The sequence below is a fragment of the Aegilops tauschii genome, chromosome 5, assembly GCF_002575655.3.
Source record: "Aegilops tauschii subsp. strangulata cultivar AL8/78 chromosome 5, Aet v6.0, whole genome shotgun sequence".
In the NCBI taxonomy this organism is placed as follows: Eukaryota; Viridiplantae; Streptophyta; class Magnoliopsida; order Poales; family Poaceae; genus Aegilops; species Aegilops tauschii.
Window position 1 is genome coordinate 548,734,667 of NC_053039.3, and position 144,179 is coordinate 548,878,845.

The 144,179-nt window shown below is 45.0% G+C and overlaps 6 protein-coding genes, 1 long non-coding RNA gene and 3 pseudogenes across 7 annotated transcripts; 4 read left to right on the plus strand and 6 right to left on the minus strand.

Annotated features, from left to right (window-relative positions):
- Positions 1-24,397: 24,397 nt before the first annotated feature.
- On the minus strand, positions 24,398-25,522 carry LOC109751741 (disease resistance-like protein DSC1; annotated as a pseudogene).
- A 2,700-nt stretch (positions 25,523-28,222) lies between these two features.
- LOC109751740 (glutamate decarboxylase 1-like) lies at positions 28,223-31,882 on the minus strand (annotated as a pseudogene).
- An 8,086-nt stretch (positions 31,883-39,968) lies between these two features.
- LOC109751751 (dirigent protein 22) lies at positions 39,969-40,757 on the plus strand. The gene has a single exon (XM_020310636.4). The coding sequence runs from the start codon at positions 40,005-40,007 to the stop codon at positions 40,572-40,574; it is 570 nt and encodes a 189-aa protein (XP_020166225.1). The 5' UTR covers positions 39,969-40,004; the 3' UTR covers positions 40,575-40,757.
- Positions 40,758-46,082: 5,325 nt separating this feature from the next.
- Positions 46,083-47,675, minus strand: LOC120965424 (uncharacterized; annotated as a pseudogene).
- Positions 47,676-53,885: 6,210 nt separating this feature from the next.
- LOC141023143 (uncharacterized) lies at positions 53,886-54,347 on the minus strand. Its single transcript, XM_073499474.1, has one exon. It carries the CDS (start codon positions 54,345-54,347, stop codon positions 53,886-53,888), a length of 462 nt encoding a protein of 153 aa, XP_073355575.1.
- Positions 54,348-56,511: 2,164 nt separating this feature from the next.
- On the minus strand, positions 56,512-57,592 carry LOC109751735 (uncharacterized). Its single transcript, XM_020310621.4, has 4 exons — positions 57,455-57,592; positions 57,227-57,351; positions 56,977-57,110; positions 56,512-56,850 (listed from the first exon to the last, which is right to left on the minus strand). The coding sequence occupies exons 1-4, from the start codon at positions 57,507-57,509 to the stop codon at positions 56,754-56,756; spliced, it is 411 nt and encodes a 136-aa protein (XP_020166210.1). The 5' UTR covers positions 57,510-57,592; the 3' UTR covers positions 56,512-56,753.
- A 3,948-nt stretch (positions 57,593-61,540) lies between these two features.
- LOC120964172 (uncharacterized) lies at positions 61,541-63,387 on the plus strand. The gene is made up of 2 exons (XR_005755819.3): positions 61,541-63,043; positions 63,168-63,387. It is a non-coding gene; the product is annotated as an uncharacterized lncRNA (long non-coding RNA).
- A 10,091-nt stretch (positions 63,388-73,478) lies between these two features.
- Positions 73,479-77,274, plus strand: LOC109751748 (large ribosomal subunit protein uL18c). Its single transcript, XM_020310632.4, has 4 exons — positions 73,479-74,861; positions 74,949-75,259; positions 75,878-76,039; positions 76,941-77,274. Exons 2-4 carry the CDS (start codon positions 75,059-75,061, stop codon positions 77,088-77,090), a joined length of 513 nt encoding a protein of 170 aa, XP_020166221.1. The 5' UTR covers positions 73,479-74,861; positions 74,949-75,058; the 3' UTR covers positions 77,091-77,274.
- Positions 77,275-78,104: 830 nt separating this feature from the next.
- Positions 78,105-79,269, minus strand: LOC109751744 (pre-mRNA-splicing factor CWC21). Its single transcript, XM_020310627.4, has 2 exons — positions 78,888-79,269; positions 78,105-78,548 (listed from the first exon to the last, which is right to left on the minus strand). Exons 1-2 carry the CDS (start codon positions 79,205-79,207, stop codon positions 78,383-78,385), a joined length of 486 nt encoding a protein of 161 aa, XP_020166216.1. The 5' UTR covers positions 79,208-79,269; the 3' UTR covers positions 78,105-78,382.
- Positions 79,270-120,199: 40,930 nt separating this feature from the next.
- On the plus strand, positions 120,200-122,411 carry LOC109751745 (mannan endo-1,4-beta-mannosidase 3). Its single transcript, XM_020310628.4, has 3 exons — positions 120,200-120,893; positions 120,981-121,193; positions 121,311-122,411. Exons 1-3 carry the CDS (start codon positions 120,546-120,548, stop codon positions 122,175-122,177), a joined length of 1,428 nt encoding a protein of 475 aa, XP_020166217.1. The 5' UTR covers positions 120,200-120,545; the 3' UTR covers positions 122,178-122,411.
- Positions 122,412-144,179: the final 21,768 nt, after the last annotated feature.

Consider the following 144,179-nt stretch of genomic DNA (forward strand, 5'->3'; position numbering starts at 1 on the left):
TTTCTTATTAACGAAAATTATGCGCTCCGAAGCGTGCTAAAAGAAGGCAAAATACATAAGTGTGAATAGCTGTTGGCAGATCATATTAAAGTTCCTAAGTTTTGGCAGATCATACTACAACGAAAATAAAAGAATCGAACACCAAACACCATGGGCGAGTGGGCAGGCACATGGCTATTTACATATTAACACCAAACACCATGCAAACCAACATATACTGTACTGGCCTGCGTTTAGGTTTGGCAAATCATAATACAGCTCTTTTTTTGCTTAAAAATCATATTACAGCTCATGCATCATCACCTTTTTTTTTGGACCGAAACCGTAGAACAATAGTTCTACAGTTCTACGGGATTTTCATTAATTCAAAAATATTACAAAACAAGTCCAACATGCGGAATCACCCAATACCAGTTCTGTGAAACATAAAATTTTAGAGGCTAATTGGTTCGCTGCCAAACTTTGGCGCCAATATTTGGCAAGCCAACATTTGGCAAAACCAAAAGTTGCCAAAAATTGGCATCTTTTTGAGAGGTGGGCAAGAACCAATTGGTAGCCAACCAATTGAGAGCCAAATTTTTAGACTTGCCAAAAATTGGCATGCCAATTATTGGCACCAAAGCAATTAGGCTCTAAATTACAGGTTTTGTTCTATCCAAGAGCTGATATATTCTGCTTTTTCTTGCTTTGCTCTAAGCCGAGTTACCTGAAGTCCTTCCTTGAGATAGTATTTCCACGAATCAAAATGAGGTGGTGCCCTCCTGAAGATTTTGTCATTTCTGATCATCCATGTACTCCAGCAGCCCATGATAATAATCTACATCGCAATGCCTGATGGTAGTCCTTAGTGAGGTGGACTTCATCAAATGTGGAAATGCCTCTGTGTTTGGAAGGGGTGATCATATTCCAGCATGACCAAGCAAAATGGCAGTTGCAAAATAAGTGTGAAATGGTTTCCTCTGTAGCATCTGCACATAGGGCATAGTTGTAGTCTTCCAAGTACATGCTTCTGCATTGTAACATGTTCCTTGTACTAATTCTTGAAGGAAATATGCCCTAGAGGCAATAATAAAGTTATTATGTATTTCCTTATTTCATCATAAATGTTTATTATTCATGCTAGAATTGTATTAACCGGAAAATAGTACATGTGTGAATACATAGACAAACAGAGTGTCACTAGTATACCTCTACTTGACTAGCTCGTTGATCAAAGATGGTTAAGTTTCCTAGCCATTGACATGAGTTGTCATTTGATGAACGGGATCACATCATTAGAGAATGATGTGATTGACTTAACCCATTTCATTAGCTTAGCACTTGATCGTTAAGTTTGTTGCTGTTGCTTTCTTCATGACTTATACATGTTCCTATAACTATGAGATTATGCAACTCCCGAATACCGGAGCAACACTTTGTGTGCTACCAAACGTCACAACGTAACTGGGTGATTGTAAAGGTGCTCTACAGGTGTCTCCGATGGTGTTTGTTGAGTTGGCATAGATTGAGATTAGGATTTGTCATTCCGATTGTCGGAGAGGTATCTCTGGGCCCTCTCGGTAATGCACACCACTATAAGCCTTGCAAGCAATGTGACTAATGAGTTAGTTGTGGGATGATGCATTACGGAACGAGTAAAGAGACTTGCCGGTAACGAGATTGAACTAGTTATTGAGATACCGACGATCGAATCTCGGGCAAGTAACATACCGATGGCAAAGGGAACAACGTATGTTGTTATGCGGTTTGACCGATAAAGCTCTTCGTAGAATATGTGGGAGCCAATATGAGCATCCAGGTTCCGCTATTGGTTATTGACCGGAAACGTGTCTCGGTCATGTCTACATATTCTCGAACCCATAGGGTCCGCACGCTTAACGCTCGGTGACGATCAGTATTATGAGTTTATGTATTTTGATGTACCGAAGATAGTTCGGAGTCCCGGATGTGATCACGGACATGGCGAGGAGTCTCAAAATGGTCGAGACATAAAGATTGATATATTGGATGGCTATATTCAGACACCGGAATTGTTCCAGGTGATTTCGGAGAAAACCGGAGAGCCGGAGGGTTACCGGAACCCCCTCGGGAGAACTAATGGGCCTTAGTGGAGAGAGAGAGAGGGCCGGCCAGGGCAGGCCACGCGCCCCCCCTTGGGAGTCTGAATTGGACAAGGAGGGGGGTGCCCCCCCCCTTGGGAGTCCGAATTGGACAAGGAGGGGGGCGGCGCCCCCCTTTTCCTTCTCCCTCTCCTCCTTCCTTTCCCCCTCCTAGTAGGAGTAAGAAAGGGGAGTCCTACTCCTACTAGGAGGAGGACTCCTCCTCTCCCGGCGTGCCACAAGGGCCGGCCGGCCTTCCCCTTGCTCCTTTATATATGGGGGCAGGGGGCACCATAGAACACACAAGTTGATTGTTTCCAGCCGTGTGCGGTGCCCCCTCCACCATAATCCACCTCGGTCATATCGTTGCAGTGCTTAGGCGAAGCCCTGCGCCGGTAGCTTCATCATCACCGTCATCACGCAGTCGTGCTGACGAAACTCTCCCTCGACACTCTGCTGGATCGTGAGTTCGTGGGACGTCATCGAGCTGAACGTGTGCTGAACTCGGAGGTGTCGTGCGTTCGGTACTTGGATCGGTCGGATCGTGAAGACGTACGACTACATAAACCACGTTGATAAAACGCTTCCACTTACGGTCTACGAGGGTACGTGGATAACACTATCCCGCTCGTTGCTATGCATCACCATGATCTTGCGTGTGCGTAGGAATTTTTTGGAAATTACTACATTCCCCAACAGTGGTATCAGAGCCAGGTTTATGCGTAGATGTTATATGCACGAGTAGAACACAAGTGAGTTGTGGGCGATACTAGTCATACTGTTACCAGCATGTCATACTTTGATTCGACGATATTGTTGGATGAAGCGGCCCGGGCCGACATTACGCGTACACTTACGCGAGACTGGTTCTACCGACGTGCTTTGCACACAGGTGGCTGGCGGGTGTCAGTTTCTCCAACTTTAGTTGAATCGAGTGTGGCTACGCCTGGTCCTTGTTGAAGGTTAAAACAACGCATACTTGACGAAATATTGTTGTGGTTTTGATGCGTAGGTAAGAACGGTTCTTGCTCAGCCCGTAGCAGCCACGTAAAACTTGCAACAACAAAGTAGAGGATGTCTAACTTGTTTTTGCAGGGTATGTTGTGATGTGATATGGTCAGGACATGATGCTAAATTTTATTGTATGAGATGATCATATTTTGTAACGGAGTTATCGGCAACTGGCAAGAGCCATATGGTTGTCGCTTTATTGTATGCAATGCAATCGCCCTGTAATTGTTTTTACTTTATCACTAAGCGGTAGCGATAGTCGTAGAAACAATAGTTGGCGAGACGACAACGATGCTACGATGGAGATCAAGGTGTCGCGCCGGTGACGATGATGATCATGACGGTGCTTTGAAGATGGAGATCAAAGGCACAAGATGATGATGGCCATATCATATCACTTATATTGATTGCATGTGAGGTTTATCTTTTATGCATCTTATTTTGCTTTGATTGACGGTAGCTTTATAAGATGATCTCTCACTAAATTTCAAGGTATAAGTGTTCTTCCTGAGTATGCACCGTTGCGAAAGTTCGTCGTGCCGAGACACCACGTGATGATCGGGTGTGATAAGCTCTACGTTCACATACAACGGGTGCAAGCCAGTTTTGCACACGCAGAATACTCGGGTTAAACTTGACGAGCCTAGCATATGCAGATATGGCCTCGGAACACTGGAGACCAAAAGGTCGAGCGTGAATCATATAGTAGATATGATCAACATAGTGATGTTCACCATTGAAAACTACTCCATCTCACGTGATGATTGGACTTGGTTTAGTTGATTTGGATCACGTGGTCATTTAGATGACTAGAGGGATGTCTATCTAAATGGGAGTTCTTAAGTAATATGATTAATTAAACTTTAATTTATCATGAACTTAGTCCTGGTAGTATTAGCATATCTATGTTGTAGATCAATAGCTCGCGATGTAGCTCCCCGTTTATTTTTATATGTTCCTAGAGAAATATAAGTTGAAAGATGATAGTAGCAATGATGCGGACTTGGTCCGTGATCTGAGGATTTTCCTCATTGCTGCACAGAAGAATTATGTCCTTGATGCACTGCTAGGTGATAGACCTATTGCAGGAGCAGATGCAGATGTTATGAACGTTTTGACAAAAGCTCGGTATGATGACTACTTGATAGTTTAGTGCACCATGCTTTACGGCTTAGAACCGGGACTTCAAAAATGTTTTGAACGCCACGGACCATATAAGATGTTCCAAGAGTTGAAATTACTATTTTTGACTCATGCACGTGTCGAGAGGTATAAGACCTCTGACAGTACTTTGCCTACAAGATGGAGGAGAATAGCTCAACTAGTGAGCATGTGCTCAGATTGTCTGAGTACTACAATTGCTTGAATCAAGTGGGAGTTAATCTTCCAGATAAGATAGTAACTGACAAAGTTCTCTAGTCACTATCTCCAAGTTACTAGAACTTCGTGATGAACTATAATATGCAAGGGATGACGAAAGTAATTCCTGAGCTCTTCGCGATGCTGAAATAGACAAAGGTAGAAATCAAGGAAGAGCATCAAGTGTTGATGGTTAACAAGACCACTAGTTTCAACTAAAGGGGAAAAGGGAAGAAGGGGAACTTCAAGAAGAACGGCAAGCAAGTTGCTGTTCAAGTGAAAAAGCCCAAGTCTGGACCTAAGCCTGAAACTGAGTGCTTCTACTGCAAAGGGATTGGTCACTGGAAGCGGAACTGCCCCAAGTATTTGGTTGATAAGAAGGATGGCAAAGTGAACAAAGGTATATTTGATATACAGATTATTGATGTGTACTTTACTAGTGCTCATAAGCAACCCCTCGATATTTGATACTCGTTCAGTTGCTATGATTAGTAACTTGAAACAGGAGTTGCAGAATAATAGAGACTAGTTAAGGGCAAGATGACGATGTGTGTTGGAAGTGTTTCCAAGATTGATATGATCACCATCGCACACTCCCTCTATCTTCGGGATTAGTTTTGAACCTAAATAAATGTTATTTGGTGCTTGCGTTGAGCATGAATATGATTAGATCATGTTTATTGCAAATACGGTTATTCATTTAAGTCAGAGAATAATTGCTGTTCTGTTTATTTGAATAAAACCTTCTTGATGCCAAAAGATGCAAAGTTAATAATGATAGTGCAACATATTTGGGCACTGCCGTTTATGTCATATTGGTGTAAAGCGCATGAAGAAACTCCATGCTGATGGATTTTTGGAATCACTTGATTAATGAATCATTTTGATGGTTGCGAACCATGCCTCATGGGCAAGATGACTAGAACGCCGTTCTTCGGAACAATGGAGCAAGCTACTAACTTATTGGAAATAATACATACTGATGTATGCAGTCCAATGAGTGTTAAGGCTCGCGGCAAGTATCGTTATTTTCTGACCTTCACAGATGATTTGAGCAGATATGGGTATATCTACTTGATGAAACACAAGTCTGAAACATTTGAAAAGTTCAAAGAATTTCAGAGTGAAGTGGAGAATAATCGTAATAAGAAAATAAAAGTTTTACGATATGATCGCAGAGGTAAAATATTTGAGTTACGAGTTTGGCCTTCAGTTAAAACAATGTGAAATAGTTTCACTACTCACGCCACCTGGAACACCACAGTGTAATGGTGTGTCCGAACGTCGTAACTGTACTTTATTAGATATGGTGCGATCTATGATGTCTCTTACCGATCTACCACTATCGTTTTGGGGTTATGCATTAGGGATAGCTGCATTCACGTTAAATAGGGCACCATCTAAATCCATGGAGATGACACCGTATGAACTATGGTTTGGCGAGAAACCTAAGCTGTCGTTTCTTAAAGTTTGGGACTGCGATGCTTATGTGAAAAGTTTCAACATGATAAGCTCGAACCCAAATCGGAGAAGTAAATCTTCATAGGATACCCAAAAGAGACTGTTGGGTACACCTTCTATCCAGATCCGAAGGCAAGATCTTTGTTGCTAAGAATGGATCCTTTCTACAGAAGGAGTTTCTCTCGAAAGAAGTGAGTGGGAGGAAAGTAGAACTTGATGAGGTAATTGTACCTTCTCCCGAATTGGAAAATAGTTCATCACAGAAATCAGTTACAGTGATGCCTACACCAATTAGTGAGGAAGATTAATGATGATGATCATGAAACTTCAGATCAAGTTACTACCGAACCTCGTAGGTCAACCAGAGTACGGTCCGCACTAGAGTGGTACGGTAATCCTGTTCTGGAGGTCATGTTACTTGACCATGACGAACCTATGAACTATGAGGAAGCGATGATGAGCCCAGATTCCGCAAAATGGTTTATGGCCATGAAATCTGAGATGGGATCCATGTATGAGAACAAAGTATGGACTTTGGTTGACTTGCCCGATGATCGGCAAGCCATTGAGAATAAATGAATCTTCAAGAGGAAGACGGACGCTGATAGTAGTGTTACTATCTACAAAGCTCGAATTGTCGTAAAAAGGTTTTCGACAAGTTCAAGGTGTTGACTACGATGAGATTTTGTCACTCATAGCGATGCTTAAGTCTGTCCGAATCATGTTAGCAATTGCCACATTTGATAAAATCTGGCAAATGGATGTCAAAACTGCATTCCTTAATGGATTTCTTAAAAAAGAGTTGTATATGATACAACAAGAAGGTTTTGTCAATCCTAAAGGTGCTAACAAAGTGTGCAAGCTCCAGCGATCCATCTATGGACTGGTGCAAGCATCTCGGAGTTGGAATATACGCTTTGATGAGTTGATCAAAGCATATAGTTTTATACAGACTTGCGGTGAAGCCTGTATTTACAAGAAAGTCAGTGGGAGCACTACAGCCTTTCTGATAAGTATATGTGAGTGAAATATTGTTGATCGGAAATAATGTAGAATTTTCTGGAAAGCATAAAGGAGTGTTTGAAAGGAGTTTTCCAAAGAAAGACCTCGGCGAAGCTGCTTACATATTGAGCATCAAGATCTATAGAGAGAGATCAAGACGCTTGATAAGTTTTTTCAATGAGTACATACCGTGACAAGATTTTGAAGTAGTTCAAAATGGAACAGTCAAATAAGGAGTTCTTGCCTCTGTTGCAAGGTGTGAAATTGAGTAAAGACTCAAAACCCGACCACGGTAGAAAATAGAAAGACAATGAAAAGTCATTTCCTATGCCTCAGTCATGGGTTCTATAAAGAATGCCATGCTGTATACCAGACCTATTGTATAACCTGCCCTGAGTTTGGCAAGGGAGTACAATTCTGATCTAGGAGTAGATCACAGGACAGTGGTCAAAATTATCCTTAGAGGACTAAGGAAATATTTCTCGGTTATGGAGGTGATAAAGAGTTTGTCGTAAAGAGTTACGTTGATGCAAGCTTTGACACCGATCTGGATGACTCTGAGTCTCGATCTGGATACATATTGAAAGTGGGAGCATTTAGCTAGAGTAGCTCCGTGCAGAGCATTGTAGACATAGAATATTTGCAAAATACATATGGCTCTGAATGTGGCAGACCCGTTGACTAAACTTCTCTCACAAGCAAAACATGATCACACCTTAGTACTCTATGGGTGTTAATCACATAGCGATGTGAACTAGATTATTGACTCTAGTAAACCCTTTGGGTATTGGTCACATGACGATGTGAACTATGGGTGTTAATCACATGGTGATGTGAACTATTGGTGTTAAATCACGTGGCGATGTGAACTAGATTATTGACTCTAGTGCAAGTGGGAGACTGAAGGAAATATGCCCTAGAGGAAATAATAAAGTTATTATTTATTTCCTTATTTCATGATAAATGTTTACTATTCATGCTAGAATTGTATTAACCGAAAACTTAGTACATGTGTGAATACATAGACAAACAGAGTGTCACTAGTATACCTCTACTTGACTAGCTCGTTGATCAAAGATGGTTAAGTTTCCTAGCCATTGACATGAGTTGTCATTTGATGAACGGGATCACATCATTAGAGAATGATGTGATTGACTTGACCCATTTCATTAGCTTAGCACTTGATCGTTTAGTTTGTTGCTATTGCTTTCTTCATGACTTATACATGTTCCTATGACTATGAGATTATGCAACTCCTGAATACCGGAGGAACACTTTGTGTGCTACCAAACGTCACAACGTAACTGGGTGATTATAAAGGTGCTCTACAGGTGTCTCCGTTGGTGTTTGTTGAGTTGGCATAGATCGTGATTAGGATTTGTCACTCCGATTGTCGGAGAGGTATCTCTGGGCCCTCTCGGTAATGCTCATCACTATAAGCCTTGCAAGCAATGTGACTAATGAGTTAGTTGTGGGATGATGCATTACGGAACGAGTAAAGAGACTTGCCGGTAACGAGATTGAACTAGGTATTGAGATACCGACGATCGAATCTCGGGCAAGTAACATACCGATGGCAAAGGGAACAACGTATGTTGTTATGCGGTTTGACCGATAAAGATCTTCGTAGAATATGTGGGAGCCAATATGAGCATCCAGGTTCCGCTATTGGTTATTGACCGGAAACGTGTCTCGGTCATGTCTACATAGTTCTCGAACCCATAGGGTCCGCACGCTTAACGTTCGGTGACGATCGGTATTATGAGTTTTATGTGTTTTGATGTACCGAAGATAGTTCAGAGTCCCGGATGTGATCACGGACATGACGAGGAGTCTAGAAATGGTCGAGACATAAAGATTGATATATTGGACGGCTATATTCAGACACCGGAATTGTTCCGGGTGATTTCGGAGAAAACCGGAGTGCCGGAGGGTTACCGAAACCCCCCGGGAGAACTAATGGGCCTCATGGGCCTTAGTGGAGAGAGAGAGGGCCGGCCAGGGCAGGCCACGCCCCCCCTTGGGAGTCCGAATTGGACAAGGAGGGGGGGCGGCGCCCCCCTTTTCCTTCTCCCTCTCCTCCTTCCTTTCCCCCTCCTAGTAGGAGTAGGAAAGGGGAGTCCTACTCTTACTAGGAGGAGGAGGACTCCTCTCCTGGCGCGCCACAAGGGCCGGCCGGCCTCCCCTCTTGCTCCTTTATATACGGGGGCAGGGGGGCACCCTAGAACACACAAGTTGATTTTTTCCAGCCGTGTGCGATGCCCCCCTCCACCATAATCCACCTCGGTCATATCGTTGCAGTGCTTAGGTGAAGCCCTGCGCCGGTAGCTTCATCATCACCGTCATCATGCCGTCGTGCTGACGAAGCTCTCCCTCGACACTCTGCTGGATCGTGATTTCGTGGGACGTCATAGAGCTGAACGTGTGCTGAACTCGGAGGTGCCGTGCGTTCGGTACTTGGATCGGTCGGATCGTGAAGACGTACGACTACATCAACTGTGTTGATAAAACGCTTCCGCTTACGGTCTACGAGGCTATGTGGACAACACTCTCCCGCTCGTTGCTATGGATCACCATGTTCTTGCGTGTGCGTAGGATTTTTTTTTGAAATTACTACGTTCTCCAACAATTCTGTCATGCAAGAGTAGTCAGAAGAAAATTTTGTGTCTAAGCCTACAGGCAGATTTCCTTAATTGCTTGAAGATGTTGTGTGTTGTTCTTTCACCAATGATTGCCTTGTATAATTTCATGGAGGAGAAGTTTTGATTAGATCTTGCATAGGACCAAACATATCTTTCACAAGTTTCAGTTATGCTGGTGACGATCTCTTGGAGAGCACTGAATTGGTTGAAAGCTTCCAGCGACAGAGGTCTGTGGAATTGCTGGCTGAGATTTGTGTGATGCTGGACTTTGTACAGTGTGATTTCACTATTAACTGCATATGAGTGTAGCTCAAGGTATTGCACATTCAGAGGGACATCTTGCCATCTATCAGACCAGAATTTAATAGTCCTGCTTTGCATACTGTTAGTTGTTTAAAGGATGGGAGTAGTTTCAGGATAGCCTTCCACCAGAATGATCCAACCAATTTGTCTCCTGGCACACTATCTTTATAGTATGCTTCCCATATAATGTTCACCCAAGGAGTGTATGTCTTACTGAGGAATTTATGCAAAAATTTCATGAGAAGAACTTGGTTATGAATGGGTAGATCAAGTAGCCCAAGTCCTCCATGTGTTTTAGGTTTGCATACTGTACTCCATGATATGAGTGCAGTACCTCTGTCTTGTGTACCATATTTTCTCCAGAAGCAGTTCATGAGGTATGTGTTGATTTGTTTGATCACAGTCTTGGGTATCATCAAAGTGCACATGAAGAAAGTTGGCATCCTTGAGAAAACTGATTTGATTAGAGTGAGCTTATCTCCTGTTGACAATAGTGTAGAGCATCCCAGCAATCTATTTTCAATTCTTTTTAACATGGGCACAAAATCTTCCACTCTGGGTTTAACAGTACATAGGGGAAGTCCAAGATATGTATGAGGGAGAGTGCCAATTTTACATCCAAGGAGGTTGGATAGCTCTTGCATTTTGCCCTCAGGAGTATTGATGGAAACCATGGTGGACTTAGAATAGTTGTTCTTTAGGCCTGTGTATTCAGCATAGTGCAGTAAAAGGTTCTTGATGTGTTGAACCTGTCTGAGGTCAACATGAGCCACCAAACTGGTGTCATCAGTATATTGGATGACGGGGTAATCTGTGCATGAGCTGTGATTCAGAGGAGAGCTCACAAGTGAGTTGTGCATTGCTTCATTCAGCATTGACTGAAGAATATCAGCTGCAATGACAAAAATCAGTGGAGAGAGAGAGGATCTCCTTGCCTGACTCCATTTTTTACAAAGGAATTGTTTTCCTGGAACCCCATTTAGAAGTACTGATGAGTAACCAGTCTCATAAATCATCTTAATCCATTGAATCCGTTTTGCCCCAAAACCCTTAGCTTGCATAAGTTCAATAATTGAGTCATGGCTGATCATATCAAATGCTTTCTCAAAATCCAGCTTTAACAGAATGAGTTCCTTTTTTCTCTGATAGCATTGGTGGATATACTCATAAGCCCGGGCCAGACAGTCTTGAATACATCTATTATTGAGAAATCCATATTGGCTCCTGTGAACCATTTCAAGTATGCATCTCTGCAGTCTATTGGCCAGCAGTTTGGTTATTATCTTTAGAGTGCAATTAAGTAGGGAGATAGGTTTGAATTCTGCTGGATAGAGGATGAGTCATTCTTTGCGATCAAAGTGATGAAAGACTAGTTGATACTCTGAATGTTGACCTTGCCTGAGTGAAATCATCAATGAGTTTATAGAAGTGAGGAGCAATGATATCCCAACAGTGCTTCAGGAATGCTGCATTGAATCCATCTAGGCCTGGTGATTTATCAGCAGGCATATGCTTAATAACCTTGTCAATTTCCTCTCTACTGGAGGGGGCTTCCAAATCAGAAATATTATCAATAGGATTCAACAGATGATTTAGGAGTAATGGATTCTGTGTCTTGGCCTTTGTACCAAGTCTTTGTTTGATGGCTCTGTATAGAATGACAACTTCAGCGTGGTGATCATGGTGCTCAAATCCTGATTCATCTTTCAACATTGCAATGCAGTTATTCCTGAATTTAATGGTGGCTTTAGCTTGAAAATATTTGGTGTTGGCTTCTCCCATTTTGATTTGCCTGATTATTGCCCTCTGTTGCCAATATTTTCTTTGACGATCAAGAATAGCCTCCAGGTGTGCGTTGATGATGTCTCTACCATTGGATTCTTCTAGAGATAAGTCTCTTTATTCCTCAACATTATAATAGCATAGTATCAAGAAGTTGGTGCTATCAATAATTTTCTTCAAGTCTGAGATATCTTTAGCTCAAATTTTAAGACCCTTCCTCAGCCTTTTAAACTTGGTGGCAATAACTTTAGCTATGTCCTTCTCATTCACTTCTTGTGTCCAAATGTTCTTGACTATATCCCTAAATTGTTGGTGCTCTAACCAGAAATTTTCAAATATGAATACATTGGATTTAGGGTTAGCTGAGCCAATGCTTATCTTGATTGGGACATGATCTGAAGTGATCTTAGCTAGAGGATATGCAAAGGTGGCAGGGTATTTGAGTGTCCAGGCTTCAGATGTGAAGCACCAATCAAGTTTTTCTAGCAATGTAGAATTTGGCGTACTGCTCCATATAAACTTTCTGCCTTTGAGGGGAACTTCAATTAGAGCTTGTTTACTGATTGCTTCATTGGAAGAAAGCATATCATTGATGCTGCCTCCATCTCTGCTTCTATTGCCTGGATATCTGATATAATTGAGATCTCCCACAATAATCCAATCAGCATCATCTTGCATTGGGAAGTTCTGGAATTAGTTTAAGAAGATAATTCTCTCATTTTGCTGACAAGGGCCTGAGACATTTGTGAGGACCCATGCCTCACCACCGTGTTCAGAAGTGAATTGGATAGATAGAGAGAAGTCATTGGTATGATATATTTGCCCTGAGAAAACTTGTTCATTCCATGCTACTAGCAGTCCTCCAGATGCACCAAAAGAAGGTAGATATTCAAATTTTGAGATTCTTCTCGGACATAAATTCTTGAAAAAAGCAGAATCAATGGCTTCTTTCTTGGTTTCTTGCAGACAGAGAGAGCATTTTGATTCTTCAATTTTATTAGCAATAGCTGTCCATTTCTTGGGGTCATTTAGACCTCTAATGTTCCAATTAAGTACGTTTCAGGATCTGTTCATAGGAGGGGATAATATGGGTACAAACCAGATATAGACAACCTGCATGCAGCTTATCTCTGACAGCAAACACAAATATAGGCAAATTTGAAGTATAAGTGCACATATAACTCTGTGCATGTGAAAGGGAAGCACAATAGCTTAAGTACTTCATAGTCATACAGTACCTAACATAGATATCTTACAAACTGAGTAATTTATGACACAAAAGTTCTTTTCTTCCGGGCATAAACTAAGTTAGAGCCACTTCTTGCTCTTCTCCTTTGTATTCTTGTTGCCCTCTGATGTAGAGTTGTCTCCCTTGGTCTTCTTGGCCCTCTTGCTCAAAATCTCCTCAGTAGTGTCGTAGCCAGATACCTTGCAAAAAGAGGTAGTTAAGCTTTTAATAATCTTTGCAGGAAGAACAGGAGGAGCAACATGACATGCTAGACATTCATTGTCTCTACATACAACTTTCTTAAAACCTTTGGATATTTTCTATAATCTGCAACTTCTACTTACCTATGTTTCCACTAGAGGAACATTGTCCTTCCTCCTTTTGCTTTTGTGTAAGGCAAAGGTGGATGATGCTGACATAGCTTCAGTTATGGTCTTTTTTGCAGGTGAAGAGTTTTCTTGCTCTTGTGTGCCCTGGGAGGGAGAGGACAATATACATGCAAGTGAGTTCTCAACAGGACATCTATCTGGGATAGCAAATGGCATAGTAGTAGTGCATGAAGAGCCTTGGTTAATGATTTCCCATACACTGGATGTGATGAATTTTTTGGCCCAATCAAACTTATCTGGTGAAAGTAGAATCACTGACAGAAAATTAATCCATTCAGTAGGTACCTGGATAACATTAGTGTTGTCCTTAGTAGGTGCAAAATGCCACTTCCATATCATGGCTCCTTCTTTCCCAATGAGAGCTTCTTCATTACTCTTATGGCAAAGAGTGTTGTCCTTAAGAATAGTTTCCTGCTCCCTCTCATTGCTTTGTGGACCCGGGCAGACAATGTGAGCCTGATTAACAAATGCAGGTATAGGGAATCCAGGTGGGGCTGACATGTCTGAAAGGAAATCCTCACCTATCTCTTATAAAGCCTTCAGTGCTGCATTGTAATTGTTGATTGCATTTTCATCCGCTGCATTAATCTCTATGTGTCGGTGTCAAAACCGGCGGATCTCGGGTAGGGGGTCCCGAACTATGCGTCTAAGGCGGATGGTAACAGGAGGCGGGGGACACGATGTTTACCCAGGTTCGGGCCCTCTCGATGGAGGTAATACCCTACTTCCTGCTGATCTTGATGATATGAGTATTACAAGAGTTGATCTACCACGAGATCGTAGAGGCTAAACCCTAGAAGCTAGCCTATGGTATGTTTGTTGTTCTTGTCCTACGGACTAAACCCTCCGGTTTATATAGACACCGGAGGGGGCTAGGGTTACACAGAGTCGGTTACAAGGGAGGAGATCTACATATCCGTATGGCCAAGCTTACCTTCCACGCCAAGGAGAGTCCCATCCGGACACGGGACGAAGTCTTCAATCTTGTATCTTCATAGTCCAACAGTCCGGCTAAAGTATATAGTCCAGCTATCCGAGGACCCCCTAATCCAGGACTCCCTCAGTAGCCCCCGAACCAGGCTTCAATGGCGATGAGTCCGGCGCGCAGATCGTCTTCGGCATTGCAAGGCGGGTTCTTCTCCAAATTCTGAGTACCTGTTGAGTATTGTCCGGCTTCCCATAAATGTTGCACTCCTTGGCTTCCGCGCCTAATAATGGCTATCTTCCACGTGTCGAGCGAATGCGAGAAGCCAGGGCATTTTTACATTTGCCACCATGTCCATGTGAGTTAATCGTCTATTAAAGAGACGGGGATTCTTAGATCCAGATCACACCATCCTCCCACAGCGAGTATCTATCGGAGCGCGCCCGGAAAAAATCCATTCCAACATGGCCGGCCATCGCAGCTCCTCCTCTCACTCCCGTAGCGCTAAGCCCGGCAATTGGAAGAAGTGTTCCGTCCCCCACAGCCAATTAGTAGAGTTACAGACCCAGGGATTTCTCCCTCCAGCGTATATGGTCCCCGTTCGAGCCGGGCTCGCCACCTACAATGGCGGGGAGCAAGCGGAGAGCTTTCCCAACCCATCCATGGGGGAGCGGGTATGCCTTGTCCCTTACTTATTAAGAGGGCTTGGATTTCCAATTCATCTGTTCCTCCGCGGGCTAATGGAGTTCTACGGCCTCCAGCTGCATAATTTTACTCCCGCCTCCATATTGCACATCGCTGGCTATGTCGCCCTTTGCGAACTATTTCTGGGTTGTGAAGCTCATTTCGAGCTATGGAAGAGGCTATTCTGCCTCGTACCCCGTACACAGGACGGGTCAATATACCAAGTGGGCGGAGCCGAAATATGGCGCATCGCCGGGACCGGATACCTGTCCGGTACTCCGAAGAAGACATCCGAGGACTGGCCTTTGGAGTGGTTTTATATGGAGGATGTCCCCCTTCCGGACCCTATCCGGATGGGCCTTCTTGAGTTCGACAATGATCCCTTGAAGAAACGCCGCAGCTGGCGCCCTCGGGGCCCTCAGGAGAAAGATAACGGGGAAGTCCTTTACCTGATGAGTCGGATACAGATTGGCCCAGTCAGGATTGACAGTAATGGAGGTTATGTCAATATGTATAATGCGGGGGTACAGCCACTTCAATATCGGGGGCAACCCATGTGGCACTTCAACGGAGAAGACGATGCCACCCGCTGCGGTCGTAAGGGACCGAACTCAGTCGCTGCTCTAGCAAAAAATTTGTATGATTTGTACAAAGGAGAGGAAGAGGAGTTCATCCGCATTAAGCCACGGGATGGATTCTCCATGTACAACCCTCCAAGTTGGGTGAGCTGCCACTTTTTACTCCCAACCTTCCCGCATTCTTCATCATAAGTATTTACCTTGCCGTTTCATAGCTGGAACTGTGAAAAGCTGTAAGGGAGGTCCACAGCCCGCCTCCACAACCGGAGGACCCTGACCGGGCCCTCGACCCAGGACTTGAAGAAGATCCGGACACATTTGTGGAGCTTATTGACAGGAAGTTCTATCAATTAAGCTGTGACGGTGCCATGGTGGCCATCATAGCCGATTATCCGGGACTACTCCCTGCATTGCATGTAAGTAAGACCGGAGTCCAAACTTCCAAGAAGGATCCCTTTTTCTGCACTTCACCTACCGCACACATATGATGTTTTCCAGGGAAGGCCCTCGGGACGCCATGCCGAACCCGCAGTGACTCGCCAACAAGGGGCACCGAAGCCGGGTAGGCTTAAAAGGAAGGCGGTCAGGACTGAGACGCCGTTGCAGAGGTATGAAAGAGAACCCCACTCCATGGTGGTCGTCTTTTAAAACATAATAACGCCCATGTTTCCCTAGGAAGAAAAACGCTTGCCGGACCATATCCGGAGAGGTTGCCGGTCACACCTCCACCAGTCGAGCTCCAGAGCCGGACATAGAGGCGGACACTAACATGGGGCGAACGCCGGATGTTCCTCCTATAGAGGATGCGGATAGGCTATCCGCTACAAATTCCGAAGTGGAGAGCGCCATGAATCACAGGCGTCGCCGGGCCGTACTCCGTGACGCTTGTTTCTCCCAAGAGGCGTTCGATGCCTTCAACTCAGGAGACGCGTACACCCGAGCTGCTCAAAATGGTCTTGCCAGAGCCACGGACCAGTATGTAAAGGATATACGGGTAAGAAAATATAATAATTATGTATATCAGTAGCCCCTGAGACTTGAAACAGTTGGCACGACTGATTTAAGGATCATTGTTTGCATAGGTTCTTACGGAGAAAAATACCCGGTTGTCTCAAGAGCTGGAGGAGTGCAAAGCCCAGCTTCAGGCCGCAATTGCCGCAGTAAAGGAGTCCGAGAAGGCCCCATCTGGTAACACTTATTTCTTTTGCAAAGAATGACAGGTACCAGGTAGTATGCGGCACGCATGCAGATCTAACAATAGATTCTGCAGATGACTCCGGAGTGAATCCGGAGGTCGTGCGAGGGGATGAGCAACATGCTAACCGACAGCTAAAGGCTGGCGAGCGCGTGCTTACACGGGTTAGGCGGGAGAAAAACTATCTCCAAGACGCCAATATCCAGCTGGGCGTGGAACTGAAAGATGTTCGAGCCCAGCTTGTTGACTCCGTAAAGGAGAATAAGAGGCTTCGACGCGGCATTTTCAGTAAGTGCTTGAACGAACTTTTAAAGAGTTCGGCGAATAAACCGGCTAACAGAGTTATGTCTGCAGGTATGCTGACGGGTCGTCCCGCGGAGGAGATGCCCGGGTCTGCGGGTGATCTTCTGCCAGAGCTCTCTCAACTGCACGAACAATTTCGGCGGGTGATGCAGGGCATTGCCCAAGCCTTGTGGACATCCGCCTCCCTGCCAGAAGGCATGGGGGAGCTTGTAGAGAAGCTCAAGGGAGCGCGGCGGCGCTTCCGATTATGGAAGATATCAGCCTGCCGACAAGGTGCGAGGGAAGCCTGGGCCATGGTGAAGACGCGATATACCAAGGCTGACCCGAACCACATGGCCGAGGTCGGACCTGTGGGGTCTGATGGGAAAGAGATCCCCGTCAGTTTGGTGTATGACCAAGTAGAATTAGCCGCAAAGTATTCCCAACAGGATTGTAGGCTAGACAGCCTGTTGGATGGTATAGAAGAAGAATTTAGTCAGTCTAAGTGACTGTGTACTTCAAGTGACATGTATTGTCTCTAGCTGGATTGTAAATCATTTGTCATGGCGGACCTTTTCGCTTCGACCTCTGGACCCGACAGTCCGGAGTGTATCCGAATACCCGCTCAGTTATGTAAAAACCGGGGTACGCGTGGAAACCAGGCGTAGGGGTCATTAGTGCTTGAACAGACAAGTACCCAACTAGCTATGTTATATTACATGGATAGTAAGAAACATCTTCCAGGGAGAATAGTTCCGTTAAGGGTTCCTTTCCCTGGGTACGCATGCCCTAATGTGCATGTCCGAGCTGCAAAAAGAGACGCAGGATATAAACTTCTGGGGGCGTGTAGCACAATAAATAGAAATCGTCTTTTGTTCACCGTCCGAATATTCCCTTAAGAACGCTAGCTTTCGGCTTCACCCAGTCTGAGGTACACATCCGGCTGACCCGGCAGTAATAATCACAGAGGTGCTCCCCTTATGCCCTAGCCGAATTAACGGGAACGTAGGGCATAAACACAAGAGCCAGACAACCCAGCTTGGCCAAAACTTAAGTCATATCGATGCATATAGTGGCGAAAAAAGGTACATGTGAAAAGTAACACATGTGTGGGGCCTAGAGCCCAGAACGTAGCTATATTAAGCTTCTGTATAAGAAGCCCCCAGGTATCATGAGCGCAGCTAGCGCGTCAAGATTGTGTAGTCAAGACACATTTTAGCCTTTGAAGGCCTTGAAGAAAAAGGAAGGGGAAGAAGGAGAGAAAGAAAGAAAAGACAGATAACGAATATATAAAAAATTGACAGAGGTAAGGAGACGAACACCGAGTCCGGCACTAGGCGTAGAACCTTCGGAGTCTGGCTGTGTTCCATGGGTTTGGCTCGAGTCGATTGTCCGATGCATCCCGCAGACGGTACGCTCCACCGGTCAAAACTTGGTCAATAACGAAGGGACCTTCCCATTTGGGCTTGAGCTTGTTCTTTTTCTTCTCCGGTAGGCGTAGAACGAGTTCGCCAACGTTATAAGTTTTGGCCCGTACTTCTCTGCTTTGATACCTTCGAGCCTGTTGCTGATAGAATGCGGAACGGGCTTTTGCCACGTCACGCTCCTCCTCCAGGGCGTCCAAACTGTCCTACCAATCAAGCTCGGCTTCTTTCTCTTCATACATGCGCACTCGAGGTGAGTCATGAATTATGTCGCAGGGCAGTACCGCCTCTGCGCCGTACACCATAAAAAACGATGTGTATCCGGTAGTGCGATTCGGCGTGGTCCGCAGCCCCCATAGTACGGAGTCGAGCTCCTCTACCCAGTGCGAATCGGATTCCTTCAAGGATCGCACTAATCTGGGTTTAATGCCACTCATGATAAGTCCATTTGCTCGCTCGACTTGACCGTTAGTTTGCGGGTGATAGACAGAAGCATAATCGAGCTTGATGCCCATGTTGCTGCACCAAAGTTTTACCTCGTCAGCTGTAAAGTTCGAGCCGTTATCGGTGATGATGCTGTGGGGGACGCCATAACGGTGTACAACCCCGGATATGAAGTCTATCACTGGTCCGGATTCGGCCGTTTTAACTGGTTTGGCTTATATCCATTTGGTGAATTTGTCCACCATGACCAATAGGTATTTTTTCTTATGGCTTCCCCCTTTAAGGGGTCCGACCATATCAAGCCCCCAGACCGCAAAGGGCCAAGTGATGGGGATTGTTTGGAGAGCGGTAGGCGGCATATGGCTTTGGTTTGCAAAGAGCTGGCAACCGACGCAACGTTGAACGAGGTCCTGTGCGTCTGCTCGGACCGTCGGCCAGTAGAAACCTGTACGGAAGGCCTTGCTTACAAGGGGCTGCGGCGTGGTGGCCGCCAAGTCCAGCATGAATTTCTACCAAGAGTTTCCGTCCTTCCTCTTCTGAGATGCACCTTTGAAGGACTCCGGTAGCGCTTTTCTTATAAAGCTCTCCCTCGTGGACCTTGTAGGCTTTAGACTGCCGCACAATGCAGCGCGCCTCGTTTGGGTCCTCGGGTAGTTCCTGCTGAGTTAGGTAGGCCAGGAATGGTTCTGTCCACGGGGCGATGACAGCCATTATCACGTGGGAGGAAGGTGTTATTTCGGTGGCAGAGCCTCCGATTATGTCAGAGTGTTTGGTATCTGGTGTTGTGGCCGGGTCCGGACTATTGTTACCGGTCTCTCCTTCCCATACCACGGATGGCTTAAACAGCCTTTCCAAGAAGATATTAGGTGGTACGGGGTCGCACTTAGCGCCGATGCGGGCGAGGATATCCGCCGCCTGATTGTTTTCTCGGGCCACATGGTGGAATTCAAGCCCCTCGAACCGAGCTGACATTTTGAGGACGGCGTTGCGATAAGCCGCCATTTTTTGGATCCTTGGCATCAAAGTCTCCATTTATTTGAGATATTGCGAGGTTCGAGTCCCCACGCACCTCCAGGCGTTGAATGCCCATGGAGACTGCCATCCGGAGACCATGTAACAGGGCCTCATATTCTGCTGCGTTGTTGGAGTCTGTGTATAGTATTTGGAGTACGTATTGAACTGTATCTCCGGTGGGGGATGTCAGGACGACGCCAGCCCCCAGACCAGCCAGCATTCTAGAGCCGTCAAAGTGCGTAATCCAATTGGAGTACGCACCGTACTCTTTAGGGAGTTCGGCTTCTGTCCATTCGGCGACGAAATCAGCCAGTACTTGTGACTTAATGGCTCGCCGTGGTTTGTATATTATGTCGAACGGGAGGAGCTCAATAGCCCATTTAGCAATCCGGCCCGTAGCCTCGCAGTTGTTTATTATGTCGTTGAGTGGTACTTCAGAGGCCACCATAATTGAACACTCTTGAAAGTAGTGTCGTAATTTCCGGGATGCCATGAAGACCGCGTATGCTATCTTTTGATAATGTGGGTACCGTGATTTGCATGGAGTGAGAACAGTGGATACATAGTATACCGGCTTTTGAAGCGGGAACTTATGTCCGTCCATCCCTCGTTCGACGACGAGCACTGCACTTACAACTTGGTGTGTTGCCGCTATATATAGCAGGATTGGTTCACTGATGTTAGGTGCGCCCAAGATTGGGTTTGTGGCCAAAACGGCTTTTATTTCTTCTAATCCGGCCGTGGCCGCATCCGTCCACTCGAAGTGTTTGGTGCGTCGAAGAAGGCGATAAAGAGGCAATGCCTTTTCTCCTAATCGGGAGATGAAGCGGCTTAAGGCAGCCACGCATCCAGTTAGTTTCTAGATTTGCTTGAGGTCTGTTGGGATGGCCAACTGTAATAGAGCTCGGATTTTAGCCGGATTTGCTTCGATTCCTCTGTTGGAGACGATGAAGCCTAAGAGCTTTCCGGCGGGCACGCCGAAGACGCATTTTTCCAGATTGAGCTTAATGTCGTATGTTCGGAGATTGTCGAACGTGAGCCTCAAGTCGTCTATTAAGGATTCGACGTGTCTGGTTTTAATGACCACATCGTCTACGTATGCCTCCACTGTTTTGCCAATCTGTGTCTCCAAGCATGTCTGAATCATGCGTTGATAGGTTGCACCGGCGTTTTTGAGCCCGAAAGGCATGGTGTTAAAACAGAAGGGGCCGTATGGAGTGATAAATGTCGTTGCGGCTTGATCGGACTCCGCCATCTTAATTTGATGGTATCCGGAGTATGCGTCGAGGAAACACAATGAGTCGTGTCCTACGGTAGCATCGAAAATTTGATCGATGCGAGGGAGGGGGAAGGGATCCTTTGGGCAAGCCTTATTAAGGTCCTTGAAGTCGACGCATAAGCGCCAGGATTTGTCCTTCTTTGGTACCATCACTAGGTTTGCTAGCCAGTCTAGATGTTTTATTTCTCGAATGAATTCGGCCTCCAGTAACTTGGCTAGCTCCTCTCCCATGGCTTGTCGCTTAGGCTCAGAGAAGCGCCGAAGAGTTTGCTTGACCGTCTTGAATCCCTTTAGGATGTTAAGGCTATCCTCGGCCAGCCTGCGTGGGATTCCTGGCATGTCTGAAGGATGCCAGGCAAAGATGTCCCAATTCGCGCGCAAGAACTCCCGTAGCGCAGTGTCTACTGTGGGGTTTAACTGTGCCCCGATGGATGCTGTTTTTGTAGGGTGCGTTGGATGGACTTGGAATTTGACTATTTCATCCGCTGGTTTAAAAGAGGTGGACTTGGATCTTTTGTCAAGTATCACGTCGTCCCTGTCCATTGTGGAGCGCAGCGCAGTTAATTCCTCGGCCGCGAGGGCTTCGGATAACGCCTCGAGGGCCAGTGCGGTTGTTTTATTTTTGGCGCGGAGTGCTATGTCCGGATCACTAGTTAGACTGATGATTCCATTGGGCCCGGGCATTTTGAGCTTCATGTACCCATAATGGGGTATAGCTTGGAAGATCGTGAATGCCTCCCGCCCTAGAAGGGCGTGGTATCCGCTATTGAACGGGGCCACTTGGAATGTGATTTCTTCGGACCAATAATTCTCCGGCGTGCCGAATACCACATCTAGTGTGATTTTCCCAGCACATCGTGCCTCCCGACTAGGGATGATTCCTCTGAAGGTCGTGCTGCTTTGCTCAATGCGGCTTCTGTCTATTTCCATTTTTCAAAGAGTCTCCTCATAGATGAGGTTTAATCTGCTGCCGCCGTCCATGAGCACTTTAGTAAGCCGGAAGTCGTCCACAATTGGACTAAGGACCAAGGCGGCTGGTGCTCAGGCTGTTCGGAATTTAGGTTCGTCACTAGCATTGAAGGTGATAGCCGTATTGCTCCATAGATTTATTGCTGCCACGTGGCAGACTTCGGCAAGGCTGCGGAGTGCTCGCTTACGCCTATTATTTGAGGCGAAGGTCTCGAAGACTGTCAATACTGTATTGTTGTTCTCCACGGGATGGTGCTCTGCGGTATTGTTGATGAGGAGATCCTCACCACTCTTGGCCACCTGCCGGAGTACCCAACATGCTCTAAGGCTGTGCGTTGGCATGGTATCCGCTGTACTGTGAATTTTGCATGGCCCATTAAGCCATCCCTCCAATACGGTTCCACGCCCTGTAGTGGGTGCTTCTTTGTAATTGGATCGAGTGACTTATGAGAGTGCACCCTTTTAGTTTGGACTGGGGGTTTTGTCAGAGCCGGAGGATCCCAAAAATTTATTTGGGTTTTCCAGGCGCTTTCCATCGCACAATATTTCCGTACTATGGCCGCTAAGTGAGCGAAGTGTGCTATGTCACGGCGACTTATGGTGTTGAGGATTCCCCTGTCCGTGCAATTTTTGCAAAAGAATGAAATTGTGTCTTCCTCGCAACAGTCCTTAACCTTGCTCATTATAAGGAGGAATCTGGCCCAATAGTGGTGTACTGTCTCTTGGGGCTCTTGTCTAATGCGGGAAAGATCACTTATATCTGGGTGGGTGGGTAGATTTAGGTCCGAACCCTGACCCGATCTGAGACCCAGGGGCGCAGGAGTTTCCGATCTTGGAAGCTCGGGCTCCGGGATGTTGCCCGCTAGGTCTGGCCCGCTGTCTGATTCTAGGTTCAAGGCTTGGGCCATGTCCTCCCGTAGACGGGTATCCGGCTCGGAGAGCTCAGGAATCTGGACATAGTTCGTCCTCAAGATGGAGGAAGAATTGCTGAGTTGCTCCTCCACCACCGCTATCTAATGGGTGACCGGCGGAGAGTTAATCTCCCTTTGGTCGGGTTTAAGGCCAATCCGATCATAGTCCGTAGCGACTCCCAAAGCGGCGATGTGATCCAAGAGCTCGTTCAAGGAGGAGAGCTCCATTGGATCCATCTGCTCGGCGAGTCCCGAGCCGATGCGGAGGCGGTTTTTGATGACCCGAGAGGTCATCGTCGGCGCAGCGGCCGAACGGGCGGTCATGATGAAGTCGCCTAATCGGAGAGTTTGGCCTACAACCAGGGCTCCCCCGGAAGTGATGTTGTCCTTGACAACAAGACGAGCCATCAAGCCTTATGATGACGACACAGTGGAACTCTCAGTGAAAGCACCAATGTCGGTGTCAAAACCGGCGGATCTCGGGTAGGGGGTCCCGAACTGTGCGTCTAAGGCGGATGGTAACAGGAGGCGGGGGACACGATGTTTACCCAGGTTCGGGCCCTCTCGATGGAGGTAATACCCTACTTCCTGCTTGATTGATCTTGATGATATGAGTATTACAAGAGTTGATCTACCACGAGATCATAGAGGCTAAACCCTAGAAGCTAGCCTGTGGTATGATTGTTGTTCTTGTCCTACGGACTAAACCCTCCGGTTTATATAGACACCGGAGGGGGCTAGGGTTACACAGAGTCGGTTACAATGGAGGAGATCTACATATCCGTATGGCCAAGCTTGCCTTCCACGCCAAGGAGAGTCCCATCCGGACACGGGACGAAGTCTTCAATCTTGTATCTTCATAGTCCAACAGTCCGGCTAAAGTATATAGTCCGGCTATCCGAGGACCCCCTAATCCAGGACTCCCTCACTATGTTTTCCACCTTATCAGATTTGTATGTCTCTTCAATTGTCATGACTTGATTTCTTTATGATGAGTCTAAGTGCGCTGTAGAGGCTTGTTTCTGAACATTGGATAGGAATTCTGATATCATGGGATCTTCATGAGTGTCTCTGAGATGGGTTTCTGCCTGCTGGGTGATTGCCTCAAGATTTGGGCCAGGGACAAGTTGATCATGCTGGTTGGGAGCCATGATCTGTCCATTATAATGGGCCGAGTTGGATGTTACTCAGCTGCATGAAAAGGCTTCCTGGGCCTGTGGTGGCTCTTCTAGCCCATTGGGCACCTTTGGGTACCTCTTAGCTAATATCTACTCCCTCCATTCCTAAATATAAATCTTTTTAGAGATTCCAATATGGACTACATATCGAGCAAAATGAGTGAATCTATAATCTAAATTACTAGCTCTATATACATCCTTATGCAGTCCATATTGAAATCTCTAAAAAGACTTATATTTACGAACAGAGGAAGTACATTACAGTAATATTAACCCAATCAAGCCCCTTATTCTTTTGGCATCTCTTCTTGAGATTAGAGTGGCAATTTTTTAATCGCAGAGTCATCAACAAAGTAGGCATTCAGGCAAACTCTGGATCAATTTCGTATTGGATATATCGAAGGATTCAATAGAGTTCAGACGGGCCACTAGCTTGTGGGGGCAGGCATATCAGGTGAGAAGCATTAGACACTTGTAGTTCTTTAAGTGCCTCATTTAGCATTAACCACTCCTCAGGTAAGTGTACTAGTTCAGGACCACCAACAATTCTAAGTTTCTTGACACACGAGATGCTTTGTAATGGCTCGCTAAGCAAGAGGGACGAATTGTCAATATCAAGCTCATCCAGGCTAGAAAAACTAGCAGGGTCATGTACCCACTCAACAGAGGGGTCTGTAGTAATCTTGCTGCATCCATGGATTTGCAGTGAAATTAGTGATGGACTCATGTGGATCACATTGATTGAAACTAGCTCTTGGCAATCCCATATTGATACTTTTTTAAGATTTGTCAATCTTGCAAAGGTTTTAGTTGAGGGAAGAGATGTAATTGCACAGCTGCCGAACATCATATTAGTTAACCCTGCCAAACATGCGAACACTTCTGAAGGGAAAACTGATAGTGTGCAACCATCTAAAAATAACTGTTCCAACGAATTAAGACCTTCCATTGAATGAACTAGTGGTTGTTCAGCTTCACCGCACAATCCTAAAGTGAATGTTTTCACGGTAGGGGGCAACCTGATTTGTCCTGTCACCAAATTTGGGCACTTCCATACTTCAAGGGTTTTAAGGGTGCATCGTACTGGATTAGACATGTGGGTCTGAGTTCTAAGATGGTGTCCGTTGTTGGTGGTGTGCCATGCGTGTAGATTTCTCTTGGTCATGTGTCACATATACACTCGCATCACTGTCTCACACTCGGGCTACCAATTGATAATTAATATCATATGTGTAGGAACTTATAGCCACAAACACCTACCACCTCTATAGTCACAATAAATTACATGTCCAGTGAAAATATGAGGACCAATCAAGCCATCAATGTCTATAAAAACAAACATCGTAGCACACATGGTACAACAAACACCAAGAATAATAAAATGACTAAAAAACTACACAATAGACGCGACATAAAAAAATCGGCACAACTAAGCTTTTGTTAGTCTCTAATATATATAGTACGTGTTGAATTCACAAAACAACAACATCAAATAGAGGTCCTTCCAAACTCATTTCCTAGCTTGCATAGTTGGTTCAATTGGCAAAGCAATGGAATTCAAGGTGGCATTTGCAGATGCTGCGGCACAGTGGTCACATTGGACGTTAGTGGGAACTACACCACCATATCGCCGATGCTCTCAAGGATGCCCCGTGCCACAACACAAACCGTCACACGGTCTACATCAAGAGCGGAGTGTACAAGGTTGCGGAGCCCATCATCGTTGCCGAGGACATATGGAACGAGATGTTGGCCAGCAACGACATCAGTATCAAAGCTATGTAGAGCTTAGAGGGGCATCGCCCCCCCCCCCCCCATCCTCGATGTGACCTTCATCTCGGCGACCGGAGTGACAACGAGGGCTACCATGTGGATCAAACCAGCACGCTGAGTAAGTAAAGTATACCATACACGTGTCAATTGTGTTGCTCGTTTTCATGCTTGCATGCGCGAATGCTAGCTTACGTCTACGTTCATGAATGAAACAAATATTCTTGTGTGCTCCTTTGTTTTCATGCAATGCTTTTCGATCATGCATGTGACAATATATGTACTTATACATGCTAACATGTACTGTAACTTAACTTGTGTGCTCATTCGGTCAATGGTAGCCGTCCTATGTCAAGGGTTTATCGCCCACGAAATGACTGTCGAGAACACGGTAGGAGCCGCCAAGCGCCAGTGGTGGCGCTGTACTTTCTGAGTCGGGCAGGTCCATCATCTACTGGTGTGCTGAGTGTGCCATCCTTAGCTACCTGGATAGTTTTTATGCCAAGCATCACTGGTAGCTATACCATGAGTGTCCGGTCAAAGGCATCGCGGATTTCATCTTCGGCAACACGAGCATGGTGTTCCAAATGTGTAGCATTGTGGCACATCTGCCACTCAAAGGACAATACAAAACCATGACGACTTGGGGGGGGGGGGGTGGGGTGTTAATGGCCGAGGCACTAGGATTTTCTTTCCTGTTCTTCAAGACAGCTCTAAAGTGGCGACATACCTTAGTCATACATGGCATGTATGTCCTCGCACAAGTACAAGACCCTGTTACTAGCCACATGCGACATTGCATAATAGCCGCGTTCGGGTGGCACGTCGCGAGTACGACGCCGCTGGTAAGGTATTACTAGCAGCGTGTGGCCACACACGGCTAGTATGTTCCTAACGGGTGGCGTGTTGCAATCGAACGCTGCCAGCATATCCAACACTGGTGGTGTTCCCTGGAGTCACACGCGGCTGATGATACAGAGAACGTGTGGCGCTGGGAATTTCGCACTCGGCTGATGATACAGAGAACTTATAGTGTGTGCAAGCGTCGCACGCTTCTAGTTTATTAGTATGTTGGTAGCGTGCAGGATACCACACATCTATAATACCTAAATAGTTGATCCCCACTACTTCTAATTCTCTCAACATGCAAACCATCCACCTCACCAAGTGTGCCATGTCAGCATCCACTAACAATATTTTTCAGCCCATGCAAACCTTATTCCATTATCACTAATTCTCTCAACATGCAAGCATCCCACTTCAACATGCACTAATTTTTTTTCAGCCCATGCAAACCATACCAATATGTTTATTTTTGTAACTGGACATATGTAGTAGCTAAGATAATTATTTAATTAATTTACTTACTAAAGGTTGTGAAATAACCTGATTTACACAGAATGCAAGTATGGTATATTTATATGTTAAAATTAGGACCTTTTGATTTATATCTTTTCCTTCATATATAAGTCATCTGTAATTAATCTTTATATTCCTGCGGCAACGCGCAGGGAAATTACCTAGTTCTACTAATATGTTGTGCAGGGCAAATAACAATACAGCGTTTTTTGCTATAGTGGCAGTGTTGCACATTTGATACATATATGAATATAAGAAGTATTATGCGCAGATTTGATACATATATGAATATAAGTACTATGCATTGAATAATAAATGTTTTTATGTAACACATTTTAGATGAATCCAAATTTCAAAACATGCATATACATGTATACATAACACATTGATGTCGTTGAATTACAAGCATGCATTTCACATGCCAAATTTGTAGAAGACATTGTGCATTTCACCACAGTTCAAAGCATGCATTTGACAATGACGGCTCGGTCGATGGCTCCAATATGTTGAAGTTGCGGTGGACGAACATGAAAAGAACAAATTTGAGCATAGATATCAAACATAACACATGAATGGCAACCTACAGGAAGATTGCCACATAGCAAACGATGGCATGATTTATGAACCAAAGGGCTCGCTTTTCTGCCATGGAAGCATGTGTGTCTATATATAGGACTCCTCTTTCACACTCCTGAGTGTGCATCTGTCTTAGAGAGTTGCTGGTTATTGGATGTACTTTCGTTAGTTATCCGTACTTGCATGCATGAACAACCTCCCAAAAATTAGCGATCCGGTGCACATCACTCTTGCCGAACATTTTTCGTTTGGCGAACGGTGTGGTTTAGGAGGACAAATCCCAACCCACTAGGGTTCAAACCCTAGACGCTCGCATTATTCCTAAATTTATTTTAGGCTTCCGGCAATGTGCACTCGAAGGAGACGTTCCCGTCGGCTGCGAGCACCTGTGTGACATCGTAAAATATCAAGATGTTATGCCGGCTCCCGGATGTGCTCATAGGAGTAGGGTGTGCGTGTATACATTCATAGGGTTGAGTGTATGCTCCCGTATGTGAGTGACTTCAATTGTACTAGGTTCAAAAAAGATTTTCGTTTTCATGCGTGCACTTACTATTTTTAATATGTGTGCACATACTTATACTTTGTTTTATAAAAGGTATAAAGATTTTCTAGCGCAGACTCGTGCACGAATCACTGGACTGAATTTCAGAGGACGTATTTCATTAAGAATATTCCCGTATTTCTTTTGGCAAAACTCCCGTTTCAAGAATATTTAGGACTACATACCAACAGACACCTATGGTAATGCTACCTCCGTCGGCATTTCCTATTTAGCGCTGCAGGCGCCCGTTACAGTGCAATTTGCAAACGGGCGCCTGCAGCAGTTCAAGATGGGCCGGCCCATTCTATATTTCTCCTTCCTGTTTTGTAAACGTCAAAAAAAAAGTGCTGTCACGGGTGTTCGAACTCGCAGCCTATTCGTTTGGAGCGCTCGGCTATAGGCACCAGGCCATCCACTCGCTGGTGCAAGGCTTGTTCGTTTTATTGCTTTTATTCGTTCTATACTTCGGTTTATTCTGTTTTCTTTTTTCTCATCTTTTTTTGTTTTTTTACTGCGTGCTTTTTTGAGATCCGTGAACTTTTTATTTAAATTCGTGAACTCTTTTTCCCGAATCAACAAACTTTTTTTGAAATCCGACGAACATTTTTGAAATTCGACGAGCTTTTTTCAATTTCGGTGAACTTTTTTCTTCAAATAGATGAACTTCTTATCTAAATCCATGAACTAATTTTTTCGAAACTCCTGAACTTTTTTTCAAATTGATGAACCTTTTTCAAAATCAAGGAACTTATTTTTCAAATTTGATGAGCTTTTTACAAAATTTTGAACCTTTTCTTAAAAACTTTGAACTTTTTTTGAAACTCGATGAACTTTTTTCAAAATCAATGAACTTTTTTTCAAATTGATGAACTTTTTTCAAAATCAATGAACTTTTTTCCAAAATCGATGAACTTTGTTCAATTTAGATGAAATTTTTCCAAATTCGATGAACTTTTTTTGAATTCGTGAACTTTTCTGATTTGGCGAACTATTTTTTGAATATGTGAACCTTTTTTGCGTGCTCATGAACGTCAACTGTAATATGTGAACATGTTTTCAAATAACAAGAAAAAACAAACGCTACAGTGTAATACGCAATAAATAGCGCGTATACATTTCTATTCTTAAAATATTTCTCGCTGCTAATATTCACTAGTAGTTAGTTGGTGCAGTGGTTCTGCTGTCCGTGTGGAAGATTGATGGCGCGAGATCGATTCCCAGTTGCGTGCTATTTTTTACTGTCTTTTTCCGCGTCGCGCCTTCTGCGATCGTGGGCCGGCCCGTGAAGCCGCTGCTTCGGGCGCCACTTCCCTTGTGCGGCGCTGAAGGCGCCCAATAGGAGGTCCCACCTCCGTCCCATAATAAGAGTGTTTTGGACGGTCATTTGGATTCATGGGCTAGGATGGGCCGAATTCTTGTGAGATTCATAGTTCGTAGCCGAACAAAAACAAACGGACTTTTGCAGAAAAATAAAAAATACTTCGTTTTCTACTTTCATCCGAATGCAATTTAAGTGGCTCGCTGTCGACATAAACAAGAGAGAGAACACAACACCACCATGGTTTACTTTGTAAAACCTTTATCGCTTTAACAGAAATACTACTATCACTGCCATGCAAACTGTCCAAGTCATAAAAGCCACAGCAAAAGTTTGGTTACAATCTGCCTAAAACAACCAGTACAATCATAGCTTTTACTCGAATCATGACCATCATTTGGATTCTGGAGACTCTTAACCGTCACTGCTTATTACTGCAGACGTCGTTGGACGGGAGCGCGTCGAGCTGGTTCATGACGGTGTCGATGTCGAGGACCAGGCGCTCGGCGAGGGTGCGGCTGAACTCCTCCCGGATAACGACGCGGAGCACTGTGACGTGCTGCGCGTCGGCGGGCATGGTGTACGCCGGCACGATCCAGCCGAAGCGGCGCAGCATGTCGGAGACCTCAAACTCGTCGTGGCGGGTGTGGTCCTTGAGGGAGAAGGCCACCAGTGGCACGCCTTGGTCCTTGGACACGATGTTGAAGCGGCCCGTCTTCTCCAGGCCCTCCTTGATCACCATGGCATTCTCCTGGCAGTTCTCCATGATGTTCTTGTGCCCCTGCATCCATCGTATAATTTGACAAATCTCCTCGGTATGATCGATGGATGTTTGAACTGCGCGCGACTCCTTGTCATGAGCTAGCTATAGTTACCTCGAAGCCGTGGCGGATGAGCTGGTAGTACTGCGCGATGACCTGGCTGGAGCCCTTGGAGAAGTTGAGCGTGAAGGTGGGCTGGTCGGTGCCGAGGTAGTTGATGTGGAAGACGAGGTCGTCCGGCAGGTCCTCCTTGGTGCGCCAGACGCACCAGCCGATGCCGGGGTAGACGAGGCCGTACTTGTGGCCGCTGACGTTGATGCTCTTCACCCACGGCAGCCGGAAGTCCCACTCCAGCTCCGGGTACAGGAACGGCGCGATGAAGCCGCCGCTCGCCGCGTCCACGTGGATCGCCGTCTCCCACCCTGTCTCCTTGTTCTTCTCTTCGAGCAGGTCGTTGATGCGCTTCACGTCCTCGAACTCGCCGTTGAGCGTGGAGCCTAGGATCGCCGCCACGCAGATGGTGTTCTCGTCGACCATCTCCACCGCCTGCTCGGGGTCCATCACGTAGTACCCCTCCCGCAGCTTCACCTCCTTAGCTCCACCTCAAAGTATCTGGCGAACTTCTCCCAGCAGACCTAGGTACAAGAGCATCGCAACGTAAATTTCAACTTACACCTCAAAGGAGAGGAATTCTGGGCTCTCAGTTTCATGAATTCGTGAGCTAAGAGTTACTTGGACGTTGGCGCCTGTGACGATGTTGGGCTTGTCGAATGGCTTGCCCTCGGCCTTGCGCCTGTTCTGCCACCGCTTCTTGAAGGCCAGCCCCGCCAGCATGATGGCCTCCGACGACCCCACCGTGCCCACGCCCACGGCCGTCTCCGACTCGCCCAGCGGCGCGTGGAAGAGATGCGCGATCATGTTCACGCACCGGTTCTGCGATGCAATGCAATGCCGCACAAGGATGCAAAAACGTCAATACAAACTATACAATAAAAAATGGAATAATACGTGCCTGGAGCTCGGTGGTGACGGGGTACTCGTCCATGTGCACGTAGTTCTTGTTGATGGAGGCCATGATGAGCTTGTCGCACTCGGGCTCCATCCACGTCGTCACGAACGACGCCAGGTTCAGCCGCGGGTTGCCGTCGAGCATCAGTTCGTCGTTGATGATCTGGTACGCCGCCTCCTTGGGGATCGACTTCTCCGGCATACGGTACCTGTCCACCAGCCGGTCGATTAGTAAGAACAGACCACGAGATGAGAGCATCGAGCAAGAAGAACAACAGGGCACGCATGCATGCACATACCTCGGGAGAGACGAGCGGACATAGCGCGAGAGGCGAACGAGGAGTGCACCGACACGTCGGTGTCTGAGGCGCCACGGGAGAGCACCATGGCTGCAGCTACCCGATCGAGCAGTCGACCTAGCTACTCGCGTTCTTGGCTCTAGCTAAGCTGGCACTACACGAATCAGCCGGCGCAATATGATGCGATGGTTTTGGTGTGTGCTAGGGCGGAGGCGACATCCCGGGTATATATACGCGGACGAGGGACGACGCGTGGAAAGGAAAGGTCAGAAGAGGAAGGAGAGAGTCAGGCTCAGGCCTGGTCCAGGTAATATTCGCCTTGTGCCCTCAATAGGCAAGAGCTAGCAGCACGGGGGAAGCCTGCCTTATATTCGTGGTTAAACATGAACAAAGCATTTTTTTTGGTGAGAAAACTTCCAATATATTCATCATCGATCATGGTAGTACAAAGGATACCAGAAATAATAAAAATTACACCCAGATTCGTAGACCACCTAGCGACGACTACAAGCACTGAAGTAAGCCGAAGGGGCACCGCCGTCATCGCACCTCCCTCTCTAGAGCCGGGCAAAACTTGTTGTGATGGACAGTCAGGAAGTCGTCATGCTAAGTCCCTATAGGACCAGCGCATCAGAACAGCAACCACCGCCGTTGAAAAGATGCTTAGATTGGAAGGATCCACACACGAACAAAGACCGGATCCATGTAGATCCACTGAAGACAAATGCCGACCGAATCCCACGAGATCCGCCGGAGGCAAGTCTCCACATGCCCTCAAATGACGCTAGAAGCACCACCTGAACGGGGGCTAGGCTGGGAGAAACTTATTCCATCTTGAAAGATCCGTCGCCGCCTCAACTCTCTGAGCAGGACACAAGCACTAAGAAAGTCAGAATAGCATCTAGAAAGTGAAGCCCTCCCACCGGCAATGGTCGAGATCCACCCCGCCTCCATGGCCCTAAGGCCACAGGAGACGAGGTAGACCGGCGTTGGCGCCGACGGGTGGCAGAAGGAACCCTAGCAGCAGCTGGGTACGAGGGCCTCCTGAACAACAAAGCTTTTTTGTACACAACACGAACAAAGCTTGAAACCCGTGTCAAACAACAGATTTTTTTTGCGAGAAAAACAACAGATTTTTTGGCCAAAAAATGTTAAACAATAATTCAACAAAAATCTATTGTGTTTTCTCGAGGGAACGCCCTTTGGTGCGTCCAATTCCGGATGCCAGTCTCAAAAGGGCGAGTGTGGCAATCTTGCTCGCTCCCAGTGCATCCTCGTGAGAGAATGACGCGACGTTCGCCCTCATACACTCTCCTAAGAAAATAACCCCGTGTGTAGCATGACACTTTCCTATGATGTAGCATGATAATTACTGGAAGCATGTATGAAAATGTATCTACGTGGCATGATAATTCGCCCCGCTGTAGCATGGCAATTGGTGAACATGTGGGCAACTCACCTTTTCTTAGCCTGGCATTTCTCTTTGCCGCAGCATGACAAATCCCTAAAACGCATGCCAATTTTCGCTGCTGCAACATGGCAAATCCTGAAAGGTATGTGAATTCCAACTGCTATAATTAACATCATAATTATTTCTTCTTAGCATGATAAATCTCTTTGTTATAACATGATAGTTCCTGCAAACACTCCACGTGAGTGATTTTTAAGGGAACGCTTACTGTTGCAGCCGTTCACTCGAATGAGCCTCCTAGAACGCAATATCGTTCGCGCCAGGGACACCAGGGAGGACACGTTCTATCCGTGTAAGAATCTTAATTCAATACCACACTTACATATTTGAGGTACATACTTGTACTGCTTGTCGTACAACCAAGCGCGGCCAAACTCAGTATTCCACGAAACAAAATCATTGGCAATACAAGGTGCACATTGATCTAACATAACAATGGTTCTTCATCTAAATAACCAGCCTATCCGATCCTACTGCTTCCATTTTATTTTTGGGTATTACATAAATGCCACTTCAATTATGGTGATTCATAAAAAATGCCATTGCAATTTTCAAACTTTGAAAAATGCCACTGTAATTTTTGCAAATTTTGAAAAACGCCACTGCAGACTTCGAAAAATGCCACAAAAAATGGCATGAAATGGCACTTTTTTTAAATTTTGGAAATTACAGTGGCATTTCTCAGAATCGCCAAATTTGGAGTGGCACTTATCAAATTAACCCTTTAATTTTTCATCGACTGTTCTTTTCATTCTCTTACCTACATATCAGTCTTGGAGCTATATGTGAATGTCGGTGCATGGAAGTTTGGAGATGGGGTGGGGTTACGGGAAAATAAGACTATTTACTTCAATTTAGGTCCCTAAAAAAGCCTCAATGATTTCTTCTAGGCTAGGGCGGTGCCCCCCCCCCCCCCTCCCTCCCCTCCCCCCCCCCCCCCCCCCCCCCCCCCGCTACATATGCATGTCTGTTGTGCCTGACGCAATGGTGACATTGGATGACAGTGGCAACTACACCACGAGCTTGGATGCCCTAAAGGACACCCATGCCGGAGCACGAACCGCCACACCATCTACGTCAAGAAGGGCGCGTACAAGGTGGTGGAGCCGGCCGTCTTGGCCGAGGACATGTGAAACCTCACACTGGTCGATGACGGCATTAGTGGCAGAGCTGTGTGTAGCAGGGGATGAAGAACTGCACCCACTAGTCAGTTCACCCGAAAGCTCAAGCTAATGGGGAAAGATGGGTTATGCATTTATACATCAACACTCCCCCTCACGTGTAGCCCCCTCACGCCTAAACGTGGACCAAAAGTGGTTTGCATTGCGTCAGCCGGGTCTTGAACTCAAGACCTCTCTTGGCTCTAATACCATGTAGAACCGCACGCACTAACTAGTTCACTCAAAAGCTCAAGATGATGGGGAAAGATGGGCTATGCATTTATACGTCAACAAAGGAGAGGCACCGCCCCCAACCTTGCTATACTCACGGACTAAAAGACATAGCTCAGGTTTAAGAAAGTGTTGTCATATTTTCACCTCTCCTAAACGTTTCTTCTTCTCACTTTTGCCCTCTGTGAAACCCCCAGATATTAGTCGCTTTCTTCTTCTCTCATTCATGTCCAGCCATGGTGTTTGGTCGGTTTGCCCTGTTTTTTTTCTTCCCTTTTCGATTCTTTTTTTCGTTTTCTATGTTTTTATGGGGTTTTCCGTTGGTCTTCTTTGAATTTTCGTTTTTTCATTCTTGGAACTCCCGTTTTCTTTTTTCTTTGTCATAACTTATGTTTCTTTTTTTTCACTGGTTGTTTTCTTCTCTGTTTTAGCTGGTTTATTATTTTCTTTCTTTTTTCCTTTGGGTTTTGCTCGTTTTACATTATTTTATTATTATTTCTTTCTTTTCCTTTCTTTCTTTCTTTGGTTTCTTCATCTCTATTTCTTTTTCATTGCTTCTCTTCCTATTTCAATGGTTTTGCTTCATTTCTCTTTCTTTTTATTCAGTTTTATTTGGTTTTTCTTTATTTCTTTCTGTGTATTTTTCTTTATGGCAATCGATGATTTTTATTTGTTTTTAGAACCATCTTGATAGACTTTTTTTATGTGTCGTTTGTATTATTCTCCCTAATTCTTCTATATACATTTTACATGTACATGTAAAACCATATTTATACATGTTAAAATTTCAAAATACACAATTAATATTTGTATAATTAATGTTTTGATGTCTACATTTTTTGTATACAACAACCACATTTTTTAATACATGATCAAATTTTCAAATACAATGATAACATTTTTTCAAATACGTGTTTGATGTCTATTTTTTCATAAACATTGTACATTTTCATATATACATATGAAACATTTACGTATTTGATATATGTTTAAAATTTTCTAAATACATGATTAACAGTATTTTATAATTTCACATACATTTTTTTGAAATGCATCAAAAGTTTTAGAATGTCAGAATTTTTTGGTATGCTATCAATTTTTATCATATATACGTTTGAAACATTTGTTTTATATATGTTTAGCAATTTTATCAAATATATGATTAACTTTTTTGTAAAGTCACACACATTTTTTGAAACACGTGAACATTTTAAAATGTCACAAATTTCTTTTAATATGCTATCAACAATCGGTTTAGTTAAGCTAACAATTGTTTTACGTTATGTTAACTTTTTCCAAATCAGGATTTATTTTTTCAATTAAACATTACCTATGGAACCTACCAGGGCCGGTCCATTCGCAACACACTGTCGTGAGCGGTCGCTCCAACTCGGATTAGGCGAGATATAAGAATGCCCCGATCCAGCAGCTCCAGTGTTTTTAGTGAGAACGATCAAGCAGCTTCTTTAAATCTATTTGGACGAACTGTTTTTTCCTTCTTCAAGGAAGACAGAGAATTCAAACGTATCTAAGTAGAGTGTTTATGCACAAAAAGAAAGGAAGGATTCAATCAAAATGCTAAACCAATTAGAGAGCTCTTGCTTTCCATAAAAATAATTGTCGATGGATGATGAACAATAAATCAGAACTGAGAAGTGTGGAAGGGTATATTTTACTTTATAACATTGTATTACGTAATTGTAGAGTTATGTAATGCGAATAAAAGCATCAGCACCAAAGGGACAAGTTCCTTAGAAAATTAGGCAATTTTATTGTATTTATTGAATTAGCAAATATTCTAATACCATTTTCTGTTTTGATTGTATGTAAATAAACAACAAGCAACATTTACTCCAGAAGATCTCTATTTCCAGAAAATGACCAATTGAAAAGAAGGTAAACTATTATTGTCTCATACTTTACACTGCTACTATCATATTAACTATTAGTCTCATATTTGCCTGGACATAGCAGTACCGGAGAGCCAAAACTACTATGTTGACATGTGTGAAATAGAAATTATCTGGCGTTAGTTGATTTGCCTGCATGTTGAATGCATGATGACTGGTAGTTAATGAATCGAGGGTGTATATGGACGACATTAGTGAAATACAGTTGTAAGTGATATGTGTAGTTAGTTTAGTTTCATTTTTTTGGCAGAGTATCGGCAATGATAGTACTAAAATACATATATAAGTGACATGTGCAGTTTAGTTTTCATGGAAACTATCAGAGAATACTCAAATGTTTTAAGCTTTATCTTTGTCTATGGAGATCATGTGCATGGGTCTCAGTAATGACATTCCCTACGAAACATGTATTGCTATTTATATAAAAAGTATAAGTGTCTTAGGCTGGTCATAATGGAAGTACATAGGCACGCATGCCAACCAAGCAATTTTCTATGACTTGGCATAAAATTAAATGAAGAAAGAAAGAGAGTTGAGTATCATATCATGATACCATATCATAATAAATGTTTTGCTACTATGTGGCAAGCATGTCAATAAATAAGGTCATCTATGATACTATGCATTACATAGGTAGTATTATACACTAGTATCATATGCATGATACTAAGTTATGATACTACCCACTACGGGTAGCCTTAGTTCGGCACAGTCTTGGTGTGCATGATGGTTAGACCTACTAAAATTAGTACTTTCAGTAAATAGAATTGCTAAAGAACAGCGGAGGTGTCTCTCTAAGAAGTTAAGAAATATTACTTGATCAACAATGCATAACCAGATTTTGTAGCTTCCTATTAGTAGTAGTATTACATTTGTTTAGAATTCTTAGTACGCGTTCCAGTTATAGATAGCAACTCGTTCGTCATTGGCATATTGAACATACCTGAAATAGCACAAGCACGAGTGCAACTGATATGATTGTTTCACATTTTCCTTCTTTTTGGTGCGATTGGATTTGAGAAAAAGACTCTGGCTAGTGCACCCTGACCTGGGCAAGCACGACCCACGAGTGCAACTGATATGATTGTTTCACATTTCCCTTCCTTTTGCTGCCATTGAATTGGAGACACTACTAGCTAGTGCATGTTTCTTTTGCGAATACTAGCTAGCTAGTGCACCTGGGCAAGCACGACCGTGTCTAGCCTAAGTCCACTACCACGGGACATGCACGTGTGCTTTTCAGTTTTTCAGTTCTGGTTGCTCGGCGTGGAAGCCAAGCACCACAGGATGTCAGGATCGGTCTACTACCACAAAGGCTGTGACGACCAGCATTATGCACCCTTCCTTGTCTACGAAATACTTTCCTTTTTCAGTGAAGAGTCTACAAAATACTATAGAATTTCCATCCAATAAAATGTTTGTGGATTGTGGTAAGGACAATTGTTACATCTCATGCATGTTTCTGGATTTTCTATGCTGTGGAATATCTTAGGCACAAGCGACCAACCGTGCAGTTTGCTTTAAAAAAACGATGCTCGCGGACCGTCTTTTACGTCTCATGGCAAAAAATGTCAGCAATTCCAACATGCACTGTCGCTAACTCCAAGTACAGTACAATGGTAGAAATGCCTACCCCAAGAGTGCGCCATGACCCTTATTTTGGTCACATCATGATCATCGATCTAATCCGTGGAAGTTCCATTATCGTCGAAGAATGGCGGGGTCTACTTAACCCCACTACGGATGAATAACATCCCGTGCGAAAAGTGCCAAGTACGCACCCATGTCCCCATCCTTCAAACGAAAAAACGTGAAGGTGTACAATTGGATTCCCATATGTTGTTGATTTCTGCCTTCATAAGAGCAACTCTAATGGGGCGATCCATTTCGTCCGCCGCCGTCCGTTTGGGTTGGCGCGGACAGAAAAGTCGGCTCAACGCACCGATCCAAACGGACGCGCGTCCGCTTTTCGTCCGCGGGCGACCCATTCCCGGCCCATTTTTGAGCCGGATTTCGTCGGCGCGGACACGCGACGGACGCGCGCACGCTCGCCTTCTCCTCTCCCCGGACCCGCTGGTCGGTGGCTCATTGGCCTCCCCCCTTACCCCCCAGCCAAACAACAACCCTCGCCCGCCTCCTTCGTCGTCGCCGCCGCCGCCGCCCTTTTTTGCCGGCGACTCTGTCAGCCGCCGCCGCCTCCACACCCGCCCAACAACGCCGCTCACTCCCCCCGTCGCCCACCACCGCTGTCTTGCCGCCGGGGAGCAAACTGCTTCCCACCGCCGCTCCGCCCACTGCACAGCCGCCTCGCCGCCCCGGCCACGCTCGTCGGACGCCGGCCCACTCGTCGGACGTCTGTAGGGCAGCTAGCTGGTCCGTGCGCGCCACGACTCCCCTCGCCGGCCGTCTCCTTCTTCGACGCCCGCAAGCTGTTAGACAGTTTGCCAAGGTATGAAAATGGACTCCGCCGATGAGTTCTTTTTCCGCAATTTCCTTTACGACTCCGACGATTCGTCGTCCGACTACGAGGAGGAGATATTGGCTGCCGTGTTGGTCCATCACCACCTCCACAGCCAGCGGCCGTTGTTCCGTGGCTCCATTCCGGGCCACCTTCCGGCGTTGAATCGCAACCGAGAGAGCGAGCATTTCCTTCTTTGGAAGGAATACTTTGATACAACAAACCCGTTGTTCAAATATCAAAAAATCTGCTGTCGTTTCCGTATGAGTAGGCATCTTTTTCAACCGTATTAGAGAGGGGGTGGTCGGCTATGATGACTATTTTGAGTGCAATATATGTATCTTCTTTTATTCGTTTGCAAAACTATGTGAAACATTTTTATTTGTATCCGGCTTGTAAAACTATAATATTTTATTCGGTAAACTATGTTATTTGACATTATGTTTGGAATGCAAATCAATGTAATATTGGGCGGCCAGCCGGCCACGCCGCACATATGGGTCGGCGCGTTGGGCGCGCTGCCGACCCAAATCTAAAAGAGGGCAGACGCCGGGCGGGTGGCCGATCCAAACAGACAAAAAGCGAACGAAATCGCCGTCCGTTTAGGTCGGCCCGTTGGAGTTGCTCTAATTTCACCACGGACAACAAAAGTACGGTGATCCAGCTCCACTCACAACATTCCTCCAAAACCACAAAGTCCACAATCTAAAACCTACAAGCAACATCATAACCGCTGATCCTCTGCATAGTGCTCCCCGGGTCAGGTGCCTATCACCACTGGCCAAGCAAAGTATTGTCCATGTTGCCCAACCACTGTCCACTCCACTTCATAGAGCAGCTTTCTGGATCGCCAATTGGAGCCCACCACGTGTCGCTGATGTTCCTTTACACTCCCTCCATCCCACTATAAATGACAGGTGAGGTACACTTGAAAGATCGCACAAAGTCACAGACACTCACTGAAGCACCTAGCTCAAGAAATGGCCAAGGGAGCGGTGATGCTTCTTGTGCTATTCACGGTGCTGTCGGCGGTGAGCGAAGCCCAGCTGCAGCACCGGGCCGGTCACAGGACCTTGTCCCACGGGCATCGCCGGTCCGCCGACCCAGCGGCGCCGACACATCTCCACTTCTTCTTCCACGACACCGTGAGCGGCGCGTCTCCGTCGGCGGTGCGGGTGGTGGGTCCGGCCGACCCGTCATCGCGGACCTTCTTCGGGATGGTGAACGTGATGGACGACCCGCTGACCGAGGGCCCGGAGCCCGACTCGGCGGCCGTCGGCCGCGCCCAGGGCCTGTACATGGGGGCGGACCAGGCGGAGCTGGGCTTCCTGCAGACCATGAACCTCGTGCTCACCTCCGGCCCCTACAACGGCAGCACGCTCGCCGTGCTCGGACGCAACTGCCCGCTCACCGACGTCCGCGAGATGCCCGTCGTCGGCGGCACCGGCGCCTTCCGCTTCGCCCGCGGGTACGCGCAGGCCCGGACCCACTGGCTCGACTTCAAGACTGGCGACGCCACCGTCGAATACGACGTCTACGTCATGCACTAGCATGAAAATGCTTCAAAGGCTTTTATTTTCCTCGTTTGTTTACTTCCGGTTATGCTTTGCTTTGAGATTTGGGCGTTTTCTTTGTCCTAAATATCGGTGCCTTTTTTTTTTGGGTTAACTGCCTGTCAAGTTGCAAGAATAAGTGGCCCTATGTGAAACAGTGAAAGGCGTATACTTTTTTTATTATTGAAACTTTTCTATCGTACTTTTTTTTTGCTCGAGAGATGCAAAAGCCTTGCATTTTGAAATTTGATGCATTGATGTGTAAGATCAAAGACACAAATTTGCAGGGGCACGCACCTGCCAAGGCCTGCCCGGCCGCTCGATTATCTTGCGATTCACGAAGTAGTTGGATCCCGCACGAGGGCACGGTAAGTTTTGAGTTTCAGTCATTGAAACTTACGATTTTTCATCCGAACTTTGAGATTTTCTCGCTCTCTTTTACCAAGTTTCATAGATAAATTTTGAAGACATTTTTTTCTCGGTTGCAGGCACAAATATCATGATTTTATCAGTCGCTCGTACTAAGTTTTAAGAGTTGAAATTTGACGTTCATTTTCATAATTCATCAAATATATTTAAATTGGATCTTATTTGAGAATCCTCGTCAGTCCTCACGAGAAACGCGAATACGAAAACAAAACTTAATTAGGACTTTTCTTTCAAAGATATAAAAGTTTAAAAATCGGAAGCCAAAAATAAGAGCACGCACGAGGGACTACGTGGCATGAGACCTGCGTGCCACAAATCCTCGTCGAGATCAAACAAAGGTAATGTCCAATGGTTACAACATGACTTCTCTAACCAGTAGACACTGCCATCGCCAAAAGCAACATCGCGAGGCCTCTTGATTGCCTTGTCATTGTTTGTTCAGAAACTAATAATTTCCAATTATTATGGAGAAACCGACTTCTTACAGATTAGCTCACTGCGCTCTTCGTTTCACAATGTAGTGTATATTTTGGAGAAAAATGCTTATATGGTCCTTAAACTTGGCGGTGATGTCCACAATGATCCTCAAATTAAGCAAATTCTTCAATATAGTCCCAAAAGTTGAGAACACCGCTTCAAATACAGTCCTTAAATTTCGCGAACCGATCCTGCGATACGTCTCACACACCTTTGTTGTACACCGCGCATAAGGGATTTTTGCTGAAAGCCACCTTAGATTTTATTTAATTACATAAAACCCCTAAAATTAGAAATGTGAGTCCCACATGTCAATATGAGAGTTATTTTCTCAGAAATTCCGACATTATCCGGTTTAAACAGCGGTGCGATGAGCGCAAAAAATTCACTCATTACCTCACGCAAATGCAATCTAGGCCTTGCCACGCCACGCAGGAATGGTTTTACCGTGTGGATGTGCATGGAGATATTGGCCTACTATATCTCATCGATACATCCAATAAGTTGCATATGATGTATTTACACTAATGAGAGCAGGGGCAAAGGGACATAACTGTATTATACTGAGACAAAACCGTTCAACAAATGCACGCATTGTTTGGCTCCTCGTGCAACGGCTGAATCTTCGATCAACCCACTTGATATTAAATGTGGTAGCAATGAAATGCCTCAAACGAGATCTTTTAGAAAAGGAGGATCAAACCCCGGTGTCTCAAACAACATAGTATCTTGTGGTTACCTTTCTGTAATTAGAACTGACCTAATGGTTATAAAAGTGAAAGTAGATGACCTTTTGCAAAGTATTCCTAGTGACATAAAGGGGGGTATTCACATGTCTATATATGCTCATTTTTACGTGTCTCCATATTTTTGAGAGATATTACGAACCTATGAACAAGAACCCCTTCAAATAAAATACCCACATCAAACATGCATTGCGTACATAAAAAGCTAGCAAGTATTCTTATTTTCTCGACATGGCGAATCAAAGGCCAACATGCCAAATAAAATTAAAAAGCCAACATGTAGCCAGGATGTGTTATTGGAGGACACCAGTCAAGCTTGGATGAATCTTCAGAAGGGAAGTTGGTACCTCGCAAAATAAAAATATTTGTGTGGGAGGGGGTACACCAACTATTGAAGTGTGTGGGTGGTGGCCGGAGGGGGGGGGGCATAGCCCCCTATCCTATATACATGACGTTGTCGAAGAAGAAATCGGTGGAGCCTTCGATCTGTTAATCATAGTACATCTGCCTATGATCCTTGGCATAAAGGGTTCCCTGGTAGCCGAGGATGGGGCACAGGTAGACGACATACCTGTCAGACTCAGGCATGAGTGTCCCTGCCCGGTTCTTTCTTGGCACTCGTGTCGTGAGCGATGAAGCCTTGTCCTAGAATTATAACTCTCGCAAGCTAAACGAGTAGCTCATTTCTCGGCTCAAACTCGTTGGCTAACGAGTCGATCTGAGTTTTTATCTGAGCTCATTGAACGAGTCAAGTGAATGAGTTACTTGTTTAACTCGTCAAGCTCGTTAATTAGAAAGAACATAAGTTAAGCATCAATATTGTTGTCATTTGCGGCGTGCAATATGTGCCTCTTTGGAGTAAAAAAATTATTGTTATGATTTGTGAAGAAAATTGTGTGTTAACTTTTTATTAGAGTATGACATATATGATAACTATACTTTAATGTTCACATATTACAACATCTTACTCGCGATTTGCGCAAGGCAAATAGAGTCTAATTTGAGCTTGTTATGTTAACGAATCCAGCTAAGCTAACTTGCTTATGTCTATGAATTGAGATTATGTAATTTCGAAGCCAACAACCCATCTTTTTTTCTTTTGCCAATTAGCCCACAACCTATCTAAGGACGCTATCTCATTAGTATAGGCCGGCATATTTGGGTTATCACTCCCTGTAACACTAATTTGACGCATGTAAACAGTTTGATTAATTAGTAAAGCTTAGCGGGGTTGTCTAAAAAAACCAGCTCGCACAAATGTTGATGTGCATAGATCTAAATCTGACCGAGACCGTGTTAATTTTCTTTTTGACAATAGATACTGTGTTGAATCTTCTTTTATTTTTCTGACGGTAAACACTGTTTTAAATCCTAGCAGACTAAGATTTAGGAAAACTGTTTGTTTTTTTTTTTGAAAGAGCAAAACTGTACTCTCTCTGTTTCAGAATATAAGGTGTATTGATTTCTTTGCAAGTCAATCATTTGAATATTTGATCAAGATTATAGAATAAAATAACAACATTTGTAATACCTATATTTTTCTAAAAACTTTGTCAAACATACACTCATTTGACTTTTTTAAATACACCTCATGTAAAGAAACGAAGGGAGTATTGTTATAATACTATTATTGGAGCAAATGTTATTATACTACCGCCAAGGTCACATGAGCAACAATAAAAACATGAGATGCCACATAATACTCACTCCGTATTTTAGTCCGTGTATAAGATTTGTATGTCAAACTTCATAAAGTTTGATCAGCTTTATGGGAAAAAAATATGAACAATCATAATATAAAATCAGTATCATTAGATGCATCACGGAATTAACTTTTATATTATATAACTTTAGTGTGGTATAGATAAAATATGAAACTACTTTTCATGATGGATCAAATGATATAAACTACTTTTCGAATTTTACAAAAACTCGGTCAAACGTGCACCCATTTGACTTTTTTCTAAATACACCATATATAAAGAAACGAAGGGAGTATTGTTATAATACTATTATTGGAGCAAATAGTATTATATTATCGCCAAGGTCACATGAGCAACAATAAAAAAACATGACATGCCACATAATGCAGACTGTTTTTTTTTAGTCTGCGTATAAGATTTGTTTGTCAAACTTCATAAAGTTTGATCGACTTTATGGGAAAAAAATATCAACAATCACAATATAAAATCAATATCATTAGATGCATCACGAAATTAACTTTTATATTATATAACTTTAGTGTGGTATAGATGTTGGTATTTTTAATGTAAATTTAATCAAGCTTTACTATATTTGACTTCGGATAAATTTTATATGCAGAGTAGAAAGAAACGGAGAGAGTAATATAGAAATCCAACATAGGCCAAGCCACTCCAATTACACGGCGGGTACGTACGTATTTACATGGTTATAAAGCTAGCCGAGCAAACTAGCTAAAGGTGACGATCAGTCGGCGGCGGCGGCGCCTTGCCCAACGCCTGCTCCCTCGCGGCGCTGCGGCGGCGGCGGTTCGTTGAGGAACGCCCAGCTGCTCCTCGTCCACCTGCATGCACACAACCAGGGTACGTACGTCATCGATGCACGTACACATGCATCCATGCATGATGCATGTTACAAATATGTACTCAAGCAGCTCATGCTAAGGTATATGTACCAGTCGCGGCTTGTGCTGGGGCTATCCGTCATCGCCGGAGGCGACGAACGGACCTGAGACAGAGTCGACGGACGCGGGGTCGACCTCGACAGCGGCGAGGTGACGACGGTCAGGCCGCCGATAACATTGTCCTCGGGCGCCGGCTTCTTGTGCTGCCTCCAAAATGGCCTCCACGTCCTCCTTGGTCAGCGACCGGTTCCTCATGAAACGAACTGCATAGACGCATGTATGTACTATCAGGGCTAATTATTTGACGAGCTGCTCTCGCACCGTCGATGATGGTGGACGGTTGCACACGGCGATAGATAGTGTACACGTTTGTGGCGGTCGTCGAGCGCCCATATCGACCTCTAGCAACTCGACCTGCTAGCGTGGAAGCGTGGTCGACGAGCATGCACACGAAGTGATCGATCGGTTGTTTTTTTTTTAATGTTGGTAGTTGTTCTACCAAATTCATTGATCATGGGGAAAGAGTAACAGGAGCGCCGAAAAGGGCAAAGACATCGAAGAAACGATGCCATTAAAAGGAAAAAAGATGCACAAAAGGGTCCTCAACCCGGGTCAAAAGGAATTCCAGCTCCTGTCATGTTCCACATAGTGATTTCGTCCTTCAGTCGTTGCACGAAGGTGCGCATGTCCATCCGTAAGTCCTGGAAAATCCGTCGGTTGCACGGTTGTGAATACTAGTACTTGTGATAAGGAAGCCTCAGTACTCTGCAGGTCATTTTATACTCGCTTGCTAGCATTAGCATGCATGGATAAGCCTGAGCTGTCCAAGCAGGGAGCTTTCCCAGTGCTGCGTGTCTGCCATGCACGCGCCTGCGAGTCAGGGCGTGCGTGCGTGCTGGTGCGTATGCGTGCGGCTCCTTTCGTCGTCATCCTCTCCATCGTCCTGTTCAGCCGTCCGTCGGTCTCTAGTTTATGCTGCAGGGTCATCGTTGTCGGCAGCTCTGGACGCTAGCTGCGCGTGCACTGCCCTGCACCGCATGCGTACATTCGTTGCGCGGCGACACGAACGCGGCCAATTACGGCCACCTCACATACGAGGACGGCGCCGAAATGAAAACAGAGAGAGAGAGAGAGAGGAGAATGGTGAATGGACATCGTCACAAGTGCGACGGTCTAGATCGTATGCAGTAATAACTGACAAGTAGACACATGAAGCACAAGGATTGTCACATGATGAGACCATGGTCATACCGCCGAGTCATACATACGTTGATACATACACGATCCCACCATGGAACATACTTACATATGTACTGTATACAGCTACAGACTCTTCGAGTACTACACCACCCTGCCTCTGCCTGATGATCCCTGGCGCGCCCAAAAACAAAAGATCCACCCACCAGGATACAGGGATTCGGCTGTTAGCAGAACCGGACCTACTAACATACTGCTACTTGCAACTACGTAGTTGGACCTCACACCGGCAGCACCAACACCACTACAGAATACACTACAGATCCACCCAGCAGGATACAGGGATTAAGCAGCTTCAGCCTCCAAGTTCACTTCAGAGAGCAGAGCACAACACACACGCGTCGGCGTGGATCAGAGATGCACGGTGACGGTAGTGGTGACGGTGACGACGACGCTGCCGGAAGAGCCCCAGAAAGCGTCCGGCACGAATAGGAAGTGTCGGGGCCGGTACCCCTCCAGCCGGCGGACGTACTGCACTTTCCCCGACGCCGCCAGCGAGGGCGACCCAGTCCCAGGCTCAGGCTCGTCGCGCGTCACCACCATCCTGTACTCAACTTCCTCGTCTTCTTGGCCGGGCTTGGGATGTGGGCAGATGCGGACCAGCGACAGCGAGCGCCCAGCCAGGACGTCGCCGCCGTTGAGCAGGAGGATCACGCTCACCCTGTCGCCGTGAAGGAGCGCGTGGACAGCAGGCTCGTCCCGCCGCAGAGTGACGCTCGCGCCCCGGAGCAGGCCGCCTGTGTCACAGTTGGGCGCCGGCGCCAGCGCGTGCTCGTCGCGGACGTGGTCGTAGAGCAGGGCGCCGCGGTAGGCGCAGCCGTCGAACGGGCAGCTGTAGGGCGCGTATGGGCACGCCTCCTCCTCGTGGCTCCGCAGCTCCGTGAACTTGACCGTCTCCTCGCAGCCGTGCCTGCTGAACTTGCATGGCCTGGCCATGCCGGCGAGGACCTTCTCCATCGCCCGGCAACGGATGTCGCCGATGCGCTCGTGGCAGCAGGAGCACTTGCGGTCATGCCGATGCAGCAGTTGCCGCACGCCGCATGCCCGTTCTTGCACTGCTCATCAATCAAGTTATTAGAGAGACAAACAAACTATTATTGGCATGGTTCTGCGCAAGGATTGAACAAAATCATGCTGCGACTAATGCAGAAGTTACGTTTTTGGGACACTTGCCATGAAAATCTGCGAATCAAAAGGCAGGGAGCAGATTTCACATTCAAGCGTGTCCATGTCGTGGGAGAAAACATTGCTCGTCTCTAACTCTTCCTGCGGCGCCATCGTGCTGTCTGGAGTTTCGGCGCTGATTTTCGCCTTCTTGGAAGCGCTCCTCTTTCGCCCCATCACGTACGTACGCGTAGCCTGGCAAAAGCAAACAACGACGACGGTTCAGCAACATGAACACCAAGCAGCATAGGAGCAGAAGAAGTAGCATTGCATCGCATCAGCGTGCTCGCCTGAATGAATGGAGGTTGAGGCGGAGAAATCTGTGCAGCGGGAGGCGGAGGCCCGTCGTGTTTGGCGATGTCTCCGGTTGGCAGCGTCGGCTGGCCAACTCCTGCGCGGCCGTGTTTTCATAGGCAAGCACGAAAGCACTGGACGACCAACGTGGCCACACGGCAGGACATGGCAGGGAACAACTGGACACGTGAACACGCCGCTTAATGTTCGGGCGCCACGCAGACCCACACGCGGCGTGGTAAAAAAGGTCCGTGTAGACAAGTGTGCCAGCACGGGGCTGTTGTGCTGTGAGATTATCAACTTCCAAGGTAAAAGCTTCTTATCCTTTTGAGCCGCAACTAGAATATTCTCTCCGTTTTTTCAGTCCGCATAAAAAATTTGTCTTAAATAAAACATAATAAAATTAAACAAAATATAGAGAAAAATATCAACGCCACAATATTAAATCGATGCCGATGCATCAGTGAATTAACTTTGTTATTGCATATTTCTAACATTGTAGATGTTCATAATTTTGTACTCCATTCGATCCAAATTAATTGTGTAACTTTTATACAACTCATCGATGGGACTATATAAATTTGATCAAACTTTGTAAAGTTTGACTTATATTAAATTTTACTCCCTTCGTATAGAAACGGATGCATCTGGACGTATTTTAGTTCCAAATATATTTATTTTAATCAATTTCTGCGACAAGTAATACGTGACAGAAAGAGTATATGTGAAGTAAAAAAACCAAGGGAGTATTTCTCAAAGCAAAACATCGATGGGGTGATTGCGTTCTCACGTCCTTCTATCCTTCCTTTTTTTCCGTATAATCCCTCTTCTTTATATATTTCCTTAAAAAGCAGGGAGGCTCTTCCTGACTTCATAGATTTTCTTCACACAGTACAGATACATACATTTATACATACACATAGATACATATACTTATGAATGCACGCATGAGAATCCTACCCGCATCTTCGATAGACCGAGCGGCACATCTTCTTGAGATTCATGAAGGCACAATAGGCGTCTCTGTAATCGACGGGAACGTCCTTTTGAACGAACATCGTAGAAAATGCTGAAGTAAATTCAGGAAAAAATGAGCACCAGTGCTAAGTGTAGAAATTAAACCCTCGTGGGCTAGTCAACTACAAAAAATCACTTCTTTGAGTTATTTGGACTCTTTGGTTGGTCTCAAAACTGAGCTATCTTCTGATCCGTCCAAAGGGAAAGTGGTTATTTCATATGGCAAACCGGTGCATCAATCACATGCGATAATGATGCAAGAGGTACAACCCAAGTGGTGTCCCCCTGTTAGTGGTTGGGTTAAAATAAATACCGATGGTTCATTTGCTGTGGGATGGTACTGCTGGTGCGGGTATGGTTCTAAGAGATGTCAAGGGCAAGATGATATTCTCATGCTGTAGGGTGTCGTTTTCATGTCGTGAGGCTCTCGAAGCTGAATTGTGTGCGTGCATGGAAGGTCTCTTTCGCCCTACAAAGAAGTGACTTACCTATCATAATTGAGATGGATTCTATAGTTGCTGTCAAGTTGATCCAAGGCCGGGAAGAGGATAGAACAATCTACGCTTCTCTCATTAAAGAAATTAGGCATCTTTTGTCTCTTCGTGATTCTTGTATTACTCATGTTAATCGTACTCAGAATAATGTTAGTGATAGTTTAGCTAAGCTTGGTAGAGGTGAGGGCAGAACTATAACTTGGTTAGGGTCTGGCCCAGAAGTTGCTTTGTCTTTAGCTTTTGATGATGGTAAGGATCTTGTGATTGAGTAATACAAGTTTTCACCTGAAAAAAAAACTACAAAAAATATAATCATCTGACCTAGGCTCGGTTCTTCCACTACATAAATATGAAGTGGAATACGATGGCACTTCCTCGAGAATCCTCCCAAACGAGGCCCGGGCCAAGATCGCGACATCGGGATGTGTCGACTCGACTAGAACCTACCAGCCCACCCTCACATCGCATCTAGTCACCATGGTGTGCACGAACTGGCCACTCATCGACGACCAACCCAGAAGATTGCATCTGGGATGGCTATATCTCGAACGACGACGCTGAAAGATAATAAGCGTTCCTACTCCCTCGAGGGGAGCCGCGTCTCGTATATATTGATGTGGGGCAGAAGCCTTGCCTTGGCGTACAAGAGATATTACAGGAGTTTAAGTAGAACAAGGAATAGGAAGGAGGTTGAGATTACAACGCAACGGGTTACAGAAATATTCTCTAACACCCTCCCTTAATCTTAAGTATCCTAGATTAAGATTACTCTTGAACTCCTCAAATGGTCTTGCTGGTAATGCCTTTGTAAAGCCGTCTGCTACTTGATCCTTGGAGGGAATAAACCGTATCTCGAGTTTCTTTGCTGCAACTCTTTCTCGCACAAAGTGAAAATCAATTTTGATGTGCTTTGTCCTTGCATGAAACACAGGATTTGCAGACAAATATGTTGCTCCCAAGTTATCACACCATAAACATGAGATACGATTCTTCTTGATTCCCAATTCTTCAAGAAGTGATTCAACCCAAATGATTTCAGCAGTTGCATTCGCCAAGGACTTGTATTCAGCTTCTGTACTTGACCGTGACACAGTGGCTTGCTTTCTAGCACTCCAAGAAATAAGATTAGACCCAAAGAATACTGCAAAGCCTCCAGTTGATCTTCTGTCATCACTGCATCCTGCCCAGTCAGCATCAGAGAATGCACTCACAAGAGAGGAATTAGAACGTTTGAAATGAAGTCCTATTCCCATAGTATGCTTCACATATCTTACAATCCTCTTGACAGCTGACCAATGTGCAGAAGTAGGTGCATGCAGATATTGACAAACCTTGTTGACAGCAAATGAGATATCTGGATGTGTGAGAGTTAGATATTGTAATGCTCCCACAGTACTCCTATACCTTGTGCTTTCCTCCTCCTAAAGTGGCACACCTTCATATGCTGAAAGTTTTTCTGAGGAAGACAAAGGTGTAGGAACTGGCTTACAATTTTTCATTCCCATGCGAGACAGAAGCTCAATGATATATTTCTCCCGATTTAACACAATTCCATCTTGAGTTTTCTTGACCTCAATACCTAGGAAGAAATGCAAATCACCTAGGTCCTTCAAGGCAAACTCTGAGCTCAAGTCATGCAGAAGTGCATTAGTAGCATTTTGTGAAGAACTTGCAACTATGATATCATCAACATATATAAGCACAAAAATGACTACTCCAGCCTTGTTATAAATAAACAAAGATGTATCAGCTTTGGAGGCAATGAAACCAAGATATTTCAACTGTAAGCTCAATCTGGAGTACCATGCTCTGGGTGCTTGTTTTAAACCATAGAGTGCTTTGTCAAGCTTGCAAACATAATGTGGTGACTTCTTATCCTCATAACCAGGTGGTTGTCTCATAAACACTTCCTCTTCTAGAATACCATGCAAAAACGCATTCTGTACATCTAGCTGTCGTAGACTCCAACCCTTGGATACAACAATGGCTAGCACAAGTCTGATAGTCGCAGCTTTAACAACAGGATTGAAAGTGTCCTCATAATCAATACCATAACGTTGTTTAAAACCCTTTGCAACTAGACGTGCTTTGTACCTGTCAATGGAGCCATTTTCCTTCTTTTTAATTTTGTAAACCCATTTGCAATCGATGATATTTTTACCTTTCTGATTTGGTACAAGATGCCATGTCTTGTTCCTCATAAGTGCAGAGTATTCCTCATCCATTGCCTTCTTCCACTTAGGATCATCAAGTGCACTATTCAATGTTGTTGGTTCTCCTGAAATACACAACATTCCATACGGTATAGTCCCATCTTTTCTTATTTTAGAATTTCGTATACCTTTCTGTAACCGAGTCATAACTCGTGAAGGAGTCGTTGGCTGGACCACAGGAACACTTGCCACAGAAGATCCTGAGGAAACTGGATGCACAGGAGAATTTGACACCTCCTGTACAGAGGATCCCTTAGCCGTTGGTGTAGCCGCCGGTGTGGCCACCTCCTCTGAGTGCACACGGGTGCCAGCCACCCGAGCCGACACAGCGGATCGACCGCCCGACCGCGGTTGCAGGCGCACGCTGGGCGAGGGGGATCCAGCCCCGCGGCTGGTCCCGCCTGCTGCTGATGTGGCGGCGCGGGAGTGGCGCGCGCTGGGCGAGGGAGATCCGGCCCCGCAGCTGGTCCCGCCTGCTGCTGAATCAGCGCTGCGGTTGGTGGGGGCGCGATCCGAGGCTGATTTGGTTGCGTGATCCGAGGTCTGCACGCGCACAGGAGTTGCGGGCGCCGCCGGATCAGCTTCGTCATCCGTGCCAGGTTCGTCTCCTTCCTCAGCATGAAATATAAGATCATCTTGGGCTATATTTTCGAAATTTTGATCATTTTGAGCGCCGTTTTCACCAGGGACCTGCACAGGCAATAGAGAAGAACCAGTACTAGCAGGAATATCATCACTTTGATTAGTACAACTGTCGCCCCCATTATCAAAAGACCGAAGATGTGGAGGAAGAAGGAGGATTTCCTTGCGGAGAAGTGCACCGGCATTGGGATGAAGGGAAGCAAAAGGAAACACGGACTCATCAAAAACAACATCTCTGGATATGTAGACCCTACCAGTAGGAACATCGAGACATTTAACTCCTTTATGCATGGGACTATAGCCTAAGAAGACACACTTTTTGGAGCGAAAAACGAGCTTGCATGTGTTGTAGGGTCTAAGGTTGGGCCAACATGCACAACCGAAAACACGAAGAGATGTGTAGTTGGGTGTGACACCAAAGAGTCGTGTAATGGGTGTTTCAAATTTGAAGACTTTACTTGGAAGCAAATTGATAATATATGTGGCAGTTAAGAATGCTTCATCCCAGAATTTGAGTGGCATGGATGCATTTGCTAGCAATGCTAGCCCCATATCAACTATGTGACGGTGCTTTCTTTCAGCAGATCCGTTTTGTTGGTGAGCATGAGGGCAAGAAACATTATGTGAAATACCAAGTTTTTGGAAGAAAGAGTACAATTTTTCATACTCACCACCCCAGTCACTTTGCATAGCAATGATTTTGGAGTTCAGTTTGCGTTCAACAAGATTTTGGAAATTAATGAAGACTTGAAATACATCAGATCGTTTCTTTAACAAGTAAATCCAAGTAAATTTACTATAGTCATCAATAAAGCTTACATAGTAAGAAAATCTCCCAACTGAAGTAGGGGCTGGCCCCCATACATCTGAAAATATAAGTTGTAGAGGAGCAGTAGACACACTAGGAGAGATGGGGTAAGGTAATTGATGACTTTTTGCTTGTTGACACGGATAACAAACTGACTCAACACTATTCTCATAAGAGAGTTTATTTTTGCTAAGAACATATTTAACTATGACTGAAGATGGATGACCTAATCGACTATGCCACCTTGATGATGATGGCTTGGTGACAATGTTTGCTTGTTTATTGGACCACGAAGATGATGATGATGATATGAGTGGATAGAGGCCTCCCACGCACCGTCCTCTAAGAATGATTCTCCTTGTTCTCAAGTCCTTAACCAAGAAAAAGTAAGGATAGAATTCTATAAGAACATTGTTATCAAGGGTGAATCGCTGAACAAAAACAAGATTTTTGGAAGTTTGAGGAACATGCAAGACATCTTTAAGGAGCAAAATTTTCATGGGGTTTTTAACAATTGAACTACCAATGTGGGTGATATTCATACCAGAACCGCTTGCCGTGCGAATTTGGTCGCCTCCGTTGTATTTCTCCCGTATTGTCAACTTGTCAAGTTCACCCGTGATGTGATTTGTTGTTGCACTGTCGGCGTACCAATTGGTGTCCATGCCATAGGAGACAGCATGCGCCTCCTTTTCTTCTTGATCATTCTCCTCATAGCGCCACCAGCAGACACGTGGACCTCCTGGATGATGTCTGTAGCATATCTCGCACTCAGGATAGTCATGCTGCTGCTCGCGTACCTGTTGTTGCTGTTGCTGTCGAGGGCGTCCTTTGAATCCGCCGCCTCTATTTGCAGGAGAGGGCTGGCGGTCACCGCGGTCACCGCGGCCGCACCCTCTTCCTCCTCGCCCGCGGGGTCTGCCACGGGACTGGCCGCGGCCTCTGTAGACGGCGTTGGCAGATGAATGAAACCCGCCTGAAGACGAGTCTCCCAACATCTCCATCCTCTGATCAAAGGCGGAGATCTGAGCAAAGAGGTCGTCAGCGGTGATTGTGTTCTTGACAGCGCCGATCGCCGCCACCATGGAGTCGTAGTCGCGGTCGAGTCCTGCCAGCATGTAGTCCACCATCTCCGGATCAGAGACGGGACGACCAGCGGCAGCTAGTTCATCCCAAGGCTCTTCATCTTCGCCATATACGCCGAGCTCGACATTGTGCCCTTCTTGGTGTTGGTGATCGCGATCCTCAGATTGGTGATCCGGGACTGTGATTGCGAGGCGAAGAGATTGTTCACCGTCGTCCAGAGCTCATAGGTGGAGTCCTTCCCGACGACTTGCGCAAGGATTTCTGGAGACATGGAGTTGAGAAGATATGACAGGACCTGCTGGTCTTTGGCGATCCAGGGCCCGTACAGAGGGTTCGGCTCTAGGGCCGTCGTCTTGTCCGCCTTCGTGATCTCCACAGTCTTGGGCAGAGCGGCGTCAGAGTTGTCCAGGAGCCCGGTTACCTGCACACCTCGCAGGGCTGGGAGCACCTGGGTCTTCCAGAGGATGAAGTTTCCTCTTGCTAGCTTCTCAGATGGCGGCGAACCGAGGTTGAGGGCGACGCCGGCTGAAGAAGCCATGAAGACGATAATATGTGGTTCTAGGGTTTTGGTTTGTGGCTAGATGTATGAGAAGAGGTGGCTCTGATTACCATGAAAGATAATCCTACTCCCTCGAGGGGAGCCGCGTCTCATATATATTGATGTGGGGCAGAAGCCTTGCCTTGGCGTACAAGAGATATTACAGGAGTTTAAGTAGAACAAGGAATAGGAAGGAGGTTGAGATTACAACGCAATGGGTTACAGAAATATTCTCTAACAGACACTACTTCGGCAAGCCACATCTCACTTCTAGAAACGGAGCCGACGACGGCAATGGGATGAGCCCTGCGACAACCTCATCGACAGACGACGATGTGCCAATGCATGTCATCAACCTGGAGCAATTCCTAGTGAAGGCTTCGGGCAGCTCTGGAGGTCGTGACTATCAGTCTTCGTCACCCGACAGCCCTCCCATCGTCGCCAGCACTAGCGGAGCCGCGCCCATGAAAATTGCCCCACTGGCTTAATTGCCTCTGGTCGTCACTACTACAGCAGCCGCCCCATCATCCCCACATAAACCCTAACACCGATAAGTTGGAGCCCTCTTTGCTTAACGGCCCTAGGCACCGGACCCCCGGGGTTTATGACTCCTTGGCCGGCCTCTCGATAGTCACCACACTAACGATGACCCCGTCAATCATCATGGACAAGGCACCGCGACTGCTCAGCATGTTGTTGACAGAAAACGACCCCATGACTATGGCCATGGAGGCCATCATGCAGACCACCATGGCTGCACACCATGACTGCTCAGCATGGAGGCCATCATCAAAGGGAAGCGGCCTGACTTCGAAGATATCAGAGGACTGAACTTCATACAGACATCGCGCAACCTCTAGGCGACTGCGGTCCTGGCCGATAGGCTTCACGCTACCCCAGGCAACCCTAATCTCGTATCCAGGCTTAGGGCGGTGTTGTGAAACGCCGTTGAGACCCAAGAAATGTGAGCCAATGGTGCCTCAGCCTCGCCGACACCGCCAACGTGCCCTTCGCCGCGGGACATCCTCGACAACATAGCCGCCAGGGCTCCCAGAGGTACCCCTAGCGGAGGAGCCCGACAGCCCGCGACAACCGGTTTCGGCTGTCACAGGCCGGAACCCCGTACGCGGAGCACAACCTCCACATTTTCTTTTGTTTTTTTTCAAGAGTACGCCTAGACGTATCATAGCTTTATAAAAGACAGAATTAAAATCACAAGAAATTACCCCTCGCTGCGAACAACGAGCGTAGCACATACCACACCACTCACGACCAAGATTACAGGCGGACAACACCGCAAAGCAAGCTACAACACGGAAGAGCCAATCCTTGGCTGACACACACCGCGTCTCGACCGACACCGGACACCTCCGAAGACCACCACTTTTCATAGAACATCGCTTGTCGACGCACCATCCACTCTGAACGCCTAAGAGGAAGTGGCAAGTGGAAGGCAGAACTTGCTCCGATCTAAGAGAAGCACCGTCTTGGAGACACCAGCGACAAGCGTACGTAGCGCCGCAAAGGACCAACAGAGAACAGCGGCGAACACCGAAGGAGAGCAATAAGGACCCAACCATATCTCCAGACACAAAGCTCCCAACAGAGATACGACGTCGAGGACGCCACCAATGTGCCGATCCAACATCGAATCGAGGCTTTCGCCCGGAGACAACCACCAACTCCAAGTGAGCGAGGGGCATGGCGCACACGCCTCGGCGACGCCTCCAAGAAAGAAATGACACCCACAGGTGCCATCACCGTCGGCCCGACATAAGCCAAGCAAGATTTTCATCCGCGCGAGCGCACATCACCACGCCTCCTGAAGATGGGCAACACCGTCCAATTTGCCTCGCACCGCCGCCACCGCAACTCTAAGCCGAAGTAGCCGCAAAGCTGAGGACCGACGACCGGCTGCATGACCAAGGGGAACCCGGCCACCGCACCAATTTTGTCAGTGACCGGTTTCTCATGAAACGAGCTACATGGATAGATACCATTATTAACGGAAGTGATCTTCTAATCTCGAGCTCAAATACACCCGCATGAAGAGTAAATTCTGAATAAAGTAGTAAAATCTGAATTTTTTTGTGGATCAACATCAACAAGTTTCTAACATCCATAGAGGTGTGTGTAAAAAAAAATCAATGCTCCAAAATGCATCTTGTTTTAGTCCCGAATTTTGTTTTTGGTACTATCTGAGATGCCAAATACAGAAAGTGACGTGTACACATAGTATATCTCCAAGGTTACATGAGCGCCAATACAGAAAGTGACATGCCACATGCTACAGAGATCAAACATTAGCAAAGCCACCACTCCAAGTACACGGCTGGTACGTAGTACTGTACGTATTTACAGGGATAGTACAAAGCTAACTTAGCAAAGTAATTAAAGAGATGATGATCAGACGGCGGCTGCGGCGCCTTGCCCAACGCCTCCTCCCTCGCGCTGCGGCGGCGGCGGCGGCTCGTTGAGGAACGCCCAGCTGCTCCTCGTCCACCTGCATGCACACAACCAGCCGTCCGTGATCGATACATGTACCCATGGATCCATGCATGCTATGAATATGTGCATGTATGAAATCAAGAAGCTCATGCTACTATACTAGGTAAGGTACGTTACGTACCAGTCGCGGCTCGCGCTGGGGCTAGCGGCAGCCTCGCCGTCGCCGTCGCCGTCCACGCTACTCGTCATCACCGGCGGCGACGAACGGACATGAGACAGAGTCGACGGACGCGGGGTCGACTTCGGGCTCCCCTTCTAATTAACCAACACATTCAAGCAGAGTAAAAAAATCAAGTACGTATTTGATACAAGCTTGATTAAGGAGGCCGATGCAAATCCGACGGATGCACGCATGCGGACCGGTTACGTACGCGGGGAGAGGAGGCGACGACGGTCTCGCCGCCGTCAACGTTGTCCTCCGGCGCCGGCTTCTTGTGCTGCCTCCAGAAGGCCTCCACATCCTCCTTGGTCAGCGACCGGTTCCTCATAAAACGAACTGCATACATAGAGGGATGCCATAAGACAAGGCTAATTATGAATCTTGCAACGTGAATTTGCATGCACTATGGATTGTGGATGGTTGTACACGGCGGACGTACCTTTGAGGTCGTCGTCGAGCGCATGGGAGCTCCAGCCAGCCATGAGAGAGCCCATATCCACCTAGCAACAAACTCGATCTTTATCTGGAAAGATGAAATTAACGTGACCAACGAGCATGCACACGAGTGATCGATGGATCGGCGGTGATAAGCCTCAGCGGACAGCATGTCCTTTTATACTCGCTTGCTAGCATGCATGGATAAGTATGAGCTGTCCAGCACGTAGCTTTCGTACACATCGTCGTCGCCCAGTGCTGCGTGTCTGCCATGCACGCGCCTGCGAGTCAGTGCATGCATGCAGGCTGGTGCGTATGCGTGCGGCTCCATTCGTTGTCATCCTCTCGATCGTCCTGTTCGGCCGTCGGCCGGTCTCTAATAGAGCTGTAGGTCATCGTTATCGGCAGCTTTGTACGCTAGCTGCGGGTGCACTGCACTGCATTCCGTACATTTGTTACCGCGGCACGAACATATATACGACGAAAACAGAGGGGATGTCACAAGAGCGACGGGCCGTAACCGTACAGCCACCTCACATACGACGGCGCCGAAATGAAAACAGAGGGGGTGTCAACAAGCTTTCACCCGAAGTTCGCTGGCCTTCGTTTTGAAGAATCAAAATACTAATTAAGTAGCACTCTTTGCAAACATTACTTTCATTTCGCCACTGCTGATAAGTGACGCAGTGCATCATTTATCACAACCCGTGAGTTTTTTTTTCTTTTTCATAGATTTACTTTTTAACCCTTGAGCAAGACGTCCAAATTATTAATTGTATTCACCGTTAAATTTCTAGCGCCGAGATCTTTAAAACTAGATCCCATATTAATAGATTTTGATGATTTTTATGAAAAAACAAAAATGGCATAACACTCAAAATGACGGAAGGCATTTTAGCCTAGTGCTCGTAATAGGGAAGGCACTAGTTTTTTTAAGGCGGAACGCTCCTAGAATTTGGCGGAAGCACTATTGTTTTATTTTTATTCTTCAGGTGCTACACACTCTTATCTTTTTTTTCAAGTGCTCACACTACTCCGAGCGATAAAAAAACTAATACATCCACACATGTTTGGCGGAAGGCACTAGTGACAATGCTAGGTATTTGGCGGAAGGCAGCAGTGCAATGTTAGTATTTGGCGGAAGGTTATTGTTGTTAGACTCATATAGAGTTGGATAGCCGGCTCTTGTATCGTCTGCGAACGCATCCGGACACGACCAACGGATGGATAGTGCGTCCATTTTAAAAGATACCAGGTTCAAATACGAATCCAACGATATAAGCCTCCGTCCTGGTTTATTGGTTCTCATTATATTTTGTGCTAAGTTTTGACCATAAATTTAACTAACAAAATGTTCATACATGTCACAAAAAATTATATCATCGAAAACTAGGTTCAAATACGAATCCAACGATACAATTTTTGTTGACATGCATTAACATTTTATTAGTTAAATATTTGACCAAAATTTGGCACAAATTACAAAGGAGACCAATAAACCAGGACGGAGGTAGTAGTGTTGAAGATGCCATTATACTTATTTGAAAGGAGGGCCAATTTTGTTCCGTGACTTAAAAAGAGAATGTCGTTGTTCGGTGGTTAGCCAGATGGAATGATGAGGAGTGACAACTTTTGTAAGGTGTAATCGGTGGATTGTTAGCCCTTGAGACTTAATGTTGTATTCCATTTATTTAACTCCCTGCTTCGGGCATTCTAGAATAATAGGATGCTATGGTGTTTGAAAAACCGATAAAGTCGGTTAAAACAAACCAAATGCATACTATGTTTTCACCATTTATGGTTCTATTGTGTGATTTTGGCAAGAAAATATAAGTATGTGGCTGTTTATGTAATACCATTGCATAATGGAATTGTAGAAACTAGAAACGACCTCATAATATCATGTTTTGTTAGAAACACAATACAACCGCAAACTTTCATAAACACACACGCACACTCACCTCTATAAATGCACGCATGCACTACTTACCCATATGAGCAGTTCTGAGAGACTGGGCTCATAATTGATCATATAATGACACAATGCAAAGTTATATAGTTCCCAGACAATATTTATTTTTTTGTAAATTCAAAAGGTCAATTACATATAATTAAGTTTGTGACTAAATTTTCACATATGCATGGCTGAAAGAACCAAACATTTATTTCGTAAGACCTAGATATATGTTGGTTAACATTAGTTATGTTCTTTCTTCCATTATTTGCGAATTTTTAAATGTATAATGATTGCATTTCAATGTTGAATTTTATCAATGAAATAAACAATATTTTTAAAATGCCTAAAATAATGAAACATACAAAGTTCAAAGTGTTTTCCATACAATACCATAAAATCATAAAACACCAAAATCAAAAAATACACAAAACCAGTAAAAACAAAAATACCTAAATATACCAGCGACGGGTTGAGCTAGGACTAGGAGACTGTCACTAGTGTTATGCCTCGCGGCTAACCAAGGCAAAATCAGACCCATATTACTGGTGGCGGTCATGACAAAGTGCTTGCCACTTGTAAATTTGGCCCACGGCTAACCTGAGACCATATTACCAGTGTTGGGCATGTTTTGCCTCCTGCCACGGTAAGCTGACACCACAGTTGGGTATGTTTTCTCGCACACCACTGGTATCTGGCCAGACTACCAGTGGGGGTCTCCATCTTCTGCCCGTCACTGGTGAGAGCCTGCCCATACTTCTTAACGTTTGACAAGTTTATAGAGAAAATATTGACATCAATAAAACCAAATAATATAATACAAAATATACTCTACAATGTGTGTAACGGTATTTATTTGATATAGTAAATGTATATTTTCTTATAAATTTCATATATTTTTTGGATTTTGAAAGGAAAAAATAAAGCACACTGTATTTTGAAATAGAGAGAATATGTCAACAATTTGTGTTTGTGGTGTGTGTGTGTGTGTGTGTGTGTGTGTGTGTGTGGCAGTGCAACTGTGTGTTTATGGTCTTCCACACTAATACCAAGAGATAAATGAGTGTACTAAATTTAATTAAAGTGCAGTAAAATGTGTTGCCTTTTTTTGAGATGGTGTATATAGCTGCATAAGTATAAAATATAGCATCACGTGCTCGCCCATCAATAATTTAGATTTCATCGGATCATGGGAAATATTATCAAGGTTGGGTTTCAAGGTCGATAGACCAAGACATGGTGTGGCATGCTTCCGCAGTCGCACGCTATCTTGCAGTGGTCACTACCCGCCATTATGTAAGTCATGTTTAGTGAATTCATGATCCGGGTGATCGGTGATTGTGGCCAGATCACTCTATGGATGGAGGAAGGCGTGGAAGCAGAACCACCAAGTTGCCTCCCGCAAATGCAATGTCCGCATGGGCACACAGACACAGGAATGGTTGTACTCTGTTGGATGTGCATGGAGATGTTGGTCTACTGTGGCAAAGGGACAAAACTCTGATATAGGACACAACTGTTCAACATCTCAATCAGCTCACATAACCTAAATGCGGTAGTAATGAAATGCCTCAAACGAGATTTTTTAGAAAAGGAGGATCAAACGAGATTTTTTAGATGACTTTTTGTTGAAGTATTCCTAGTGACAGAAAGGGGACATTCACATGTCTATATATGCTCATTTTTATGTGTATCTATATTTGTGAGAGATGTTACGAAACTACGAACAAGAATACCTTAAAAGAAAATACACACATCAAACGTGCAAAGCGTAACTAAAAAATCTAGCAAGTTAGTTTTTCCCACGCGTGGTGAATCAAAGGACAACATGTAGATGATACTTATTATTGGTAGCCATGTCAACTGGGATGAAGCTTCAGATGGTAAAGATGGTAAAGTTGGCCGCCTCCGAGCTCCTCCGCCGGCGACAGAAGCGACGCCCCCGACCCCCTCCCTCCGGTGCTGATGATCCAAGCTCCGCCCCTCCAGCGACGGCGACGGACCGCGGCCGTCACTGTTCTCCTTCCCCAGATCTCCCCTCCGCCTCCAAGGTCCGATCCCCTCCGGCGACGGCGACGACGCCGGTTTCGCGGACGTATTCATCCCCCCCCCCCCCCCCCCCCCCCCCCCCCCAATACATTTTTCTTCAGTTCATGCCTTCACCGTCCCTAATCTTGAACCACGAATTCCATAGGATCTTGTATTTTTCTTGTGTACCTGCTCTGCACTTGTTGTAGAGCATAGCTTGAATCAGTATTTTTACCTATTTTTGACCTCTCGTTCTGAAATACATCTAGCAGGTGTGGCCAGTACTCTGTTATTCTCCTACATATAGCTGTATATGCATCTGAAAGGGCAAGTACTTGGATGACCTTGACAATATCATACTGATTGTAATAACTTGCATAAGACTCTGTATTTGAAGATGTTCCGGTCCTGCATTATTTGACAGAATTACCATTAAAGAAAATTTAGGACAGAAATATATTTCCAGGACAGTCCAGAGAAAAAGGCTGGTATTTATGGGGTAGCACTCAAACTACCGCTACGCACAAGGCTGGTATTTCAATTCGTTTGCCATACTTCTAGTTTTATTTTAGGGTTCTTTATAAATATATGTAGGTATTATGATCCATTGCAAATATAAGGAGTAGATAAGCTGAAACTAGAATAAGCATCTTTTTGCTCTGATGGATCAGTTTCTCATTGTTAATATTTATATATTTTCTTCTGAGCACCTGTTTCTTCATCATATATATGTGGGAAAAAGGAAAACTTCTATGATAGACAGTAGTAGTTTCAGACTGTCTACGATCCCAGTAATCCAGATTCTGAAGCTTGTATTGTCCTTAATGAGCTAGTAATAAAAAGATAACAACCTTCCGAGAGGTGTTGCCAAACCTGGGATGTAGATAATCAAACAAATGCAGGGCTGGAGACAATTATTTGCTGGTTTGAGCCTCAGTTACATCCTGATGACAGTCTTGCACATTCAGTTTTACATTCTGAACATAAGCAACATTACTAAATCGCATGCTCTGTTCATGTTAAGTTGTTGATTGCAAACGTCACAAGGCAGGAGAACACACATTTTTTTATTCACGTAGTGTTCATCAATATCTTTTATACATCAGTAAACTCAGCATTCTACAGGAGAATAAAGTTCAGAAGGAAAAACCATCAAGAAAGCATCAGCTATACCCAATTTCTTTTTTGAGTTTCTGATTGTGTCGTCTTGCTGGGTGAAACATGCCAACCAAGGATATGCGGCAGTCCAATTCCCCTATGCCAGCAAGCATACATGATTCGGTTTACTATACAAAATATGGAATGCCTGTCCAGATTAAAAATAATGATATACTTTTCGGTTGATCCAAGTTGGTTCTCGGTTGAAACTAATTTGAAGCTTTGCATTTTTCTTATAGCTGGCTGATATACTTTTTATTTTTATAAAGTATATATCTTTTACATTCTGCAATGAAGAAAAACCATCATGCCTATAGTGGGAAGATGTCTGTCCAAAGATGCTTTATTTGCTAAGCTACATGAGTTTATTCACAGTTCTTATCTGAAAAAGATAAGCGAACTGGCAGGTGGATCAGCAGCATTTGTCTATGCTCGAATAACCCTCTTGAGTTGGTATGTGTGGCTTTCTTTCTATTCAGTAGAGAAGGGGTCAGATGTCAGATTTGTGTAACCACTAGGACAGAAAAGTTCATGCTTATACTGATGCTTGAAAATTCAATACTTATTTGTGATGCAGGTTCCCTTACCACAGGTCGACAGAAATGTTCAAAAAGTTGACGGTGGAAGTAGTTCAGTATGGATATAGTTCACATAGTTGTGATATTTTTAGTGGAACAAAGTATTGTTTCTTGCTGAACCTGTAACCATAATTAGCATTTTCTCTTTTGAGACATAGTTAGTAAACTATATTTATCATTGGTGTTGCACTATTGGTCCGACTTTGGCATGTCAGGTTATATGCATGTGTGGATGCAAGTTGAATATTTGTTCTCTTGCGAACTGTGTATTTAATATATATTTTTCGTTCAAATTTCTGTATTAAATTTTAGTCCCAAATGTCCTGAACTTTTTTAGAAAAGAGGGACAAACATTATTCTGGTATTTATATGACAATATTGTGAGAAAAAATGAAGTTATTTGTGGTGATTTTTTATTGTAATGATATTTTTCTGAGAGGGCACTAATGTCACGTATATAGGATATAAATTACGCACATGGGCATTTGAGTACTTAAGAAGCTAGCTTTTCCCCAATGTGGCGAACCAAAGCCCAGGCGTGTAGTCCACACCTGTCGCTGGCAGTCACTCATCGCCCCGGATGAAGTTCCAGACAATGAATTTGGTGGCCTCTGATGTGTCTTGGGTGACGTGGTAGCCGGGCATCAAATGGTACTTGGAATAGTTGAGCAGCCCAAATTTACACCTTTTTTCATAACAATGCCAATCCTCCACTCTTCCCCTCGCAATCTCTGACTATCATGTTCCCCATCCGTAGCGTCCACTTAAACTTTTCCGGCCTACTCTTATCCAGTTTGGTCTCAGATAAGAAGAGGATGTCGAGGTCCACCTGCTTCTAGAGATCCAGAAGTCCTCTCATTGTCGGGCCATTCCCAATCCCCGGCAATTCCATACTAAAATTCTTATTTTGGCTCGCCAGGCTGTCCCTGCAGCCTGGCGTTCACAGTTTCAGAGTTGCTCTTGTTGGGGAACGTAGCAGAAATTCAAAATTTTCTACGCATCACCAAGATCAATCTATGGAGTAATCTAGCAACGAGGGGAAGGGGAGTGCATCTACATACCATTGTAGATCGCGATGCGGAAGCGTTGCAAGAACGCGGATGAAGGAGTCGTACTCGTAGCGATTCAGATCGCGGTTGATTCCGATCTAAGCACCGAAGAACGGTGCCTCCGCGTTCAACACACGTGCAGCCCGGTGACGTCTCCCACGCCTTGATCCAGCAAGGAGAGAGGGAGAGGTTGGGAAGACTCCGTCCAGCAGCAGCACGACGGCGTGGTGTTGATGGAGGAGTGTGGCAATCCTGCAGGGCTTCGCCAAGCACCGCGGGAGAGGAGGAGGAAGAGGGATAGGGCTGCGCCAAGAGAGAGAGGTTCTCGTGCGTTGGGCTGCCCCTTTGCCTCCACTATATATAGGGGGAGAGGGAGGGCTGCGCCCCACCTAGGGTTCCCTCCCTAGGGGTGGCGGCAGCACCAATCCCATCTAGGGTGGCGGCCAAGAGGGGGGAGAGGGGGGCGCCACTAGGGTGGGCCTTAAGGCCCATCTGGACCTAGGGTTTGCCCCCTCCCACTCTCCCATGCGCCTTGGGCCTTGGTGGGGGGCGCACCAGCCCACCTGGGGCTGGTCCCCTCCCACACTTGGCCCACGCAGCCTTCTGGGGCTGGTGGCCCCACTTGGTGGACCCCCGGGACCCTCCCGGTGGTCCCGGTACATTACCGATAACACCCGAAACTTTTCCGGTGACCAAGACAGGACTTCCCATATATAAATCTTTACCTCCGGACCATTCCGGAACTCCTCGTGACGTCCGGGATCTCATCCGGGACTCCGAACAACATTCGGTAACCACGTACATACTTTCCCTATAACCCTAGCGTCATCGAACCTTAAGTGTGTAGACCCTACGGGTTCGGGAACCATGCAGACATGACCGACACGTTCTCCAGTCAATAACCAACAGCGGGATCTGGATACCCATGTTGGCTCCCACATGTTCCACGATGATCTCATCGGATGAACCACGATGTCGGGGATTCAATCAATCCCGTATGCAATTCCCTTTGTCTATCGATATGTTACTTGCCCGAGATTCGATCGTCGGTATCCCGATACTTTGTTCAATCTCGTTACCGGCAAGTCTCTTTACTCGTTCCGTAACTCACATCATCCCGTGATCAACTCCTTGGTCACACTGTGCACATTATGATGATGTCCTACCGAGTGGGCCCAGAGATACCTCTCCGTTTACACGGAGTGACAAATCCCAGTCTCGATTCGTGCCAACCCAACAGACACTTTCGGAGATACCTGTAGTGCACCTTTATAGCCACCCAGTTACGTTGTGACGTTTGGTACACCCAAAGCATTCCTACGGTATCCGGGAGTTGCACAATCTCATGGTCTAAGGAAATGATACTTGACATTAGAAAAGCTCCGAGCAAACGAACTACACGATCTTGTGCTAGGCTTAGGATTGGGTCTTGTCCATCACATCATTCTCCTAATGATGTGATCCCATTATCAACGACATCCAATGTCCATGGTCAGAAAACCGTAACCATCTATTGATCAACGAGCTAGTCAACTAGAGGCTTACTAGGGACATGGTGTTGTCTATGTATCCACACATGTATCTGAGTTTCCTATCAATACAATTCTAGCATGGACAATAAACGATTATCATGAACAAGGAAATATAATAATAACCTATTTATTATTGCCTCTAGGGCATATTTCCAACAGTCTCCCACTTGCACTAGAGTCAATAATCTAGTCCACATCACCATGTGATTAACACTCATAGGTCACATCACCATGTGACCAACATCCAAAGAGTTTACTAGAGTCAACAATCTAGTTCACATCACTATGTGATTAACACTCAATGAGTTCTGGTTTGATCATGTTATGCTTGTGAGAGAGGTTATTAGTCAACGGGTCTGAACCTTTCAGATCTGTGTGTGCTTTACGAATATCTATGTCATCTTGTGGATGCTACCACGCGCTACTTGGAGCTCCTCTTCCTTTAGAGGAGGGTGAATCTGCGCGATCGCCTTGTCAAGGCGGAAGCTGTGGGTTCGAGCCCCGTCAGTCCCGAACTAGGGTTCAATGAATGGAGAAATTGATATTTCCTTTTTCCATGAAAAAAGGGGCAGGGAGCAAACTAGGGCCACAGAGACCCCCCCTGTGTCATGAAAAGAGAAACTTTCGGTAGTCACAAAACCCTATTTTAAGAAATAAGTCATTGGATCCCGTATCAGCTATAGCAGTGAAGTTCTCATAAGCTTTCATCATGTCGAGCTTTAGTGCACACACCTGATCATCTCGTGCCTCTTATATAGTTTCAAATAATTGCTCTACTATACGAATCCGGTTTACTACTCAGAGTCATCCGGATTAGTGTCAAAGTTCGCATCGACGTAACCCTTTACGACGAACTCCTTTTCACCTCCATAATCGAGAAAATTCCTTAGTCCACTAGATACTAAGGATAAGTTCGACCGCTGTCATGTGATCCATTCCCGGATCACTATTGTACCCCTTGACCAACTCATGGCAAGGCACACTTCATGTGCGGTACACAGCATAGCATACTGTAGAGCCTACGTCTAAAGCATAGGGGACGACCTTCGTCCTTTCTCTCTCTTCTGCTGTGGTCAGGTCTTGAGTCTTACTCAATACTCACACCTTGTAACACAGCCAAGAACTCCTTCTTTGCTGATCTATTTTGAACTCTTTCAAAATCATGTCAAGGTGTGCGTTCTTTGAAAGTATCATCGGGCGTCTTGATCTATCTCTATAGATCTTGATGCCCAATATGTAAGCAGCTTTTATCCAGGTCTTCCTTTGAAAAACTCCTTCCAAACAACCCTTTATGCTTTCCAGAAATTCTACATCATTTCGGATCAACAATATGTCATTCACATATACTTATCAGAAATGTTGTAGCGCTCCCACTCACTTTATTGTAAATACAAGTTTCTAACAAACTTTGTATAAACCCAAAAACTTTGATCACTCCATCAAAGCGTATATTCTGACTCCGAGATGCTTGCTCTAGTCCATGGAAGGATCGCTGAAGCTAGCATACCTTTTAGCATCCTTAGGATCGACAAAACCTTTCTGATTGTATCACATACAACCTTTCCTTATGAAAACTGGTAAGGAAACTTGTTTTGACATCCATCTGCCAGATTTCATAAATGCAGCTAATGCTAACATGATTCCGACGGACTTAAGCATCGCTACGGATGAGAAAATCTCATCGTAGTCAACTACTTGAACTTGTGAAAATACTCTTTGCCACAAGTCGAGCTTCATAGACGGTAACCTTACCGTCCACGTTCGTCTTCTTCTTAAAGATCCATTTATCTCGGATTTCATGGCTTCTAACCATTTGTCGGAATATGGGCCCACCATCGCTTCTCCATAGCTCATAGGTTCATCGTTTTCCAACAACATGACTTCCAAGACAGGATCACGTACTACTCTGAAGTATTACGCATCCTCGTGGTCCTACGAGGTTTGGTAGTGACTTGATCCGAAGTTTCATGATCACTATCATAAGCTTCCACTTCAATTGGTGTAGGTGCCACAGGAACAACTTCCTGTGCCCTGCTACACACTAGTTGAAGTGACGGTTCAATAACCTTATCAAGTCTCCACCATCCTCCCACTCAATTCTTTCGAGAGAAACTTTTCCTCGAGAAAGGACTCGTTTCTAGAAGCAATTACTTTTGCTTCCAGATCTGAAATAGGAGGTATACCCAACTGTTTTGGGTATTCTTATGAAGATGTATTTATCCGCTTTGGGTTCGAGCTTATCAGCCTGAAACTTGTTCACATAAGCTTCGCAGCCCCAAACTTTTAAGAAACGACAACTTAGGTTTCTCTAAACGGTGTCGTCTCAACGGAATTGCGTGGTGCCCCTTTTAAAGTGAATGCGGTTATCTCTAATGCCTAACCCATAAACGATAGTGGTAATTCGATAAGAGACATCATGGTATGCCCCATATCCAATAGGGTGCAATTATGATGTTCGGACACACCATCACACTATGGTGTTCCAGGCGGTATTAATTGTGAAACACTTTCCACAATGTCTTAATTGTGTGCCAAACTCGTAACTCAGATACTCATCTCTATGATCATATCACAGACATTTTATCCTCTTGTCACGACGATCTTCAACTTCACTCTGAAATTACTTGAACCTTTCAATAATTCAGACTTGTGTTTCATCAAGTAAATACACTCAGCATCTACTCAAATCATCTGCGAAGTAAGAACATAACGATATCCACTGCATGCCTCAGCACTCATTGGACTGCATACATCAAAATGTATTACTTCCAATAAGTTGCTCTCTTGTTCCATTTTACTGAAAACGAGGCCTTTCAGTCATCTTGCCCATGTGGTATGATTTGCATGTCTCAAGTGATTCAAAATCAAGTGAGTCCAAACAATCCATCTGCATGGAGTTTCTTCATGCATATATACCAATAGACATGGTTCGCATGTCTCAATCTTTTCAAAAACGACTGAGTCCAAAGATCCATCTACATGGAGCTTCTTCATGCGTTCTATACCAATATGACTCAAATGGCAGTGCCACAAGTATGTGGTACTATCATTACTATTTTATATCTTTTGGCACGAACATGTGTATCACTACGATCGAGATTCATTTTAGGTGCAAGACCATTGAAGGTATTATTCAAATAAACAGAGTAACCATTATTCTCCTTAAATGAATAACCGTATTGCGATAAACATAATCCAATCATGTTCAACGCAAACACCAAATCTCGATAGTAGAGGGAGCATGCGATGCTTGATCACATCAACCTTGGAAACACTTCCAACACATATCGTCATCTCACCTTTAGCTAGTCTCCATTTATTCCGCAGCTTTTATTTCGAGTTGCTAACACTTAGCAACCGAACCGGTATCTAATACCCTGGTGCTGCTAGGAGTACTAGTAAAGTACACATTCATATAATGTATATCCAATACACTTCTGTCGACCTTGCCTGCCTTCTTATCTACCAAGTATCTAGGGTAGTTCCGCTTCAGTGACCGTTCCCCTCATTACAGAAGCACTTAGTCTCGGGTTTGGGTTCAACCTTGGGATTCTTCACTAGAGCATCAACTGATTTGTTGTTTCATGAAGTATCCCTTCTTTCCTTGCCCTTCTTGAAACTAGTGGTTTTACTAACCATCAACAATTGATGCTCCTACTTGATTTCTACTTTCGCGGTGTCAAACATCACGAGTTGCTCAAGGATCATCATATCTATCCCTGGTATGTTATAGTTCATCACGAAGCTCCAGTAGCTTGGTGGCAGTGACTTTGGAGAACCATCACTATCTCATCTAGAAGATTAACTCCCACTCGATTCAAGTGATTGTAGTACTCAGACAATCTGAGCACATGCTCAACGATTGAGCTTTTCTCCCTTAGTTTGCAGGCTTAAGAAACTTGTCAGAGGTCTCATACCTCTTGACGTGGGCACTAGTCCGAAATCCCAATTTCAGTCTTCGGAACATCTCACATGTTCTGCGACGTTTCAAAAACGTCTCTGGTGCCACAATTCTAAACCGTTAGCATTACGCACTGAACTATCACGTAGTCATCAAAACGTGTATGTCAGATGTTTCATAACATCTACAGACGTCGCTGAGGCCAACACACCGAGCGGTGCATTAAGGACATAAGCCTTCTGTGCAGCAATGAGGACAATCCTCAGTTTACGGACCCAGTCCGCATAATTGCTACTACCAACTTTCAACTAAAATTTCTCTAGGAACATATCTTAAACAGTAGAACTAAAGCGTATGACATAATTTGCAAAGACCTTTTGACTATATTCATGATAATTGAGTTCATCTGATTAATGAACTCCCACTCAGATAGACATCCCTCTAGTCATCTAAGTGATACATGATCCGAGTCAAACTAGGCCGTGTCCGATCATCACGTGAGACGGACTAGTCATCATCGGTGAACATCTCCATGTTGACCGTATCTGCTATACGACTCATGTTCGACCTTTCGGTCTCTTGTGTTCCGAGGCCATGTCTGTACATGCTAGGCTCGTCAAGGCAACCTAAGTGTTTCGCATGTGTTCCGAGGCCATGTCTGTACATGCTAGGCTCGTCAACACCCGTTGTATTCGAACGATAGAATCTATCACACCCGATCATCACGTGGTGCTTCGAAACAACGAACCTTCGCAACGGTGCACAGTTAGGGGGAACACTTTCTTGAAATTATTATAAGGGATCATCTTACTTACTACCGTCGTTCTAAGCAAATAAGATGCATAACATGATAAACGTCACATGCAATCAAATAGTGACATGATATGGCCAATATCATTTTGCTCCTTTGATCTCCATCTTCGGGGCACCATGATCATCTTTGTCACCGGCATGACACCATGATCTCCATCATCATGATCTCCATCATTGTGTCTTCATGAAGTTGTCACGCCAACGATTACTTCTACTTCTATGGCTAACGCGCTTAGCAATAAAGTAAAGTAATTTACATGGCGTTATTCAATGACACGCAGGTAATACAAAAAATAAAGACAACTCCTATGGCTCCTGCCGGTTGTCAAACTCATCGACATGCAAGTCGTGATTCCTATTACAAGAATATGATCAATCTCATACATCACATTTATCATTCATCACATCTTCTGGCCATATCACATCACATAGCACATGCTGCAAAAACAAGTTAGACGTCCTCTAATTGTTGTTGCAAGTTTTTACGTGGCTTGTATAGGTTTCTAGCAAGAACGTTTCTTACCTACGCAAGACCACAACGTGATATGCCAATTTCTATTTACCCTTCATAAGGACCCTTTTCATCGAATCCGTTCCGATTAAAGTGGAAGAGACAGACACCCGCTAGCCACCTTATGCAACTAGTGCATGTCAGTCGGTGGAACCTGTCTCACGTAAGCGTACGTGTAAGGTCGGTCCGGGCCGCTTCATCCCACAATACCGCCGAAACAAGATAAGACTAGTAGCGGCAAGAAGATTTGGCAACATCTACGCCCACAACTGCTTTGTGTTCTACTCGTGCATAGAAACTACGCATAGACCTAGCTCATGATGCCACTGTTGGGGAACGTAGCAGAAATTCAAAATTTTCTACGCATCACCAAGATCAATCTATGGAGTAATCTAGCAACGAGGGGAAGGGGAGTGCATCTACATACCATTATAGATCACGATGCGGAAGCGTTGCAAGAACGCGGATGAAGGAGTTGTACTCGTAGCGATTCAGATCGCGGTTGATTCCGATCTAAGCACCGAAGAACGATGCCTCCGCGTTCAACACACATGCAGCCCGGTGACGTCTCCCACGCCTTGATCCAGCAAGGAGAGAGGGAGAGGTTGGGAAGACTCCGTCCAGCAGCAGCACGACGGCGTGGTGTTGATGGAGGAGTGTGGCAATCCTGCAGGGCTTCGCCAAGCACCGCGGGAGAGGAGGAGGAAGAGGGATAGGGCTGCGCCAAGAGAGAGAGGTTCTCGTGCGTTGGGCTGCCCCTTTGCCTCCACTATATATAGGGGGAGAGGGAGGGCTGCGCCCCACCTAGGGTTCCCTCCCTAGGGGTGGCGGCAGCACCAATCCCATCTAGGGTGGCGGCCAAGAGGGGGGAGAGGGGGGCGCCACTAGGGTGGGCCTTAAGGCCCATCTGGACCTAGGGTTTGCCCCCTCCCACTCTCCCATGCGCCTTGGGCCTTGGTGGGGGGGGGGCGCACCAGCCCACCTGGGGCTGGTCCCCTCCCACACTTGGCCCACGCAGCCTTCTGGGGCTGGTGGCCCCACTTGGTGGACCCCCGGGACCCTCCCGTGGTCCCGGTACATTACCGATAACACTCGAAACTTTTCCGGTGACCAAGACAGGACTTCCCATATATAAATCTTTACCTCTGGACCATTCCGGAACTCCTCGTGACGTCCGGGATCTCATCCGGGACTCCGAACAACATTCGGTAACCACGTACATACTTTCCCTATAACCCTAGCGTCATCGAACCTTAAGTGTGTAGACCCTACGGGTTCGGGAACCATGCAGACATGACCGAGACGTTCTCCGGTCAATAACCAACAGCGGGATTTGGATACCCATGTTGGCTCCCACATGTTCCACGATGATCTCATCGGATGAACCACGATGTCGGGGATTCAATCAATCCCGTATGCAATTCCCTTTGTCTATCGATATGTTACTTGCCCGAGATTCGATCGTCGGTATCCCGATACCTTGTTCAATCTCGTTACCGGCAAGTCTCTTTACTCGTTCCGTAACTCACATCATCCCGTGATCAACTCCTTGGTCACACTGTGCACATTATGATGATGTCCTACCGAGTGGGCCTAGAGATACCTCTCCGTTTACACGGAGTGACAAATCCCAGTCTCGATTCGTGCCAACCCAATAGACACTTTCGGAGATACTTGTAGTGCACCTTTATAGCCACCCAGTTACGTTGTGACGTTTGGTACACCCAAAGCATTCCTACGGTATCCGGGAGTTGCACAATCTCATGGTCTAAGGAAATGATACTTGACATTAGAAAAGCTCTGAGCAAACGAACTACACGATCTTGTGTTAGGCTTAGGATTGGGTCTTGTCCATCACATCATTCTCCTAATGATGTGATCCCGTTATCAACGACATCCAATGTCCATGGTCAGGAAACCGTAACCATCTATTGATCAACGAGCTAGTCAACTAGAGGCTTACTAGGGACATGCTGTTGTCTATGTATCCACACATGTATCTGAGTTTCCTATCAATACAATTCTAGCATGGATAATAAACGATTATCATGAACAAGGAAATATAATAATAACCTATTTATTATTGCCTCTAGGGCATATTTCCAACAGCTCTCCTCCTTTTCTTCAACCTCCTCTACTTCCATCTTTGGTTTCTTTGCTAGTTCTGTATCTTCATCAATTTCCATCATAATTTATCTTCTTCTATTTTGTCGTACTTAATTGGTTTTGCTGGTTTCTTTCCTTCCTCTTGATTCGCTTGAAGGTACCTCTCTTTATGCCTTTTCCTGACTCCATAAATGTATTTCCTTCTTTGTTCTGCTCCAATATAACCTTTATTGGCCCTTGAAAACCATGTTTTGCTTTTGTGATAGTGTCATTCTTCTCTTCAGCCTTACTTGATTCTCTTTTAGTTTTTTGCACCTTTCCAATGGGGTCTTGTATCACTATTCTGCTGAGATCCAGTCTTTTCCCCTCCCCTACTGCCTGATCCTCGCACTTTTAATTTGAGAGGACTTTCACTTCATTCCCATCACTCCTTCTTGGTCCTCTCTCATCATCTCCGCTTGGTATATTTCTTCGCCAGGACGATCCATCGCTTCCATGTTTGCTCCCCTTGTGACTGCACTATTGATTGGCCAGAATTTTCATTTATCACTTGAACCCCTACTTATTTCTTCGCTTGAGCTCCCCTCGTACAGATTTGCATGCTGCCATGGTCAAAATTGTCTAGACCTCGTTCTTCTAGATCTAGTTGGGCATGACTTTTCAGTATGTCCAATAATTCCAGAACTATAGCAGAAGTCGGGAGGATACTCGTATGTGAAGGAGACAATCTTTTCCTCCCTTTCTTTCTTTTTCTTATTTCTTTCGCCTCATCATCCCCCAAAAACCATTTGATCTTCCTGCTCTTGTTCTGCCTCATCCTCAATGAAGGTTGTTATAAATCTCATAATTGGGACAGTGATATCTAATCTCACTTTGATCCACATAAATGCGCCCATTGAATCACCATTAACGTCTAGGTCTACAACAATAACATCTCCAATTTGTTCACCTACTAAGTGTCCTGTCTCTTTGCTCATCATTCCCATTTGGGATGCCATAAGCTCTAACCCAGGTATGTATGGTCTTGAATTCATATTCATCTATGGTTCGAATTGGCACAAAATCTTCCATCACCAATAGGTCATTGTTAAATCTCCATGGTCCAGCATCTAGTGCCTTTTCCTTATCAGCCTTTTGTTGGAAGATAAATAGAAACCTATTCCTGCCCAAATATTTACAATCCACCCCACAATGGGCTCCAGAGTCCCCTACAGTTCTTCCCAGATGTTCAACCCTAGCAGGTCTCTCTGCAATAAGCTTGCCTACTGCCTGAAGCTTTCTCACCAGTGAGGAGCATGCTTGTTTCCTACCAATCCTGATCCCCTTCTTTTCCGCTTCAGAGAGTTGCAGGTTCTTCCCTTCACTCCTTCAAGGTATGTGGTCCTCAGGTCCCCCATTGCAGCTGATAGATGCTAGGTCAGCCGCTCCACCGCAGCCCCCTTCATGCCTCCAAATCTGGCGCCGCCACACACCACAACATGCTCCCAAAATCCTCTCTTTTCCTCACCAGGTTGTTCTAAATCGGATCTGGATGGGGCTCTCACACTTGCTGGGGGAGGACTGGAATCTATGCACGAGATGGTGTGAAGGAGAATCAGGGCGATTTTGTGTTTGTTTCGTGGAAAACGAATGGGGATTGAGCGGCAAGGGTTACCGACAGGGACACGCACTGAGTCGCCACACTGTCGCCAGAAGCAGCAAGAAACACCGTCACACGTGTAGGGGGAAATGAAGTTGTGAAGCTTGAAGATTGATGAAGTCATAAGACGCCTTGTTATACCGTGTGTATTTTGCTTTTATTTGTTCTATGAAATGATACGTAGAAAAATGACAAAGTCTGAGGTCTTTTCCGTAATTCGGTCCAGCAGAGCAGAGCAGAGCAGCTTAAAGAAACGCGAGACGGTGGATAGGATAAGGCGAGCCATTAGGCGCGTGAGACGGCGAACCCCAGCGACCAGCAGCGCAGCGCAAGTGAGCCATGCTAGCCTCGCCGGCGCTCGCCGGCGCCACCCACTCCTTCCCGGCCTTCGTGTCGGGCAGCCGCGGCATCCACCTCCCGTCCGTGTCCGCGCCCTCGCACTCGCCGGCGCGGCGGGCCGCCCTGGTCGTCCTCGCCAAGGCCAAGGTGTCCACGCCCAATGCCGACCGCATCGCCCGCCACGACCGCCTCCGCAAGAAGGTACTACCAGTGAACCTCCGGCACGAAGATTGGGCTTCGTTGTTTTCTTGTCTCTTTGCCAATGCGCGGCGATTTGTTTGATTGCAAGTATGGCGCGCCTGCTCTCTCTATGGAGTTGATAGGGCAATGCCATGCCGTTGAAGCGTTTGAGGAAATGTCTTTAGTTTGTTTCGGCAGTAGCTTCTTTAGTTGCTGAACGTCTGCAGTATGTCCGATTGGCCACTTGAGCTCCTGTTGATGCATCTAGTTAGTTTTACAGAGAAGTATTTGTACCAATGGCTGCCACTGGATACAAGCAGAGTCAAGGGATTGCAATGTAGCGAGCGCATCTATAAAAGGGCATGCCACTTGTATCTAATCCCATGCCAGCTCAGATTCTGGGTGAGATTGGTGATGTAGAAGAGAGATGGTTAACTTCTATGTTGCACTAGATGCAAGCTTAGGCACACATATCAAGTATTTGACACAAAAATATATGCATCGGAAAACTTTGCACACGAACCAATTTAGAAGGATGGTTCAAAGGGTGACGAATGGTGTGATGTTTACACTGTACAAGCTTATGTTATTGTCAATGGAATCAGGACTTACATGGTCATTACACATTTTTCCTTTCAGGTTAGCGGCACCACAGAGAGGCCAAGACTCAGCGTTTTCCGCTCAAACAAGCATTTGTATGCTCAGGTGATCGACGATACAAAGTCGTGCACTCTGGCTTCAGCCTCAACAATGCACAAAGCTCTTTCAAAGGAGCTTGAGTACTCTGCTGGGCCAACAACTGTAAGTTGGTTTTGAGTTGTCATACCTTTTCATTTCATATTAAGCTAACATGGTCGCATAATATTTATCAACTTGTTTTGTGATCCTGCGCTCCCTTGCGTATATAAATGAAACTGTACAGTACTGTATACCATTTATTTTAACTGGCAGCACCTTTAGAAAAGAAATTTGTTCCAGTAAGGAATTACTGTCAAACTGGCTGTCTATTATACTTCCTATGTCATTTTTGTTTATAATAGAATTATCACCATGAGTCAAAGAAAATTCCATCCAATAATATGACTAAACCCAGGTTTGGTTAAACAATAAGAGATTTTGAGTGGTGGATCAACAAAGCGCCTCTCTCTGTTTCCCTAGTTATATGTGGGTAATGCGACTCTGGTTCATAAATAGAAGTTTGCCGTGGATGGTTCATGATTGTCCAATTGCTGGCATTGCGATGTTTTTCAATCAATCTAACAGCCATTCATCCACCAAGTCGAAGCCTACACTAGGTGAGATGATTGGACCCGTATTGGCAGGGAAGTAGCTTCTAGTTAGGCTATTGGAACTCTGATAATCCGAGGGAACATTGTAGTACTAACGAATCTCCGAAGAAAACTTACAGATGTCTGTGCTTTGCACTGAGGAAATAAAAGATGATTATAACCTGTGTGGTTGCTTTTGATGATTTTAGACATCTAGCTTTCCGATGATACACATGTTTTTGTGGGTTGTAGTCATAACATCTATGCTCTACAAGCCAATAAAGGCCCATGATGCTTTCTGGACAGTTGTTTTTACTGGTCTGTTGCAATATAGACAAAGATTAAAAAAAAACTTGCATCTGTAGTTGTTTCTTAATGAAAGGCTTATGCTTAGTTTCTGATGGGAGTTCAATGTTGTGGTGCTTGGTTTCCAGGAAGTGGCACAAAAGATTGGTGAAGTGATTGCCAAGTCCTGCTTGGAGAAAGGAATCACCAAAGTGGTCTTTGACCGAGGGGGTTTCCTCTACCATGGCCGCATCAAAGCTCTAGCCGATGCTGCTAGAGAGAACGGGCTTGAGTTCTGAATTTTCTGTTGATATTTTCAGGATCGCATGTAATATTCTCTTTTCTTTCCCGTTTATTGAACGAAGTTCTTTCTGTAGTCATTTGGGTTGTTCTGCAGACATGGCCCCTCCCCTCTTTAATGTTATCTGATCTTTGTATCAACATTGAATCAGCCTTGCAAATGGAAGATTCATTTTCTGTCTATTTCTGACACTTTGGTTTCTGCCCATGCGACCTTGCAAACCAGCACTTGGAAATGGAGTATTCAGTCTGCGAGCTTGGGCAAAATAACTAGGGATACTTTAGCAGCTTCCATGCTTTAGTACTACTAGTAGGAGTAGATAACAGATACAGATGAGATGTCTATAAGCCTCTTTGTTATTGGCATGTCAAATCCTGATTACAGAATTAATAAGCACTACACAGTAATGCATCTCTGCTTGTTTCCTGAAACTAGATATATACATGGTGTACTCTGTCCGTGAATAAGTGTACTTCTATATTCAGTTCTAAGTCAAAAATTTAAAATTTTGACCAACTTTATAGAAAATAGAAGTAGCATATATGACATCAAATTGGTATACTGTGAAAGTACATTTCAAAACGAATCTAGTGATACTACTTTAATGCCATAAATGCTGCTACTTTTTCCTATAAATGCTGCTACTTTAATGCCATAAATGAAGATAACATCAATCCGCACCGTCCTCTTGGTCCCTGTCAATCATATCTGTGCATCATCTGCAGCAAATAGATACGAGTCGGGAGGAATTGCAAAAGGTGCCACATGTATTATCTAGATTAAAAAAATTAAGTAATCAGTAAATTGAGGAATGGGGCAAATGATCAACAAATCCAAGTAAACTGGGGGCTAATCATGTAATCCTAACTAAAAGGGAGCAAATGATCAAGTCCCCAAATAATGCGGGGCAAATGATCAAATCTCCTGACACCAAAAGGCAATATGCACCGACAATGGCTCGAAACACACCCTTCTGAAATGAGCATCAAGCCAAGTTTTAGCAAGGTTCATCTCCAACAATTAAAAGCACATCTTAGATATACATAGCTTACATAGTTGCCTTCTTATGAACAATCTCGGAATCAACATCTCCATCTAAGAAGGATTTCTTCATGTGTTTCTTTCCCTATTCTCATCATCATGGTCAGCCTCAAAATCATCTTCTGAATCATACACATGCGTACTCTTGCTACAACTTGTGCTGTTGTCATTCCCTCTTTCCTTCTGTACGCTTTTTACCACCCTTGAAAGCCTTCCTGTCGTTCTGAACATGAATGTCCAGTGCACTCTTCAGAATCCATCCTTCGCAGGTACAAGCTCCCCAGACTCCGGATCATTGTCTACTTGAGAACTCTTCTTCTGTCCAACCTCAGCATCTAGCCCAAGAGCAGCCCTCAGCGTCTCGAGCTTCTTCTCCTTGCGTGCTGCGACATGGTGGCTCTGCGTGCTCGTGAACCTGAGAAGAGTTTACCTTCTTGTCAGAAAGCATTCCCAATCTACCAACAGAAGATACAACACCCATGAACTGTAAAATAACAATACAGGAAACCAACATTGTGCTTGACTAGGAACAGCATAAAGCTATAAATTGTGATACTGAACCAAATCTTCAGGAGCCAATTCTGTTTTTGTTTTTAGTGGAAGCTAATTCTGTTTCCAATGTGAATATCCTCTAGCACTGCATGAAGAAATCAGATTAAAAACTTGCACATGAACGTATAACGTATTGTCAAATAATCTGCCACTAGCCTCCTTCTCAGATTACAGAAAAAAACATGAGCACTTAGATCGATACCCTTCCACCGGACGCGGCGCGGCAGTCTGCAGCTCGGCCTCCTTGCGCGCCTCCTCGACGCGCTCCTCGATCTCGCCTTCCGTGTAACCCAGCTCCTCGAGGGTGTCCCTCAGCTCGACCAGCCGCAGCTCCACCTGCCGCCTCCGGTCGTGCTCCAGGATCTCCTTGTTCAGCTTCCTCATCCCGGCGGCGCCGTCGTCGTGGCTGTGGGCCTTGGGCGGCGGGCCGCCGGTCCGGGGCTGGATGAAGAACTTGTTGGTCTGGACGTGCCCATTCGTGCCGGACCCGCGCGCCGTCTGCAGCCCGATGCCGTTGTACATGGCGGCGACGGTGGTTCGGCGGTTCAGGCGAAACCCTATGCTTCGAGCGAGTTGGGCTCGATCCCAACTGTAAGACGACGGGACGAGGCGAGAAGAGGAGTGGGCCTGATTTTATTTTTACCCAGACGAGTTCGAGACGGTGTCTGATTCGGATGGGCCTAAAGAAAAAGATTCGGGTGGGCCCTGTACGTGTGTGTGTACAAAGGATTCTACTAAATCAAAACAAATCTCGGATTTTAAATGTTCCGAGATCTTAGACCCGGCAATTCTCGAAGCTTTGGCTTGTCGTGAAGCCCTATCTCTTGCCTTGAATCTCCCCCTCTCACATGTGATCATAGTCTTGGAATGCAAGGGTGTGGTGGATGACTTGAAGGAAGGCAAGAGAGGCAAATATGCAAGCATTATCAAGAAGATTATAGTAACATCAAGGCAATTTGAGAGATGCTCCTTCATCTTCGAAGGACGTGGCACCAATATTGAGGCACATAGTCTCGCTAAGCACGCTCTAGGACTTTTGGTTGGACGTCATATGTGGCTCCTTAATACTCCGGACATAAATTGTATCCCCATGAACCTTGTTTATGATCATTAATGAAGAGTGTAGTTAGAATTAAAAATATACTCCCTCCGTCCCATAATATAAGAACGTTTTTCAAGTTAACATAGCTTGAAAATCGTGCTTATATTACGGGACGGAGGGAGTACTAAATAAAAACAAATCCCCCTAAGAAAACTAAATAAAAACAATTTTCTCAAGAAAAATAAATAAAAATAATCGTGTCTAAAAAATAAATAAAAAACTAAAACAAAAACTAAATAAAACAATTCTCTCAAAAAAGCAATAAAAACAAATTACGCTAAAAAATATACCATTGTCTTGTTGTTTTTCTTGTTTCAGAAGGTATTTTCAGATATTTTAAAGGATTTCAAGTTGGGTACATTTCTTACTCAAAAAATAATAATTGGCACTCCCTCCAATCCATATTACTTGTCGCTTAAATGGATGTATCTAGCACTGAAATACGTCTAGATACACCCATTTCAGCTACAAGTGATATGTATCAGAAACGTCTTGTAACGCCCGGATAATCAAGCTACAATAATCCCCTACTAATGATGCCCAGTCATCACTGTTACGGTTGCTAATCTCACTTTAATTCAAAACCAATTCAAATTCAATTTTAAAATAAAGTCAAATAAATTATTTCTCCAAACAGTAAAACAAAAATGTTCACTGGGTTGCAAATATTCACTAACTAAATGTCATGAGTGATTCAACATCATTTGAGATATCTAATTTCCCCTGGGAATTAAAGCAGTTCCAAATCAGCATTTTTAATGCTTTTCCATTTGTGAAAAATCCAAATCAATTCAAGCTCCTCCCAAACTTTTTGTGGCAGGTGCCAAATATTGTAAAATGTATTTATTTGGCCAAGTCCCACATTTTACAGAACTCCTTTTGGCAGCTCAAATATTGCATAGCATTTTTTCCTGTAAAAAGAAAAGAGCAAAAGCAAGGAAAAAGGAAAAGAGAGAAGCCACCCCACCCCTTTGCCACACCGGGCTTTAGCCCACCCTAACAAGCCGGCCCACCTTCCCCGCGTGGTCGATCCCCTCCCTCACTGCTCCTCCGACCGGGGCGCGTCCCCGCCGGATTGAGCGCGCCGCCCCATACTGCCACGTCGCCGACAAAGGGATAAGGGCAGCCCCGACGCCTCGGACTCTCTCCCCACTCAACTGCCCTCCGCCCAGATCCATTCGCCCCCTCTCCTCGCAGCCCCCCTCTCAGATCCCCTTCCTCTGGCCTCTCCCTCTCGCTCGGGTGCCCGCCCAACATAGCCGTCGCCGCCGCCCTTCGTCGTCTCCGCGGCCACCGTGCCTCCCACGCGGCCTGGCCGAGCTCGTCGGCACCACCGTGGACCGCCACGACCTCTAGTGCCGCTGGTTGGAGCCGGGAAGCTCCGCATCGAGCAGATCGAGCCGCCCCCTCTCTTCTCGGGCTCCGGCGATCTTCTCCGTCTCCGGTGACATCTGCTGCTCCTAAACTGTCACCGGCATTTTGTTGCCACTCGGTGAGCCTCCGCGTTGCTTCCTTCCCTCTCTTTCACGCTCTAGCGCGCTCGGTCGCCATCCCTGCGAAGCTTAGCTCGCCGCCGCCCCGCTCCGTCGCCGTAGTGGCTACCGCTGCCGCAGCCCGCGCCCGAGGCCACCATCGTGCTCCTGGTGCTCCCAGGAGCACAACGCACACACGCACACCCCCTCACGTACCCCCTAGCGCCGCCCCACGAATCACGATGCCGGCCGCCGCTCGCGAGCTCGCCTCCGTCGCCATAGTGCCCCTCGGCGGCCGACACCACCACCAGTCGTCGCTGCTCGACTCGCGTGTCTGAACGCACGATCGCACGCGCTCTCTGGTGCCCCGTAGCACCATCCTCATCGTCGCCCGAGCGCGACCGCCGCCCTCGTCGCTCGTCGGCGCCGCTCCGGCCAACTCCGGCGACGCCACCGCCCCTAGTTAACGCGCCTTCGTGCGCTCGTTCGAACGCACCAAGTCCCGCGCCAAAGGACCCCCTGTGCGCGATTTCCGGCGAAGTCCGCGCGAGCCACGCCGGCGTCGCGTCTCCGGTCGTCGCCGACGTGGCCTCACAAGTGGGCCCCCTGTGACATTGCCGCTTGAAGGAAATATGCCCTAGAGGCAATAATAAAGTTATTATTTATTTCCTTATATCATGATAAATGTTTATTATTCATGCTAGAATTGTATTAACCGGAAACATAATACTTGTGTGAATACATAGACAAACCGAGTGTCACTAGTATGCCTCTACTTGACTAGCTCGTTAATCAAAGATGATTATGTTTCCTAGCCATGGACATGAGTTGTCATTTGATTAACGGGATCACATCATTAGGAGAATGATGTGATTGACTTGATCCATTCCGTTAGCTTAGCACTTGATCGTTTAGTATTATGCTATTGCTTTCTTCATGACTTATACATGTTCCTATGACTATGAGATTATGCAACTCCCGTTTACCGGAGGAACACTTTGTGTGCTACCAAACGTCACAACGTAACTGGGTGATTATAAAGGTGCTCTACAGGTCTCTCCGAAGGTACTTGTTGGGTTGGCGTATTTCGAGATTAGGATTTGTCACTCCGATTGTCGGAGAGGTATCTCTGGGCCCTCTCGGTAATGCACATCACTATAAGCCTTGCAAGTATTGTGACTAATGAGTTAGTTGCGAGATGATGTATTATGGAACGAGTAAAGGGACTTGCCAGTAACGAGATTGAACTAGGTATTCAGATACCGACGATCAAATCTTGGGCAAGTAACATACCGATGACAAAGGGAACAACGTATGTTGTTATGCAGTTTGACCGATAAAGATCTTCGTAGAATATGTAGGAGCCAATATGAGCATCCAGGTTCCGCTATTGGTTATTGACCGGAGACATGTCTCGGTCATGTCTACATAGTTCTCGAACCCGTAGGGTCCGCACGCTTAAAGTTTGATGACGGTTATATTATGAGTTTATGTGTTTTGATGTACCGAAGATAGTTCGGAGTCCCGGATGTGATCACGGACATGACGAGGAGTCTCGAAATGGTCGATACGTAAAGATCGATATATTGGACGACTATATTTGGATACCGGAATGGTTCCGGGTGAGATCGGGATAATACCGGAGCACCGAGAGGTTATCGGAACCCCCCGGGAGGTATATGGGCCTTAATGGGCTTTAGTGGAAAGGAGGGGAAAGGAGAAAGGGAGGGGGCGCCCCCCCCCAAGCCCAATCCGAATTGGGAGGGGGGCCGGCCCCCCTTTCCTTCCTCCCTCCTTCCTCTTCATTCCCTCTCCCTCTCCAAATAGGAAAAGGAGGAGACCTACTCCCGGTGGGAGTAGGACTCCCCCCTTGGGCGCGCCTCCTCCCCTTGGCCGGCCCTCTCCTTCCCCCTTTATATACGGAGGAGAGGGGCACCCCATAGACACAACAATTGATCTCTTGGATCTTTTAGCCATGTGCGGTGCCCCTCTCCACCATAGTCCACCTCGATAATATCGTAGCGGTGCTTAGGCGAAGCCCTGCGTTGGTAGCAACACCGTCGTGCTGACGGAACTCTCCCTCAAAGCTCGGCTGGATCGGAGTTCGAGGGACGTCATCGAGTTGAACGTGTGCAGAACTCGGAGGTGTCGTGCCTTCGGTACTTGATCGGTCGGATCGTGAAGACGTACGACTACATCAACCGTGTTGTGCTAACGCTTCCGCTTTCGGTCTACGAGGGTACGTGGACACACTCTCCCCGCTCGTTGCTATGCATCCCCATGATCTTGCGTGTGCGTAGGAATTTTTTTGAAATTACTATGTTTCCCAACACCGCTGGGCCCCACGGGCCCCTGTTGACCCTGTTGACTGGGTCAACTGCTGACTGGGCACTCTGACCCACTGACATGTGGGCCCCACTAGCTTAAATGTTTTTATAAATAAATAAAATTGCTAATCAAAATCTGTTATTTAATTAGTAGTTAGTTAGTCACTGACACTTGGGGCTCACCCCTCTAATTAGTCTGTTAGATTAGTTTAACCCACTGTTTAACCCAGAGAGGCTGACAGGTGGGCCCCACCTGTCAATTTGACCAGTCAGCAGGTCAGCCGAATGCTGATGCATTGCTGACGTCATACTGACACAGTAACTCTTTTTTCTGTTATTTAAATCATTTCAGAAAATGTTTAAAACTTTGAAAATTCGTAGAAATTAAACCGTAGCTCGGATGGAAAAACTTTATACATGAAAGTTGCTCAGAAAAATCCAACGAATCCGAATACGCGGTCCGTTCATCTGTCACATGCTCATAACATGCTGACACAAATCCGGAACCGGGAAAACATTCCCGGTTGAATTCCCCTTTCACCTTATTCGTGTAGCCATACGTTAGGTCACACCCGACACAACATATTGCCATGTTATACTTTGTGATGCTATGTTTGCTTTATATTTATTGTTTCTTCCCCCTCTTCTCTCCGGTAGACCCCGAGACCGATGCTGCCCCTGTGATCGTCTACGTCTACGACGACCCTTCTTCCTTTACAGCAGAGCTTCCAGGCAAGCCCCCACTTTGATCATCCCGATATCGCCCATTTCCTTTCTCTCATGCTTGCATTAGATTTTGCTACTGTAATTGTTTGCTCCTATTCTGATGCATAGCCTGCTTTTGTAACCTGCTTATTGCTACCTACCTGCTTATCCTAAACTGCTTAGTATAGGTTGGTTAGTGATCCATCAGTGACCCCCACCTTTTCTTTGTTGCCCCTGCTTCATCATCGAAGACTCGATCAACGGGATCAAAGACCAGGCCCCAACACCGCACATCATTTCCCCCTTAGTTGCTCGACACTACTGGGCTACTATCGAGTGCCGAGGGTGAGACCTCATCAGCACTTCTGATGTTAACCCTGTAGTGTAGCTATTCGGTCGTGGTCATCGAGGGTGATTCCGCCTTAACCACTTCCGATACGACTCTGTCGTGCAACCCCTCAAGTGTGAACCTCGAGGTTGGATCCTCTTACGTTCACCTTGATGATTACATCGAGTGGAATCCGTCAAGGGTGATTCCTCAGGTTTTCCCCTTGGTGTTAGACACACGGTTACTATGGTTACTATGACTTTACACTGAACCCTGTTACTAAAGACGGGTCGGCCCTGAGGGGTACCCGCGCGAGCATAATTGCGAGTGATGAGGAGTCGGGTTGACCTGGAGGGTGCCCGCGAAATAATTACGAGGCGTGGGCGGGCATTCTTAGCCCTTGCCGCAAGTCCTCGAGACGGGGCAACGGGGTCACTTCTTTCGTGAGTCTCTGCTTGTTACCGTGTGTTCCTAATCCACAGCGATTTGGATATTTGATCCGAGGGGCCTCTGGCTTGATAGCACTAACCATCACGTGGGCATATGATAACCCACAAGTATAGGGGATCGCAACAGTTTTCGAGGGTAGAGTATTCAACCCAAATTTATTGATTCGACACAAGGGGAGACAAAGAATATTCTCAACTATTAGCAGTTGAGTTGTCAATTCAACCACACCTGGATAACTTAATATCTGCAGCAAAGTATTTAGTAGCAAAGTAGTATGGAAGTAACGGTAGCGGTAGCAAAAGTAATATTTTTGGGTTTTGTAGTGATTGTAACAATAGCAACGGAAAAGTAAATAAGCGAAGAACAATATGTGAAAAGCTCGTAGGCATTGGATCAGTGATGGAGAATTATGCCGGATGCGATTATTCATGCAACAGTTATAACATAGGGTGACACATAACTAGCTCCAATTCATCAATGTAATGTGGGCATGTATTCCGAATATAGTCATACGTGCTTATGGAAAAGAACTTGCATGACATCTTTTGTCCTAACCTCCTGTGGCAGCGGGGTCCTAATGGAAACTAAGGGATATTAAGGCTTCCTTTTAATAGAGTACCGGACCAAAGCATTAACACATAGTGAATACATGAACTCCTCAAACTATGGTCATCACCGGGAGTGGTCCCGACTATTGTCACTTCGGGGTTGCCGGATCATAACACATAGTATGTGACTATAGACTTGCAAGATAGGATCAAGAACTCACATATATTCATGAAAACATAATAGGTTCAGATCTGAAATCATGGCACTCGGGCCCTAGTGACAAGCATTAACATAGCAAAGTCATTGCAACATCAATCTCAGAACATAGTGGATACTAGGGATCAAACCCTAACAACTCTAACTCGATTACATGATAAATCTCATCCAACCCATCACCGTCCAGCAAGACTACGATGGAATTACTCACGCACGGCGGTGAGCATCATGAAATTGGTGATGGAGGATGGTTGATGATGACGATGGCGACGGATTCCCCTCTTCGGAGCCCCGAACGGACTCCAGATCAGCCCTCCCGAGAGAGATTAGGGCTTGGCGGCGGCTCCATATCGTAAAACGCGATGAATCCTTTTTTCTGCTTTTTTCTCCCGAAACGTGAATATATAGAGTTGGAGTTGAGGTCGGTGGAGCACCAGGGGGCCCACGAGGCAGGGGGCGCGCCCGGGGTGGGGGGCAGGCGCGCCTCCCACCCTCGTGGACAGGGTGTGGGCCCCCTGGCCTTGATTCTTTCGGCAATATTTTTTATTATTTCCAAAAATAATCTCCGTGAAGTTTCAGGTCATTCCGAGAACTTTTGTTTCTGCACAAAGATAACACCATGGCAATTCTGCTGAAAACAACGTCAGTTCGGGTTAGTTCCATTCAAATCATGCAAGTTAGAGTCTAAAACAAGGGCAAAAGTGTTTGGAAAAGTAGATACGTTGGAGACGTATCAACTCCCCCAAGCTTAAACCTTTGCTTGTCCTCAAGCAATTCAGTTGATAAACTGAAAGTGATAAAGAAAAACTTTTACAAACTCTGTTTGCTCTTGTTTTTGTAAATATGTAAAGCCAGCATTCAAGTTTTCAGCAAAGATTACGACTAACCATATTCACAATAACACTTAGGTCTCATGTTTACTCATATCAATGGCATAATCAACTAGCGAGCAATAATAACAAATCTCGGATGACTACACTTTCTCAAAACAATCATGATATGATATAACAAGATGGTATCTTGCTAGCCCTTTCTGAGACCGCAAAACATAAATGCAGAGCACCTTTAAAGATCAAGGACTGACTAGACATTGTAATTCATGGTAAAAGAGATCCAGTCATAGTCATACCCAATATAAATTAATAGTAATAGATGCAAACGACAGCGGTGCTCTCCAGCTGGTGCCTTTTAATAAGAGGGTGATGACTCAACATAAAAGTAAATGGATAGGCCCTTCGCAGAGGGAAGCAGGGATTTGTAGAGGTGCCAGAGCTCGATTTTTAAAACAGAGATAAATAATATTTTGAGCGGCATACTTTCATTGTCAACATAACAACCAAGAAATGGCGATATCTTCCATGCTACACACATTATAGGCGGTTCCCAAACAGAATGGTAAAGTTTATACTCCCCCTCCACCAACAAGCATCAATCCATGGCTTGCTCGAAACAACGAGTGCCTCCAACTAACAAGAGTCCCGGGGGAGTTTTGTTTGCAATTATTTTGATTTGATTTCCTTAAAGCATGGGACTGGGCATCCCGGTTACCAGCCATTTTCTCGTGAGTGAGGAGCGGAGTCCACTCCTCTTGAGAATAACCTGCCTAGCATGGAAGATACAAACAACCCTAGTTGATACCTGAGCTATTCGAGCATGCAAAATAGAATTTCATTTGAAGGTTTAGAGTTTGGCACATATAAATTTACTTGGAACGGCAGGTAGATACCGCATATAGGAAGGTATAGTGGACTCATATGGAATAACTTTGGGGTTTATGGATTGGATGCACAAGCAGTATTCCCGCTTAGTACAAGTGAAGGCTAGCAAAAGACTGGGAAGCGACCAACTAGAGAGCGACAACAGTCATGAACATGCATTAAAATTAATGAACATTGAGTGCAAGCATGAGTAGGATATAATCCACCATGAACATAAATATCGTGAAGGCTATGTTGATTTTGTTTCAACTACATGTGTGAACATGTGCCAAGTCAAGTCACTTGAATCATTCAAAGGAGGATACCACCCTATCATACCACATCACAACCATTTTAATAGCATGTTGGCACGCAAGATAAACTATTATAAACTCCTAGCTAATTAAGCATGGCATAAGCAACTATAATCTCTAATTGTCATTGCAAACATGTTTATTCATAATAAGCTGAATCAGGAACGATGAACTAATCATATTTACAAAAACAAGAGAGGTCGAGTTCATACCAGCTTCTCTCATCTCAATCAGTCCATCATATATCGTCATAATTGCCTTTCACTTGCACGACCGAATGATGTGAATAATAATAATAGTGCACGTGCATTGGACTAAGCTGGAATCTGCGAGCATTCAATAAACAGGAGAAGACAAGGCAATATGGGCTCTTGGTTAAATCAACAATAATGCAAATAAGAGCCACTTTAACAATTTCATTATGGTCTTCTCCTATTGACCCCTAAAGAAAAGAAATAAAACTATTTACACGGGAAAGCTCCCAACAAGCAAAAGAAGAACAGGAAATCTTTTTGGGCTTTCTTTTTAATTATTACTACTACAACATGAAAAGTAAACTAGCTAAAAGCTACAACAATTTTTTTTGGTTCTCTTAAAGTTTTTCAAACACACAAGAAGAAAGCATAATAAGGAAAATAAACTAGCATGGATATTACAGTGAAAAAGTATGAGCACCGACAACTAGCAATGAGTGTGTGAATCATAAATGTAATGTCGGTGAGAAATACGTACTCCCCCAAGCTTAGGCTTTTGGCCTAAGTTGGTCTATTGCCACGGCTGGCCTGGCGGATATCCGAAGTTGTAAGTGGGGTCGTACTGAGATGCAGCGGCTATTGCATCGTGGGCTGCAGCTTGGAGGCGAGCTGCCCTCGTCCTCCTCTCGTACTCATTTGCCTCCTCCCTTGTTATGACATATCTCCCCTTTGCCTGAAAGTCAAAGAGAGTAGGAGCAGGGAGGACAATATTGACGGCGTGACGCCTGTCAAAGATTAGTCGGTACTGGAGAGGCGGTTCATTCCTCTCAACAAACTGATGGTGAACCATGGCATTAAAATCTAGATAAGAAGGAGGCAATTCCATATCATAATCACAAATAGGTATTCCAAGAAAATTAGCTAGACGGGTTGCATAAATTCCGCCAAAGAAATCTCCATTAATTCTATTATTATGCAACCTACGTGCAACAATGGCTCCCAAATTATAATGTTTATGTCCTAACACAGCGCTCCTGAGAACACTGAGATCAGGGACACACATGTGACATGCTTCATCCTTACCATTTATGCACCTACCTATGAAGAGAGCAAAATAATGTATAGCAGGAAAATGAATGCTCCCTATGGTAGCTTGTGTTATATCTCTAGACTCCCCCACAGTTATACTAGCAAGAAAATCTCTAAACTCAGATTTGCGAGGTTCACTAGGACTACCCCATTGTGGAAGTTTGCAAGCAGTATTAAAATCCTCTAAGTCCATAGTATAAGAATTTTCATAAAGATCAAACAGGACAGTTTGAGAATTGCGTGATGATGAAAATTCAAACCTTCTCACAAAGGAATCAGTGAGATAGTGGTACTAACGGCACTTATCTGCCTCGAAGCTCACAAGATCAGCGTTATGCACATATGCGTTAAATTCTTCCTTGATTCCCGCTGGATCCATAAAGTCCTCCGAAGGCCATTCACAAGCCCGCACTTGAGCTTCCCTCGGTGGTTCATCGTCCGCATCGCGTATTGCGGGCCTGGGTCCTTGCTTCCTTGAAGGACCACCTTGGTACATTTTCCTAAACATATTTCTTCCTCTGAAGATTTCTGAAAATTTTAGTAACTCAAAATAAAAGTGAACCAAACTCAACAAAATTGCTAGCAACTACTCCCACAAGTGCCTAGAGACTATATCATGCATTAGAATTACTTGGGACCATATAAATTTGACATGCAAGCTCAAGAAGAGGGTCACCTAAGCAGCAAAAAATTTCAATGAATAAAGCACTAGAACAAAAACTAATTGGACCATTGGAGGAGTCACATACCGAAGAACAATCCCCCAAAGCAGTTTTGTGAGTGGAGCTCTGAGCAAGGAGATCGAAAATCGCAGCAAAATGAGCAAGAACTCGTGCTTGAGCTGGTTGGTGATTTCTTGGGAGGAAGAAGGAGTGTGTGGTGGCTGGTATAAGTTGAGGGGAGCCACCATGGGCTCACGAGGCAGGGGGCGCGCCCGGGGGGTGGGCGCACCCTGGACCCTCGTGGCCAGGTGCTTGCTCCCTCTACTGTGTTCTCAGTGCCAGATATTCTCAAATATTCCAGAAAAAATCATATTTCAATTTCGGGGCATTTAGAGAACTTTTATTTTTGGGGTATTTTTTTATTGCACGGATAATTCAGAAAACTGACAGAAAATACTAATTTTACTTTATTTATCCTAAATAACAGAAAGTAAAAGGAGGGTACAGAAGGTTATGCTTTCTAACTTCATCCATCTCATGCTCATCAAAAGGAATCCACTAACAAGGTTGATCAAGTCTTGTTAACAAACTCTTTCCGAATAACATGGAACCGGAGAAATTTCGAATAGCACTAGGTTACCTCAACGGGGATATGCACGTCCCCAATAATAAGAATATCATATTTCTTCTTGACAGTAGGAAGAGGAAATTCAAAACCTCCAAAAATAATCGATGAAAATTTTCCAATAGAGTTTATACTATGAACTTGAGGTTGTTTCCTCGGAAAGTGTACCGTATGCTCATTACCATTAACATGAAAAGTGACATTGCCTTTATTGCAATCAATAACAGCCCCTGCAGTATTCAAAAAGGGTCTTCCAAGAATAATAGAATACTATCGTCCTCGGGAATATCAAGAATAACAAACTCCGTTAAAATAGTAACGTTTGCAACCACAACAGGCACATCCTCACAAATACCGACAGGTATAGCAGTTGATTTATCGGCCATTTGCAAAGATATTTCAGTAGGTGTCAACTTATTCAAATCAAGTCTACGATATAAAGAGAGAGGCATAACACTAACACCGGCTCCAAGATCACAGAAAGCAGCTCTAACATAGTTTCTTTTAATGGAGCATGGTATAGTTGGTACTCCTGGATCTCCAAGTTTCTTTGGTATTCCACCCTTAAAAGTATAACTAGCAAGCATGGTGGAAATTTCAGCTTCCAGTATCTTTCTCTTATTTGTAACAATTTCTTTCATGTACTTAGCATAAGGATTCATTTTGAGCATATCAGTGAAACGCATACGCAAGAAGATAGGTCTAATCATTTCAGCAAAGCGCTCAAAATCCTTATCATCCTTTTTCTTGGATGGTTTAGGAGGAAAAGGCATGGGTTTCTCAACCCATGGTTCTCTTTCCTTACCGTGCTTCCTAGCAACAAAGTCTCTCTTATCATAACATTGATTCTTTGATTGTGGGTTATCATGATCAACAACAGGTTCAATTTCTACATCATTGTCATTGCTAGGTTGAGCATCAACATGAACATCTTAATTAACATTATCACTAGGTTCATGTTCATTACCAGATTGTGTTTCAGCATCAGAAATAGAAATATCATTGGGATTCTCAGGTGTGTCAACAACAGGTTCACTAGAAGCATGCAAAGTCCTATCATTTTTCTTTTGCTTCTTTTTAGAAGAACTAGGTGCATCAACATTTGTTCTCTAAGAATCTTGCTCAATTCTCTTAGGGTGGCCCTCAGGATACAAAGGTTCCTGAGTCATTTTACCCCCTCTAGTCATAACTCTAACAGCATTATCATTCTTCTTATTTTTTAATTCATTGAGCAAATCATTTTGAGCCTTAAGCACTTGTTCTACTTGAGTGGTAACCATAGAAGCATGTTTACTAATGAGATTAAGTTCACCTTTAACTCTAGACATATAATCACTCAAGTGTTCAATCATATAAGCATTGCGTTTTAATTCTCTAGCAAAATAAGCATTGAAGTCTTCTTGCTTAACCATAAAGTTATCAAACTCATCCAACATTGGCTAGCAAACTTAGTAGGAGGGATTTCAGCTTTATCATATCTATAGAGAGAATTTACCTTTACTACCTGTGTCGGGTTATCAAGACCAGGTGTTTCTTCAACAGGCGGTACATTAAGACCATGTACTTCTTCAACAGGAGGTAAATTCTTAACATCTTCAACTTTTATACCTTTTTCTTTCATAGATTTCTTTGCCTCTTGCATATCTTCGGGACTGAGAAATAGAACACCCCTTTTCCTCGGAGTTGGTTTAGGAATAGGCTCAGGAGTTGGCTCAGGAAGTGTCCAATTATTTTCATTAGTCAACATATTATTCAATAGAATTTCAGCTTGATCAACAGTTCTTTCCCTGAAAACACAACAAGCACAACTATCCAGGTGGTCTCTGGAAGCATCGGTTAGTCCATTATAAAAGATATCAAGTATTTCATTTTTCTTGAGAGGATGATCAGGCAAAGCATTAAGTAATTGGAGAAGCCTCCCCCAAGCTTGTGGGAGACTCTCTTCTTCAATTTGCACAAAATTATATATTTCCCTTAAAGCAGCTTGTTTCTTATGAGCGGGGAAATATTTAGCAGAGAAGTAATAAATCATATCCTGGAGACTACGCACACAACCAGGATCAAGAGAATTAAACCATATCTTAGCATCACCCTTTAATGAGAACGGAAATATTTTAAGGATATAATAGTAGCGAGTTTTCTCATCATTAGTGAACATGGTGGCTATATCATTTAATTTAGTAAGATGTGCCACAACAGTTTCAGATTCATAGCCATAGAAAGGATCAGATTCAACCAAAGTAATTATATCAGGGTCGACAGAGAATTCATAATCCTTATCAGTAACAAAGATAGGTGAAGTAGCATAAGCAGGATCATATTTCATTCTAGCATTCAGAGATTTTTGTTTCAGCTTAGCTAATAATTCCTTAAGATCACTTCTATCATTGCAAGCAAGAAAATCTCTAGCAGTTTATTCATCCATAACATAACCCTCAGGCACGACAGGAAATTCATATCTAGGGGGAGAATCTTCATCATCACTTTCATCAATATTATCAGTTTCAATAATTTCATTCTCTCTAGCCCTAGCAAGTTGTTCATCAAGAAATTCACCAAGTGGCACAGTAGTATCAAGCATAGAAGTAGTTTCATCATAAGTATCATGCATAGCAGAAGTGGCATCATCAATAACATGCGACATATCAGAATTAATAGCAGAAGCAGGTTTAGGTGTTGCAAGCTTACTCAAAACAGAAGGTGAATCAAGTGCATAGCTAGATGGCAGTTCCTTACCTCCCCTCGTAGTTGAGGGATAAATCTTGGTTTTATCATCTTTCAAGTTCCTCATAGTGACCAGCAGATATAAATCCCAAGTGACTCAAAGAATAGAGCTATGCTCCCCGGCAACGGCACTAGAAAATAGTCTTGATAACCCACAAGTATAGGGGATCGCAATAGTTTTCGAGGGTAGAGTATTCAACCCAAATTTATTGATTCGACACAAGGGGAGCCAAAGAATATTCTCAAGTATTAGCAGTTGAGTTGTCAATTCAACCACACCTGGATAACTTAATATTTGCAGCAAAGTATTTAGTAGCAAAGTAGTATGGAAGTAACGGTAGCGGTAGCAAAAGTAATATTTTTGGGTTTTGTAGTGATTGTAACAATAGCAATGGAAAAGTAAATAAGCAAAGAACAATATGTGAAAAGCTCGTAGACATTGGATCTGTGATGGAGAATTATGCCGTATGCGATTATTCATGCAACAGTTATAACATAGGGTGACAGAGAACTAGCTCGAATTCATCAATGTAATGTAGGCATGTATTCCGAATATAGTCATACGTGCTTATGGAAAAGAACTTGCATGACATCTTTTGTCCTACCCTCCCGTGGCAGCGGGGTCCTAATGGAAACTAAGGGATATTAAGGCCTCCTTTTAATAGAGTACCGAACCAAAGCATTAACACATACTAAATACATGAACTCCTCAAACTATGGTCATCACCGGGAGTGGTCCCGATTATTGTCACTTCGGGGTTGCCGGATCATAACACATAGTAGGTGACTATAGACTTGCAAGATAGGATCAAGAACTCACATATATTCATGAAAACATAATAGGTTCAGATCTGAAATCATGGCACTCGGTCCCTAGTGACAAGCATTAAGCATAGCAAAGTCATAGCAACATCAATCTCAGAACATAGTGGATACTAGGGATCAAACCCTAACAAATCTAACTCGATTACATGATAAATCACATCCAACCCATCACCGTCCATCAAGCCTATGATGGAATTACTCACGCACGGCGGTGAGCATCATGAAATTGGTGATGGAGGATGGTTGATGATGACGATGGTGACGGATTCCCCTCTCCGGAGCCCCGAACGGACTCTAGATCAACCCTCCCGAGAGAGATTAGGGCTTGGCGGCGGCTCCATATCGTAAAACGCGATGAATCCTTTTTTTGATTTTTTTCTCCCCGAACGTGAATATATAGAGTTGGAGTTGAGGTCGGTAGAGCAACAGGGGGCCCACGATGCAGGGGGCGCGCCCTGGGGGGAAGGCGCGCCTCCCACCCTCGTGGACAGGGTGTGGTCCCATGGCCTTGATTCTTTCGCCAATATTTTCTATTATTTCCAAAAATAATCTCCGTGAAGTTTCAGGTCATTCCGAGAACTTTTGTTTCTGCACAAAGATAACACCATGGCAATTCTGTTGAAAATAGCGTCAGTTCGGGTTAGTTCCATTCAAATCATGCAAGTTAGAGTCCAAAACAAGGGCAAAAGTGTTTGGAAAAGTAGATACGTTGGAGACGTATCAGCATAGTATGGGCATTCTGCGTCATGCATCAGCCGAAGCTTAATAGACATCAGCGACTGAGCGGCGCGCGCCGGGTTGGACTGCGTAAGCACCTGCCTTGTTTAAGGAGTTAGCTAGGTCTGCTCACCGGCCGCGTTCGCAATGTGCAGGAGTTCCCGGGGCGATGGCCCATGACCCCTGGGGGCGTAGGTTTAGTCCGGCGTGCTTGACCTCTCTATTTAGTCTAGGTCGGGTTGCGGCATATTGTTTGGCCGAGGCCGGGCATGACCCAGTAAAGTGTGTCCGGCCGGAGTTAAGTGAGCGTGGTGGGTAAGTTGATGCACCCCTGCAGGGAAGAAAACATCTATCGATAGCCTGTCCTACGATAACGGACACTTGGAGTTGTATCCCGATCGATACAACTAGAACTGGATACTGGAGATGAGAAATGGATAGTATGGCTCTGGGATTGCTTTCTCGTAGGGAGTCGAGAAAGGATCTCTGGCCGAGGTTGATAACACTACTACTACTTTACTTTATGCTAGTCTGCACTCTTCTAATGCTGCAAGACCGCTGAAGATGCTAGTCTTCGATAGGACTAGGCTCTCCCCTCTATTCTAGCATTCTGCAGTTCAGTCCACATACACTACCCATTTCATTGACACCGATGCATATGTAGTGTAGATCCTTGCTTGCTGAGTACTTCGGATGAGTACTCACGGTTGCTTTGCTCCCTCTTTTCTCGCTTTTCTGTTCCTATTGGATGTCGCAACCAGGTGGTGGAGCCCAGGATCCAGATGACGCCACCGACGACTACTACAACCCCGAGGGTGTCACAAGTTGGTATCAGAGCCGACTGCCTGTAGGTAGCCCCCTTTCCAACTCCTTGGCCAAGGTTGAGTCTAGTCACTGAAAAAAAACTTTTACTAACATGGGTGTGTGTCTTACGGGCCCACGTCGCCATTGGGTGGTATTAGGATCTTTTATTCCTCGCCTATACTCTAGGACTCTGATCTCTCGTCTATTCGGGTTAAACTTTTTACTAACTCTGACATTAGGCTCTCGTGCCCACTTCCTCCTGGAGAGCCCCGACATTATCAATGATCGCTTGCTTCGCCAGAAGATTCTGCAGATACTCCTAGATGCTTCTCGAGACACTGTGCCAACTGCCTTGCAGTTCCTGACCACCGATAATCCCCATGAATAACATCCTTGCCGCTTGTACCTTGATCCCCAGTTGCTCCTGTTATTACAAGATACCCCTAGTACTCTCCGTTGTTCCGAGAATCCTTGTGCCTTCTGCTTTGCAGCTTCTTTTCGCACTGCGGGGTAATTCTCTTAACCGGGGTTCGTTTGTCCCCAGTTGTTCACATGCTTTCCAAAATACCTGAAAATGCTATCTGATCTTTCAAAATCCTCTGCAGCCTATTGCTCTTGATTCTCCTTGCCTGCTTGCATTAGGATTAATTCCATATGTCTAGCAATATTCTTTAAAATTCTTTGTGATTGTCATTTTGTTCCTATGGATTCAACGTGTGTGCGAATACTCGCAATCATCAATTAATCCTTGGAAATTTTCTTTCTAGCTCAAACATCCTTCCAGATATGAGCTGGTTCTTGTCCAATCCAGATTTGATCGGGTGCACCTTTAAGTTTATTCAACCTACTCATCTTTTGATCAGAGCCTCTGCTTCTGATCCTTCGTCTTGAAATCATAATTCCTTTGTACCCAAGCATCGAATCATTCAGACTTTTCTATAAGCCGATGCCTTCGCATCCCCCTCTTCATCTGATTGATTACCGATACTCACATCAACTCTGTCATGAATTGCCAGATCCATTGCTGGGCTGTTATCTGACAGTGTCCTTCACATCCAAAATCTTGTGAGTTTTTCCCTGATACATAATACCTTCGGTAAATTGTATCATCTGCTTTGACTCCGATACTCTGCTTTTGAACTCGTATCTTTTGCTTGGTTGATGGTTGTATAGATTCGTAAAAATGCCCCGATGGGTTGAACTTATGCCTTCCATAATCCGTGTGAACCCGAGAGTTCTCACGAGTCTTACTCTTCTGGTACGTCGCCAGATAAATCCTCTGCACTACAATTTCTTCGAAAAACGAGGAGTGAATGACAGGTTATGCATTGAAGAAGTGAGAGTCGACCTTGAACCCTTGTGTTCATGCCCATGGACCTGATGTAGAACTTATCATGGAAGTTGCTCATAAAAATAATTATTTCTTTGGTACAAGCTCATCTTGTATCTATGAATTGATCCTTTGCAATCATGGTTCCGACCATATTTCCTCCTTGATTCCATTTACCGGATAAGTTAAAATACTTATCCTCTGCAAATCATTCCCCCCGTCCAACCTCTACTCCGATTTACCTTCCGGCATTACACCTAGTACCTGATATTGGAAGTTTTATACCCCATCACATCATTCCTAGCCTGATCGGCTATATTTTTATCGTGTCAACTTTTAACTGTGCTACCTGGTCCTTATGCCCGGAGCAACTTTCGACGATGAGCTAAGCTTGCGTCGATCTTCCTCATCTTATCATTTCACCTCGAACAACAAGCTTGACTTCGAGCTTGTGTTGAATCCATGGTTCTCATAGCCTTTCACTTCATCCTTCCTTTTCTGCTCGATGGCATCTTCATAGAGTCTCTCGACAAAATCTGTAGTGATCGCCGTCTACACTTTGGCTTCTTCAGAGATGTCAATTGAATTCATGGCTAGAAATACCATCCCTGCCCCTCGATGATTTGTGATATCATCGATGACATCTTGAATTTCTACCAACACAGACCTGGTTGTGCTTGGTTATTCCTTACATTCTGAGATATCTTGGAATTTTTCTCGGTATCTCTTGAGATCTTCGAACCCAATCTTTACTTGACACCATATCATTGCCGCATCGAAGCATGACTGTGGTATTCCGAATATCAACAAGAACATCGGAAGCATAATACAAAATGTTTCTCGTTCAATTACCCTCACACCGTTGTATGGGTAATATCATGATTCTTCCCTCTCCCCATTATCTAAATGCTTTTGAACTTGCTGTCCTATCATGTATATCCTGCTCCGCTTTTCCTTGGGAAGGATATACTCCCAACTCTTATGTGTAAACACATATTCCTTTCCTTTGGGTTGTTTGATTCGATAATCATATTTTTCCTTTCCGTTGGTTTGTTTAACCCTTCTTGTGATCTATATGATATAAGTAATAATTCCCTGCTTATGGAAACACCTCGGTGTACAACTCTATCAGTAAGACCCTGTTACTATTGCTAATGACATTCCGGTAACCACCGATGGACGAGAACCTTGCCTATTGGTCCGCCTCGTTTAACGAGCAGGAAAATGGTTCTCTTCGTCCCTCGCCCTTGGTACCAACGTTGTTGCCAATATAACTGACAGACTATCCTCTGACATGCCTTGCTATCAGGACCGTACAAGATGTCAGCACCCTTCCTACTTTTTAACCCACATGGTGGGCCCATAACCCACAGTTCCACAGGATCGGAACCTGACTCTCCTGTACAACCTTGATTCAGAAATATTCTTGGCACTCGGCTTCGTATGTAATACACGAGCTAACTTCCTCACCATGTTTCATTTCGGTATCAGAGGCAACATTATTCTTCTTGCTCTGAACCCCTTCATCACCTATTTTATGCATCAGCTGGATGCCTACCTGGTTAAAACTAGTTGAATCTCTGTATAGCTCTCTCGATACGTCCTGGTGCTTCTAAAATCTCCTTCCTTGAGATAACTACCGGGTGCTGATCCTTTCAGACATTCGTCCTTATAGCTTCCCCCTTACTCCACCTCTTAAATCTCGGGACGAGATTTCTTGTAGTGGAGGAGATTTGTAACGCCCGAATAATCAAGCTACAGTAATCCCCTACTAATGATGCCAAGTCATCACTGTTACTGTTGCTAATCTCACTTTGATTCAAACCAATTCAAATTCAATTTTAAAATAAAGTCAAATAAATTATTTCTCCAAACAGTAAAACAAAAATGTTCGCTGGGTTGCAAATATTCACTAACTAAATGTCATGAGTGATTCAACATCATTTGAGATAGCTAATTTCCCCTGGGAATTAAAGCAGTTCCAAATCAGCATTTTTTAATGCTTTTCCATTTGTGAAAATCCAAATCAATTCAAACTCCTCCCAAACTTTTTGTGGCAGGTGCCAAATATTGTAATGTATTTATTTGGCCAAGTCCCACATTTTACAGAACTCCTTTTGGCAGCTCAAATATTGCATAGCATTTTTTTCTGTAAAAAGAAAAGAGCAAAAGCATGGAAAAAGGAAAAGAGAGAAGCCACCCCACCCCTTTGCCACAACGGGCTTTAGCCCACCCCAGCAAGCCGGCCCACCTTCCCCGCGCGGTCGATCCCCTCCCTCACTGCTCCTCCGACCTGGGCGCGTCCCTGATACGTCTCCAACGTATCTATAATTTATGAAGTATTCATGCTATTATATTACCCATCTAGGATGTTTTATATGCATTTATATGCTATTTTATATGATTTTTGGGACTAACCTATTAACCTAGAGCCCAGTGCCAGTTTCTGTTTTTTTCCTTATTTTTCAGTTTTACAGAAAAGGAATACCAAACGGAGTCCAATGGACGTGCCAATTTTTGACAATTTTTTATGAACCAAAAGAAGACCCCGGAGCAAAAGAGTTGGGCCAGGAGAGTCCCGGGCTGCCCACGAGGGTGGGGGGCGCGCCCACCCCCTGGGCGTGGGCCCCTGCCTCGTGGACAACCCGGAGACCCCCCTGACGTGAGACCAACGCCAAAAATTCCTATAAATACTAAAACCTCCAGAAAATAACCTAGATCGAGAGTTCTGCCGCCGCAAGCCTCTGTAGCCACCAAAAACCAATCGGGACCCTGTTCCGGCACCCTGCTGGAGGGGGGATCCCTCACCGGTGGCCATCTTCATCATCCCGGCGATCTCCATGACGAGGAGGGAGTAGTTCACCCTCGGGGCTGAGGGTATGTACCAGTAGCTATGTGTTTGATCTCTCTCTCTCTCGTGTTCTGGAGGTGGTACGATCTTGATGTATCGCGAGCTTTGCTATTATAGTTGGATCTTATGGTGTTTCTCCCCCTCTACTCTCTTGTAATGGATTGAGTTTTCCCTTTGAAGTTATCTTATTGGATTGAGTCTTTAAGGATTTGAGAACACTTGATGTATGTCTTGCATGTGCTTATCTATGGTGATGGGATATTCACGTGATCTACTTGATGTATGTTTTGGTGATCAACTTGCGGGTTCCGTAACATTGTGAACTTATGCATAGGGGTTGGCACACGTTTTCGTCTTGACTCTCCGGTAGAAACTTTGGGGCACTCTTTGAAGTTCTTTGTGTTGGTTGAATAGATGAATATGAGATTGTGTGATGCATATCGTATAATCATACCCACGGATACTCGAGGTGACATTGGAGTATCTAGGTGACATTATGGTTTTGGTTGATTTGTGTCTTAAGGTCTTATTCTAGTACGAACTCTATGATAGATCGAACGGAAGGAATAGCTTCATGTTATTTTACTACGGACTCTTGAATAGATCGATCAGAAAGGATAGCTTTGAGGTGGTTTCGTACCCTGCAATAATCTCTTCGTTTGTTCTCCGCTATTAGTGACTTTGGAGTGACTCTTTGTTGCATGTTGAGGGATAGTTATATGATCCAATTATGTTATTATTGTTGAGAGAATTTGCACTAGTGAAAGTATGAACCCTAGGCCTTGTTTCCTAGCATTGCAATACCATTTGCGCTCACTTTTATCGCTTGTTACCTTGCTGTTTTTATATTTTCAGATTACAAAAACCTATATCTATCATCCATATTGCACTTGGATCACCATCTCATCGCCGAACTAGTGCACCTATACAACTTACCATTGTATTAGGTGTGTTGGGGACACAAGAGACTCTTTGTTATTTGGTTGCAGGGTTGCTTGAGAGAGATCATCTTCATCCTACGCCTCCCACAGATTGATAAACCTTAGGTCATCCACTTGAGGGAAATTTGCTACTGTCCTACAAACCTCTGCACTTGGAGGCCCACAAAGTCTACAAGAAGAAGGTTGTGTAGTAGACATCAAGCTCTTTTCTGGCGCCGTTGCCGGGGAGGTGAGTGCTTGAAGGTATATCTTTAGATCTTGCAATCGAATCTTTTTGTTTCTTGTATTAGCACTTGTTTAGTTTATAAAAGAAAACTACAAAACAATGGAATTGAGTTTGTCTCATACGCTTCATCTTTTTAATATCTTTCGTGAGTATGATGGAAAGGAAAATTGTGCCAAAATGTTAGAGGAAGAATGCATTAGAATGTTTGGCACTAAATCTTTGAATGATGAGCATGATTGCAATGTTGTTAGTATGAACTCCTTGAATATCCATCGTACTAATGATGATTGCACTAGTCATGATGAAAATATCTCTTATAAGCATGTCGATTTTTGTGGAGTGCATAGAATTTGCAAATACATACCAAAAAGGGAAGATAGATTTTGTAAGAAGCATAAGTACTTAGAAACTAAATGGTTGCAAGAAAGGCTAGATGTTTGTGCTGAAAATTTAAATTTTCTTGGCCGTACTTGTGAACTTTGTAATGAAAGTGGTCATTTAACTATCCGATGCAAATTGTTTCATGATCTAATCGTGTCCAAAAATTGTGATGACTTGATTTCCCTTGCCCATCATAATGAACTTAGTTTGCTTATGGGTTGTGAAGAAATGAAATGTATAACTAACTATCTTCCAGTATTTGCCCGTGATAAACTTCTTAATTTTGATCTAGAGGAAATTTATATGTATTGCGCGGTGAATTGCATTGAAAATCCTTATATTGCCAATTACATAAAGAAAAGAAAACAAATAGAAGATGAAGAGAATACTAACGAAAGGGAAGAGACTTCCCAATATTCTCCTATTATTTCTTATGATGAATTAGGTAACGAGGAGGAGCTTGATATTCAACCAATCTCATCAATAAGGAGCTCAAAAAAGAGGGACAAACCCGCACATGATGTGAAGAAGAAAAATAAAAAACGGAGAAGCAAAGGTAAAAAGGTATCCCTCCCAAATGATGTTGCTCCTATTACTCATTGTGATGATTATAATTGCTATACTATTGGTGCTACCCATACTATTAATGATGAGAGTGATTATGCTTATGATATGAAAAGGCCCAAGCTTGGGTATGCTATGTTTGATGAGGATGACACATTTGAGAATATATTTGCTGAAATTAATGTTTGTCCCAAGCTTGGGGATGCTACGTTTAATGAAGATGATATTTTTAGCCTCCCAAGTTTTGATATGCAAATTTGTTATGATAGCATGCCTCCTACTTATGATGATTATATTGATGAAAGTGGGTTTGGAAGAGTGTCAACTTTAGGAAGTAATGATCCCACTATTTTGGAGGATGTTGAATCTTATAATATTTATGAAAGTGGATTTGGAGAGGTCATGACTTTATTTAGTGATGAGTCCACTATCTTGGAAGAGGTTTCAATCGATTATGATGAGAACAAAGTTGCTACTTATGATGGTTATTGTGATGAAATTTATGCTATAAAAAGTAGTGATGATTATATTTATAAAACTTGTCATGATTATGATTACCCTTTTTCTGAACATTACTCTTTTAATGTGGAAAAAATTTATAGTATTCGAGTTTCTTATGATACTCCCACTATTCCGAATGAGAAGAATTTTGCATATGTGGAGAGTAGTAAATTTTCTATGCTTGTAGATCATGAAAAGAATGCTTTATGTGATAGTTATATTGTTGAGTTCATTCATGATGCTACTGAAAATTATTATGAGGGGGGAATATATGCTTGTAGGAATTGCAATAATATCCAGTTTCCTCTCTATGTGCTTAAAATCTTGAATTTATGCTTGTTTTGCCTTCCTATGCTAGTTGATTATTGTTCCCATAAGTTGTTTGCTCACAAAATCCCTATGCATAGGAAGTGTGTTAGACTTAAATGTGCTAGTCATATTCTTCATGATGCCCTCTTTATGTTTCAATTCTTATCTTTTATGTGAGCATCATTGAAATCATCATGCCTAGCTAGGGGTGTTAAACAATAGCGCTTGTTGGGAGGCAACCCAATTTTATTTTTGTTTCTTGATTTTTGGTTCTGTTTAGTAATAAATATTTGATCTAGCCTCTGGTTAGATGTGGTTTTATGTTTTAATTAGTGTTTGTGGCAAGTAAAACCTGTAGGATCTTCTTGGACGATAGTTATTTGATCTTGCTGAAAATTCCAGAAACTTTCTGTTCACGAAAACAATTGTTTAAAATCACCATAACGTGATAAAATACTTATTCCAATCGGAGCAGATCAATAATCAAATTATCTAGGTCTTCCTATTTTGGTAGAATTTTTTGAGTTCCAGAAGTTTGCGTTAGTTACAGATTACTACAGACTGTTCTGTTTTTGACAGATTCTGTTTTTCGTGCGTTGTTTGCTTATTTTGATGAATCTATGGCTAGTAAAATAGTTTATAAACCATAGAGAAGTTGGAATACATTAGATTTAACACCAATAAAAATAAAGAATGAGTTCATTACAGTACCTTGAAGTGGTGTTTTGTTTTCTTTCGCTAACGGAGCTCACGAGATCTTCTGTTAAGTTTTGTGTTGTGAAGTTTTCAAGTTTTGGGTAAAGATTCGATGGACTATGGAATAAGGAGTGGCAAGAGCCTAATCTTGGGGATGCCCCAGGCACCCCAAGGTAATATTCAAGGACAAACAAAAGCCTAAGCTTGGGGATGCCCCGGATGGGATCCCCTCTTTCGTCTTCATTCATCGGTAACTTTACTTGGAGCTATATTTTTATTCACCACATGATATGTGTTTTGCTTGGAGCGTCATTTTATTTTATTTAGCATTTCTTGCTGTTATTTAGAATAATGTTTTGCATCTCTAGTTTCAATAAAAATGTTAAGGATAGCCTTTACCATGCTTATTTTGCAAGTATACATGTTGCTGTTTCAAAACAGAAAGTTTACCGCTGTTGAAAAATTCCCTAGAAAATTCAGAATGTGATAAAATGTTGAAACCTTTTGCATAATAAGCTCTGATAAATTTACTACAGTGGGAATTTTCTTTCATAATTTTTGGAGCTAGGGAAGTATGGATCTTGCTGAATTCTTTACAGACTGTCCTGTTTAGGCAGATTGCTGTTATGTTTGCATTATTTGCATATGTTTGCTTGTTTAATGATTCTATTTGAGGATAGGACTATTAAATATGCAGAGGCATTTAGTATGCAATGTTGAATAATAATTTTAGTGATTTGCTACAGTGTAGTATGATAAGGTTTTTGCATTGGTTTATACTAACTTATCTCACGAGTCCTTGTTGAGTTTTGTGTGGATGAAGCTCTTGAGATTTAGGGAGACCGTGATATGAGAGGAATTAAGGAGACACAAAAGCTCAAGCTTGGGGATGCCCAAGGCATCCCAAGATAATATTTCAAGAAGTCTCAAGCGTCTAAGCTTGGGGATGCCCCGGTTGGCATCCCACCTTTCTTCTTCAACAACTATCGGTTAGTTTCGGTTGATCCTAAGTTTTTGCTTCTTCACGTGATGTTTGCTATCCTTGAAATGTCGTTTTATTTTGTTTTGCTTGCTGTTTGAATAAAATACCAAGATCTGAAATTCTTAAATGGGAGAGAGTCTTCACATAGCTACATAATTATTTAACTACTCATTAATCTTCACTTATATCTTTTTGGAGTAGTTTGTCATTTACTCGTGTGCTTCGCTTATATCCTATGAGTAAATAGTTGAATGATTTGAATATCATAAATCTGAAATTATATATGTTTCATATGCCTTTTCCATGGGGAGTAATTCCTTCACATATAAGAAGTAGAGGTGGTAAATTTTTTGAAGGTTAGCAAACATTGTATTGGTCACTTGAACAATTCATGAAAGAATATTGAAGGAAGAGAGATTTCACATATAAATATACTATCTTGGACATCTTCTATGATTGTGAGCCCCATTAATTATTTTCAAACCTGAGCAAATTAGTTGAAGTTGGACAAGGAAGACAACATAATGAGTTATGCTTGGGTATATTTGTATAGAAGTTATATTGTTATGGATCCTCTAACATGTGGTGCTTGCTATTTAGAATCCTTTGCTAGCCAAAATATCTGTACTAAGCGGGAATACTGCTTGTGCATCCAATTCCTTGAACCAAGTTTCTTCCATGAGTGTCCACCATATCTACCTATATGCGGTATTTACCTGCCGTTCCAAGTAAATTTGCATGTGCCAAACTCTAAAGCTTCAAATAATTATCTGTTTTGTATGCCCGAATCGCTCATGTAGCGACTAGGGGCTGTCAGTATCTTCCATGCTAGGTGGGTTATACTCACGATGAGTGGACTCCGCTCATCATTCAAGAGAAAATGGCTGGTAACTGGGATGCCCAGTCCTATGATCAAAAGATCAAAAACAAATTCGCAAATAATTTAAACAAAACTCCCCCAGGAATGTTGATAGTTGGACGACACCCGTTGTTTCGGACAAGCCGTGGAGTGTGAATGTTGGTGGAGGGGGAGTAAAAACTTTACCTTTCTGCGTGGGAACCGCCTATAATGTATGTAGTATGGAAGATATTGGGAACTCTTGGTCGTTATGTTGACAATGAAAGCATACCTCTCAAAATTATTTTCATCTCTTTTTTTGCTTCAAGCTCTGGCACCTCTGCAAATCCCTGCTTCCCTCCGCGAAGGGCCTATCTTTTACTTTTATACAAGAGTCCGTAGTATTCCTTCTCATTCCAACCCACTCTTTAGTTGGCAAGCATCATGTGATGGAAAGATCTAAGCATATATGGCCATTCAAATATATTTGAGCATGAATTATTATTGTTGACATTACCCTTGAGGTAAAAGGTTGGGAGGCGAAACATTAAGCCCCTATCTTTCTCTGTGTTCGATGAATACTATTTGTTCTAAAAATATGCTTTGAGTGGTAGCAATCATGGAAGAGTATATGATGGTTGAGTATGTGGGATTTGCTAAATCAAAGCTCTTACATAGACCCTTCCTGAAAATAAGATGAATTGCGATTGTTTGATGACTGAGAACATAGTTTGTTAGTTTTCAAGAAAGTTTATGGTCTATGCTTTAACATGTGAATAGCTTGTTACTTGATCATGAAAAGCTTTATGATATGAGCTACTATTATGATATATAATGATGCTAGAAAAAGTGATTGGAACTATCATTGATCAAACTTATGCACTTGCTAGCATTCACACTTCATAAATTATTTCTTTTATCATTTACCTACTCGAGGACGAGCAGGAATTAAGCTTGGGGATGCTGATACGTCTCCAATGTATCTATAATTTATGAAGTATTCATGCTATTATATTATCCATCTAGGATGTTTTATATGCATTTATATGCTATTTTATATGATTTTTGGGACTAACCTATTAACCTAGAGCCCAGTGCCAGTATCTGTTTTTTTCCTTATTTTTCAGTTTTACAGAAAAGGAATACCAAACGGAGTCCAATGGACGTGCCAATTTTGACGATTTTTTATGAACCAAAAGAAGATCCCGGAGCAAAAGAGTTGGGCCAGGAGAGTCCCGGGCTGCCCACGAGGGTGGGGGGCGCGCCCACCCCCCCTGGGCGTGGGCCCCTGCCTCGTGGACAACCCGGAGACCCCCCTGACGTGAGACCAACACCAAAAATTCCTATAAATACTGAAACCTCCAGAAAATAACCTAGATCGGGAGTTCTGCCGCCGCAAGCCTCTGTAGCCACCAAAAACCAATCGGGACCCTGTTCCGGCACCCTGCCGGAGGGGGATCCCTCACCGGTGGCCATCTTCATCTTCCCGGCGATCTCCATGACGAGGAGGGAGTAGTTCACCCTTGGGGCTGAGGGTATGTACCAGTAGCTATGTGTTTGATCTCTCTCTTTCTAGTGTTCTTGAGGTGGTACGATCTTGATGTATCGCGAGCTTTGCTATTATAGTTGGATCTTATGATGTTTCTCCCCCTCTACTCTCTTGTAATGGATTGAGTTTTCCCTTTGAAGTTATCTTATTGGATTGAGTCTTTAAGGATTTGAGAACACTTGATGTATGTCTTGCATGTGCTTATCTATGGTGATGGGATATTCACGTGATCTACTTGATGTATGTTTTGGTGATCAACTTGCGGGTTCCGTAACATTGTGAACTTATGCATAGGGGTTGGCACACGTTTTCGTCTTGACTCTCCAGTAGAAACTTTGGGGCACTCTTTGAAGTTGTTTGTATTGGTTGAATAGATGAATCTGAGATTGTGTGATGCACATCGTATAATCATACCCACGGATACTCGAGGTGACATTGGAGTATCTAGGTGACATTATGGTTTTGGTTGATTTGTGTATTAAGGTGTTATTCTAGTACGAACGGAAAGAATAGCTTCATGTTATTTTACTATGGACTCTTGAATAGATCGAGCAGAAAGGATAGCTTTGAGGTGGTTTCGTACCCTACAATAATCTCTTCGTTTGTTCTCCACTATTAGTGACTTTGGAGTGACTCTTTGTTGCATGTTGAGGGATAGTTATATGATCCAATTATGTTATTATTGTTGAGAGAATTTGCAGTAGTGAAAGTATGAACCCTAGGCCTTGTTTCCTAGCATTGCAATACCATTTACGCTCACTTTTATCGCTTGTTACCTTGCTGTTTTTATATTTTCAGATTACAAAAACCTATATCTATCATCCATATTGCATTTGTATCACCATCTCTTCGCCGAACTAGTGCACCTATACAATTTACCATTGTATTAGGTGTGTTGGGGACACAAGAGACTCTTTGTTGTTTGGTTGCAGGGTTGCTTGAGAGAGATCATCTTCATCCTACGCCTCCCACGGATTGATAAACCTTAGGTCATCCACTTGAGGGAAATTTGCTACTGTCCTACAAACCTCTGCACTTGGAGGCCCAACAACGTCTACAAGAAGAAGGTTGTGTAGTAGACATCAGTCCCCGCCAGACCGAGTGCGCCGCCCCGTACTGCCATGTCGCCGGCGAAGGGATAAGGGCAGCCCCGACGCCTCGGACTCCCTTCCCACTCACCTGCCCTCCGCCCAGATCCATTCGCCCCCTCTCCTCGCAGCCGCCCTCTTAGATCCCCTTCCTCTGGCCTCTCCCTCTCGCTCGGGTGCCCGCCCAACATAGCCGTCGCTGCCGCCCTTCGTCGTCTCCGCGGCTGCCATGCCTCCCACGCGGCCTGGCCGAGCTCGTCGGCACCACCGTGGACCGCCACGACCTCTAGTGCCTCTGGTTGGAGCCGGGAAGCTCCGCATCGAGCAAATCGAGCCGCCCCTCTCTTCTCGGGCTCCGGCGATCTTCTCCGTCTCCGGCGACCTCTGCTGCTCCTAAACTGTCGCCGGCATTTTGTTGCCACTTGGTGAGCCTCCGCGTTGCTTCATTCCCTCTCTTTCACGCTCTAGCGCGCTCGGTCGCCATCCCCGCGAAGCTTAGCTCGCCGCTGCCCCGCTCCGTCGCCGCGTGGCTACCGCTGCCGCAGCCCGAGCCCGAGGCCACCATCGTGCTCCTTGTGCTCCCAGGAGCACAACGCACACACGCACACCCCCTCACGTACCCCCTAGCGCCGCCCCGACGAGTCCCGATGTCGGCCGCCGCTCGCGAGCTCGCCGCCGTCGCCATAGTGCCCCTCGGCGGCCGACACCACCACCAGTCGTCGCTGCTCGACTCGCGTGTCCGAACGCACCATCGCACGCGCTCTCTGGTGCCTCATAGCACCATCCTCATCGTCACCCGAGCGCGAACGCCGCCCTCGCCTCTCGTCGGCGCCGCTCCGGCCAACTCCGGCGACGCCACCGCCCCCAGTCGACGCGCCTTCGTGCGCTCGTTCGAACGCGCCAAAGGACCCCCTGTGCGCGATTTCCGGCGAAGTCCGCGCGAGCCACGCCGCTGTTTTGGTCGCCGGTGTTGCGTCTCCGGTCGTCGCCGACGTGGCCTCACAAGTGGGCCCCCTGTGACACTGCCGCTAGGCCCCACGAGCCCAAGTTGACCCTGTTGACTGGGTCAACTGCTGACTAGGCACTCTGACCCACTGACATGCGGGCCCCACTAGCTTAAACATTTTTATAAATAAATAAAACTGCTAGTTAAAATCTGTTATTTAATTAGTAGTTAGTTAGTCACTGACACTTGGGGCCCACCCCTCTAATTAGTCTGTTAGATTAGTTTAACCCACTGTTTAACCCAGAGAGGCTGACAGGTGAGCCCCACCTGTCATTTTGACCAGTCAGCAGGTCAGCCGAATGCTGACGCATTGCTGACGTCATACTGACGCAGTAACTCTTTTTTTCTGTGGTTTAAATCATTCCGGAAAATGTTAAAAACTTTGAAAATTCGTAGAAATTAAACCGTAGCCCGGATGGAAAAACTTTATACATGAAAGTTGCTCAGAAAAATCCAACGAATCCGAATACATGGTCTGTTCATCTGTCACATGCTCCTAGCGTGTTGAACATGGAACATTCCACCTCCGGTCATCTGTCTAACACAAATCCGGAACCAGGAAAACATTCCCGGTTGAATTCCCCTTACACCTTATTCGTGTAGCCATACGTTAGGTCACACCCAGCACAACATATTGCCATGTTATACTTTGTGATGCTATGTTTGCTTTATATTTATTGTTTCTTCCCCCTCTTCTCTCCAGTAGACCCCGAGACCGATGCTGCCCCTGTGATCGTCTACGTCTACGACGACCCTTCTTCCTTTACAGTAGAGCTTCCAGGAAAGGCCCCCTTTGATCATCCCGATATCGCCCATTTCCTTTCTCTCATGCTTGCATTAGATTTTGCTACTGTAATTGTTTGCTCCTATTCTGATGCATAGCCTGCTTTTGTAACCTGCTTATTGTTACCTACCTGCTTATCCTAAACTGCTTAGTATAGGTTGGTTAGTGATCCATCAGTGACCCCCACCTTGTCCTTGTTGCCCCTGCTTCATCATCGAGGACCCGATCAACGGGATCGAAGACTAGGCCCCGGCACTGCACATCACTTTCCCCTTAGTTGCTCGACTCTACTGGGTTACTATCGAGTGCCGAGGGTGAGACCTCATCAGCACTTCTGATGTTAACCCTGTAGTGTAGCTATTCAGTCGTGGTCATCGAGGGTGATTCCGCCTTAACCACTTCCGATACGACTCTGTCGTGCAACCCCTCAAGTGTGAACCTCGAGGGTGGATCCTCTTACGTTCACCTTGATGATTACATCGAGTGGAATCCTTCAAGGGTGATTCCTCAGGTTTTCCCCTTGGTGTTAGACACACGGTTACTATGGTTACTATGACTTTACACTGAACCTTGTTACTAAAGACGGGTCGGCCCTGAGGGGTACCCGCGTGAGCATAATTGCGAGTGATGAGGAGTCGGGTTGACCTGGAGGGTGCCCGCGAGATAATTACGAGGCGTGGCCGGGCATTCTTAGCCCTTGCCGCAAGTCCTCGAGACGGGGCAACAGGGTCACATCTTTCATGAGTCTCTGCTTGTTACCGCGCGTTCCTAATCCACTATGATTTGGATATTTGATCCGAGGGGCCTCTGGCCTGATAAAACTAACCATCACGTGGGCATAGTATGGGCGTTCTGCGTCGTATGCATCAGCCGAAGCTTAATAGACGTCAGCGAGTGAGCGGCGCGCGCCGGGTTGGACTGCGTAAGCACCTACCTTGTTTAAGGAGGTAGCTAGGTCTGCTCACCGGCCGCGTTCGCAACATGCAGGAGTTCCCGGGGCGATGGCCCATGACCCCTGGGGGCATAGGTTTAGTCCGGCGTGCTTGACCTCTCTATTAAGCCTAGGTCGGGTTGCGGCGTATTGTTTGGCCGAGGCCGGGCATGACCCAGTAAAGTGTGTCCGGCCGGAGTTAAGCGAGCGTGGTGGGTAAGTTGGTGCACCCCTGCAGGGAAGAAAACATCTATCGATAGCCTGTCCTACGATAACGGACACTTGGAGTTGTATCCCGATCGATACAACTAGAACTGGATATTGGAGATGAGAAATGGATATGAGAAATGGATAGTATGGCTTTGGGATTGCTTTCTCGTAGGGAGTCGAGAAAGGATCTCTGCCCGAGGTTGATAACACTACTACTACTTTACTTTATACTAGTCTGCACTCTTCTAATGCTGCAGGACCACTGAAGATGCTGAAGATGCTAGTCTTCGATAGGACTAGGCTCTCCCCTCTATTCTGGCATTCTGCAGTTCAGTCCACATACACTACCCATTTCATTGACACCGATGCATATGTAGTGTAAATCCTTGCTTGCTGAGTACTTTGGATGAGTACTCACGGTTGCTTTGCTCCCTTTTTTCTCTCTTTTCCGTTCCTCTCGGATGTCGCAACCAGATGGTGGAGCCCAGGATCCAGACGACACCAGCGACGACTACTACAACCCCGAGGGCGTTACAAGTCTAGATACATCCATTTCAGCAACAAGTAATATGCATCATTTCTTGATTCTTATCTTTAGATGGGTTGCCTGATTGGTTGGACTTGTTTTTTTAGGAATATCCTGGAGTCCTTTGAAAACAAACAACTTCACTGGACGGAGTCTACATATCCACCAGTGTCTCTTTTATATTATTCTCTTTTTTGCTCGGATTTTAAGACTTTATTACGCTTTCTAATAATATGGCTGCGTGCATCGGCTGATGCAGAGGTCGGAGGTAATCCTCCTTTTCCAAAAAAAAAAAATCTCTTTTTCACTGTCCTCACCTTGCTGAGCTTGAAGAGCGCGGCTCCATGAGCACTTTAGCGGCTTTAATACTTCCATACTATTAACAAAGAACACATCCAACTTTTTTTCAACAATGGGTGTATTTGAAACACAATAAACACACGCATCCTCTGCATAGCTGGAATTAGGGGTGCAGAGCGGCGTCCCGCATAGACCCGCCAAAGTACTTAATTAGTACAACTTTGCCTAACAGCAGCACAGCCTAATTAGAACTAGCCTTTTCTAATTTGTATACAGAGCAGGCCGGGTTCGGGCGCCGCCTTGCATCCCTAGCCGGAATACACACAGCCAAGAGAACATGCAGCTAAATCGTACTCTCTCCGTCCCGTAATATAAGATTATGTTTTTACAGTACACTAGTGTAAAAAATGCTCTTAAATTATGGGACGGAGCGAGTATTATCTATCAGGCCCGTCGATGAAGGGGGCCAAAGTGGCCGACCGCACAGGGCCCCCCAAATCGTGGGGCCCCCGATTGGAGAGAAAACGGGAGGCTTTTTTAGTTGGAGAAAAAACGAGAGGTAATATGCGTCTGTGGCGCCCGCTACAACTTGAGCCCTAGGGTCGTGACCCTCCCCAGTCCCTCGCCTGCGCAGACGCACCGCCTCTCTTGCGATCTGCAATGAATCCACGGGTATTGGTCTGCTGCAGATCGCCGCTGGCGTCCGCTCTCCCCCAGTCTAGCTCCGCCTACTAGCTGCTCCGTGCTTGCACTAGTGTACCATGCCTGGCAGTGATTCTCGTCCTCCGCCTGGCCGCTGGGCGCTGGCCTTGCCTCCGCTGAATGGAGGACTTGCTGCCCCTCCAAATCTGGTGCTGGTCCGCCTCGGCCACTAATCAGTGGGTAATTTACTGATTCTTGCACTGGAAGAAGCAAACGACAATAAAAGATGCACTTGAAGTTTAACTGACATGCTGTATATGTTAATTTCTGAACTGATGTCTTTGTTAGATGAAACCCGAATTGATGTATATTTATATCAATTTTATTCCATGCTACAGAAAAATAAGATGAAGACATATTTTCATCAGTGACCTGCAACAACAAGGAGTGTCTACACATGGGAGGAATAGATGAGGCAAATTATTGCTTTGGTATTCTTTTGTGTCCCTTATTATTATTTGTACCTTTTTTCATGTTTAATCTATTTGGTTCCATTGTTAAGCATTGAGTTTCAGTTCTACATATATTGTGCAATCGAGCAAATTTATGTATGCTTTGGCATGAGGGGTTCCTTGGCTAGCGAGGTATTATTTGGCTAGTGTAGATATTCTTTGGATACTTCTTCAGTTATACGAATTTAAGAAAATTTAGGACCCCATTTTGTATTTCGTCCCGGGCCCCCAAATTCTGGAGACGGCCCTGTTATCTATAAACCACTTTGCTATTGGCATGCCAAGTTTTGAATGCAGATTTCCAATGTTTAAAGCAGTGCATCTGGCAACTGTACTGCATTGTTGTGAGATGCTGTACCTAAGACTAGTTCCCTGAAAGTAGAGAGATAAAAAATCATTCGCATGAGACATATATACATGGTGTATATCATTGTAGTAGCTGACAAGAGATAATAATTAGGATACACTGATATGTCACCTACGCTACCCTGAGGACATCCAAGCATGATTAGAGCTGTAATCATGGTGACGCTGAAGTCTCACTCTTGCAGAGCAACATACTGATAGCTTGGCATAAACGTGCTGATAGCAGGGAGGTATCATCTGTTGCAAATAAATGAAGACAACATCAATCTGATTGTCTCTGCACCGTCCTCTGCTTCTTCGTTTCTGATCTGGATCGGTGTCAATCATATTTGTGGTATCTATCTTACTAATGGCTATGTACCTGTGTGAAAAGGAGTGCTACAAAATGCACACTGTTTTCTCCTTTCAAACATCAAGGAGCACGGGTGCGCCACGACACGCGAAAAGCAACCACAACACCAAAGGCGAAGAAACACCTAGGTTTGTTTTGTTTTACGAGGTTCATCAACATGCAGGGAACTGATATTAACAGTTGACGGCGCACATTTCACGCAAAATGGTGTTAAAATCAGGATCTACATTTTTATTGTTGTCTATAAAGAGGTTGTACCTGGATCGACTGACAAAAGATGCATTCATTGGGTACCCTGTTGATCGGATTATATTACTGTAAAGACGAGTTGGAAACTCGTAAATCAGAAAAGATGGAAAGGGATTGGTTTTTGCATCATGTGCATTGCCGGTTAATTCGGTATTTATTTCCTCGTGGCGTCGTTTTCAGTGTGATTTGTTTCAGTTTCTCGTGGTGTTGCTGCTGGATTGGATGAGGCGAAGAAGGATCGAGGAGACGAACATGTTAGCTACCTACCTGCATTAACTTGATTCAACTCATCATCCAACCTTCCAAGGCCCCATGGTAATCAATCTTTGTTTTCATCAGACACAGTAAACAGATGTTATGATGCTGATGCATGCCTGTATTCACTGCTCAAAATTCACTCGCTAGAACCGTCATCTGCACTCAGCCGACCTCGCACCGCAAGGCCAAAGGAAGCTGCAAGAGTTTCCCTTTGGTTTCTCAAAGGGAAAGTTCTGTGGACACTGACAGTTCATCCAAGAGAAAGAAGTGGAGGAACATGAGTTGATGAGAGTGAGAGAGACGCATCTGAAGTGACCAAAGCTGAGCTATGTCACCATGTCTACATGTCCTGACACGAGAGGCCCACGCGAAAAGAGGCTGGAGATGTGTCCGGGCAGGCCATCCATCAGTAGACAGCTCCGAAGCCAAGCATGATCCTTCCTGGGCGTCCATGGCGAATGCGTCGTGTCCGGAAAGAACCGTGTGCAATGACACGCAGAAATTAATCTCTGAAGAAACCCAACGATCACTCAATGAAGACAGATACTATCTCGGATACTGTATGCAGTAGTAGCGAAGTTCACATCGAGCGACAGGAGTGCAGGTCTCTGTCCCGTGCTACCATCAGTCCATCATGTTCGATCAGGGTTCGTTTCTTCACAGCTCTTTTCACGGATCTTTGCAGATGCAAGACCGAAAGCGATCAAATTTAAGACTATCTCGATCGATCGGGCTACTAGAGTTTCTGTTGTTGCGGACCAAGGGAATTCCGTGCTGTGGAAGCTTGTTTGACTCGTTTTACCCTGTCGGCTGTCGAGCAAACGTAAGAAAATGGCAATTGGCAAGCACATCAGCACCTAGTTCTCCTCCTCCACAAGTTAACCTGAAAGTCAAAATATGGCCGGTCACTCGACGGTGAAGCCACAACTTGGAAAAAGGCAGAGCGCTGTACGTAGGGGGCTCATGATTTACTCCCCCATTATCTCGATATTACTGCGTACCACACTAGTGAAACATTGGTATCTTCAGTTAGACAGAGTTTTACCAAGTCAAACGGTTCACGATGCAAATTTAGAAAAACGCTCTCTGTTTACCTCATCTCAAGCACAGGTAAGCTAGTATATCGCCGACGTGTCCAGCTTTCGGGCTTTGCTGGTGTGATCAGTTGGATAGGTTGCCCACACGAAACCACAAACCAAAGGTGCCGGCTGTTGTTGCCGCTCTCTTTCTCTCACTCGCACAAACGAAGGTGGAAGATGGAGCACATAATTTTTCCGGCGTACAAACGCCTTCGCCGCACGAACAGCGCCTCGGCCACACGAACTGCCTCACTTTACTAGGCACATACCCGGGCGCGGCAACACACCACAGCCTGCCCAGAGAAGCTCTCTCACAACCGACGGGGCGCATACCACGGTCCCGATGAAGACTACCTCATCTCTGGCTCCTAGGCTCGGCTTATACCGGCGCACGACAACAGTACAGAGGAAGGGGTTTTATACCCAGACGCACACACACGACCCGGCCACCACACCGGCCACTAACTGCATGACACACACCCACGGCCTGCTAACAACCTCCGCTAATAACCGCATGTACTGGCTACTCCTACATGCACGTACGAGCTGGTCAAGCTAATAAATTCTTGACTTGATCTTCTCCTCACTAGTAGAAAAGGGGCTTTTGTCTCGGTTGGTAAGGGCCTTTAGTTTCGGTTTTTGAACCGGGACTAAAGGGTCGTTACTAATGCCTCCCCCCTTTAGTCCCGAACCGGGACTAAAGGCCGCGGCCACGTGGAGCTCCACCTTTAGTCCCGGTTGGTAACACCAACCGGGACTAAAGGAAATTTTATGAATTTTTTTTTTTTGAAATTTTTTTTATGAATTTTTTTTTATTTTTAAATTTCTGAATTATTTTAATCTCTAATCACTAATCACCACCCCTCATCACTGCTCAATTTATCCTCTAATCTCTAATCACCCCTCATCATTCCAAATCATCTAACTTTCCGGACGGTCACCCATCCTCTCACTACTCCAGCCTGAGCACGCTTAACTTCCGGGTTCTATTCTCCCTCAGTCTGCACTTGTTGTTTTCCTGACAATAGTAAGATGTCAATCCTATTAACCCTCAGGAATTTAGTGTGAGCATGAAGTGACACATTTCACTGTTTGAGTTTGAAACTATTGTTTTAAAAAACAATAATTATTTAGTAACACTAATATTTCTGGAATAATTAGTTTGACCATTGTTTGACCACAGTTTGACCATAGTTTGACCAGATTTGACCAAAATTCAAAAAAACTGAAATAATTATTTAGTAACACTAATATTCTAGAATAATTAGTTTGACCATTGTTTGACCACAGTTTGATTTTTTTTGAATTTGTTTGCCTCTCCAGATCTTAAAAGCCCCGTACCTTTTTTTCTGTTACGTTTTTGAGGATTTTGAAAATGTTTAACGGGGTAGATGATTTTTCATATAAAAAACTTTTTAATCCGAGTTCGTATGCAAAAGTTATGCCCATTTTACAAATTCCAGAGAGATTTTGCAAATAAAGTCGAAATTCATATTTATAAATTTTCCCAACAACTAGACCACATATCACATGGAAAACTTATTTTATTTTATTTTATTGATATTTTCATCATTTTCTTTTGTTTTTTCTAAAACTGAAAAGGCGGTCCGGGGGGGGGGGGGGGGGTGGTAGAGTTTGAAAATGGGACCTTTAGTACCGGTTCGTGCCATGAACCGGTACTAATGCCTCAAAGCCCATTAGTACCGGTTGGTGCCACCAACCGGTACTAATGGGCATCGCACCCTTTGGTCCCGGTTCGTGGCACCAACCGGGACTAAAGGGCCCAGGTGAACCGGGACTAATGCCTTAGCCGCACGAACCGGGACCGATGCTTACATTAGTCCCGGTTCGTGACTGAACCGGGACTAATGTGAATATTGCCCTGTGACGAAAGCCCTGTTTTGTACTAGTGCCTATAGACCCACTCCAGGATCCAACCGACTCACCAGACATGCAGCTAGCTAACTTGGCCGACTCGCTCGTCACGGCGATCGACGCAGCCATGCACCGGGGCCTTGCTCGACCCGCACACACATGCGTGGCTTAAGTCTAACACCGGCATCCTCCTCGCAAGCAAAAAAGTTACTCTATGTGGTTTCTTGTGCCGGCTTGACACGGTCCATTATCTACACAGTGACTGCAATTTGCAATTATTAGATGATGATGATGCGTTGGGTCTTCCCAATTAATCTACTCGGCACGTGTTACACGTGTGATCTGATCCCTGACATCATGTGGAAAAGCATAAAATGAAAATTAGCCATATACTAGAAAGCAGTCATTTTATGTCTCGCTGAATTAGCCAGGCCTATCAACTTGACAAAACTGAGGTGCGTGGTCTTGAATGGGAGACCTCATCGATGGAAACTATCATGAATTAGTGGTGTTTGTTAGACGTAGGTCGAAACTGGTACAGGGCATAACACCCCACCCCTCCCCCGAGCGACAAGGGGCTAAGCCTAGCCGCCGTCAGTATCGGCCCCTCCCAATCCCTCGTCGATGCCCGCGTCTCGTGCGGTGCTGGATGACAATAATGGCGGATGGCAGGGTGTGGTGGTGTGTGCGGCGGTGGTCATGGCGACGGTGCGGGTTTCCCAAAAATTGAGTGTTCAATGGCGCTTGCCGTTGTGGGCTGAGAGCGGCGCGAGCGGTGGTGGTGGTCGAGGTGTCTCCGGGAGTAGCAGTGGCGCCGTTGGACTAATCAGCCTGAAGGCCATGGGTGTGGTGTCGTGTGGGCTTGTCTAGGCCTAGGCAAGAGAGCAATGGTTGGGGCTTGCTCGGCGATGGCCGTCGACGGTCACTAAGTCGTCCCTCCAGTCCACCGGGACACGATGGGGACGCAGGCGTTGGCGCTTTGTGGCTAGACTGTCGTGATTTGGTGACTAATGTCTCGCTAGGAGTGGAAGGAGGTGCCCTCTGCTCTTCTCCCCCTTCCCTCGTAGTTGGTGGGCTGTGATGTAAACGGTTGTCGATGTCTTGGGGACATGGATGCCAGGGCGGTGGACCCGGGTGACAGTTCGCATGGTTGGCTCTGTGGCGAACATCATGACTGCAGCAGTTGCTATGTCCCTTGGTAGTGTGGGCAGCGAGGTGTGTATCGGCTGGTGGCTTCGACTCATTCTCTTCCGTTGATTTGGAGGTCTGTACCCATTGCGGTTGTCCTGGGTGCCTTGTGCTGACACATGCGAGCTGTCGAGTGAAAGCTTCGCGCTTTGGCGCCCATGGCGCAACACCCCGTGGGTGCCTCTATCCTCTTAAGGACATCATTGTGGTTCACCTGTTCGTGCCAGGGTTTTGTAGTGAAACCCTGTCTGTTTTGGACTTGGTAGGAGCGGCACTTAGCACTATTTTTCCCTTTCCGAGGACGTTATCATGAAGCTTAGGTGTCGTAGGGTGTGACGCAATGTTGTCCTGAAGCCTTCATGTGCTCTCTCTCTCTCTCTTTCCCCCTGTTGTTTTCCTCCTTTGACGTTTTTCGACGCAATCTATGTTGTCCGGTTATACCAGGAGCCTAGGATATGTTTGTAAGAGGGTTTCATCACTACCTCGTATCATTCGGCCATGTACTTAAATTTGTGTTTTATCTATAAAGCGGGGTAAGAACATGTTTCGTGACAAAAAACCGAGGTTTGGCCTGTATCATAATTTTATATGAGTTCATGTAATCACGGTCGACTTTACAAAATGCAATTCGGTTTCATGAACCCGATGAATCATCGACTACGTGTTAAATCGCTCGGCTTTTGTAGCACAACCGTTGAATCAGATGTCAGTGCACTTTATAGGTCGGCCACGCGCGCGCATATACGTCAACGTCGATCGGCGCTGTCGCTGGTCGGCCGACGGACGAGCCACTGCGGCATATAGCGCTCTTCCTATACCGCTATGTGGCGACGGGCACCAGAAATGGTGGTGCCCAACTGATCTCTCCCTCTCCGTCGACAGTTTTTACGGTCACGTGACGGTGCTACCCAGATATGTCTGGTGCATGGGATGGATCTACCCCAAGGCGAGAATCTTTTTTTTTTGGCATGGTCCCAAGGCGAAAATGTGGAGTAGAACAATTGCTTCTTTCTTCTCTTCCCGTATGTGGGCCCCGTGAAACCTCTATGTGCAGCTACGCGTCAAACGGGAGACGCTCTGGACACAGGACGAGGCCTTCGATGAGACCAACGGAACCTCAAGACAAATTACTATATACTACATCACGTCCTATAATGCAACACACCAGTCACGTCATGGTCATTGATGGCCACGTAACTTGCCGTTGCGGCTGTACACGTATGATCTGAGGACATTGTAGGCACCTCTTTCGTCTTTGTACGGGATCTGTTAATATCCCTAGCTAGTTATCCCTCTCAAGAAGGAAAGCCGAAAGTCCTCTCAGAACATGACCAGCCATTCGATGGCAAGTCCCAGCTTGAGAAAGGTTAAGCGTTGCAACACATCAGATAGATAACTAAACCTGTATGTATGTCGAAAGCTTGACACTCCTGGTCCAGCTCGGTCGAGACCAACAAGAGTCTAGAGCACTCGCTGTATTCTGTAGTACAAGCACTTGCAGGCCACGCGCCGACGCGCGCACGTTGGCGTCTACTTCCTCCGTCCCTTAATATAAAAGCATTTTTACATTATTGTAGTGTCAAAAGCGTTTTTATATTATGGGACGGAGGGAGTAGTCGACAGCGGCCTCTGCCGTCGTGTCTCGTCTCCCGTGCCGCCACCTAGCTCGTTGCCTGCGTAAGGCGTTCGTGCATACGCATACACCTGATATAGGTATGTCTCTGCTCTTCTACTCACTCCTTGTCGACAATTTTCACAGCAAGATGGCTAAATCTCAATCGATGCCTATATTAGTAGGATCTTACATGGAAATCCCTGTAAAATTCATTTTAGTTTCTTTCTTTTTCTTTATATGTTCTATTACTTGACTGAGATGCAGTTAAATCTCAGTCAAGTGAGATTTTGCCACACCCTACAGTTACGTGATGGGAGTATCTACCCAGTTTGTTCGGCGCGGAATCTTGACCGTTCATCCAGGCCGGCCGACCACGGACCAGGTGCCGATTTTATAACGTGACGGGACTGGCTAGCTAGCTAGCCACCAAGAGAGCCGCCGGCTCCTTGTGGTGGAGCGCAGCGTTTGGAAATCCAAGTTCCCTTTCTCTGGGAGGTGGGCCCACAGCCGCTACGCCTGCCCTGCCTACACGTCAAATGGCAAGCGCTCCAGCTCGGCCGCCGGCGTCAGCGTGTCTCTAACACGAAGCTCAATTCGAAGACAACAATGGCCTGATTACACCGAGCACAAAGCTATTCAAACACAGCAGTCGCTTTCGTGGATCGATCGACGTGTTTGTCCACGTAGAGAGTGATGAGGTGCCGATCGCCGTGTTCCAGGCGTGAGCTCTCCTACTGCTAGCTCTGCCGTATATTACTACGCGCGCGCGCGCGCCGGCCGAGCAGCAGCACCACCAATTAAGTTCGCGCCAAATTAGGCAAGCTAGCGCGCACTGCACGTACGCGTGGGCGCGCTCTGTCTGCTGCCAAAAGGCGTGCAAACCAAAGCTTGATTAGTAGCGGAGGCCGGCGATGAGGCCACGGCCGCCGGCTCTCGTGAGCAGCCTCCTCCTCCTCCTCCTACTATTCGCGGTGCCGAGGCATGCCGCCGCGGCGGGAGGGGACGGCGGTGGCATGGTGCGGGTGGACGGCACGCGGTTCGTGGCGGGGGACGGCGACCGGACGGTGTACCTCAGCGGGTTCAACGCCTACTGGCTCATGGAGATGGCCTCCGACCCGTCCCGGCGGGGCGGGGTGGTGTCGGCGTTCCGGCAGGCGGCCGCGCACGGCCTCAACCTCGCGCGCACCTGGGCCTTCAGCGACGGCGGCGACCGACCGCTGCAGTCCTCGCCGGGCGTCTACCACGAGGACATGTTCCAGGTAAGGCTCGATGCCGACGTTACGTGGTGCAAGGCTAGCTTGCGCGGTGCAAAATGACAGCTTGTCTGGTTTGGTTTTCTCATGCAGGGCCTGGACTTCGTCATCGCCGAGGCGAGGCGGCACGGGATATACCTCCTCCTCTGCCTCACCAACAACTTCGACGACTTCGGCGGCAAGCGCCAGTACGTCCAGTGGGCGAGGGAGGACGTCGCCGCCGGCGCCGCCGCCCACAACCTCACCTCCGCCGACGACTTCTTCAACTCCACCCTCGTCAAGTCCTACTACAAGAACCACGTCAAGGTAATCATCAATTCATTCACCACACGTGCTATATAAATACGTGTCAGTGAGCACGTTGTCACGTTGATGATCTAAAACCAAATATTGATGTCTCTTCTATACGTACGTGTGACACAGACGGTGCTGACGAGGGTGAACACGGTGACCGGCGTGGCGTACAAGGACGACCCGGCCATCTTCGGGTGGGAGCTGATGAACGAGCCGCGGTGCGGCGCCGAGCCCACGGGCGCCCTGGTGCAGGCGTGGGTGGAGGAGATGGCGCCGTACCTGAAGACCATCGACGCCGCCCACCTGGTCACGGCGGGGCTGGAGGGCTTCTACGGCGACGGCGCGCACGAGAGCAAGGAGCTCAACCCGTGGGGCATCTACTACGGCACCAACTTCGTGGCCACGCACCAGGCCGCCGGGATCGACTTCGCCACCATCCACCTCTACCCGGACGTCTGGCTCTGGGGCTCCACCGCCGACCAGCAGGCGCGCTTCTTCCGCAACTGGACGGCGTCGCATGTCAGTGACACCGAGCGCCACCTCCGCAAGCCGCTCCTCGTCACCGAGTACGGCAAGTTCCTCTGGGAGGAGGGCGGCGAGAACGCCACGTCCGCCACGCAGAGGAGGGACCGCTTTCTCGGCATGGTGCTCGACGCCATCTACGAGTCGGCGTCGCGGGGCGGGCCGCTCGTCGGTGGGGCGTTCTGGCAGCTGCTCCTCGACGGCGACGGCATGGACGCGCTCAAGGACGGGTACCAGATAGTGCTCCCCGAGGACGCCCGCGCCGCCACCATCATCAGCGATCACTCCGAGAAGATGGCCGAGCTCAGCAAGCAGGTCGCGGCGGAGGCCGGTCGCCGGTGGAGTAGGAAGATCGGCAGTTTTGTCAGCTGGGATGGTACTCATCCTTACGTCCAAAGATTCTTGATTCGTTTCGTCTCTCTGTTCAGATCAGTTTCTTCACTGTTTGGTCCTACGATACATGTAGCTAGCTAGGCTCTACTGTACTACTAGTAGAGAAGTGTTCAGATACCTTCCCCTGAGTGTAGCGATTTTGACTTTTTCCACGGTGCCGTCTGAGATTCTTCAAAAGTTTTAATTAGCTGACTCAAGAGTTGTAATGGAACGTAGAGACGAAGTTTCTTGTTTATGCATATATGTTTCCACGGTGCCGTCTGAGTAAACATGAAGACGGGCAATCAGAGTATATTGCAATTTCTTGTTTATGCATATATGTTTTTTCACTAGTGTATTGAGCCACTTGTTGCACTATTTTACCTTTTATCGTTATTTACATTACCTTGCAACTTCACCATCACAACAAACCACATCGTTACTTTTTTAGCACTTGCAATGAATTTTTATTAATTTTATACCTACCGTTCCCTTCTGTTCCTCGTGTGCTTGATACTTTTACTTATTGATTATTAAAAAGATCCATAATTGATTCCCTCACTCGTGCAGTATCACATTACCGCTTGTTGCTTGGAGGGCTCCCGCACATTCTCAATGTTCATGTTGTGTGTTGTGAAGCCTTTGCCTAGGACGGTTGCCACTGATCGAGCACACAACTTAAGTTACACATGATGGCATACATATGAAAGTAAACTTGTATGCATCCATGCATGAAACGAGTGAGCAAGACAAGGTATATGTTATACTTACTTAGTGTGACGGTTTGACGAATGGTGTAGCCATCGTCGTAGCTCCGGGCACCAGAGATGGCGGTCACATTGATGCCGTCGGCGGCCAACATCACTTTCCACGTGTCCTCAACGATGAAAATAGACTCTGACACCTTGTACACACCATTCTTGACATAGATTGTGTGGTGGTTCGTGTTGTAGCGTGGGGCATCCACGATCATCGTGTACTTGTCGTTATCTTCCAGTGGCACCAACACGTCAGCCGCTACATCCGCAAATGCCCCTTGCTTTACCAACCGAACCAACTATGCAAGCTAGGAAAATGTTGGTGTTACGTGTTGCTTATGATTTCAAGCACAAAGGTAGATGGCCGATCAAATGAACATGGTGATGCACTTAATAAGAGAGATGGAGCATGTTTTCCTAGTAGTAAGCAATAGCAGAGCTATGCAAAGGACGGTAGGAGGGCATTGGCCCCCTCGCCCAACTAATATTTGTTTTGTATAAGGGGTGTCATCCCCCCTTCTTGTATGCACAAAATGGAGCATGTTTATTGGTAGGCACTCATCAACCTGGATAAATCTTTGAGGTCTACAATACATCTTGGATGATGTGGTAACCCGGCCACACACGCCCGCTCACATCAACTTCGGCGCCGATACACTTGCACTCGTCGTATAAGTGGCTCCTGGGGTGCAGAAAATTGGAGAACATGCATTGCATGAACAAAACACGAAAAGTGGCATGCCATGGACGACCGAGGTATGTCGGCACCGCATAGCCGTCTCGGGTGAGCTCGTCAGTGGAGGGAACCTCACAGAACTGGAATGAAAAGCCACCAGCACCGTTGGTCGTTAGCCGCATCTGAGTTGTGATGGTGTTGTCGTCCTTTGAGTGGCGGACATGCTAGGATGATGCAATTATGGAACACTTTGCATCGTCGAAGATGAAATCCATCGTTCTTTCGATCCGACGCTCATGGTAGAGGTGCGTGCAATGTTAGGCGTACAACGTATCCTGGTAGCCTAGGATGGCTCATCGGTAGATGGCAGGCATGTCGGATTCGGACAAGAGTGTCATCCATCACCCGAGTTACTGGTCGATGAACTCTTGACCTACGATGTTTTTCATTGATTGAGAAAGCACACACTCCAAGTTATTCGATCAAAGACTACAAAAAAAAAATTGAATAAAGTTTTGACAATATAGGTCACGATGAATGTCAATATATAGAGCTTGAGTGAGTGTCAGGGCAATACGCACAATATGAATGTTTTGGGGGGGGGGAGTCAATTGAGGAAATGATATGTGCTGGCTAGGGGGCGGAGCCCCCCCCCCCCCCCCCCCCGATGTTGTCATTCTTTGAGTGGCGGACGTGGTAGGATGATGAACTTATGGAACACTTTGCATCGTTGAAGATGAAATCCATCGTGCTTTTGATCCGACGCTCATGGTAGAGGTGCATGCGATGTTAGGCGTACAACGTATCCTGGTAGCCTAGGATGGCACATGTCAGATTCGGAAAAGAGTGTCATCCATCCTGAGTTATTGGTCGATGAACTCTTGACCTAGGATGGTTTTCATTGATTAAGCAAGCACACACACGGCAAGCTATTCAATCAAAGACTACAAACAAAACTATTTGAATAAAGTTATGACAATATAGGACACGATGAATGTCAATATATGGAGCTTGACTGAGATGTGAGGGCAGTACGCACAATATGAATGTTTATGGGGGGAGGCAAGTGAGGAAATGATTTGTGCTGGCTAGGGGGCGGAGCCCCCCCCCCCCCCCCCCCCCGGTGTTGTCGTCCTTTGAGTGGTGGACGTGCTAGGATGATGCACTTATGGAACACTTTGCATCGTCGAAGATGGAATCCATCGTGATCCGACGCTCATGGTAGAGCTGCGTGCAATGTTAGGCGTACAACGTATCCTGGTAGCCTAGGATGGCGCATCGGTAGATGGCACATGTCGGATTCGGACAAGAGTGTCATCCATAGCCTGAGTTATTGGTCGAGGAACTCTTAACCTAGGATGGTTTTCATTGATTGAGCAAGCAGACACGTCAAGTTATTCGATCGAAGACTACAAAAAACTATTTGAATAAAGTTTTGACAATATAGGACAAGATGAATGTCAATATATTGATCTTGATGGAGATGTGAGGGCAGTGCGCACAATATGTATGTTTGTGGGGGGGGAGGCAAGTGAGGAAATGATTTGTGCTGGCTAGGGGGCGGAGCCCCCCCCCCCCCCCCTCCATCAATATGCAGGTAGCTCCATCCCCTGGTATAGAAAATGAAGACGGTTCATAACCTTGCTTGATCCCTTTGATTGGACTAGTCAATGTGTACGTGCAATGCACGTTAATTTAGAAGTATATTAAGTGCATGCGGATATTAAGTAGCATATTATTTGCGTGTTATTATGCGATTAGCACTATATTTGGCATGAAATTAATTACACGCTAAACGTGTTGAGCGCTCGACATTGAAGCAGTCTAGGTCGTTGGATTGACATGATTTGATGGCCGAGATTAATTGGATCTGCCCCTTTGGGTCTTTTTAATTGATGCTGGTAGAGAAAATAGGCTCAATTCGAATTTTCTCTTGACATGTCCCAGATTTTATGTAGTAGAGGCGATTTTAAGTAGAAGTTGTGGGCTCAATTTACCAAACAAGTTTTCACAAACCGCCTATAGTTTTATGTATATTTTAAGCAAATTTTCATTTGTTAAAACATTGTCGGTAGAGTGACTCCAATATAAAGAGGCTGTTACGAGCCACCGGCAAAATATGTATTTGTTGGGTACCCTGTTGATCATATTATAATTTATAACACACGAGTTGGGAAGGTTTTTTTTTTTTGCATCACGTGCACTGCTGGTTATATTCAAAATTTATTTCCTTCATGGAGTCCTTTTTAGCATGGTTTGTTGCAGTTTCTTGCGGTGTTGCTACTAGATTGGATGAGGCCAGAAGGATCAAGTGAATACATGTCAGCTACCTACCTGCATTAACTTGTGTATATAGCATAAAATTACCACTTTTTAGGATAAGGTTTCAAAATACTACCAAATTTTATTTTAGGGAAAGGCCATCATGGCTAGCTTTATTAAAATTTAAACAATGCTTACATCGTCCGCTAAAAATTCTGAAATAAAAGCGGGAGGTGAGTCCAACCACAAGTACTACCATAAATTTGTTTGTCGCTCGTACCTACTAAAAGTGTGGTTAGCTGTTTAAAAAACCCCAAATGACTATATGGTTAATATTTTAATCAGGTTTATGACAATTGGGGCCTGCACATAAGATAACCGTTTGTTTGACATGTGGGGGGCATGTGTCAGTTTCTCTTCGTTTTCACGTCCTTTTTCTTTTAGCTATTTTGCATACTTTTTTCTCTCTGTTTTTCTTTTTCTCTTCTTTTTTTCTTCTAGTTTGCATACTTTTTTTCCTTTTTCTGTTTTTATTTTTGTTTGCATTCTTTTTTATTTCCTCTGTCTTTCTTTTTCTCTTCTCTTTCTTTTAGATTGTCGACTGAATAAATATTGTAGCGTCAATTCGTATGGCACAACACACATTAAAAAACATCAGATAAATTGGTGGGACTGAAAACCGTCAATTCGTATGACACGCCACATACTCAATAAGGTCAAATAAATTCAAATACGTCAATATATATGGCGCGACACACACTAAAAAACGTCAATATATATGGATACAAGCAGAGTCAAGGGATTGCAATGTAGTGTAAATATAGATGGCATCTGCTCCTCGACGGCGACGACATGGACGCGCTCAAGGACGGGTACCAGATAGTGCTCCCCGAGGACGCCCGCGCCGCCAGCATCATGAGCGATCACTCCCGGAAGATGGCCCAGCTTAGAGCATCTCCAGCCGTTGCCTCCCTCAGGACGCATAAAAATGGCTCCCTGAGGGCGAGCCGGCGCTAAATCCGCGCTGGAGGCGGTTTTGTGCCCAGCCGTCGCCCCCGGCGCTGAAATTGGCCCATTTTTTGGCCCACTTTTGACGAATAAAGGGCCCATATAGGCGAGAATAGGCCCATATTCGGCGTGGTTCGCCGTGGCTCGGCTTTGAATTATGAACATTTAAATATTTTTATCACATATTTCATCACAGAAAAATCAAATACTTCAACAAATAGTTGAATACAAATTATATAGTTCAACAAATAAAAATTCATATTTTATCACACGTCGCGCCCGGGCATCGCCATGAGATGTTCTTCTTCCTGGACGTCGGCCTCGGCTTCCTCCTCCAGCAGCCCGGCGAGCGCTTCCTCGTCATCCGAGTCCATCGCCGAGGCAGGCAAATCGACGACCACCTTGCGCCCCGTGGGCGTGTACCCGCCGCTAAACTGCCCCTCCGCGGCTGGAAACGCCCAGCTGTTGTTGGAGCGACTGCCATGGCGAACCTCTGCTATTTTTCCAGCGGGGAATGGCTATCTAGCGGTGAAGGGCGGCGGGCGGCGACGGGATATAGCTAGTGGCGGCGAGGGCGCGGGGGGCGGGAGGCGAGTCGGGGAAGAAAATCTTGACTTTTCACCTGATGGTGTTGGCCAGCAGCGCTTTTCCCTTGCGCCGGAGCCCCCAATGCCCCCCCAGTGCGTCGGGTTCGGCCTGTGACCGCCGGGCGGAAAAAGGGCCGAACCGGCGCTTTTCGGCGTCCTAGGGGCGCGACTAGGGCGTTTTTTTGGTGCTGGCTCCGAAAAAGTGGCCTGGGGGTGCCTGTTGGCACTAGTAGAAAAAGGGTTTTTTTCCCGGTTTATAAGGGCCTTTAGTCCCGGTTCTGGAACCACGACTAAAGGGTCGTTACTAAAGCCTCCCCTTTAGTCCCGGTTCTTACACGAACCGGGACTAAAGGCCGTCCACGTGGCCGCAGCCTGGAGCTCCACCTTTAGTCCCGGTTGTTACCAACCGGGACTAAAGGAAATTTTATGATTTTTTTATGATTTTTTTGAATTTTTTTTATTTTCAAATTTCTGAATTATTTTAATCTCTAATCTCTAATCTATAATCACCACCCCTCATCACTGCTCAATTTAACCTCTAATCTCTAATCACCCCTCATCATTCCAAATCATCTAACTTCCCGAACGGTCACCCATCCTCTCACTACTCCAGCCTGAGCACGCTTAACTTACGGGTTCTATTCTCCCTCGTTTCCAAGTCTGCACTTGTTGTTTTCCTGACAATAGTAAGATAACAATCCTATTAACCCTCAGGAATTTAGCTTGAGCATGAAGTCACACATTTCACTGTTTGAGTTTGAAACTATTGTTTTAAAAAACAATAATTATTTAGTAACACTAGTATTTCTTGAATAAGTAGTTTGACCATAGTTTGACCAGATTTGACCAAAATTCAAAAAAACTGAAATAATTATTTAGTAACACTAATATTTCTTGAATAATTAGTTTGACCATTGTTTGACCATAGTTTGACCAGATTTGACCAAAATTCAAAAAAACTGAAATAATTATTTAGTAACACTAATATTTCTTGAATAAGTAGTTTGATCACAGTTTGACCAGATTTGACCAAAATTCAAAAAAACTGAAATAATTATTTAGTAACACTAATATTCTTGAATAATTAGTTTGACCATTGTTTGACCACAGTTTGATCAGATTTGACCAAAATTCAAAAAAATTAAAATAATTATTTAGTAACATTAATATTCTTGAATAATTATTTAGTAACAGTAATACTTCTTGAATAAGTAGTTTGACCATAGTTTGACCAGATTTAACAAAAAATCAAAGAAAAAACTGAAATTTGAGCATAACTTTTTTCCTTTTAGAATTTGAGGATTCTAAAAATTTGCAAACAGGCCGTAGGCGGTCAAAATCGGATGCGGATTTTCGTGCTGAACATTTTGATATATTATACTTTTTTTCTGACATCGTATGCAAAAGTTATAGCCGTTTTACATTTTCCCTACACTTTTTGCAAAACATGTCCAAATTTAAGTTTTCCTAACTAGTACATATAGTAACAGAACTACATCTGGAAGGATTTTAATTTTTAATGTTTTTATCATTTTCTTTTGCTTTTTACAAAACTGAAAAGACGATCCACCGGGGGGGGGGGGGGGGGTAGAGTTTGAAAATGGGACCTTTAGTACCGGTTCGTGCCATGAACCGGTACTAATGCCTCAAACCCCATTAATACCGGTTGGTGGCTCGAACCAGGACGAAAGGTCTAACCTTTAGTAGCGGATGGTGCCACGAACCGGTACTAATAGGCATCGCACCCTTTAGTCCCGGTTCGTGTCTCAAACCGGGACTAAAGGGCTCAGGTGAACCGGGACTAATGCCTTAGCCACACGAACCGGGACCAATGCTCACATTAGTTCCGGTTCGTGACTGAACCGGGACTAATGTGAATATTGCCCTATGACCAAAGCCTTGTTTTCTATTAGTGTGGGGACGCGGCTGGAGATGCTCTCAGCAAGCAGGTCGCGGCTGAGGCCGGTTGCCGGTGGAATAGGAAGATCGGCAGTTTTGTCAGCTGGGATGGTACTCATCCTTACGTCCAAAGATTCTTGATTCGTTTCGTCTCTCTGTTCAGATCAGTTTCTTCACTGTTTGGTCCTACGATACATGTAGCTAGCTAGGCTGTACTGTAGTAGAGAAATGTTCAGATACCTTTCCCAAAGATTCTCCAAAAGTTTTAATTAGCTGACTCAAGAGTTGCAAATGGAAAGTAGAACTCGGCGTGAGTGATCTTTTTTTGCCGGGGGGAGGGGGGGGGGGGGGGGGGGGGGATCACTCACGAGTATATGTTGCACGTCTAAAATATTCATGTGCAGCTATCTACGTTCTGTTCGCAATGAGTGCATATGAGGGTGAACATTTCTTTAAATATACTATGAACATTTTTGTATATAAACACACCATGAACTTGGTATAGTACATGAAAAAAGAAAAAAACTAAAAAAGGAAAATGTAGAAGAAAAGAAAATAAAAGAAACAGAAACAGAAAAAGGCAAGAAAAAAAAAGAAAAGGGACAAGGAGAAAAGAAACAGCAGAGCGACTGTGGGCTGGCCCAAACTGGGGTGTCGGGAGGCTGATCTTCAGTGAAGTCACGTCGTTTTGACGTTCGCGAGCGTCCAATAGGATCTGGGCACGACTGTGTCTCGTCAGCAAAGAGATACGCCCTTCTCACGTCAAGGACGTCCTAAATGGACAGGTCCATAAGCACGCAGGTAGTTGTAAAGTTTTCCTTTTATTTTTTTTCTAATTATCGAAGAAAATGTAAATACATAAATTTCAGGAAACATAATGTACTTAATATTTTTTGAAATATTCATCGAGAATTTTAAAAAATTTAACACAGGGAAATTGTATGGTTAGCGTAGTTTTTCAAAAAATGATAGCATTAAAAATGTTTGTAACAATTATAAAATATTCATGTGTTTCACAAAAAAATGAGTACATCACTTTTAAATAAACAATAATCAAATGCAAAAAAAGTTCGTGTAGATAAAAAACAGTTGTGCACCATTCAAAATATGTACATTACATTTAAGAAAATGTTCATGAGTTTCCAAAATATGTTCGTGACATTTTTAAAAAATGTAAAAGAAAATCTTTGCATAGTTAAAAAATATCTTTTGTATCATTCAAAAAAAATCAACGGGTATTTCAAAATTGTTTAACACGTATTCGAAAAATGTTCAAAAACATGTATTTGAAAATGTTCAAACACAGAAAAAAGCTCATGCCACAACTAAGGGCTTGGGTGCACCATCATCGCCAAGGGCAGGTAAACATTGTGAAACAGGCTTTTTTCTATGTTGAAACTACCTGAGATCTGACTTGCAAACTCCATTTATTATATATACTTTTTTTTTTGTCTTTCTGCGTCTGTCATTAGATAGTCCATAATTTATCACGCGCGACAAACGTTGATGCACGATTGACAAGATTGGAAGAGAGGACAAGGCGTGTGCGGCTAGCCGATAAGGGTATATGCAATTCATGTAGATTTGACCTTTTGTCATGGTTGACTGCAGTGCTACCAAAACCAAGGAGATTCTATATCAGGACAAGGCCGTAACTTCAGGAAAGATGTTATATTCAAACAAAGTTGGCTCGTCATTAGATAGTGAAGGTTGACCCAGCAAAACTCGTACAAACACTTCTTACCTGTTTCCATGAACAACTGAGAGAGGTATCAGGCTTACTGCCCTTGCAGTTCAAGGTACATGACCCTGCAATAGTTCATTCGAAATGCTCTAAAACGTTTAAATTCATCGGGGGCTTTTGAATCTCATGAAGTTGCTAAGGTTTTTTTTTTGGGATGAGTAGTTGCTAAGGTTTTCCACACTCGTTTTGTAATGTCCACTATAGGCCTAGATGGACTGAACTCAGAACAGGTGGATCGTCAGAGAATCAAATTAGCATAATGTATCCAGTGAGACAGCACGATAACAAAATTATGAGTATGAAATGACTAGTAAATCTTTTGGATCACGGATGCGATATTAAGTAACAGTTCACCGAGTGTAAATTTTTTGTGTGGACATCACCACTCGCTACGATGGTTAAGTGTTTCTCGACAATAGCGCTTGACAAGCAGCCTTTGGGTCGACAGACGGAGCTCCGCATGACCGCTCTCGCGATCCCCTTCGCCCCCACACCTACCTCCACCTCCGCCGCCGCCGTAGATCTCGCCGCCACCCTCCTCGCCTCAGGCCCGCCCACCCCCCGCCTCCTGGCGTCGGGCGCGCCTGCCCCCCTCACCAAGCCTGCTCGCGCGCCCCATGGAGTCGCCGGCTAGATCCACGGGGGAATGGCTGGAAGACAGGCAGATGTACAAGATGCATCTCCCGCATGTCTACCAAGCCTTCCCGCAGATGCTCCAGCCGCTCAACTCCGTCTCGTCGGCGGTGCTGCGGGAGACTCGTGGGAGGCGATGGAGGGAGCGGGCGATGCGGATCCGCGACGACGCCCTCTCCTGGACCCAGTGCACCCGCGAGTGGAAGGAAGCAGAGGAGGAAGCAGCGAAGGAGGAAGCAGAGAAGGGACCGAATCCGTACTCTCGCAGGTATGCTCGGATGTGCAAGGATCATGTGGATTGGGAGCTGTTGAATCTAGCCTTGCGGATCTACTTCGAAGGAGATTTCTCAGAGAAGCACAGGATGCCCCACCCCAGGGAGCCGCCGATTGCGTTTGTCCGGTGGGCAAAAGGAGAAGTGAAATCAGGAGATCCACGCCGTGCTGCGAGATGGGAATGCTTAACTGGCCTCATGCCCACCAGCACGCCACCGGAGCCGGAGCAGGTGGATCCCCTACCTTACCTCTCCCCCAAACCTGCAGAGGATTGAAATTAGGCCTGCAATCTGGATCAATTGAGCTTTCTGGTGGTTATTTCTGCTTCCTGAGAGACAACATCTGGCTGGAGGATGAGAAGGAACCAGAACCTCCGAAGAAATTCCCCTATCACCGGGTGTATGGTTGTGTGGCTCCGGTTCTCAGTGACTCTGCTGTTTCTGGCGTGGAACAAAGGCTGGCTGCTCTTCAGAGGGCTTCTCTCCCATTTGATCCAGGCGATCATTCTGTGTCTTCGATCAAGGCTGCTTTGACCGAAACTATGGAGAACAACGGACCAAATTCTGGAGAAGACCCTGACTCTGTTTCCAGCCCTGCTTTGTTGGTGTTACAACAAGGAGGAGGATTCAAATTTCTTCAGAAAGCGCGGAGTGCTGTTAAGAAAGGAAAAAAAGGTGCTGACACAGGTGCCACCGAAGCATCCTCACTGCCTAGCTGCCATGGTGACTTGGCTGAGGGTTTCTACAGCCAGCTCTGGGCCCCTATAAAGCCCTCCCCCCCGAAAACCCTAAGGACCCCTCCACTCTCCCTCCTACCGCTGCCGCCAACCCCACGAGCTCTCAATCATGGCAGACAATGGGCGTGGGCATGGTAGAGGCAAAAACAAAGGAGGAAGATCTGATGGTGGCAACAATTGGAGGCAGGAGCAGTCCATGCAGCCTCCGATGGGCGCTCCCCCGCCGTTCTTCGGCTATGGATTCCAGAGTGGCCTCCCTCCTTGGGGCTTCCCTGGACAATTTCCTTCGCAATTTCAGCAACAATGGGGAGGAGGTCCGGTTGGGCAGTGGTACGGCCCGCCCCCACCCCAGCTGGGGAAACAATCTGGGCAGGCTCCTATAGTTGCTCAAGACCAATCTGCTGGAGGTTCTGAATCTCAGGTCAGTGGAAAATCTCAGGGCAAGAATCAACAAAAGAAGAAACAGGACACTCAGAAAACTGCTCCTGCCCCTGCTTCTTGCCTTATGGCATACTCTGAGGTGATCTGCTACAACTGTGGGGAACCAGGGCATCATTTGGATAAGTGTGTCAAGCCCAAGAGCCGTTTTATCTGCAAAATGGTTACCCACAAGGTTGATAATTGCCCTGTCAGAAGGAAACCTCATAGTTCTGCTAGATATGTGGAAAGTGATGCTCCAGGGTTAGGGTTCTATCACATAGACCCACCTGATGAAAATGCTCAATACCATGGCTCCCTGAAAAATGTGGGGATTGTTCTTGTGGAAGCTGGTGAAGTGACCAAACAAGAACTTGCCACTGAGTTTGCAGACATTTACAAAACCAACTGGCCCTGGCCAATCAATGCCCTGGATGATTGGACATTTTTGGTCAAATTTCCACCTGAGATAGATGTAGTTCAAGTTGCTGGATACCCTTTTTTTGGTCTCAAAAAAGACAATGTTGTAGTCAATGTTGAAGTCTGGAAAGGCAGGATTGAGGCTGAAGAGGACCTCCAGGAAACTTGGATTAAAATTAGGAAAATGAATCCAAAATGGTGTGACTGGACTGTGCTGGATCAAATCACTTCCACCTTGGGGGTCTTACTGGATGTGGATTGGCAGCATAACTTCAAGTCGTTCTATGAAACTGTCAGGGTCAAAATCTTATGAAAATATCCCTCCAAAATCCCTGCTGAAAGGCTCTTTGGTGTTGGGGGCAAAATCTACAGGCTGCTCATTGAAGTGGAATCCTTGACTCCCACTGAAACTGGCACCTCCACCAACCCTTCCTCTGGAACTTATGTCTCTGCAGCTAAGACTGGTAACAATCTAACTGAAGATGCTGAATCCAACAGGAGTTCTAGGTCTGAATCAGATAAAGGGCATGCTGCCAACTCAGGGGCACCTAGCAACAGAGGGCAGTCTTTTTGCCACAATCAGAGGCTTGAAGAAGCTACCCCTACTTCAGTCCTCAAGACACACCTCCCTGATTCTCCATACACTCCTCAAATCAGCAACCTGGAAAAGATCATGAATTCTGTGCTTGAAGAAGCTGATGGGTTCAACCTCCTCAGGGAAATGGAGCTCCTGGAAGATGATGATCTGATGGAATTAGAAGGTTCTGTAGATCTCCAAGAGGATCAAGATGCTCTTATTCAAGCTGCTGATCTCCCAGACAATTTGGACTCTCAGTACAACACTGACTTCCCTGCCCTTCCTATGGAGATGCACCCTCCCAAATGGGGCCCTGTTCAAGCCACCAGAACCAGTGCCAGAGTGGCTGGTGACAAGAGAACCATTTTGAAAAAGCTCAACAACTCAAGGAGGTTCAGAACCTAGAAGTGCAAAAACCCCAGGGTATGAAACACAATTCCTTTTCCAACTTTAATGATCCTTCTTTCAATGCCATTGCTGCTAAGATTGGTGTAGATGTTACCTTTCTTAATGATGACATTGAATGCTCTTCCTTTAGTTATGCCCTCCAAAACAGAACTGAAGGCTCTATTTGTGAGAATTTATCTCTAGCTGGTAATTCTAGTTTAGACTACATTGACCCCCCTACTGAGCCTAGTGAGGGTCTCTGGTCTCTTATTTGCAAGCATAAACGGGGCAAGAACCCTAGGAACAACATTTCTCCATGAATGCTCTATTCTGGAATATTAGAGGTATTGCTGCTCTTGGTAGGAAAACCCTTATCATTGACACCATTAACAAGACTCATGCTGCCATTCTAGGGTTCCAGGAAACTAAGAAGGAGGCTTTCTCCTCTTTTTATCTTAAATCTCTCATTGGCAACAGAGATTTTGACTGGCATACCCTTCCATCCAAAGGATCTGCTGGAGGCATCCTAATGGGAATAGATTTAAGCATTTTTGATGTTGTTGCTTGGTCACATCTAGATTTTTCTATTAGTTGTTTAGTTAAATTGAAAACTACTGGTCAAACCTTTAGGGTTATCACTGTTTATGGCTCTCCTTATGAAGAAGGAAAAGAAGCCTTTATTTCTGAACTTAATACCTTATTTTTAGATATTCACACTCCCACTCTGATTGGGGGTGATTTTAATCTAGTTAGGAATGTTGAAGATATAAGCAATGGATCCATCAATCATAAATGGAGTGACAACTTCAATGCTTGGATTGAGATCTGGAGCTTGCTTGAAATTAAGCTTTCTTCTAGGAAATTTACCTGGGCCAATAATCAAGTAGACTTGATTATGTCCACCATTGACAGAATTTTCTGTGATACAGAATTAGATAGTTTTTCCCCCTTTCTAGTTGTAGAGCTCTGCCCAGATGTGGTAGTGACCACACACCTTTGCTCTGGGATTCTGGTCTTAACCAAGCCCCCAAGAGTAATAGCTTTAAGTTTGAAAAGTGGTGGCTGCTTAGAGAAGATTTCACTGAGCTAGTCAGGAAAATCTGGAATGAACCCACTGGGAGCAGCTGCCCTCTGGAGAGCTGGCAGATCAAAGTCAGGAGATTTAGGAGAACTACTAAACATTGGAACTCTAATGAGGAAGCCAATCTTAGAAGATACAAAAGGATTCTTCTCCTTGAGTTTGATTCTCTAGATATTAAGGCAGAAACTTCTGACCTCTCTGAGGCTGAGACTAGTAGATTAAACTTTGTCCATGGAGAGCTTAAGAAAATTTGGCTTCAGGAAGAAATCAAAGCCAAGCAAAGGTCTAGATATAGGAACATTAGGGAGGGAGATAGGAACACTGCTTATTTCCATGCAGTAGCTAATCAGAGGAGGAGGAAAACCCTCATTCACTCCCTTGATGGCCCTAATGGCCCTGTTACCGAGGTAGATGAGATGCTGAAAGTGGCTAGTGACTTCTACAAAGACCTGTTTAAAAAAGAAAACCCTTCTGGGTTCTCTTTACAAAGCAACTTTTTCTCTGCTTCTGAAAAAGTCTCTCCTGCTGAGAATGAGCTGCTGGAAGCACCTTTTTCAGAGGCAGAGGTGAAGGAAGCCATTTTCAGCTCCTATCCTGATGGGGCCCCTGGCCCTGATGGAATTCCTTTCTTGTTTTACCAGCACTTTTGGGACTTGGTGAAAAAATATCTCATGGATCTTTTCCAAGCCTTTCATAGAGGAGAATTGGATATATACAGGCTCAATTTTGCTATGCTCTCTCTTATTCCTAAAGAGCCTGAGGCCACCTCTATGAAGAAATTCAGGCCTATCAGCCTGATTAACTGTAGTTTTAAGATTTTCTCTAAAGTCCTCACCACTAGGCTCTCTAAGGTTCTGCAGAGGTTGATTGCAAGCAACCAATCTGCATTTCTGAAAGGGAGATACATTTTAGAGAGTGTTGTTACTACTCATGAAGTACTCCATTCAGTCCACTCAGGAGGTGATAAAGGGCTTGTTCTTAAGCTGGACTATGAGAAAACCTTTGATAAAGTTGACCTCAATTTCCTTATGAAGCTCATGGAGCTTAGGGGTTTTGGGGGGAAATGGACTAGTTGGATCCAGCAACTCACTCATGGGGGGTCGGTTGGGGTCAAACTAAATAACTGTGAAAGTGATTTTTTCCTTGCTGGCAAAGGCCTTAGGCAAGGTGACCCCATATCCCCTCTTTTGTTTAATTTAGTAGTTGACGTTCTCACTAAAATGTTGAGCAAAGCTGCTGATCATAGCTTGATTGCAGGGCTCTGCCCTGAGGTTTATCCTGGTGGCATCATCTGCCTGCAATATGCAGATGATACCATCCTTTTCCTGGACAATGATTCCACCCATGCTAGTAACCTGAAAACTGTTCTAACCTGTTTTGAGCAAGTCTCAGGTATGAGAATTAACTACTCCAAAAGTGAACTCATCCCTATCAACATGGATGACCAGGAGCTAGCTGATTTTCTTTCTATTCTAGTTTGTAGTAAAGGTAACTTCCCCATTAAGTACTTAGGCATCCCTCTTCACTATGATAAGCTGAGGAGAGAAGATATCCAACCCCTTCTAGATAAAATCATTAAAAGGATTGCAGGTTGGAGGGGCAAACTCCTCTCTTACAGAGGTAGGTTGATCCTCATCCAAGCTTGTTTGGCTAGCATCCCAGTGTACCTCCTCTCCTTCTTCAAATTCTCTAAATGGGCAGTGAATCTCATCAACTCCCAGATGTCTCACTGCTTTGATTTTGAGGGTCATAGGAAACTGCACCTTGCTAACTGGGGTCTAGTCTCTATGAAAAAAGACTTTGGAGGCTTAGGCATACCGAATTCCAAGAAATTAACATCTGCCTTCTAGGGTCTTGGATTAAGAGATACTATGAGGAAGACCAGAAACCCTGGAAGTTACTTATTACTCATAAGTACTTGGGAAATAAACCTAATATAGTTGTCCCCTCCTCCAACCCTAAGACTTCTAGATTCTGGAAAGGCTTAAAATCCATTCTGCATGCTGTGAAATTTGGCTATAAATGGAACATAGGGGATGGGAGCAGAACCAGGTTCTGGGAAGATACTTGGTTTGGCACATCCCCCCTAGCAGTCCAATTTTGGCCTATTTACTCAGTCTGCAATGAACATAACAAAAGTGTGAATGAAGTTTGGGATGGGCAATGCCTAAAACTTTCATTCAGAAGGAACTTTAGTGACAGTCTCATGGAACAATGGTTCCAGCTGGAGGAAATTGCCAAGAGCATTGCCTTTACTGCCGAGCCAGATGCTCTGACCTGGCAACTAGATAACAAGGGCAAGTACTCCTCCAGCTCCCTCTATCATATTATCAACTTTAGAGGGGTCCAACCCATGTTTATCCCCGCAGTCTGGAAATTAAGAGTTCCCCCTAAAATTCATGTTTTTCTCTGGCTCCTCTCAAAAAATAAATTGATGACTAGAGATAATCTTAGGAAAAGACACATCATTAAACCCCTTGAGTGTGTTTATTGCTTGGAACAAGAATCTTGTTCTCACCTATTTTTTGAATGTATTGTTGCTAAACATCTCTGGGCCCCTATTGAGAAAATTTTCTCTATTCAGATTGGCTCATCCTTCGAATCTGTTGCCAGGTTCTGGATTGCTACCAAAAAGTGCTCGGTTTTAAATACTGTTAGCTCAACTGTCCTTTGGTGCCTCTGGAAATATAGAAATGCTATGATTTTCAGTAACACATCCTGGATTTCCATTCTACAGGTTTTGAGGTTGATCAGGAACATGGTGAGGAACTGGGCGATTCTCTCCTCCGGGTCAGACAAGGACAAGTTGATGTCCTTCGTGGAAACCCTCACAAGATCCCTCCAGAAACCGTTGGCGATCACAAGTGGCTGAACAATGCTCGACCTGCTCTGGGACTGGAACCGTGGGCTCGGCTCAAGATCTCTGATGATGATGATGGACTCCTGTCGCCAAAGAAGAGAGACATCCACCACGCCGCGCCTTCCAGACCGGTGTCTCCGCTCCTTGCCTGCTGGTCGCCGCAGGCTGACACGGCCCCTCGTCTGAAGGCCATGAAGGCTTCGCTGGACCCTCCTTGTGCCATTTGAGTGCTCTGCTTAGCCGCTCTTGCCTTTTGGCACCACTCGGGTTGCCGTGTAATCAGAAAACATGTTCTCCACCCCCCTAGTTTGTAGCTTTCCTTCCTTTGTTTTTCGAACTGCTCTTTAGAGCTGCTGTATCAGACTATGTGCGTGGTTTCGTTCTCAGCAATGGAACCGGGGAGGTGCTCCCTGTTTTTCTAAAAAAAACAAGCAGCCTTTTGCTTAATGTTTGATGACCTTGCCACGGGGATCTTGCTTCAGTTTGTAAATCCATTTAAAACCAATTGTTTTGTGCCTCTTTGGCCGATCCGTGAGCTCGAGCTCCCAGGTTTCATTACTCTTAAACGACCTGAGTTCTGTCCATAGCTTCTCTCCATGCCCCTTCTTAACCTGCCTCTTCAACAGACGTGGGTTCCTCTGCTCCGAGCAGACATGAGCCAGACAAGACTGCTTTGGCGCCTCTTCCACTAGGTGGTACGGGCAAGGTCCTTCTGAGATTGTCGAGGCATCTGTAGGTGGTGAGACAAAACAGGGACCAGCTGGGGCATCGTCTCTGGTTGTCCTGCTGCTATCTCTTCCAGGTATGAATCCTGCTGCCATCTCTTTCAGGTTTTCCTCTTCTGCTGTCGGATGGTGAACAGTACGCTTCTGCTGGGCAATGGTATATGCATCGTCAAGATGCACACTAGACTCCACTGTGAAACTTTCAGGCCTCTGCTCTACTTCGCCCGGCGCCCATTCTTAGTGTATGTCTTCTTGGAACGCAGTATCTCGAGACACACAATTTCTTTGCACAAGGATCCAACATCCTATAGGCCTTACTGTCTGGCTCATACTCGATCAGTGCTATCTCTGAACTTCGGTCGGTTAGTTTTGTTTGTGAGGTGACCACCAACTTCCTTCATGTGTCCGATGCAGCCAAATGTGTGCAAGTGCTCAATTCGTCGGTGCACGATTCAACAGATAAACTGCAGTGGACACTACTGACTTCACCCCAAAACTGTCCAGGCTGCCCCTTGCTCTTTAGTAGACTTCTTGCCATGTCAAGCATAGTCGGATTCCTTCAGTAGAGCATGAAAGCTTTTGTGTCCAAAACGAGCATGCCATGGCCAAAGGAGTTTCTGAAAATTTCGACAGCGGGCAGACTGGTTTAGACTGTTCAACGTTCATCTATTTATATATAAAAAGTACTTGATGGGTTCACCAGAAAAAAGAGAATAAGAAATAAATTACCATAAAAATCAGAAATATCCGACCATTAATTTAATAGACAGTAAAACCGTAACCATTAGATTATTATATGATTTTATATGGAAAATTACCCACCAATGCCATCGATAAGGAGTCCCCTGAGCGCTAAATTAATAATAGGTAATAAAACCCTGACCATTAGATCGTTATGATATTATATAGAAAGTCACTGAATTAATTTTGGCCATCTCCACACGATCTCATCACAAACGCTCCCAGTACGTCTCGCACGATGGCACAACCCTAATAGCCGGCAAACACCGTGCCACGCTGATGCCACCTATGCTTTCCAATGGCCGTGAACCGATTAATGCATAAGCTAGCTTTGGAGGAGGCTGCTAGATTGATTCCTGTGGAGGTTAGCTAGCTACAACTATTTCTGCGGATGTTACCTAGCTACGACAGGCCGATGTATTCTAGCTGGTTGGATAACAGACGCGGCGTTGTTTCATCAAATCATCGATCAGTGGAGCAAATCTACTGCTGGCCGGTCGACGTATTCTCGACGGATGAAGAACGCACAGGTGCGGTTTCCTCGATCAATGGAGAACATCTTCATCTGCCTGATGTATTGAGTTCTTTTACAGTACCCTGAAACTAGTATGGACCGTCCATTCGTTCTAATCTAGTGGATAAAATTAACTGGTACTCCAACTTAACTATCTGGGAGTACCCTCGCTGAAAATTAGGGAGTACCTAGGCAGTAAGGGTAAAATGGTAATCTCTCGCTAGTAAATTCTAAATCTAATCAAGAAAAGTCGGGCCATGACAAGAAAGATACGGCGGCTCTGCCCTACTAACTGAGACGACGGCCGCTGGCCGGCGCTGTGATTGGGGCGTAGGATGCGCCATGCCTCAGTCGATCCGGAATGCTGCTTGATTGATCCTTTATTGTCCAATCGTTCAACTGATGCCCTGCACGGGCTGCATGGAACGGAAATCCATGGCCAAACCACCGATTAGTTGTTTCAGTGTGTGCTCATGCATGGATGATTAGATATTTTTTACTCATTGATTGATGATCCTTCCCGCGTACATAAGCACTAGCACGGCAAATCGTTCATCCCGGCGGCGGCAACTTCCATGAATCTCCAGCTATTAGGTTAAACAAAAGTACCCTTTTAATCTCTGAGAAAGTCTATAATACCCTTGAATACGAGTGGTCAGATTTAACTGGTACTCCATGTTACTCTGAGGGAGTACCAGGGTACCGTAAAAACTCTCGATGTATTCTCGCCGGATGAAGAATACGTTTGTGATAATTAGACGTTTTACCAAGGCGGATGAAGAATACGTTTGTGATAATTAGACGTTTTACCAAGGCATCGATTTCTTTTTTGCAGGAGACCGGGGAAGGCAAGGCGACTATGTTTTTGATAAGGACGCGGCTGGCCATCCGGTCCCAGTGCTTCTCTGATGCGGTGCTAGAGTCTCCCCATGCAGTGGTCGGAAGCTGCGGCGTCGCCATAGCAATCAATGTCGTCTGTCCAGCAGGATCTTCGTAGGTGAACTAGGTTGGAGTCAAATCTATGACTGACGGCAGAACGGTTCATCGGCTCATCCACACAGGACCCGGGGACGGTCACATCTATGGCACCACGCTGGAGATCCACATCACGATGCCATTGCCCACGCGTGCATGATGCTGAACTAATCGGGGATGAGGCGTGAGAGGAGCAACGGGCACTCGCAGGAGCACAACACAACAAGGCCATTGGGTACAATCAGGATTCCGGCGCCTCTGATCAGAAGATTAATATAATTTGCTTTGTCTTGCTAAGTGCATCAGGATCGTATCAAGATTCATTCGAAATCAGCTACTAGCAAACAGAGAAGCACTGCTCTTCTAGGAAATTATCTACGCAGGTTCTTTGCCCCTATGGTCTCACAAGATTTTTGGTAAATTTACAGCTAGCCATGAAAGCAATTGGTTCCTTGCATCCTCCATTTGACAGGTAGAACATCTTTTGACTGCTCCCCCGTACTTCTGTATAGTACAGCATACAATCTCTAGATTTGTATGTCTTTAATTAATAGTTCAGTTTTATTGGTATATAGGATAATAAATCGCTGTTATCTATCTTTTTTGCTCCGCTAGATAGTAATTGTTCAATGTATTGTCCAGTTTGCATTTTTATGAATTTGATAAAATCCAGTTGTAAGTTCTAATTGGTAAGGTGCTAAAGTTTTCCTGCACTTCATCCCTCTAAACGTCTATAACTATTATAAGGAGGCCTATAGCCTATTACAAGACTGTCAGCCACGCGAGTGTCCCTTCCCTGACGTCTATATGCAGATCTACGCTTCATTGTACATCCTGTTCTCCTCAATTCAACCCTCCACTGGTGTTTATCGGGAGGCTGCAAACATATGTGAAAATCGTTTGCTGGAGTAGTTTTTCTCATAAGGCGCATGCCGATCTTGTAGCGTCGGGTCAGTATGATGCATGCAACGATGTGGTCTCCAAAGGTACGTTGTTGCCCTCCTAAAGATCCGGTGCACTGTGTTCTCATGACTAATACTGCCTGCTCTGTAATATTTCGAACATCTGTGCGTTTACGTGCTTGATAGTGGTTATTAATCCTGGTCTTAGTTTCGCCAAAATACTTTTATCACCTTACCATATACCATGCTTATCCCAGCACGTGTGCCATTTGTTTAACCCTTCGTCTGAGAAAGATAGGACATACGTTTTAGTGGTGTATCTATATCCGATTGTTTACTTGGTGCCCTAATTTTTTAGGCAAATGGTTAATAAACAGATAATTTGTACTCACACAATTCGTTGTTATCAGTGTAAACCATGGATGTTACATGCACACCTCCACGAGGCTAACTGTTTTAGAGTAAATTGGGTTGAGTTTTTTTCCAATGATTTTTACTACTTCAACAGAAAAACAATCATGATGTGATGGTCAACCAAGATTCCCTGTTTAAGTAAACAACTTATGTTTCATAACAGTCCATGGTTTACCTTTCGCCATATTTTACCATACTGATCTAATTTTGTGGAAGTTTCATTAATTGAGAACTAACAACTCTAAGCATATTATCTGTAATGTATTTTTAATTTCACTTGAGCGATTTTTAGTGTTAATCATTCTTTCCAATCTTATGTATCTTAGATTGAATTCATGGTCTTCGGTACTTTGGTTTATTTTGGATCCAAGTGATAATTTTGTCATATTGTGCATAGTCATCTAATTTTGTGAGATTTGAAGAATACTACAAATAGATCAATATCTTATGGTCTTTCCTACAGAATCTTCATTATTCTCTAACAATTAACAACAAATTATCGCTATGTTATTTTTTATTTGTATTAGAAAAATGTTTAGTATAATTCTGATTTTTTTCCAATCACACATTAACTGTCAGTCTTTAGTACTTTTTTATCTTGGATTCAAGTGACAATATCCACTATTTTTTCTTCAGGTCCAGCTGGGCGCAAGTGCCTCTGTGTGGGTTTCAACATCCTACTTTCGTCTCATAAAATTAGTTTATTTGTTGTGTCACAACAAGATTTTTTTGCTAGATACAAACCACTGGCAGAACAGAGAATGCTACTGCTGCAAAGCATGGTAAGGAAGGTGTCCGAGTAGAGGAACCAGTGGATGGTTGTGGCCTCAGCGTGTTTAAAACCATTCATTCCATGGATTTCCCAATTTTATGCTGAAAATTCAAGTCTAATTTAGCTAGGTACTGGAGGGATTTCGGTACACATATTCCTAATTTGTAAGTTATCTTTTTTGGGAAATACTCCTACAATATCATAATATCATTTTCAACTAGCACATTTTCATATGAATTTTCACAAATTGGAAGCTTTATTACCCTCAGCGTATGCATCATGGATGCATACAAACCTAAATTATTGTAGTTTTTCTTCTGTCACCCAGTATATATGCGTGCTTTAGTCTTACACCTATATTTTCTTAGGCTAGCACAAAGTAAATGCTTGGCTATTAATATTATTTTTGGGATTTTGCTATTTTGTTGGAACTGCAATAGATACAAATGAATTAAAGTAGTACATTACGTCTAGATCCTCTCTTGCATTCTATATATAGTTCAATATGACCCGTGCATTGATAATTTGGACCAGCATTCAAAAGATGATCTATGTAAATAGAATAAAAACTTGAAAATAAATATCTACAAATAGAATAAAAACTTTGGAATTACTTAAAAAATATATTATTTTGAACAAAAATGTGAAGGATGACTGACATGCATACATGATATGGCAGCGTTACATGCATAGACTAATGCAAAAATAATTGTAATTTATAAGTTTGTTTATGCGGCAGATTT

Bases quoted from the DNA above. Each gene is read 5' to 3' on its own strand.
- LOC109751751 (XM_020310636.4), top strand. From the start codon at position 40,005: ATGGCCAAGGGAGCGGTGATGCTTCTTGTGCTATTCACGGTGCTGTCG.
- LOC141023143 (XM_073499474.1), bottom strand. From the start codon at position 54,347: ATGGCTTCTTCAGCCGGCGTCGCCCTCAACCTCGGTTCGCCGCCATCT.
- LOC109751735 (XM_020310621.4), bottom strand. From the start codon at position 57,509: ATGGGCTCTCTCATGGCTGGCTGGAGCTCCCATGCGCTCGACGACGAC. The intron at 57,111-57,226 runs GTACGTAACCGG...TTGGTTAATTAG, and splicing joins TCGTCGCCTCCTCTCCCCGC to AAGGGGAGCCCGAAGTCGAC. The intron at 56,851-56,976 runs GTACGTAACGTA...GTGTGCATGCAG, and splicing joins CCCAGCGCGAGCCGCGACTG to GTGGACGAGGAGCAGCTGGG.
- LOC109751748 (XM_020310632.4), top strand. From the start codon at position 75,059: ATGCTAGCCTCGCCGGCGCTCGCCGGCGCCACCCACTCCTTCCCGGCC. The intron at 75,260-75,877 runs GTACTACCAGTG...TTTTCCTTTCAG, and splicing joins ACGACCGCCTCCGCAAGAAG to GTTAGCGGCACCACAGAGAG. The intron at 76,040-76,940 runs GTAAGTTGGTTT...CTTGGTTTCCAG, and splicing joins ACTCTGCTGGGCCAACAACT to GAAGTGGCACAAAAGATTGG.
- LOC109751744 (XM_020310627.4), bottom strand. From the start codon at position 79,207: ATGTACAACGGCATCGGGCTGCAGACGGCGCGCGGGTCCGGCACGAAT. The intron at 78,549-78,887 runs GTATCGATCTAA...AACTCTTCTCAG, and splicing joins GCGCCGCGTCCGGTGGAAGG to GTTCACGAGCACGCAGAGCC.
- LOC109751745 (XM_020310628.4), top strand. From the start codon at position 120,546: ATGAGGCCACGGCCGCCGGCTCTCGTGAGCAGCCTCCTCCTCCTCCTC. The intron at 120,894-120,980 runs GTAAGGCTCGAT...TTTCTCATGCAG, and splicing joins ACCACGAGGACATGTTCCAG to GGCCTGGACTTCGTCATCGC. The intron at 121,194-121,310 runs GTAATCATCAAT...CGTGTGACACAG, and splicing joins ACTACAAGAACCACGTCAAG to ACGGTGCTGACGAGGGTGAA.